This window comes from Larus michahellis, chromosome 14 (assembly GCF_964199755.1).
Source record: "Larus michahellis chromosome 14, bLarMic1.1, whole genome shotgun sequence".
NCBI lineage: Eukaryota > Metazoa > Chordata > Aves > Charadriiformes > Laridae > Larus > Larus michahellis.
Genome location: NC_133909.1, coordinates 2,173,181 through 2,311,702, shown reverse-complemented (window position 1 = coordinate 2,311,702; position 138,522 = coordinate 2,173,181). Strand labels below are relative to the sequence as shown.

The 138,522-nt window shown below is 56.2% G+C and overlaps 5 protein-coding genes and 1 pseudogene across 5 annotated transcripts; all 6 read left to right on the top strand.

The window, feature by feature from the left end:
* The first annotated feature begins 18,656 nt into the window (after positions 1–18,656).
* Positions 18,657–19,322, top strand: LOC141751085 (RING finger protein 222-like). The gene has a single exon (XM_074607369.1). It carries the CDS (start codon positions 18,657–18,659, stop codon positions 19,320–19,322), a length of 666 nt encoding a protein of 221 aa, XP_074463470.1.
* A 3,279-nt stretch (positions 19,323–22,601) lies between these two features.
* LOC141751234 (tektin-3-like) lies at positions 22,602–29,214 on the top strand. The gene is made up of 7 exons (XM_074607651.1): positions 22,602–23,180; positions 23,739–23,822; positions 24,475–24,545; positions 24,827–24,970; positions 25,815–26,037; positions 27,251–27,405; positions 28,998–29,214. The coding sequence occupies exons 1-7, from the start codon at positions 22,602–22,604 to the stop codon at positions 29,212–29,214; spliced, it is 1,473 nt and encodes a 490-aa protein (XP_074463752.1).
* A 9,381-nt stretch (positions 29,215–38,595) lies between these two features.
* Positions 38,596–45,276, top strand: LOC141751226 (tektin-3-like). Its single transcript, XM_074607626.1, has 7 exons — positions 38,596–39,174; positions 39,733–39,816; positions 40,469–40,539; positions 40,821–40,964; positions 41,824–42,046; positions 43,264–43,418; positions 44,927–45,276. Exons 1-7 carry the CDS (start codon positions 38,596–38,598, stop codon positions 45,141–45,143), a joined length of 1,473 nt encoding a protein of 490 aa, XP_074463727.1. The 3' UTR covers positions 45,144–45,276.
* A 6,045-nt stretch (positions 45,277–51,321) lies between these two features.
* Positions 51,322–72,248, top strand: LOC141751168 (RING finger protein 222-like; annotated as a pseudogene).
* A 2,698-nt stretch (positions 72,249–74,946) lies between these two features.
* On the top strand, positions 74,947–81,671 carry LOC141751185 (tektin-3-like). Its single transcript, XM_074607576.1, has 7 exons — positions 74,947–75,525; positions 76,083–76,166; positions 76,819–76,889; positions 77,171–77,314; positions 78,189–78,411; positions 79,629–79,783; positions 81,374–81,671. Exons 1-7 carry the CDS (start codon positions 74,947–74,949, stop codon positions 81,588–81,590), a joined length of 1,473 nt encoding a protein of 490 aa, XP_074463677.1. The 3' UTR covers positions 81,591–81,671.
* Positions 81,672–103,258: 21,587 nt separating this feature from the next.
* Positions 103,259–109,836, top strand: LOC141751232 (tektin-3-like). The gene is made up of 7 exons (XM_074607649.1): positions 103,259–103,837; positions 104,344–104,427; positions 105,080–105,150; positions 105,432–105,575; positions 106,441–106,663; positions 107,882–108,036; positions 109,620–109,836. Exons 1-7 carry the CDS (start codon positions 103,259–103,261, stop codon positions 109,834–109,836), a joined length of 1,473 nt encoding a protein of 490 aa, XP_074463750.1.
* The last annotated feature ends 28,686 nt before the right edge of the window (positions 109,837–138,522 follow it).

Here is a 138,522-nt window from a genome sequence, read left to right as displayed (position 1 = left end):
CTCCCCTGCCCTGCCCAAGCGCCCCTGGAAGCCTCCGCCCCCACCCTGCTTGGAGCAGCGTCCTCAAATTCACAGGCTTGTACCCCATGGCACCTCCATCCCCGCTCTTCCCCCTGGGGAGGGCTCCCTGGGTCCCTGCTGCCGGGCAAGGCTGCGACGGGGCTTGGCAGGGTCGCACCCCCTAGGCAGACACCCGCACCCCCGTGCCAGCACCCGTCTCCCCCGTCCCACCCACGGTGCCGGGTCCTACTCGGGGCCAAGCAGCCGCATGCTGGGGGGCCGGTCCCAGGACAGGCTGTGGACATGGCTCAGCAGCTACTTTGTCAGCATGCCCACGGATCGCTGGGAAATTGTTCCCGTGCCAGGGACCACGTGGGCACCAGTCGGGGAGCCAGAGGGACCGGGGCGAGCGTTGTGCCTGCAGCCACCACTGACCCCATCGCACTCACTCCTTAATCCCAGCGGCATCCTCAGCCCCTGGCTGCGGCGCCTTCTCCTGGAGTTGCCCCATGATCCTCTTGCCGTGCTCCTCCAGCTGCTGCCGGAAAGCCCCCAGCTCCAGGCGGTCCAGCTGTGGATGGGTGCACACCCTCAGCCAGCCGCCCCGCGATGGGACATCATTGTCCCCGGGGGGGACAGCTGGGAGGGGAGGGCCCTTGCAGGCAGGCCGCCATAGGCCCCCAAGGCCCGATGGTGCCAGTTTTGTGTGGTGGGGACAAGCCAACCCTCACCTTGGAGGCCGTCTCTTCACTGAACTGTTGCTGGACCTTCTCCTGGCCTATAACCTGGCTCAGCAGCTCCTCAATCGCGTCATTCAGCCGCTTCATGCTTGTGTTAAACTCGGTGAAGTTGACATTGGTGGCCAGGGCTGTCTCTGCTTTCTAGCAAGAGGGAAAGGCAGGAGAGCGGTGGGGAAAGGACGGCGGTACGATGGGCAGGGCCAGGTCGTGTCGGGAGGAGAGGGAGAAGCAGCTACATGGCCCTGCTCGTCCCATCACCCCCGTGGGCTTGGTCCCAGCAGCCAAAGGGACCTGGGGGGAAAGAGCAGGACCCGGCGAGGGAAATCCTGGAAATCCTCCCTCCCCTTGGCTGGTTCTGTCACCGAGCACCCAAGGGACCAGGGGTGTTTGTCACCCTGCCTGGGACCCCCTTGGCTGGTGCTGTGGCCCCTCAAGGGTGTAGCAGAGCAATTCCCAGCACCGGGTCCTCCTTGTCCGCTTTCCCCTTCTCCAGCCTCTCCAGGGCCTGGAACGGAGCCTTCCCATGCAGACAGCACCCCATGATGCCACGGCAGGGTCAGAGCTGCCTCCCAGCCAGCCCAGAACACTGGCCTCCTCGGCTTCTCAGACTCCTCCAGGAAAGGCATTTGGAAGCTGTGCAGGGCTGCGAGCAGGTTGGCAGGGGGACAAACGGCTTGTGGTGCCCAGCCTGGGCTCTGCCTGGAGGATGCTCTGACCCCACGGGGCTTTCAGCCACCTACCTCGGTATCTTTGTGCTCCTGGTGACTGTCAGCCAGGACGTCCCCCACGACGGAGCTGAGTTTCTCACAGTCCCCTTGTACCTGCAGCGTGGTGGCCTGGGTGCTCTTCAGCAGTTCTTCATCCTGCTTCAGGGAGGAAGATGACGAGGCAGTGCCATGCAAGGGGGGAGTGGCTGCCCCGTGGGGACAGACCCAGGTTACTTGGCTGGTGGCCATGGGCTATCAGTGCCAGCAGGACATTTACACCAGACTGTAATTTCCTTCCATACTGCTGACTTGTACAAGCCAGTCTGGGGGGCGGTGAGGGGCTCCCCCACGTTACAGCGAAGCACAACCAGCCGGGGGGTTCCTAGCAGCCCCCTGCCAAGCCCCCCACGTCGGCCTCTCCCTGCGTGGCTCCTCCTCGGCAGCTGCTTCACCACCTTGCCCCTGGCTGTGGCCGCAGGGTGGTGGTCTGGGGTCGAGGGGAGCATGGCTGAACCCTTGGGGTGGTGGTCTAGGTTCCCAGGGTTCCCTGGCTGTGTCCTAAGGGTGGTAGTCGGGGGTGCCAGGAACCATGGCTTTGTCCCCAGATCATGGTCTGGGTGCCCAGGGACTGTGGCTCTGTCCCCAGGGTGGTGGTCTGGGGTCAAGGGGACCCTGACTGCACCCTTGCAGCGGTGGTTTGCCTCACCAGCTTGCCCACCGCCTGCCAGGACATGAAGGTGTTCACCTTTTCCTGGAGCTTCTCATGGCGCTGGAGAAGCTGCCCCACCTTCACTCCGGTGTCCGTGCTGGAGACGGGGCGTGCTGCCTGCGCCTCTGCCTCCTCCTGCCCCATGTGCTGTATCGCCCTCAGCTTGTTTTTCTGCAGGAAGGGGAGAAGGGATGGGCTATGAGCTGGGATGGATGCAGCCAAGGAGCCCAGGTGCCCTGGAGGCTCGATGGCCCCAGCCAGCCCAGGGAGGTGGCTGGGAACCTCGCCAGAACCACCCCCCCGAGGTGGTGGGTGAAGGGAGCGCTACCTCACCTGTGCCTTCACCTGCTCATCTGTCTGCATCGCCAGGAGCTTCAGCCTGGCCTCAGTCCTCTGCTGATGCTCTCCCAGCTCTTTTAGCTCCTGCTCTATCTCCTGCAGGCCCAGGTCCTTCATCTCCATCAGCTCCTGCTTGATTTTTTGCAGCGTGGACCTGGCCAGGGAGATGGGGGCACGGGGAGGTTTATCCTCCATTGGGCTGCTCGGGGGTGTTCGTCACCCCCCAGACCAGGGTGCTCCAAGCCCCCCTGGCCTTCCCTGCAGCCCCCCTGGGGTAGGAAACCCCCTCCCGTCCCCTTACCCCATCTGGGCGCTTCCATGCAATTTCCAGTTGGCTCCATCCACCCTGGGCTTTCCACGCGTATCCTCCAGCTGCCTGGTCTGGGAACGGGGGTGTTGGCGGAGTCAGGGCACGGCCCCCCGTGTCGTCCCAGCACGGGGGTCCTTTGTATGCCCTGGGTTCAGGTGCTCACTTGTCCCCCGGAGGGGCTGCTGTGAGACGTCCCTGCCACAGGCAGCGCAGGAGGTCTGTCTGTCGGGGCAGCCGAGGAGCTGCCGTGGCGCTGCCTGTGCCAGGTCCTGCCTCCCGGCGGGATGCGCAGGGAAGAGAAGGGCTGAGCAAAGGTCCGCAGAGCCCCGGGGCGTGCAGTGGCTGGAGGAACTGGGGGCTGCGGTCCCACTGGGTCCCGCTGGGTCCCGCTGGGTCCCGCTGGGTCCCGCTCCCGCAGCCGGGTCCCGCTCCCGCAGCCGGGATGCCCCAGCACTCAGCGCCGACAGAGCTCAGGCTCCTCGGCCTCCTCCTCCTCCTTCTCCCCCCTCTCCCAATATGCTGCCCACCAGGCCATCCATCCCCCAGCACCTCCCAGCCCACCATGCTGCTCACCTCCTCTGGGGCCGGGCAGAGGCTCTGCCTTTCCTTCAGCCTTTGCTGGGGAAGGAGGGGATCAAGGGGTCAGGCCGGACACGGGGCTGGGGGGAACGGACCCACAGGGACATCAGTGCCCAGCACCGCCAAGCCGTGGACCATGGCCCGACACAGGAGGACTGGTCTCCGCGAGGGAGCTGGGGATGCAGCTGCCTCCTGTCGCGGTGCAGGATCCAGGCGGGATTGTGGCTGTAGCCCATCACGCTCCAGCACTGTCTGGTCCCAGGGGCCCGGCAGGCGGCCAGCAGCATCCTGGAGTTTCCTCTGGAGCGGGGCGAGGGGAGGGGCACCAGTCTGGATGTGGGAGCGGGATTTAAAAGGAGCATTTGGGCACAGGACAAAGGGAGAGCGGGCAGGCAGCCTGGGGTCTGTGGCTGGCTTGCCCAGGGCAGAGCCTTATCCCCCTCCTTCCCAGCTCCCACGTTTCTTTTTTTCTGCCCGTTAGTTCAGAAGTGCCCCAGCATCCCTTTGGCTGATGCCCGCAGTTCCCTCTACCCGCAGCCCGACTTGCAGGCAGCGGCGTCCGTTTGTGCCCTCGCCGGGGCAGTGGTGGGGGGCAGAGGGTGGGGGGCTGCAGGAGGGTGGGCTGAGCTCCCCTGCTCCCCCCTTGGGACACCCTTCCCACTTTGGGGTGGCGACAGGGAGAGGGGCAGGGAGGGGGCAAGGGCCCAGCTCCCTCCCGGGGCACCAGCGGCAGCTCACCAAGCCAAGCGCCTCCTGCATCCTGCGGATGTCCTCTGCCATGCGGGACTGCGCCACCTTCATGGTGTGGATCTCCTCGAGCAGCTCCTGGGAGAGAGCCGTGGGCAACAAGAGGGGGGTGGTGGGGTGAGCTCCAGGGGAGGGTCCCTGGGGACCAGGACCTTGACCCCTGCTGTGCTCTTAACTTGAACCTGGGTTTATTTCTGCCCACGGGGGATAGTTGGGGGGCAAAGCACGGCCGCCAGCGTCTCAGCGCCGTGCAGGATGAGGCCCCTGTCTGGTCCCCACCAGTGCTGGCTTTAGCCCTTGGGCGAGCCGAGGGGATTTGGGGTGGGAGATGAGGCCCATGAGGGACTGATGGAGCCTCCCAGCTGTCCCAGGAGCGGATGCGGTAGCGGCCGTAGGTCAGGAGCGGGGAAGGGAGGGATGGAGAGGGCGATGGGGCCAGAGCTCCAGGGCTGCTGAGCCTCCAGCTAGTGGGGCATTTCAGCCCCAGCTCTTCCTCCCCAAAACTCCAGTTCTTTCCGGCTGTGAAGGCCCACGTGCTGCCATGGGCTCAGGCTTAAAGCACACCTCGGTGTAAGGGGATGCAACGGCGGCGTGGACCCTGGAGGAGGGGGTGTCTCATGGGGGAGCACCCAGGAGACTGGCAGAAGCCCCTACCTTGAAGATGCTGCTCCCATTCTCTTTGATTTTCCTCTCTATCTTCCGGGCATAGGTGGTCTCGCAGGTGAGCTGGGGGCCGCTCATGGTCTCCTGCAGTCGCTCCCGTGGCTCCTGGGGCTGCTGCCGCGTGCCCTGGGCCCTGTCCCCCTTCTTCTCCAGAACAGGGGGTGCCTTGGCAGGCTGGTCCCTCTTCAGGAGGGGGGTCGGGCTGTGTCCCCGCTTCTCGACAGGGAGGTCTTGCAGGCCCAGGTGCCAGAGCATGGCCAGCAGCAGTCTGCGCAGGGCCACGAAGTCGATGGCCCTGACCTTGGTCGTCCCAATGGCGACATCCAGCAGCTGGGCCAGGCTGAGCTGGGCCATGGCTGCTGCCGTGCCTGAAGCGACAGAGGGACCTGAGCGGGACCTGAGCTCCTGGGGGAGTGGGAGAAAGAGCTGCCCAGGGGGCCCTTTCTGCCTGGGGGAGACTGGGATGGGTGGGAGGGATGGGCAGTCAAAGGCTTCCTCCTCCTCCCCTCGTCCTCGTCCTCCTCCCTGTGCGCGTCCTCCTTGTCCTCGTGCTTCTCCTCCTCCTCCTCCTCCTCCTCTGTTGCCTCCTAGCAGCAGAGTGGTCACAGCGGCGGTGGGACGGGTGACAAGGGACAATGCAGCGTCCCCCGTTGCTGGGCGACGCCCCGCCCCACTCCCGGCCGGTCCTTGGGATGGGGTTATCCACAGGCATGGGAGAGGCCGAGGGTCCCGGCTGCCTTTTCCACCTCCATCCCTGAGGCGCAGCTGGCGCAGGCTGATCTGTGGCCGCAGCCAGCGCAGCCCGAGCCCGGGCAGAGGCAGCTCCCTCGCAGGGCTGTCCCGGTCACTCAGCCCGCTCTGGTGACACGTCCCGCAGGAGACCAGGCCCGGCTCCCAACCGCCGCCATTATTGTGGTTTTCTGAGGCAGCAAAGGGTTGGCGCGGAGGGGAGTTGGGGGGGTCCGGGCCAGGGCATTGGGAGCGGGGGCTCCCCCAGGAACTCACTGGGATCATTGTCTGGGTTTTGTTATTGTCTTTAAGGGGAAGACATGCTGCTGGGGTGGGCACCGGCCCATGGGATCCTCTAGCTGGCCTTTTCTTCCCCCACTTTATTTTTTTAATCTATCGTTATAATCTATGAGTATCATATATATATAAATCCAGGGAGAAGGAAGCAGCATCCCAGAGGTACTGAAGGGTGTGTGGGGGTTCTCTAACAGCCCACTTCATGCCCGAGCAGCCCTGCAGCAGGGCAGGAGAGGGCAGAGGGGGAATAATGAAAAATAAATGGATGGAGGTGGCTGTCGAGAGCCCGGATCATGGCCACGGCGGCACGGAGCCACTGGTGCCCCCCCAGCTCTGGATTTCCCAGACAGGTGCTGCAGCGCCCAGAGCAACACGCACCTCTCCTCTGGCTTCTGGAATTCAGCACGGCTTCTTGCACAGACCCCCCTGAACCCCCCCTCACCCCGTCCTCCCTCCTCTGCACCTCTGCAGGGCCGGGGCGAAGCAGAATTGGGGGCTGCGATTTGTCAATGTGTTCCCCCCAGCCCTGTGACCACCGTTCATCTCCCTTCTCCAGGGAATTAATTTTACTAATTAAAGAATAGTAATGCATTTAAATTTTAAATAACAATCATGATTTTATTAATTAAAAATCTATATATCACTTTTGGAACACCAGCTCTCCCTGCCCGTCTTTCTGGGTGCTGGATCCGTTCCCGGTGTCCCCGGTGCCTGGGAGAGGTGGCCGTTGCCTGAGTCCGTCTCCGTTGGCTCAGCACGGACTGGAAAGCTCAGCGCTGGGTCTGACGGGACCAGGCACACAGGCTGTGCCCAGGACCATCAAAGGCACTCCAGGGACACATCCTGGTTCCTTGGGAATGCAAGCAGGGACACGTAGAGCAACGGTGACATCTGAGACGGGGGCAGGCGCTCCCTCAGATGGAGGAGGACTTCTGATGCCAGCGCCACCACCCCAGGGATGCAGGCAGGGTCCCCTGGTACCCAGGCCATCATCTCAGGGATGCAGCTGGCACCTCCAGGGAGCCAAGGAGAAGAAGCAGGGGGTCAGCCAAGCCCCGCCCCCCCCCCCCCCCCACATGCAGCCTAGCCTTCCTAGTGATGAGAAGGTCCAGGGGAAAGGAGGCTTTGTGCAAAGGAGAAGCAGGGATGGGGAGATGGGGAGGGAAACAGCCCTGGGAGCTGGGCACTGGTCTGTGCTGGGAGGCAGCATCCATCTCTGCTTGTGGCTCTGGAGCTGTGAGTGTTGACCCTGGGGATGTGATCTGGGAACTGTTGACTCATTGCATCTCAAGAGCTTTGTGAGGCTCGAACTTGCCAAGCCTGGCTGCTCCTGGTCTCAGGAAAGATGACCTCAGACCCAGCAGTTTTCTGACCACTAGAAAAAGCCTGGCCAACCTTTGGCCTTGCATGGCTCCCACCCTGGACCCCATGTCACGAGTCTGGCAGGTGCTGGGGAGTATCAGCTTTCCTGCTCAGACTGATGTTTGCCTCCAAACAGCCTTGCTCTTATACCCCCACCCTGCTGCCTCCTTCCCTGTCTGCCCGAGGATAGTGTTTGGTGCAGGACTCGCCATGTGCATGCGAGATCAGCTGCTCACACCTACTCACAGTCCCCATCCAAGTGCCATGGTGACAACATCAGGAGCAATATTTCATCCTTGTAAGCCAGTGGGTTGAATCATGGCTATTTGGAGCCCACGAGAGGGGCCGTGGGGGTCTGTGTGCCCCCAGCGAGGGGAAGGAAGGGCTGGGGCTGGAGCTGGGGTGGGGGTAGGGAGGGATGAGAGTGGAGGAGCTGTAGAGAGAGGTGGGTTTGGGGAGGGTATAGGGCTGGGAGGGATATGGGAGATCATACAGGGAAGGGTGGGGCTGGGAGAGGTATAGGGAGACATGGGGCTGGGAGGGGTGTAAGGAGGGATGGAGCTGGGAGGGATGTGGGGAGAGATGGGGTGGGGAGAGATGAGGGGAGATGAGGCTGGGAAGGATGTGGTTTGGATGGGACTGGGAAGGATGGGATTGGGAGGGGTGTGGGGAGGGATGGAACTGGGAGGGATGGGACTGGGAGGGATGTGGTTTGGATGGGACTGGGAAGGATGAGACTGGGCAGGGAGTGGGAGTAGGGGGAATGGAGGGAGTACAGCTTTGTGAAAGACACGGCATGGCCATGCTGTAGGGAGTGTACAGAGAGGCAGGGATCTAGGAGGGCTTTGGGGAGCAGGGGTCGATGGGCAACAGCTCTGGGGGACCATGTGGCAGGGCAGTGGCTCTGGGAGGGTTGCCAGAGGGACAAGTGGCCCAGGCAGAGCCCCCCGGCGCTCCCTGCCCAGCCCCTGCAGTGAGGCTTTGCAGATGGGGACATCCCATGGCTTTGCCGGGGGCGGGGGACCCGATGGCTCTGTGCTGTCGTGTTCCCCAGCCACTGGCAGCGCTGGCAGTGGGGTCGGCAGAGGCTCGGCTTGTCTGGCGCGTGCCGTGTCCTCGCAGCCTGCTGGGATGTTGCAAGAGCCGGGAAAGCAAAGTCACCGCCGCTCTGCGAGCTGCCCCCGTGAGCCGGCCGGGCTGGGGGGACTCTCCTCCCCAGGACTGAGTCTGGGTGAAGCCAAGTGCAGCGTACGGCCACGGCACCTGCCCTTGCAATGGCTGCAGCAGCCTGGGGCTGATTTTCAGGGAGGAGGGAGGTCGGGTGCTGACTGCTTGACCTACAGCCATGTGTCAGCCATACCCAGCGCTCTCCTGGGAGGTATCCAGATGGCCCAGCGGGATTGCTACCCAGACAGCCCAGGCAAAGGCAGGTCAGGTGAAAGCTTCAGGATGAGGAGCTTCATTAGGGCAGTGGCTGCCACCAGCTGGCAGCCACATCCCACCGCCTGCCGAGGGATGAGGGACTGCCATCCTCTGCAGGTCAGCCCGGGGCAAGACCTCAGTGTGGGGACAGTGCTGCCGGGCCAGAGGGCTGGCCAGATCTGGGGCCAGGACAAGGGCTGACACATAACAGGGCACTTCTTCAAGCATGAAGGCAGCAGACCCTCTGTTGTACGCAACAACGCCGATCACTTCATTTATCCTCCCTTTATGCTGCACGTGAAGTCCCCCTTTGAGCTGGCTGTGTCCATCCACATGGAGCCTTTTTTTGATAAATGTAGCTATTTTTCTTGACTACTGTGAGTGCCACCTTTGGTGCCTGGGCAGTATTTGCTGAATCGCTCCTTTAACAGACTTTGCCAGCGATGCCTAAAAGTACTGTTTTGCAGCTCAGCTTGCCTGCCAAAAGCACAGCCACCCTGAAACGCTGATTGTCTTGGTTATTGCCAGGCTGCTCCTGGGGTGCAGGGGTGACCTCTTAGGCACCCTGGATCTGCTTGTGCCCATTTTCCTGGGGGTCCTTAACGATGGACATGGAGGGCCAAGGAGATGGGGGTTGTCAGGACCCTTGTGTGTTTTCCAGCTGACCCCATCTGGAAGGGAGGACTGGGGTTATCCTTCCTATATTTTGACTACGGGGACTGCAGAGCCCACAGGATGGTGGGACGGGGACAGTAGCCCTCCTGCCTTGTGCCAGCATGTCTGGGCAGATGCATTTTTTCCCAAGCATCCTCCTATCAATAACCCACTTGTGTTTCTGGTTGATGATCCACCAGCTGACCCTGGCTGGTGGAGCAGCTCTGCCTGCAAACTCTCTGCTCACAGCACCATGCTGACTGCATGGTCATAAGACCCTGGAAAAATCATGAAATGAACCAAAATCGAGTATGTAGTGCTCCTTTTATGGAGCCTTTCCTTTCCGGGCCACTCCAGTGTGTGGTGTTGCAGGGCTAGAAGCTGACCTCTACTTGTTCCCATTAAAAGTGGGAGCTTTTGTTCCCATGGGTAAAAGTGATAGCAAGGTCTTGCAGCCTGTCTCAGCGATGGTGGGGGATAGCGAATTGTGTGGCAGCATAGACACAAGGAGTAGTGATAATTTGGTAACTACAGTAGTGTCCGAGAATGCTCAGGTGCAAATCAGGGCCTGTCCCCCCAAGAAAGTGGCAGGACAATTAACCCAACTGAAGTGCATCTACACTAATGCATGCAGCATGGGGAATAAGCAGGACGAGCTGGAGGCCATCGTGCAGCAGGGAAACTATGATGTGGTTGCCATCACGGAAACGTGGTTGGAAGACACACACAAGTGGAGTGCTGTAATTGATGGCTACCAGCTTTTCAGAAGAGATAGGCAAGGGAAGAGAGGTGGTGGGGTGGCCCTCTATGTTAGGGGCGGCCCTCTATGTTAGGGGCGGTTTTGAATGTCTAGAACTCAACAGTGTGAATGACAGTGTTGAGTGTGTATGGATAAAAATCAAGGGGAAGGCCAACAAGGCAGATATGGTGATGGGAGTTTGTTATAGACCCCCTAATCAGGATGTAGAAACCGATAAAGTATTCTATAAGTGTCTGGCAGAGGTCTTGCGATCATCTGCCCTTGTTCTCGTGGGGGATTTCAACTTCCCAGATGTCCGCTGGGAATACTACACAGCAGAGAGGGAACAGTCCCGGAGGTTCGTGGAGTGTGTGGAAGACAACTTCCTAACACAGCTGGTGAAGGAACCTACTAGGGGAAGTGCCCTACTGGACCTACTGTTTGTTAACAGAGAAGGTCTTGTTGGGGATGTAAAGGTTGGAGGTCGTCTTGGGCAGAGTGACCATGAAATGATAGAGTTTTCAATTCTTGGTGAAGCGAGGCGGGGAGCCAGCAAAACTGCCACCTTGGATTTCCGAAGGGCAGACCTTAACCTGTTTAGGAGCATGGTTGAGAGTGTCCCTTGGGAGGCAGTTTTGAAGAGCAAAGGTGCCCAGGAAGGCTGGTCATACTTCAAGCAGGTGCTCTTAGAAGCACAGGAGAAGGCCATCCCCATGTCCCGAAAGACGAGCCGACGGGGAAGAAGGCCAGCCTGGCTAAATAGAGAGCTTTGGCTGGACCTCAGGAAAAAAAGGAAAGCTTACATTCTCTGGAAAAGGGGCTTAGCAACTTATGAGGATTATCAAGATATAACAAAGCTATGCAGGGGGAAGATTAGAAGGGCCAAAGCTCAATCAGAACTCAGCTTGGCCACTGCAGTTAAAGACAACAAGAAGAGATTTTTCCAGTATATCAAGAGAAAAAGGAAGACTAGGGAAAATATAGGTCCACTGATGAATGAGACGGGTGCCCTAGTGGTGGAAGACACAGAGAAGGCAGAGTTACTGAATGCCTTCTTTTCTTCGGTCTTCACTGATAAAGCCGTCCCTCACGCATCCCATACCCTGGAGGCAAGGGGGAAGGTCTGGAGAGAGGAAGATTTTCCCTTAGTTGAGGAGGACCGGGTCAGAGACCACTTGGCCAAGCTGGACATTCATAAATCCATGGGCCCTGACGGGATGCACCCGCGAGTGCTGAGAGAGCTGGCAGATGTTATCGCTAGACCGCTCTCCATTGTCTTTGCAAGGTCACGGGGAACAGGAGAGGTGCCTGAGGACTGGAGGAAGGCTGACATCACTCCAATCTTCAAAAAAGGCAAGAAGGAGGACCCAGGGAACTACAGGCCGGTTAGTCTCACCTCTGTCCCTGGGAAGGTAATGGAGCGACTCATTCTGGATGTCGTCTCCAAACACGTAGAGGAACAGGAAGTTATTGGAAGTGGTCAGCATGGATTTACCAAGGGCAAATCATGCCTGACCAATCTGATAGCTTTCTATGATGTTATAACGGGTTGGCTGGATGAGGGGAGAGCCGTAGATGTCATCTACCTTGACCTTAGCAAGGCTTTTGACACTGTCTCCCATAACATCCTCATTAGGAAGCTGAGGAAGTATGGGCTAGACGAGGTGACAGTGAGGTGGATCGAGAGCTGGCTGAGTGACAGAACCCAGAGGGTTGTGATCAGCGGCACAGAGTCCAGTTGGAGGCCTGTAACCAGTGGTGTCCCTCAGGGGTCAATACTTGGTCCAATTTTGTTCAATATATTCATTAATGACCTAGATGAGGGGACAGAGTGTATCCTCAGCAAGTTTGCTGATGATACCAAGCTGGGAGGGGTGGCCGACACTCCAGAGGGCCGTGCTGCCATCCAGCGTGACCTGGACAGGCTGGAGAGCTGGGCAGAGAAGAACCAAATGAGGTTCAACAAAAGCAAGTGTAGGGTCCTGCACCTGGGAAGGAAGAATGCCAAGCACCAGTATATGTTAGGGGCGGACCTGCTGGGAAGCAGCTCTGAGGAGAAGGACCTGGGGGTCCTGGTAGACAGCAAATTATCCATGAGCCAGCAGTGTGCCCTTGTCGCCAAGAAGGCCAATGGCATCCTGGGCTGCATAGGGAAGACTGTGGCCAGTAGGTCGAGGGAGGTCATTCTCCCCCTCTACTCTGCACTGGTGAGGCCACAACTGGAGTACTGTGTCCAGTTTTGGGCTCCCCAGTTCAAGAGGGACAGGGAACTACTGGAGCGAGTCCAGCGAAGGGCAACCAAGATGATTATGGGACTGGAGCACCTCCCTTATGAGGAAAGGCTGAAAGAGCTGGGACTCTTTAGCCTGGAGAAGAGAAGGTTGAGGGGGGACCTGATTAATATTTACAAGTACCTAAAGGGTGGGTTTAAGGAGGACGGAGCCAGGCTCTTTTCAATGGTTCCCAGTGACAGGACAAGGGGCAATGGGCACAAGCTAGAACATAGGAAATTCCGATCAAATATGAGAAAAAACTTCTTTACGGTGAGGGTGACAGAGCACTGGAACAGGCTGCCCAGGGAGGTTGTGGAGTCCCCTTCTCTGGAGATTTTCAAGACCCGCCTGGATGCAGCCCTGAGGGATGTGCTTTAGGCAATCCTGCTCTAGCAGGGGAGTTGGACTAGATGATCTCTAGAGGTCCCTTCCAACTCTGAAGATTCCGTGATTCCGTGATTAAAGGCAGCAACCCCTCTGCAATCTCGGCCCTCCGGGAGACAGGGCTTGGAGGAAAAAGCCAAACTGCAACACAACCTGGCAGCCAAAACCACAGGGAACATCCCGTTTTGGTAAAAGCCCCCCAGTCCCTAACCCCGGCAGCCTTTTCTCCTGACGTTGCAGGGATTCTGTGCATTGTCCCCCAGAATAAGGCTCGAGGGAGCTGCCTGCTAAAAAGGCAGCCAGAGGGGATGGCGTAAAAGAGTCCGGCAATACCCGCTGCTGCAGGGGACGCGGGTGGTAAAACATCCCTGGAGTGGCATGGCTCATGGCACAGCAGGGACGGGTCACAGTGACCGCGGAGGGTCTACAGCAGGTTTGTGTGCTTCCCCCGAGGGGCTGGTGTGGGCACCGGGGAAGGGGGGACAAGCCATTTTGCCCCCACATCCAGGGGTTTTGTGGAGCCCTGGTCTTGCTCATCATCTGAGGCGCTTGCCTTGGGCTGCCCCCGGACTCACTGAGCTGACGCTGTGTTGGTGGAGGGGGGAAAGAAGCTGAAGGAGCCCCTGGAGAGTGCAGTTGCCCTCCCAGGTATGGGAAAACCCCATGCACCGTGGGGCTGTGTGGCTCGGCCTGGACTGGACGAGACAGATCCCCAAGTTTTGCGGTCAGAATAAGGCTCCAAGGGCTCACACCAGGCTCGGGGTCATTCCTGGGAGGGTTTGTTGGAGGCAGAGGCAGGTGGGTGCTGTGATGCCCAGGTACTGTGCAGGTGCCTTCGCAAAACTGCAGCATCCGGTGGGAAAACAGGCATTGGAGAGGGGTTTGGGGATGTACCCCGTTGTTCCTTGGTGTTTGATAAGCATTCGTCATGTCAAATGACTGGATGTAAATTTCTGATCATCAGGAGGATAAGCAGATCCCATCCATCCTGGTGGGGAAGAGGCAGCATCCCAGCTGGTGGGGACCACCAGCTCCAGACCTTGGCACCCCTGGAGAGGCAGGCCCAGGGCTTTTTTTTACGGTGCACCCGGGTCTTTTTTTTTTTTTTTTTTTTTTAGGGTGGCCACAGCGGATCCGAGAGCACCAGCTGCTGGGCATGGCAAAAAGCGCTGAGGAGAAAGCTGTCGGAAGAGCTTCTGCTAGGTGTTTTGGGCTGTCTTGGCTAAATCAGCAGCTTGATGGTGGGTCTGCATCCTGCCAGGTGCCTGACAGGCAGGATGGAGACATGCAGAAGGAAAAGACACTTATTTTCCCACTCTGAATTCAAGTAAAGCAAGTATGGGAAAAGATGGACCCCCTTAAAGGGCTTGGGTGCCTCCAAACTCATCCATCTTTTCCATCTATGTGAGTTTATTTTGACAGCATGGGAATGGATACAACTAAGACAGGGGCCAGGACCCTTGGACCCTCCACCCCTTGGATTTACTTTTTCCCCTCTTCCCTTCACCTGGTTCCCACCAGTGCCAACTATTCACCATGTTTGAGCCGGGGCTGGGAAGTGGTGGGAGGAGAACGGGCTGAGCAGAAACTTGGAGAAAGCCTCAGATTTGCAGGTTGAGCCATCGCTAAGGAAAAACCTGGGGGAGTTTGGGAGGACTGGCCGTGTCGTGGGAGGGATGGGGCAGGTGTCCCCAGGTGAGGGACACTTCAGCCAGCCCATCCTTTCCAGCAGCCACCAGCCATGTGGATGGGTTGTGGCTGCATGGCAAAGCTCCGCGTGTGCATCTTGCCGTCAGGAATAAAGCCATGATTTTTCTCACCGGGATCCTCACCCTCATTGAGAGAAGGGATGGAGGACACGTCTCTGCTCATTGGAAATGTCCCTGCTTCATCTCTTATGATTTGGAGAAGTGCAGCATGGATTTGTTATGGAAATATCGAGACCTATAGTGAATATTTGCCTGGCACCAGGCTCACATATAGTTCGATCTTCTGGCTTTAAATGTGCTTTGAAAATAAGCACTTTCACGTAACTATATCTAATATTATTTTCCCTCCTCCCCACCTGGTTGGTGACAGTGGGAAGTTGGGGTGATGCTGTGGAAGACAAGGGCTGTCTGCAGCATCCGCTTGTCCTTGCAAAAGGCTGCAGAGCTCTGCCCAAAAGCCATCGCAGTTTTAGTGAAGGGACCCCCGGCCACCCCCGCCTGTAGGGAGGGCCGTGTCCTCTTCTGGGTCAGAATGTCCCTTGTTCCCTGGAAGCCACCAACCCCAGAGCAGAGAAGGTCTCAGCTGTGGTCCCTGGAGAGAAGCTGAGCCTGATGCTGCCTTCTTGCTTGGATAAAAGGATCCTGGAGACCTTGACCCTGCACTGGGTTTGAGGGGGCTGAAACACTGGCCGTGAGCTGCATTGCTTAAAGCCGGAGAAAAACATACAGGCAGCGTATAGGGACTTGCTTTGCTCCTGAAACTGGTTTCTTCTCCCTCAAGCACCAGCAGACTCAATCCTGTCATTCATAGTTCATAGCTCATGGTTTCCGACGGCGGGGAGCATTCAAAGTATGGGAAACAGGAATTTCCACCCCGCCTTGGTGCTGGCAGAGAGCAAACTGAAGCTGGGGAGATGCTCGGCTGCCCCAAATCTGCTCTCGCTGGCCCAGATCACTCATTCAGCAATGGAGATGTCGGTGGGTGCAACCCTGGCACCTCCAGCAGCTTCAAGGGGGGGCCAGGGAGGGGGATGGGGATGCCCACCCCAGGGGTGACTGTGCAACCTCAGCCCCGGCACGATCTGTCTGGAGAGGTTTCAGCCTCAATTTCTGGACCATCCCAAGAAAACTGGGATAACGAGTGGAGTGGCTTGGTCCCTGATCTTAAGTGGGGGGTGTGGAAGGTGATGACATGCTCCGGGTCTCCTTCCAGTGAGGGACAGGGCTTCATGGCTTGAGACATCCCCCGTGGGGCATGTCTCCCACCATGGGTGCTCTCTTTTGGCAGCTGCCCCAGTGCACGGGACGGCTCGGCGGGGCTGCACCTCCCCTGCTCCTTCCAGAAACCAGCCCCATGTTGTAACTGCTGCAACCGCTGCACCCACGAGCGACTGATACTGCTGCCCACGCCTGCAGCCCTGCCGCGACAGCCAGCCGCACGAAACCACCCCTCCTGCCCATAGAGGACCTCCATGGCCCATCTCACTGGGGTTGGGGTGCCAGAGGTGCATCTCCTCTTCTGCCTGCCCCACGGATCCTGCAGAGCCCTGGGCATCTTCTTGGGGCTGGAGGACCGCAGGGCTGGGAATGCTTGTGCGGAGCATCTCTCTGCCCCAAGGCAAGACTCCCCGCTATGTCAGGGTTCTTCGGAAGGCTTTCCATGATGGAGACTCCAGGCCCTGCAGGGGCCATTGGGGCCCCTTGATGGTTCAAATCCAGGTCCCGTGGCTGCACTGCCACAGCCAGAGCTGGGGAAGGCGTGCAGGCGGGGCGCCTTGGGGTCACTGTGCCTGCTCTGGGAGTCTCATCCTCACTTCCCTGTGGAGCTGCTCAGCAAGCCTGAGTGTGGGCTGGCAGCCCCGTGGCCACTGGCTGGGCTGAGGGGTGGCAGGGGTGGCTGGAAAGAGTCGAGACTGTGGGAGAAGTGACCCACCCCGTGGCAGTTTTTCCAAGGCTTTGCAGGGGAGACACCTCTCAGGTTCTCGCCTGGGGGTCGAGCGAGGGATGGGCAGCACCCTGGGACACATGTAAGGCCACAGGGAGCCTTCTCCATGTGTGTTTCCAGCTGGCACCTGGCCAAACAGTGACTCATGAGCCACCTGCGGCTGCTGAGATGGCCAAGCTCGGGGCTTCTGCCTGCCCTGAGCCCACAGGGCTCCTGCCGCTGCCTGGACTGCAGTTCCCAAAGATGCTGGAAACCCCCTCCAGGGCAGGTTCAAGGCAGCAGTGGCCCTCGAGCCTGCTGGAGTGTGTTTGCTGGGCTGTGTGCTGCCACACCGGTGCTTGGGTGAGCGTCTGATGGTGTAGGGCGGGGAGCACAGGGCTGGAGTGCGGAGTGTTTGGGGGATGAGGAGGGGAGGGGGCGTAGGGATGAAGATATGGCCAGGGCGAGGAACAGGGAGCTGTGGCGGCTGGAGGCAAGAATTGTTTGGCAGGAGCCCAGCCCTGGTGCAGGGTGCTGCCGGTCACCCTGCTCTGCAGCAACAGAGGGAATTTGGGCTCCCGACATCCCCTTTAGTGACTGTTTCATTGGGGTTTGAGCTCAGGGATGAGCCCGACTACAGGTGCCCATCACATGAGGGAAAGCAGGCAGGACCGTGCTGCCTGTCCCTGCCCTCCGACGCCTGACACTGGCTCCTCGCCCACTCCCTGGCCAACCAGGCAAATATCAGGCCTTTAAAACGGGGAACGAGTTCCTCCGCATTCAATCCCCGGGAGCTGGCCCTGTCCCTGCTCCAGCTTCTGCGCAACGCACCCGCATGACACGCGCAGCCAACACCTCCGTGTTAGATAGGTGTCCCAGTCCCCTCCCCAGCTGGTGCTCGGTGCTGGGGCACGGCCAGCCCCGCTTCTGGGGACAGCAGTGGAGTGCATGGAGGGGCTCCTGCCCTGGTGCCCTGCAGCAGGTAAGGGGGCTTTGGGGGCACAGAGGAGCTGGTGCACAGGGTCAGGGTCTCCTTCTGCAGCACGTTGGGGGACCAAGTCCCTGATCCCTCTTAAAGCAGAGCAGGAGCCTGCATCTTTCTTCTCTTTGATTGGGAGGGGATGGTTTGTTGTGTTCTTGTGACCGTCCTGGCGCAGGGGATGGCTCCCAAGGAAGAGGAGGTCAGCCAAGGAGGGGATGGCAAAACCTCCAGAGACAGCTGTGAGGATGCCCATGGGCACAGTCATGCGTGAGAAAAGGGGTGCAGGTTGGGTCGGGTCTGACAATGCTGCAAGGTCTGGAAAAACCTGCAGGTTTTATGAAGCTCAGGTTTTAAGAGAAAGGAGCTGAGCTGAGCATCCCTCCTCCCCTCTCTCCTCTCCCCTTTCCCCTCTCCTCTCTTCCTCCGCCCTTCACCCATCTCCCGCTCCCTTCTCCCTTTTCCCCTCTCCTCTCTCCCTTCTTCCCGCTCCCCTCTCCCTTCCTTGAGCCGCCGCATGAATGCTCCCTGCCCTGGGAGACGCACGGCAGAGCTTCAGACCCAGCCCAGACGCGGGTCTGGGGATCCCAGCGGCCCCGCGCTCCCCCTGGCGCCCCAGGCTGGGGCAGGGGCCAGGCGGGATGGCTGGGCTCTGCCCTCCCTGCACTGACTAAGAGGAGACGCCGGGCTCCGGGGCTTGCTGACCACACCATGCTCCGGCGTGAGGAGCACAGCCTGGAGATGGCTGTGGCCTGGCCACCAGCCTGGGACATCCTCCAGCAGCCTGGAAGGAGCCTGGCGTGGGTGCTCGCTGCCTGCCCCGGGTCCAGCACGCCCCCTCTCCATCCCCGGGGGGTCCTGTGCTCCCACCTGTCCCACTGCCCTGGCCTCCCCCTGCTCCCGCTGGCCCCTCTGTGTCCCCTGGGATGGGAGCATCTCCCTTTCCATGGCAGGTTTCTTTGTGGGATGGGAGTTCCCACCTCCCGTGCACCTGGAGCTGGCAGCAGTGCACGGAGGCACTCGTGACACAAGCTGAACCTGCTTTATCTGTACCACGTGCTGAGCACGTCCATCCAGGGGCTCGTGCATGTGATTTTGCAGCCGGGGATTGTTGCCCCCGCTGGCTCTGGAGTTGGGGTCCTCCCGTCATCTCTCTCTTGCCCCAAGGGCCACACTGAGAGGCGTAATGCTCCTGAAAATGCCCTGTCTTGTTGAGAGGATGCCTAGTAGCTGTCAACTGCATCTGTTAGGGGCAAGAGGGCAAAAGCAAGAGAGCAGGGAGGAGGAGGAGGAGAGATGAAGAGATGGATCATGCTTATCATTTCAACCTTATTAACCCATCGTGCCTCTTCCTCGCAGCTGGGGAGCGCCTGTGGCCGACAGAGCAGGGATGTCTGAGGCCTCGTCCAGCAAGGAGGGACCCCCGGCCGAGTGCCCCGTGTGCTACGAGAAGTTCCACCCACTGGAGGCCATGCACCGCCAGCTCAGCTGCAGGCACACCTTCTGCCACGACTGCCTGGTGAAGTGCTTGCTCTCCGCCAAGCTTGACGGCCAGGTCCAGAGCAGCATCATCTGCCCCATCTGCCGCTACGTGACTTTCCTCAGCAAGAAGGCAGCTCTATGGCCGCCCAAGGCAGGCACCAACCTCCGGGCCCTGGAGATGCCTCTGTCACCTTCCTCCTTGTCCCATCTGACCAAATTGGAGGCCAGCAACACCTTGGTGGTGCCCAGCCATTTTGTGATGCCGGTGCAGAGCTCCGGCCGGTGCTGCAGCACGGGGAACAGCCCCATGGACTCGCAGGGGGTCCCAGGAGAGCTGGCACGGGAAGCCCACATCTTTGTCATCAGTGACCATGGGATGCCACTGGTGGATGTGGACTGCAGCTCCCTGGGGAGGAGAAGCAGAACGGAAACACGAAGCTCGGTGTCATCCAGCTCGGCCCTGGGGGTGAAATGCTGCCAGTCGCCCATCGCCCTCGCCGTCCTGCTCGTCTTGACGGTGGCCATGCTGGCGGCTGTGCTCCCTCGGCTGCTGCTGGTGAAGAGGGACTCGTAGCAGGGATGGGATCAGCTCAGATGCTGGAGGTGTCACTGATGCTGGGACAGAGCTAGGGCTGGGACCTCTCTCAAAAGATCCCATGAGAAAGTCCAGAAGCAGCTCCAGGTGAAGCTCTCTCTCATCTGGCCAGGGACTGAACGGACTTTCAGACCTTTCTGCAGATCTCCGGGTGCTCACAGTGTCGTCGCTGGCATTTTCTGCCTCTTTTGGTTAAAATGTGGCTGGTCAAACCCTGCTAGTGGGTTCCTCTGGTGTCTTAGCAGAGAGCATGGTTTCTCCTCCCGCACCCTGTTGAGGAGAAATAACTGGACTCCAGACGATCCAATGTGAATCAACAGAAGCCGTTTATTAAGCACCGATCATCATCTTTTATACCCTGTGTTGTAGCCGTACACGCGACTCGCTTATTTCTGATCAGCGAGTTACACTGTCCACGCGCTGTGCACGCAGTTCGTTCACACATCAGATTGGTTACAAGAATTCGCATAGTAAATTGCTTAGTCATTAGCACAACATGTTTTCTACCTTCTCAGTTCCCGTTTTTCCCATGTACTAATTCCATCTTCTACCGCCTGCTTTGCTCTTAATCTAATCTCTCACAGCAGGGAGGCTGGCTCACATGGCCGTTTTCTCTCAGATACATTCCTACAATACCCCCTTTTTCTTCTTGAGCCAGCCAGACCTTATGCATGGCATTTTCTATCATGTCAGTCACTTTGCGGAGAACACACGAGGCTGCCATAATCAATAATAATATAACCAACAATAGCATGAGCCCTTGCTTTAGTAAATCTGATAACCATCCCGTTATACCCCATGAGCTTAACCAATCATCAAAACCGTTTTTGACCACTTTTAATTTGGACATGTTATCCTTCAGCTCCCGTAACTGCTTATGAATGGATGATGAGTGGTCGGAAAAGTTCATACAACACATACCTTCAAAACCTTCACATCCATGACCCTGAGCTAACAGCAAAAAATCAATAGCCGCTCGATTTTGCAGCGTAGCATGCCGAATGCTATCAACATCAGTCAGCAAGCTAGATTTGGGTTGCCCATTGACGGTGCTGGGGGTTGTCCAGGCAAGGGATCAAGTTGCCCAGCAAAGGCACTAGGATGCACGCAGTCTGCACTGACTTGCCCAGGGGTGGCACTGGGTTGCCCACTGAGGGCCGTGAGTTCATAGGATCATAAAATGTCTCAAGTCGAGAGAGACCCATGAGGATCATCGAGTCCATCTCCCTGCTTCTTGCAGGACTACCTAAAACCAAATGATATGACTAAGCCGCTCAACAGTTGCCCAAAAGCTGCACCTGGTTGCCCAGGGGCTGCAAAACCTGCCCATGGAGGGCAGTAGGTTGTCCAGGGCAGGATCTAGGATGCCATGTGAGGGTATTTTCTTGCCCAGGGCTGGCCCCGGCTTGCCCATCCACAGCAATGCGTTGCTCAACGGCTGCATCAGGTTGCCAGAGCGGCTGCAGGGAGTTGCCCGCGTAGAACCCGGTTACTGAGCACCCTGCGCCAGCGGCAACGCTGCCCTGGTTCTGTGACACAGAGGGCACTGGGGATGCTGCAGTGTCTGGCAGTGCTGCCACCCAACCTGACAGCACAGCACTGAGTAGCAGCCCCCCCCGCACACCCCCAAGCCTCTGCAGGGTGAGTATGTCCCTGAACTGGGAGGGAAAAAAACAGGTCATTCTCCTAATCCCCCTCCATATCTCTTCTGTCCTCTAAATGTACCCGGATGAGGTGGTCGGGGCTCCTGTCGTTGTGTCCGTGTTCAGGGGTGGCACAAAGTGGGTTTTTCCCTCCCTTTCCTAAACGTGTGTCTGTCGGTGTCTGAAAGGGCAGAGTTTATTTGTGGGGGTGGGAGCCAGGGAAGCTGCCTCCCACCCTCCCAAGGCTGTTTCTCAGGTATAAAGCGGCACGGAGCTAGGGAAAGCGCCGTCATTTATCCCTAGCCGGGACAAAAGGGCTGAAGGGAGCGGTTTGTGGGAAGCGGCACACACGGTGGTTTTTGTTGGACCTGAGCGCAGACATTTCGTCCTCGGTTCTGCCAAACTGCCTCAGAGGGTCGTGTTTGCAAAAGCTTCTTTTTCTGCTAAATTTGAGGGTGTGAGTTTCCCGCTGCCTGTCCCACAGCCACTCCCATCAGGGATCTTGCTGTAGCACACCCGTGTCCTCATCTTCCCCTGGGGCTCCGAGCCAGGCTGGGAGCAGTGGGGACGGGACGGTGTTAGGGGAAGGACACGTCAGGCTGGCTACAACAGCCGTATTGAGGGACTTATTCCTGCCCCTGGGTGACACTTGTAACCTCACAAGAGCTTCGTACCGAGCACCACGTACCCCTCCGGAGTGTGTGTCCTCAGATGAGGTGTGTTTGGTGGCCCCCTGCCTTATCTTGCTGATAACCATCGATTGACAGCCTCAAGCTGGAGAGGACAATATGCAATTCTTGGTAGCAAAATCTTCATGTGTGGCCATTCCTCCTAGGGCTACTGCAAGGCTGGTGTTTCCCAAGCGCTCTGAAAAGACTGTGGGCCATCTCCTTCCCACGCACACTGATCTTACACCAGGTGAGCCATCGACACCTTTCCTCCTTTGCAAGGCAAGAGGCGGCCCCTCTTTTGAGGCTGAAATAGGGGTGTGGGGGGGTCAAATTTGGATATAGTCCTGCAAAGCTCAGCTCACCTGCAGGCTCCTCACTCCAGCATTTAAGGCAAGGGAAGATAGAGGGGGTGAGGATGGAGTCCCTCACCCACCCACAAATGGCGCTGGGCCGGTAGCAGATGTGTGTCCAAAAGGGACGCAGCTCTCGGGGCTGGGAATGGAACTTTTACAGAGAAAATGACCTCTGGAGTATCAGAAGATCAGCAGATACGCCAGCCAAAAGAAACAAAGGAACAGCAGAGAAGGAGCAACTCCAGTTTGACTGGATTGACAGATTTAAGGAAAAGGAAGGCACAGTATCTGTCATTCTCCTTACGGCCGTGATTTGTTTTTCTCCGCCTTCCAAGACCTGATGCTAGATACTAACAACCAAGTCAAACGCTTTTATATACAAATGTTTGGGATGCTGTCAGGAGGGATTTGTTTTCAAGGGGTTTAGGCCTGTTCAGGCGCTGTGAGGGCGCTCTGTGCGTCGCTGTTTGTGTTTGAAGTTGCGGGTGTTGCTGTAAGAAGTAAGGCAAGTGCAGGAGGTTGCTGAGGTTGTCCTCTCTCTCCTCCTCTGTGCAGGACACGGACGGGACACACGAATAGCAGCGGTCGAGCATGGAGTCTGTCGGCTCTCCCTTACCAGCAAAGTTCGCCCATCCCAGAGCCATACCCACCAGGTTTCTCCCTGCCATCCACACCATGGCGTCAAGCTATAAGAACCGATTTCCTTACCGCCCCTTGCCTCAGAGCTACAGCCTCCCCTGGATGCCCAGCACCTACTACAGAACGGCTGCCAGCAAACCAACTTTGGCTGCCTTTTCCAAGAGTTCCCAGGGGATAACCGCCGGCGAGAAGCTTCCATCTGTTTCCACCAGAACCACCGTCTTCACCCGCTACACCCCTGAAGACTGGTACAAGTCCAACGTGACCAATTACAGGGAGTCGGAGACCTCCCAGAAGAACGCGGAGCGCCTCAGAGCCGATACCTCCCGCATCATTGACCACAAATACCAGCAGACCAAGAAAACGCAAGTAGAAAGCACCAAAAACCTGGGAGTGCGCGCCAATGACATCGCGTTTTGGAAATCGGAGCTCTGCCACGAGCTAGATGAGGTGATCGGGGAGACCAACGCACTCACAGAGGTGAAGACCAGGCTGGAGAGAGCCTTGGCCGAGGCGGACGCCCCTCTCCGGGTAAGCACCCGTCCCGGCGCGCTGCAAGCTGTAGCCTACTGCTGAAACATCTGCAGCCCTTCAAACATCTCATTAAGTTTCACTGCAGCTCCAGAACGTCTAGAAAGCTTTTATTAAGAGGCCATTAGTTAAGTTAGTAGTAACCAAACCCCCCTTGCCATCTGCTGGATCCCCTATCAGCACAGGCTGAGCACGTCAGAGCAGCATTTGCTTAACTCAATATTTTTAGACGCGGTACATCCAAAATCCCGGTTTGGGAGACAAAAGCCCGTGTCTTACCACGAGGCTCTGGCGAGGTGGGCGTCAAGGCTGACACAGGTCCCCCGTTTCAGCTGTGGCTGCACCAGGGACACATCTGCTCCCTCATGATGGTTTAATGCTGATGTTGCAGCTCGCCTGCTCCTTGTCAGCTAAACCAGCTGCCCCGGGCCACTTTTTTCCCTCTCTTGTCATCTCGGTGCCCACCTAGAGTTTCTTTTCTTACATTATTGGAGATGGGGACAGTCCCCATAGAGAGCCCTGCCCCTGCAGCCAGCGGTGATGGTGTGTCCCCAACAGGTCGCTCAGGAGTGCTTACTTCACCGGGAGAAGAGGATGGGCATCGACCTGGTCCACGACAACGTGGAGGAACAGCTCTTAACAGTAAGTTGGGCAACTCAGATCATGCGTTGAAGCTATTTTGACTGGATTTCAAAGTTATGGGATTTGGAGCACTGATCACCTGCCTCCAGCAGCCGGAGCTTCACAAAGGCAATGGGTTTGTGCTGAAGTCAAGTGAGCTGAGAGCAACACACTTCCTCCAGTGGAGCTGAATGTGTCTCAGAAATTCAGCCTGGGCATTTACACCGAAGTCAAGTCCATCTCCTCTTGTCCCGTACGGATGGGATTCCTCCTGGGGAGGAAAACATTTTGGGAGCAAAAAGGGCAGGTGCTGATCTGGGGACGGAGGTGTGTAGTGGTCCAGGGAACCGCTCTGCCTGTCCACACCAGGATGTGTCCCTGTCCGTGTAGTGGGACTAACCACTGCTTGACCCTGAGGTCAAGGTGAAAAAATCCTTATTGACCCACCCTGAAAGGGAACGCAAAGGCCGTGGCTGCAGCTACAGCACCCTTCTGTCCCCTCCAGGGCGCTGGGCGCAGGCTCAGCTGCGAGTTTTCCTGCCTGTTTGCTTTGGGCAGGAAGACAAGCAGGCAAGTTCTTGCTGTGTGCAGGGTTGGAAAGGTCCAAGGGGAGGAGTGTGACCAGGACGAGTGAGTATGGACACTGATGGGGTCCTCTTTTGCCTTTGCCCAGGAAGTCGATGTCATCAGTTCGTGCCAGGAGAAGATGCAGCAGGTCCTGGACAAGGCCAAAGCCCAGATCACGTAAGGAGGAGCTCCTTCTCTCATGTCGTAGGGCTGATGTGCATTTGTGGTCACAGCAGAAGCCCAGCAGAACCCCAGCAGATGTGAATCCCCAGAAGAACCCCATCTATCCCCACACCCCGCAGGCGTAAAGCCCATGGAGGCTCCATGGCATGCGGGCGGTGATGCTCGTGGGAGGACAGAGCTGCGCGGGGGGCCGGGAGCTGCTGTGGGGAGTGGAACGGGGAGGAAGCCATTCCACCCGTACGTCCCCACCGATGGCTGCTGTTTGCATGTTGAAGGTCCAACCGGGTGGCCCAGCAGAATCTGGAGAAGGACCTGGCCAACAAGCAGGTGGCCCACCGGATCGACGACAGGTGCCACCACCTGATGAACACCTCCCAGGGCATCAGTTACTACCGAGGGGTGGAGCAGGTCGATGCCACGTGAGTGCACGCTGTCGGTCCCCAGCAGCAAGCTGTCCCCGGGATACGCGGTGCCTCTCCCTGGCAGGGAGCTGCTTGTCCCCAACCCAGATCCATCCCGCCTGGAGACACCTCCCTCAGAGCGGTCATTTCTCTCCGCTCCCCGGAAAGGGAGCACAACCCTCTGCTGACAGTTGGATGCCAAACATCCAGAGGGTGAAAGCCAGTCCCACCTCATTAAACATTCTACCAGGGGTTGAGAGATCAGCCTGCCAATTAATTCAGGGGAGCACCTCTGCTGAAACAGCTCACTAAGTTTATGCATATTTTCAAAGATGTGTCTTAGTTGTTGCTAGGCGATGTTTATACTTTTCAAGGACTCTTTTCAGCTTCCCATAGAAGTGAGGAGGAGCATAGGCAGAACAAGGGAAAGGCCAACGGAATATTCCGTACCATAGATGCCATGCTCAGGATATAAATGGGGGTTGGTGCGGGGTGGGAATATGCGGTCGGGGCTCGGGAAGGTGCCAGTTCACTGGGTGGTGAGAGTGACTTCTCTCATTATTATTATTATTATTATTATTATTATTGGTTTCTGTTACTGTTCTATTAAACTGTCCTTATCTCCACCCACGAGTTTTTCCCTTTCCCTTTCCCCTCCTTTTCTCCCTCTTCTCCCTTCTGGGGGGAAGGGGGAGAACTGCACCAGCGCATGCGTGGTCCTGGCTGCTGGCTGGGGTTAAACTATGATATACAGTCCAATTAAAAGTGTAGATTTAAGCTATAGTGAATCCACGCTGCTCCCTGGCAGGGTCCATGCCTGCCCACATCCAGCTTACCGGGGGCCTCTCCTTTTCCCCCCCAGGATCTCAGTGCCGCAGTCCTGGGCCAAGTTCACCAACGACAACATCCTCCGCTCCCAGAGCGAGCGGGCGGCCTCCGCCAAGCTGCGGGACGACATCGAGAACCTGCTGGCGGTGACGGACAGCCAGATGTGGCAGCAGTTCAACGCTGTGAACGTCGCTTTCACCAACCGCATCGCCGAGACGGCCGATGCCAAGAGAAAGATTCAGACCCACCTGGCCAAGGTAGCCTGAACCCCTCCCTTTTGGTGTGACACTGTCACTTCCCGGTGACACCTCCAAAGCGCGACCCTCCACGCAGACGTGGCCCCAGCAGAGGAACGGTCACCACAAGAACCTGGTTATAGCATCATTTAGAATCATGGAGTCATAGGATGTGTTGGGTGTGAAGGGACCTCTCAAGGCCACCTAGTCCAACCCCCTGCAGTCAGCAGGGACATCTTCAACTGGATCAGGTTGCTCAGAGCCTCATCCAGCCTGGCCTTGAATGTCTCCAGGGATGGGGCCTCCCCCACCTCTCTGGGCAACCTGGGCCAGTGTCTCACCACCCTCAGTGCAAAGAACTTCTGCCTAATGTCTCATCTAAACCTGCCCTGCTCTAGTTTAGACCATTGCCCCTCGTCCTGTCGCTACATGCCCTTGCAAACAGCCCCTGCCCAGCTTTCTTGGGGACTTTCTTCTTGGAGCAGGATGAGTTGGCAGTGTAATTTCATCCCAAGGGATACTGCCCGTTGCTCATCCCAGCTGACAGCCTGCTAGCACAGGGATTTCCAGCAGAAAATGCCAGCGCTACTTGCATCAGCGCTAGTTACTTCAGAGGCGCTGGCTGCCCTGCAGAAGGGCTTTACTGGGACTCTGCTGGGGTGTCTGCTGTGGGGTTTGCAGCTTTGCTGCTCCTCCAAGGACGTGTTTTCGGTCTCAGCACTCTGTGGTGGCTGCACAGGTATCGGTGTGTTTGCTCCGCCAAGCAGATGAAGTGGAGATCAGCGATGGGCAGCAGGCTCGCACCACTGGCTCTCATGGAAAGCTTCCTGAAAACTGCTCGGCACAGATTAACCGAGCAGAAACTGGGCTTGCAGCATCGCGGGCTGGTGCCACATCCTTCAGCGAGCATCCACCAAAAACCTGCCCTCTGTTAGTTGCTAGTGATGATCAGTTCCTGCAAGCAGTAATTTTGGGGAGCGGGTAATTCAGTAGATCCGTCACTGCTCCAAAACCTCCTCTGATGTGACAGCAAGAGCAAAGAGAGGCTTTTCCCCACAGAGAAATGGCTGCTGGATCTGTGCCTCCATCTATGGCAGAGTGAGAGCAGTCTGAGCCCGGGGTCTGCTAATTGAACTTGTTTTTTTTCTGCAGATGGATGGCAGAAAAGGGAAATCACGTTGCCGCTGGAGAATATATTTTTTAAATTTATGCATGTGTTTCTTTCTTACGCCAGACACTGCAGGAAATATTCCAGACGGAGAGGAATATAGAAGCCATCCAAAAGGCCATTAGGGACCAGGGGCCTCCATTAAAGGTGGCTCAGACCCGGCTGGACGAGCGCACTCGGAGGCCAAACATGGAGCTGTGCCGGGACACTGCCCAGCTGCGGTAAGGCAGGAGCGCGGGGCCGGCGGGGACCTCGAGGGCTCACGGGTGGTAGCACTCGGGAGCATCGCTGGATGACAAAATTAATCATGGGGGGTTGGTTCTTTTCCCTAAAGAGTCCTTCCAGGAGTGCACCGACATAATCAAAAGCAATGAGCGGGTATCCCAGCCTTTGGGTGCTGGGAGAGCTCTGCGCCCACAACGGAGGCTGTACCCCATGGCCGGGGGCGGCCTGATGCCACCCCATGAGGGGCCGGATTTTTCCTACTTGCGTCAACCCCGTCTTCTCTCCTGCCTGCTTCCCGGCGGCTGGATGGGCTCAGGTTTGAAGGACAAGCCCTTTACTCTGCAACAGGCTCATGCTGAGAGCTCTTAGGTCCTTGCTTTTGGGTAACCGCAAGGGTGCAGCTGCTGTGCAAGGTGCTGTGTCCAGTGCTGGGCTCCCCGGTTCCAGAAGGACAGGGAACTGCTGGAGAGGGGACAGCAAAGGGCTACCAAGAGGATGAGGGGACTGGAACACCTCTCTTGTGAAGAAAGGCTGAGGGATTTGGGTCTCTTCAGGCTGGAAAAAAGACGACTGAGGGGGGACCTTCTCAACGCTTATCAATACTGAAAGGGGGGGTGTCAGGAGGATGGGGCCAGGCTCTTTTCAGTGGTGCCCGGGGACAGGACAAGCGGTAACGGGCACAAACTTGACCATAGGGAGTTCCACCTAAACACGAGGAGGAACTTCTTTGCTGTGAGGGTGGCAGAGCCCTGGCACAGGCTGCCCCGAGAGGTGGTGGAGTCTCCGTCTCTGGAGACATCCCAAACCCGCCTGGAGGCGTTCCTGTGCCACCTGCTCTGGGTGACCCTGCTCTGGCAGGGGGTTGGACTGGGTGATCTCCAGAGGTCCCTGCCAACCCCCGCCAGCCTGAGATTCTGTGCACCACACGGAGAAGCAGTGAGGGCTGTGCTCACCTTCCCTGGGGACACTGGAAATCCTGTCAAAGACAGAGGGAGCTCTTTGGCATTGCACCCCGAGGGGCTGTGGAGGATCAGGCACCCTGAACTTCACACCTCCTCCTGGCAGCCCGCTGGGTGAGGCTCCCTGGGAAGCCTTTTCAAAGCAATTTAAACCCAGCCCCAGAGCCGGTTTAGCATCTCTCACGCCATCCTTTGTTCCATCCTCCACTTGTTTCACCTTCGCTTTTAGCCTCTCCCAGCTGTCCTCTTTCGCTGCGTGTGCACCCGTGGGTGTGGGGAGGACCCTTGCCCGGGGAAATCCAGGAGGGGGAGCCAAGAAACCCACAAAACCAAACAGGAATGGGAAACCACAGCTGCTTGTCCCTCTGCTTGGTGGCACCACCTGGTCTGGCAGACGCGGCTGCGAATTGCGGAAGCCTTTGAGCAGACGTTCACTGTGCCTCCCCGCCGAGACCCCCAGGAGCTCTGCCCTCAGCTTCCCCATGGATCTGACACAAACAGGGGGGGTCCGAGTGAGTCTGAGCACGCTGAAGGGGGAAAACCCATGCCCCAGGGGCCCATCAGCAACGCCATGCTAGAAACCACCCGCGTGATGGGACTTCTAATGAGGGCTCCTTGCTGTTTTCCAGCCTTGTCAACGAGGTCCGTGACATCGAAGAGACGGTGCAGACTCTTCAGCAGCAGCTGAGAGACAGCCAGGACACCTTGCAAATGCTGGTTCGCGCCAAGGCGGTCCTGCAGCATGACCTGGCCGTCAAAGCCAACTCCCTGTTCATCGACCAGGAGAAGTGCATGGGGATGCGCAAGACCTTTCCCAGCACCGCGCGGCTGCTGGGTCCCATCTAGGCTGGGCTCAGCCCACCCCACGGCATCCGTTGCCAGAGTTATCAGTTTTCTCTATATGCTTTGAAAATTACAAGATTAAACTTCCACTTCCTGATGGAAGCCTGGGTAGAAATTAAATTATCGCTTTGCATGTCACATGGTCTAGCAGGAGTATTTTTTTTTTCCCTTTGGTTTTTCTCTTTCCACTGCTCTTTCACGGTGTGCCAGAAAGTAACTGAAAATATCCTGGATGCAACTAAGAGTAAATCCACCCACGGGGATTCATTCCTACCCATTCGGTCTGTGATTTTAGGAGAAAAAGTGTCGTGTCCTCCTCCTTTGGAGTCTGATGTGGAAAAAGCAGAGTGTGAAGCCATGTCTTGATTCACCTCCTTGTCCTCCATGGGCCTTAGCGTGGCTTTTAGGAGGATCTGCCCCATGACGTTCCCAGGCACAGAGGTGACGCCGACAGGTCGGTACCCTCCTTTCCACCCTTTTTACAAATGGGTGCAATGTTTCCCTTTTTCCAGTGCCCGGGGACTTCACCTGATGCCATGACTTTTCAAATACCACCTTCTTCCAGGAACACCCCTTGATTCCTTTGGGGTATTGCACTGGTGTTTCCCTCTTGCCTCCTGTGACCTCAGGAGCCCCCGGCTCATCTCTCCAAGACTTCAAGTGTGAGGCAGCGTCACCAGCGCATCTCAGAGCAACAGGCCCTCGCTGGCACCCTGTCCCTCCAACCTTGGCATCTCATCCCACAGGGACAGCCCGATATTGTCCCCCTCTCCCTTCAAGCCTTGTTTAAAGCTCTGTCAATGAGCCCCGCTACCTCCTGAGCAAAGACCCTCTTCCCCCTTGGAGGTGGGTGGGGAGACACTGGCCCAGGTTGCCCAGAGAGGTGGGGGAGGCCCCATCCCTGGAGACATTCAAGGCCAGGCTGGATGAGGCTCTGAGCAACCTGATCCAGGTGAAGATGTCCCTGCTGACTGCAGGGGGGTTGGACTAGATGCCCTTGAGAGGTCCCTTCCAACCCAACGCAGTCTATGAGTCTTGGATTCTATGAGAGGTGAACCCAAGCTGACACCAGCAAGCCTGGTGCCGTGTATGCCATCCCATTACCATAAAACCCAAAATGGTGTTGGTGACACCAGCCACGGAGCCACGTATTAATAGGCTGGTCCCACCTATTCCTTCCAATGTCATTGCCTGCAACTGGGAGGAGAGGAAAAAATAACCTGCCTCCCAGATTCCCTTACCAACCGTCCCAAGGCCCTGAAGTCTCCTTTGATGGGTTATCAAGCATTGGAACAGGCTGCCAGGGAAGTGTTTGAGTCACCAGCCCTGGAGGTACTTAAAAGATGGCTAGATGGGATGCTGAGGGACATGGTTTAGTGATGGGTTTGGCAGTGTTAGGTTGATGGTTGGACTTGATGATCTTAAAGGTCCCTTCCAACCCAGACCATTCTATGATCCTATGATCGAGACCCCTTGGATTACGCGTTGTGGCTTCATTGCCACCCACAGGGGAGAACAGTAATGGGTAGTAATCCAAGGGCCATACCTCTTTTTGTTGCCTAAGAAAACCTTTGTATACGCGAAAGAGTTTGAGTCATCTTTTCTGTCAGATCTCTGCCAGCAGAGGCACGGCTTTCCCGTGGAGGCCGGCTCCGTGTGGATATGCTATGATATGGGGAATGCTATGATTCTGTGATTCGGTCCGCAGCTGCAAGAGCTGGGAAAAGGAGAGGTGACGGAAAACAGCTATGAGAAGACAGAGGTGTCAGCCTGGCACGAGCCATTCACACAGCTCACAGTTCATCTAAAGCGGTAAAATGAAGCCAATGAGAATGTTTCCTCTGGATAAAGCGGGACACAGAGGTCATGGCAGCAGACTTGATGGGTATTTTCAGAAGCTGGAGAGAAAGCCCCTTGGGTTAGCCGGAGCAGCTGTGCTAACCACCCCTGGCTGGGCTGGGCTCCTCCTCTTCCAATGCCTTTTCTCAGGCTAAAGCCTGAAATAAGTGGGGAAGGACCCTCTCCCAGGAGAAGTTCCCAGTGTCACTGGTGCACGGTGCCCTGGTGCTGCGAGAGGCTGTGCCGTGGTGGGGCTGCTGGGGACACCGTGCATCTCCTCACCAGCACCCCCACCATGGTCTACCTGCCTGCCCCAGCGAGCCCTCTGCTCGCCCACGGGCTGGCCCAGCAGCACCACTGCTGCCACCACCTTGTCCAATGAGGGCACCAGTTTGCCCAGGGGTGGCACTTGGTTGCCCAGGGGTGGCACTCAAATGCCCAAGGGCTCTTTGGGCTGCCCATTGACGGTGCCCACTGAGGGCCGTGAGTTCCTAGGATCATAGAACATCTCAAGTCGAGAGAGACCCATGAGGATCATCGAGTCCATCTCCCTGCTCCTTGCAGGACTACCTTGTTGCGTGAAAAGGGGCCAAGCGGTTTTGGCAGAAGAGAAACCCCCTTGCGTTCTAACACTCCTCACCCAGGTGGGAGGCCAGGTGCGGCTGGGTTTCAATTCTGAGTGATGCCCAATTCAGCACTATCAATCCAATCGCCTTTAATATGTATTAAACTATTACGATTTGGATACACTAATAGTGGACTGCACCTTCAGTCTAGTCGTGCTCCTGAACCAGCACGGCCTCTCTCTAGTCTTTGGTCGCGTTCAGTGAGAAAGCGAAATGACTGGCTACTTAAACAGCGCGGTTTATTTAAACAACAGATATACAGGTTCTTTAGGATTGCCGGTGATAAATACACAGTCTGCAAAGCACATGCTAATAAAGATATTGTTAAGTATACAAAACGCGTGACAAAATTACAAAGGATACAGCCTGGCTATAAATGTAGGGTAGAGATTCTCTAGAGAAATTTCTAAAGTCCCCGAGAAAGCACTCGGTGTAATCGAAGTCTTACCCAAAGGCGTCCCTATGGGGGGGAAGAAAGGCTCAGCCCGTCGACTGATCCCCGAAAGCAGCGATGGAAGAGCTTAACCGAGTTAAGCTTTTCATCATAATCCAAAGTCAAACGTACAAAACAATTGTCAAAGCAAAGCACAATACAGTGAGTACTAGTAAAACGACAACAGGATGGAGCATCTTGTTCAAAAGTCCTGTAGCTGTTGGTGACCATCCAAAAAGGCTGTCCCACCATTCCTGTCCCCCATCTCTCTTGACCCTTTCCAGTACGTGGTGTATTTCTTCAACATCACGATGGACAGTAATCAGAATTCTTTGTCCATTTTCTTGGGCCTCTTTCAACAATCGCTTCAATTCATCGTGTTGCAGCAACTTTTCACTAGTGAGAGATTCATTCCGATAGGGGTGGGCAGCAAATCTCGAATCAACGTGTAATTAGATTGTAGCAATTGAAAAGACGTAACAGGAGCTGAAGAATTGAAGTCACATCCAATGACGTTAGTAAAGTTACAAACACAAAGATTTGAGTGATTACTTCTATCTACTGCTATGTCATCTACGCATACAAGAGTACAGGGAGACCTCAGCAAACACACCCTTTCCCAATATATAGAAGCACAGTTTCTGGGGTTTCATCGGGATGTATCTCAAAGTGACAAACATTCTGGTTGGTGTCAAGACAAATGTCTTGTGCCTTGAGAGTATTACTCTCACAAATGAATCCTTGTTGATCTCGTGAAACGCATGCTTCAACATCAACAGTTTGCCATTTATTCTCATTTTGTTGTGCCCACACTCTGTGCTCTACCGGATGGAGTATGGCTCCATGGTGATTCAACCCCAGGGCGATGACTGGGTATATGGTGTACACTGAGGCAGTGCGTATCGTTAAGACAAAAGCTGTGGCCTTGCTTGAAATTAACCAGATACCACCAGGATTGAAATTTTTTCTCAAACTCAATTGCGTTATCCCATATTACTTTTTGGACTTCAGTGGGCAAGGTGCCTTGTTCACCTTCCCTTATGATTGTGGCTGTCATAGATTGCATCCACAGTTGGGCTTGGGTACAACTAAGAGCCAAAGAAACATTGTTTTGGGTTGTACCAAGTGCATTTGTGATCAGCTGATGGTCCTTTTCACCTGTTTCTTCCCACTGAGGCAATATATTCGTTAAAAGCCATTGGTGATTTCCCAATGCTGATCGAGAGGACTGTAGAGGATCTTTTAATTTGTCTAGATCACTAGTAGTTGTGACTAGTTTCTTCGCAAGTATCTATACTATTTAAGACTCCCAGTCCTGTTCCTAAGATACCAGTCACATCTCTCTTCAGTCGTTGTGAGGTGGCAACAGTTTGTCTGTCCACGTACAGTTCATCTAAGGTTCCTGTAAGACACAAAAGAAAAGGGAATCTGCTCGGTCTTCTTTGAGCGACGGGGTCAAAAAGAGGGCGAGATCCACCGGGTGCTGATCCGGTGTATCTTCCCTGAACAGTCTTTGGCTTCCCATGCATGGGGATTTTGGGGAGTAGCTAGCACCATTGGTACTGTGCCAATTTGAGGCATTTTCACTAACACAGGTTGCCCAGGGTGAAATTGTCCTAGGTATTTTCCTGGTTCATTGGGAACTTTTGGAGTGATGATATTGGCAGATACACAGAAAGCTTTCATTTTAGGACAGCCATCTCCACTCCATCTGTTATTTAATTGATAGGTGGCATCATCCCATCGCAAATGCCAACCAGGTTCATGAGCTTTTGCAAAACGCTTAACCAATCCATTGGTGCGTTCAACAATGCCATTAGCCTGAGGATAACAGGGAGTATGAAATACCCATCGAATCCCTTCTTCTTTGGCCCAATCTTGTACCACCGTAGCGGTAAAGTGTGAACCGTTATCACTTTGGATTGCCTCAGGAAGGGGAAGGGTGCTGTACCACCCTTGTGGGCCTTTCACTGTGTTGTCCCCGGTAGCTGATTTGAAGCTGGTGGCCATAGTGAGGCCAGAGATAATCTCCACTCCTACTAGGACGTCTCTTTTCTCACCTGATGATCTCAAGGGCCCAATACAATCAATTTGCCAGGAATGCCACAATGGTTTCTTGTCCCGAATGGGTAAGGGAGGCGCCTTACTCGGATGATCTTTATTGAGCCGTAGGCGACATTGTGAACAGGCAGTTACTACTTGTTCGCACAGTTCAGCTGATACAGGCCACCCCCGGGCTAGTCCTTCCTGATACACATCAGCACGGCCTGTGTGGCCACGCTTAACACGTAACCATTCGAGTAAGCGTTCCCATTCCCCACCATCATCTACAATGTCAATGTGCTGCAGCCACGTGAGGCTATCTACCTGTTGGTTGAACTGAGCAGTGATCGAGTTCGAACGATCATGACCTTTTACCCAACCAATGTGCAATGCTCTCTGCCCTCCTCTTTCTAACAGTTGCTTCCATCTGTCTCCCAAATTGGGACTCTGTTCACCTGCCAATCGTTGGCTGCCCAGTGTCCGATCCATTCAGTGGCTCCTTTAAAAACAGCATATGAGTCAGTGTAAATGTGAGTAGCCCCATGTCGTGCAGCTACTAGGACAGCTCTGAGTTCCCCTACTTGCACGCTACCATCTCCTGTTTCAATTGCTCTTTCCCCCGTTGCTGCTTCCAGTGCTACAGCTTTGTATTTCCACTTATTGTTCTCACGGTGAGACGATGCATCAGTAAACCACACTCCTGTAAGATCGCTGCCTTCTTTCAGAGGAGGTGCTGCTTGGATTGGAGATGGTCTGTTTGGTGGGGATTGGAACAATAGGGCACCATCTCTATCCTTCTGGAGCTTGGATACTTTAACACTGCCTTCAGAGACTGGCATGATTTCATTAATGCCTTCGAAATAAGCATACCACTTTCGAACTGTGGCTTTCGGGGCAATGCCGGCTGGTGGTGCTGTCCCTTGACGGACCACATCTAGGAGACGAAAAGGGCCCCGAACAACCACGCTTTGTTCTCTCCTTATCTGCTCTGCTCGTTGCAATGCTCGCACCAGGGACAGTAAACCCTTCTCAAGGTCTGAATATCTGCTCTCAGTATCATTGAAGGAGTGAGAGCTAAATTCTAATGGTCTCTCCGGTCCTGCTGGTCCCTTCTGCCACAAGTTACAATGAGAACCATGTTCACTGAAGCCCCATTCCACATGGACAGGGTCAGTTGGAGGGATGGGGCCAAGTTGTTGGAATAACCTTAGCTCCTTTATTAGCAATTCCAGTGCATCAGTATGTTGTTCCATCCACTCCCAGGATCTACCCTTTTTCAGCAACCAATAAAGGGGGCGAGCAATGATGGAAAAGCCAGGGATGTGTTTACGGCAATAACTTAAAGTTCCCAGAACTTGCTGTAACTCCTTCGTGCTGGAAGGATTCTCTCCATGTTCTGTTTTTTTCAGGGTATCCTGAGGGACAGAAGCAGCTCCCTTAATCCACCAGACCCCCAGGAATTTAACTTCCTCTGCACGTCCCTGACACTTTGCGTCTGGAATTTCCAATCCTAAATCCGATAATGTTTGTCGGATGTTTTGCGTCATGTCTTGTACACTTTCTTGGCTCTCTCCCCCTATTAGGATGTCATCAATATATTGGTATACCGTACATCCCTGTGAAACAGGAATCTCTGATGGCACTTTAGCTAAAGCATTAGGAGCAATGGTGGGGGAATGCTCGTATCCTTGTGGAAGTCGGTTAAAATATATTGGGCTCCTTTCCACGGGAATGCAAACCGCGCTTTGTCCTGCTCAAGGAGGGGAATCATAAAAAACATGTCTTTTACATCTAAGGCAGCCATCCAAGGACGAGCAGCTCCTTTTATCATTGTCACAATTTCCGCGATATTCGGAACCGCAGCGGTCAGGGGTGCAGTGTTGGCATTTAACTTTCGGTAATCTACTGTGAAACGCCATTGCCCGGTTGGTTGCTTTACTGGCCACACCGGTGAATTATAAGGCGAGTGAGTGCTCTTAATGATGTTTCTTTTTTCTAAATCTGATGCCACCCCGTCTGCTCCTGCAAGTGCAGCTGCAGGCAGTGGGTACTGTCGGACGTTGGTAATTTTAGAGGGAGGCAAAGGTAGAGAAGTTTCTAACAGGCCCAATTTAACTGTGTCTAATCCTTTTTGCGTCCTGCAAAACTCCACACAGTTCCATTCCATCCCTCGTGTAGTTTCGCAAACAACCTAGTACAGGGAATCACAGATGTTGCATTCTTCGCGTGCCAGCTGCGGCTGTATTCTACCTCAGAAGCCTCTGGATTTTATGATTTCCTTACTGTGTGAACAATGTTGTATTTTTGTATTCTTGGCCAATTTAGTAATTATTCCACTTCCCTAAAACCAAATGATATGACTAAGCCGCTCAACAGTTTCCCAAAAGCTGCACCTGGTTGCCCAGGGGCTGCAAAACCTGCCCATGGAGGGCAGTAGGTTGTCCAGGGCAGGATCTAGGATGCCATGTGAGGGTATTTTCTTGCCCAGGGGTGGCCCCGGCTTGCCCATCCACAGCAATGCGTTGCCCAACGGCTGCATCGGGTTGCCAGAGCGGCTGCAGGGAGTTGCCCGCGTAGAACCCGGTTACTGAGCACCCTGCGCCAGCGGCAACGCTGCCCTGGTTCTGTGACACAGAGGGCACTGGGGATGCTGCAGTGTCTGGCAGTGCTGCCACCCAACCTGACAGCACAGCACTGAGTAGCAGCCCCCCCCGCACACCCCCAAGCCTCTGCAGGGTGAGTATGTCCCTGAACTGGGAGGGAAAAAACCGGGTCATTCTCCTAATCCCCCTCCGTATCTCTTCTGTCCTCTAAATGTACCCGGATGAGGTGGTTGGGGCTCCTGTCGTTGTGTCCGTGTTCAGGGATGGCACAAAGTGTCGCCCTGGGATGGCTTATCCCAAGGGGGATGCAGGGGCATTTATTTCAGCTGGAAATGCAGGGAAAAGTAGCCCTGGGACGTTCTCAAGGGGTTTTCCCTCCCTTTCCTAAACGTGTGTCTGTCAGTATCTGAAAGGGCAGAGTTTATTTGTGGGGGTGGGAGCCAGGGAAGCTGCCTCCCACCCTCCCAAGGCCGTTTCTCAGGTATAAAGCGGCACGGAGCTAGGGAAAGCGCCGTCATTTATCCCTAGCCGGGACAAAAGGGCTGAAGGGAGCGGTTTGTGGGAAGCGGCACACACGGTGGTTTCTGTTGGACCTGAGCGCAGACATTTCGTCCTCGGTTCTGCCAAACTGCCTCGGAGGGTCATGTTTGCAAAAGCTTCTTTTTCTGCTAAATTTGAGGGTGTGAGTTTCCCGCTGCCTGTCCCACAGCCACTCCCATCAGGGATCTTGCTGTAGCACACCCGTGTCCTCATCTTCCCCTGGGGCTCCGAGCCAGGCTGGGAGCAGTGGGGACGGGACGGTGTTAGGGGAAGGACACGTCAGGCTGGCTACAACAGCCGTATTGAGGGACTTATTCCTGCCCGTGGGTGACACTTGTAACCTCACAAGAGCTTTGTACCGAGCACCACGTACCCCTCCGGAGTGTTTGTCCTCAGATGAGGTGTGTTTGGTGGCCCCCTGCCTTATCTTGCTGATAACCATCGATTGACAGCCTCAAGCTGGAGAGGACAATATGCAATTCTTGGTAGCAAAATCTTCATGTGTGGCCATTCCTCCTAGGGCTACTGCAAGGCTGGTGTTTCCCAAGCGCTCTGAAAAGACTGTGGGCCATCTCCTTCCCACGCACACTGATCTTACACCAGGTGAGCCATCGACACCTTTCCTCCTTTGCAAGGCAAGAGGCGGCCCCTCTTTTGAGGCTGAAATAGGGGTGTGGGGGGGTCAAATTTGGATATAGTCCTGCAAAGCTCAGCTCACCTGCAGGCTCCTCACTCCAGCATTTAAGGCAAGGGAAGATAGAGGGGGTGAGGATGGAGTCCCTCACCCACCCACAAATGGCGCTGGGCCGGTAGCAGATGTGTGTCCAAAAGGGACGCAGCCCTCGGGGCTGGGAATGGAACTTTTACAGAGAAAATGACCTCTGGAGTTTCAGAAGATCAGCAGATACGCCAGCCAAAAGAAACAAAGGAACAGCAGAGAAGGAGCAACTCCAGTTTGACTGGATTGACAGATTTAAGGAAAAGGAAGGCACGGTATCTGTCATTCTCCTTACGGCCGTGATTTGTTTTTCTCCGCATTCCAAGACCTGATGCTAGATACTAACAACCAAGTCAAACGCTTTTATATCCAAATGTTTGGGATGCTGTCAGGAGGGATTTGTTTTCAAGGGGTTTAGGCCTGTTCAGGCGCTGTGAGGGCGCTCTGTGCGTCGCTGTTTGTGTTTGCAGTTGCGGGTGTTGCTGTAAGAAGTAAGGCAAGTGCAGGAGGTTGCTGAGGTTGTCCTCTCTCTCCTCCTCTGTGCAGGACACGGACGGGACACACGAATAGCAGCGGTCGAGCATGGAGTCTGTCGGCTCTCCCTTACCAGCAAAGTTCGCCCATCCCAGAGCCATACCCACCAGGTTTCTCCCTGCCATCCACACCATGGCGTCAAGCTATAAGAACCGATTTCCTTACCGCCCCTTGCCTCAGAGCTACAGCCTCCCCTGGATGCCCAGCACCTACTACAAAACGGCTGCCAGCAAACCAACTTTGGCTGCCTTTTCCAAGAGTTCCCAGGGGATAACCGCCGGCGAGAAGCTTCCATCTGTTTCCACCAGAACCACCGTCTTCACCCAGTACACCCCTGAAGACTGGTACAAGTCCAACGTGACCAATTACAGGGAGTCGGAGACCTCCCAGAAGAACGCGGAGCGCCTGAGAGCCGATACCTCCCGCATCATTGACCACAAATACCAGCAGACCAAGAAAACGCAAGCAGAAAGCACCAAAAACCTGGGAGTGCGCGCCAATGACATCGCGTTTTGGAAATCGGAGCTCTGCCACGAGCTAGATGAGGTGATCGGGGAGACCAACGCACTCACAGAGGTGAAGACCAGGCTGGAGAGAGCCTTGGCCGAGGCGGAGGCCCCTCTCCGGGTAAGCACCCGTCCCGGCGCGCTGCAAGCTGTAGCCTACTGCTGAAACATCTGCAGCCCTTCAAACGTCTCATTAAGTTTCACTGCAGCTCCAGAACGTCTAGAAAGCTTTTATTAAGAGGCCATTAGTTAAGTTAGTAGTAAACAAACCCCCCTTGCCATCTGCTGGATCCCCTATCAGCACAGGCTGAGCACGTCAAAGCTGCGTTTGCTTAACTCAATATTTTTAGAAGTGGTACATCCAGAGTCCTGATTTGGGAGACAAAAGCCCGTGTCTTACCACGAGGCTCTGGCGAGGTGGGCGTCAAGGCTGACACAGGTCCCCCGTTTCAGCTGTGGCTGCACCAGGGACACGTCTGCTCCCTCATGATGGTTTAATGCTGATGTTGCAGCTCGCCTGCTCCTTGTCAGCTAAACCAGCTGCCCCGGGCCACTTTTTTCCCTCTCTTGTCATCTCCGTGCCCACCTAGAATTTCTTTTCTTACATTATTGGAGATGGGGACGGTCCCCATAGAGAGCCCTGCCCCTGCAGCCAGCGGTGATGGCGTGTCCCCAACAGGTCGCTCAGGAGTGCTTACTTCACCGGGAGAAGAGGATGGGCATCGACCTGGTCCACGACAACGTGGAGGAACAGCTCTTAACAGTAAGTTGGGCAACTCACATCATGCGTTGAAGCTATTTTTACCGGATTTCAAAGTTATGGGATTTGGAGCACTGATCACCTGCCTCCAGCAGCCGGAGCTTCACAAAGGCAATGGGTTTGTGCTGAAGTCAAGTGAGCTGAGAGCAACACACTTCCTCCGGTGGAGCTGAATGTGTCTCAGAAATTCAGCCTGGGCATTTACACCGAAGTCAAGTCCATCTCCTCTTGTCCCGTACGGATGGGATTCCTCCTGGGGAGGAAAACATTTTGGGAGCAAAAAGGGCAGGTGCTGATCTGGGGACGGAGGTGTGTAGTGGTCCAGGGAACCGCTCTGCCTGTCCACACCAGGATGTGTCCCTGTCCGTGTAGTGGGACTAACCACCGCTTGACACTGAGGTCAAGGTGAAAAAATCCTTATTGACCCACCCTGAAAGGGAACGCAAAGGCCGTGGCTGCAGCCACAGCACCCTTCTGTCCCCTCCAGGGCGCTGGGCGCAGGCTCAGCTGCGAGTTTTCCTGCCTGTTTGCTTTGGGCAGGAAGACAAGCAGGCAAGTTCTTGCTGTGTGCAGGGTTGGAGAGGTCCAAGGGGAGGAGTGTGACCAGGACGAGTGAGTATGGACACTGATGGGGTCCTCTTTTGCCTTTGCCCAGGAAGTCGATGTCATCAGGTCGTGCCAGGAGAAGATGCAGCAGGTCCTGGACAAGGCCAAAGCCCAGATCACGTAAGGAGGAGCTCCTTCTCTCATGTCGTAGGGCTGATGTGCATTTGTGGTCACAGCAGAAGCCCAGCAGAACCCCAGCAGATGTGAACCCCCAGAAGAACCCCGTCTATCCCCACACCCCACAGGCGTAAAGCCCATGGAGGCTCCATGGCATGCGGGCGGTGATGCTTGTGGGAGGACAGAGCTGCGCGGGGGGCCGGGAGCTGCTGTGGGGAGTGGAACGGGGAGGAAGCCATTCCACCCGTACGTCCCCACCGATGGCTGCTGTTTGCATGTTGAAGGTCCAACCGGGTGGCCCAGCAGAATCTGGAGAAGGACCTGGCCAACAAGCAGGTGGCCCACCGGATCGACGACAGGTGCCACCACCTGATGAACACCTCCCAGGGCATCAGTTACTACCGAGGGGTGGAGCAGGTCGATGCCACGTGAGTGCACGCTGTCGGTCCCCAGCAGCAAGCTGTCCCCGGGATACGCGGTGCCTCTCCCTGGCAGGGAGCTGCTTGTCCCCAACCCAGATCCATCCGGCCTGGAGACACCTCCCTCAGAGCGGTCATTTCTCTCCGCTCCTCGGAAAGGGAGCACAACCCTCTGCTGACAGTTGGATGCCAAACATCCAGAGGGTGAAAGCCAGTCCCACCTCATTAAACATTCTACCAGGGGTTGAGAGATCAGCCTGCCAATTAATTCAGGGGAGCACCTCTGCTGAAACAGCTCACTAAGTTTATGCATATTTTCAAAGATGTGTCTTAGTTGTTGCTAGGCGATGTTTATACTTTTCAAGGACTCTTTTCAGCTTCCCATAGAAGTGAGGAGGAGCATAGGCAGAACAAGGGAAAGGCCAACGGAATATTCCGTACCATAGATGCCATGCTCAGGATATAAATGGGGGTTGGTGCGGGGTGGGAATATGCGGTCGGGGCTCGGGAAGGTGCCAGTTCACTGGGTGGTGAGAGTGACTTCTCTCATTATTATTATTATTATTATTATTATTATTATTATTAGTATTGTTCGTTTCTGTTACTGTTCTATTAAACTGTCCTTATCTCCACCCACGAGTTTTTCCCTTTCCCTTTCCCCTCCTTTTCTCCCTCTTCTCCCTTCTGGGGGGAAGGGGGAGAACTGCACCAGCGCACGCGTGGTCCTGGCTGCTGGCTGGGGTCAAACTATGACATACAGTCCAATTAAAAGTGTAGATTTAAGCTATAGTGAATCCACGCTGCTCCCTGGCAGGGTCCATGCCTGCCCACATCCAGCTTACCGGGGGCCTCTCCTTTTCCCCGCCAGGATCTCGGTGCCACAGTCCTGGGCCAAGTTCACCAACGACAACATCCTCCGCTCCCAGAGCGAGCGGGCGGCCTCCGCCAAGCTGCGGGACGACATCGAGAACCTGCTGGCGGTGACGGACAGCCAGATGTGGCAGCAGTTCAACGCCGTGAACGGCGCCTTCACCAACCGCATCGCTGAGACGGCCGATGCCAAGAGAAAGATTCAGACCCACCTGGCCAAGGTAGCCTGAACCCCCCCCTTTTGGTGTGACACTGTCACTTCCCGGTGACACCTCCAAAGCGCGACCCTCCACGCAGACGTGGCCCCAGCAGAGGAACGGTCACCACAAGAACCTGGTTATAGCATCATTTAGAATCATAGAGTCATAGGATGTGTTGGGTGTGAAGGGACCTCTCAAGGCCACCTAGTCCAACCCCCTGCAGTCAGCAGGGACATCTTCAACTGGATCAGGTTGCTGAGAGCCTCATCCAGCCTGGCCTTGAATGTCTCCAGGGATGGGGCCTCCACCACCTCTCTGGGCAACCTGGGCCAGTGTCTCACCACCCTCAGTGCAAAGAACTTCTGCCTAATGTCTCATCTAAACCCGCCCTGCTCTAGTTTAGACCATTGCCCCTCGTCCTCTCGCTACATGCCCTTGCAAACAGCCCCTGCCCAGCTTTCTTGGGGACTTTCTTCTTGGAGCAGGATGAGTTGGCAGTGTAATTTCATCCCAAGGGATACTGCCCGTTGCTCATCCCAGCTGACAGCCTCCTAGCACAGGGATTTCCAGCAGAAAATGCCAGCGCTACTTGCATCAGCGCTAGTTACTTCAGAGGTGCTGGCTGCCCTGCAGAAGGGCTTTACTGGGACTCTGCTGGGGTGTCTGCTGTGGGGTTTGCAGCTTTGCTGCTCCTCCAAGGACGTGTTTTCGGTCTCAGCACTCTGTGGTTGCTGCACAGGTATCGGTGTGTTTGCTCCGCCAAGCAGATGAAGTGGAGATCAGCGATGGGCAGCAGGCTCGCACCACTGGCTCTCATGGAAAGCTGCCTGAAAAGTGCTCGGCACAGATTAACCGAGCAGAAACTGGGCTTGCAGCATCGCGGGCTGGTGCCACATCCTTCAGCGAGCATCCACCAAAAACCTGCCCTCTGTTAGTTGCTAGTGATGGACGATCAGTTCCTGCAAGCAGTAATTTTGGGGAGCGGGTAATTCAGTAGATCCGTCACTGCTCCAAAACCTCCTCTGATGTGACAGCAAGAGCAAAGAGAGGCTTTTCCCCACAGAGAAATGGCTGCTGGATCTGTGCCTCCATCTATGGCAGAGTGAGAGCAGTCTGAGCCCGGGGTCTGCTAATTGAACTTGGTTTTTTTCTGCAGATGGATGGCAGAAAAGGGAAATCACGTTGCCGCTGGAGAATATATTTTTTAAATTTATGCATGTGTTTCTTTCTTACGCCAGACAGTGCAGGAAATATTCCAGACGGAGAGGAATATAGAAGCCATCCAAAAGGCCATTAGGGACCAGGGGCCTCCATTAAAGGTGGCTCAGACCCGGCTGGACCAGCGCACTCGGAGGCCAAACATGGAGCTGTGCCGGGACACTGCCCAGCTGCGGTAAGGCAGGAGCGCGGGGCCGGCGGGGACCTCGAGGGCTCACGGGTGGTAGCACTCGGGAGCATCGCTGGATGACAAAATTAATCATGGGGGGTTGGTTCTTTTCCCTAAAGAGTCCTTCCAGAAGTGCACCGACATAATCAAAAGCAATGAGCGGGTATCCCAGCCTTTGGGTGCTGGGAGAGCTCTGCGCCCACAACGGAGGCTGTACCCCATGGCCGGGGGCGGCCTGATGCCACCCCATGAGGGGCTGGATTTTTCCTACTTGCGTCAACCCCGTCTTCTCTCCTGCCTGCTTCCCGGCGGCTGGATGGGCTCAGGTTTGAAGGACAAGCCCTTTACTCTCCAACAGGCTCATGCTGAGAGCTCTTAGGTCCTTGCTTTTGGGTAACCGCAAGGGTGCAGCTGCTGTGCAAGGTGCTGTGTCCAGTGCTGGGCTCCCCGGTTCCAGAAGGACAGGGAACTGCTGGAGAGGGGACAGCAAAGGGCTACCAAGAGGATGAGGGGACTGGAACACCTCTCTTGTGAAGAAAGGCTGAGGGATTTGGGTCTCTTCAGGCTGGAAAAAAGATGCCTGAGGGGGCACCTTCTCAACGCTTATCAATACTGAAAGGGGGGGTGTCAGGAGGATGGGGCCAGGCTCTTTTCAGTGGTGCCCGGGGACAGGACAAGGGGTAACGGGCACAAACTTGACCATAGGGAGTTCCACCTAAACACGAGGAGGAACTTCTTTGCTGTGAGGGTGGCAGAGCCCTGGCACAGGCTGCCCCGAGAGATGGTGGAGTCTCCGTCTCTGGAGACATCCCAAACCCGCCTGGAGGCGTTCCTGTGCCACCTGCTCTGGGTGACCCTGCTCTGGCAGGGGGTTGGACTGGGTGATCTCCAGAGGTCCCTGCCAACCCCCGCCAGCCTGAGATTCTGTGCACCACACGGAGAAGCAGTGAGGGCTGTGCTCACCTTCCCTGGGGACACTGGAAATCCTGTCAAAGACAGAGGGAGCTCTTTGGCATTGCACCCCGAGGGGCTGGGGAGGATCAGGCACCCTGAACTTCACACCTCCTCCTGGCAGCCCGCTGGGTGAGGCTCCCTGGGAAGCCTTTTCAAAGCAATTTAAACCCAGCCCCAGAGCCGGTTTAGCATCTCTCACGCCATCCTTTGTTCCATCCTCCACTTGTTTCACCTTCGCTTTTAGCCTCTCCCAGCTGTCCTCTTTCGCTGCGTGTGCACCCGTGGGTGTGGGGAGGACCCTTGCCCGGGGAAATCCAGGAGGGGGAGCCAAGAAACCCACAAAACCAAACAGGAATGGGAAACCACAGCTGCTCGTCCCTCTGCTTGGTGGCACCACCTGCTCTGGCAGACGCGGCTGCGCGTTGCCGAAGCCTTCGAGCAGATGTTCACTGAGCGCGGTGAAGGGGGAAAACCCATGCCCCAGGGGCCCATCAGCAACGCCATGCTAGAAACCACCCGCGTGACAGGACTTCTAATGAGGGCTCCTTGCTGTTTTCCAGCCTTGTCAACGAGGTCCGTGACATCGAAGAGACGGTGCAGACTCTTCAGCAGCAGCTGAGAGACAGCCAGGACACCTTGCAAATGCTGGTTCGTGCCAAGGCTGTCCTGCAGCACGACCTGGCCGTCAAAGCCAACTCCCTGTTCATTGACGAGGAGAAGTGCATGGGGATGCGCAAGACCTTTCCCAGCACCGCGCGGCTGCTGGGTCCCATCTAGGCTGGGCTCAGCCCACCCCACGGCATCCCTTACCGGAGTTATCAGTTTTGTCAATATGCTTTAAATAGTACATGATTAACTTTCCACTTCCTGATGGAAGCCTGGCTACAAATTAAATTATCACTTTGCATGTCACATGGTCTACCTGGAGTATTTTTTTTTTCCCTTTGGTTTTTCTCTTTCCACTGCTCTTTCACGGCGTGCCAGAAAGTAACTGGAAATATCCTGGATGCAACTAAGAGTAAATCCACCCACGGGGATTCATTCCTACCCATTCGGTCTGTGATTTTAGGAGAAAAAGTGTCGTGTCCTCCTCCTTTGGAGTCTGATGTGGAAAAAGCACAGGGTGAAGCCATGTCTCAAATCACCTCCTTGTCCTCCATGGGCCTTAGCGTGGCTTTTAGGAGGATCTGCCCCATGACCTTCCCAGCCACAGAGGTGACGCTGACAGGTCCGTACCCTCCTTTCCACCCTTTTTACAAATGGGTGCAATGTTTCCCTTTTTCCAGTGCCCGGGGACTTCACCTGATGCCATGACTTTTCAAATACCACCTTCTTCCAGGAACACCCCTTGATTCCTTTGGGGTATTGCACTGGTGTTTCCCTCTTGCCTCCTGTGACCTCAGGAGCCCCCGGCTCATCTCTCCAAGACTTCAAGTGTGAGGCAGCGTCACCAGCGCGTCTCAGAGCAACAGGCCCTCGCTGGCACCCCGTCCCTCCAACCTTGGCATCGCATCCCACCGGGACAGCCCGATATTGTCCCCCTCTCCCTTCAAGCCTTGTTTAAAGCTCTGTCAATGAGCCCCGCTACCTCCTGAGCAAAGACCCTCTTCCCCCTTGGAGGTGGGTGGGGAGACCCTGGCCCAGGTTGCCCAGAGAGGTGGGGGAGGCCCCATCCCTGGAGACATTCAAGGCCAGGCTGCATGAGGCTCTCAGCAACGTGATCTAGTTGAAGATGTCCCTGCTGACTGCAGGGGGGTTGGACTAGATGCCCTTGAGAGGTCCCTTCCAACCCAACGCAGTCTATGAGTCTTGGATTCTATGAGAGGTGAACCCCATCTGACACCAGCAAGCCTGGTGCCGTGTATGCCATCCCATTACCATAAAACCCAAATTGGTGTTGATGACACCAGCCACGGAGCCACGTATTAATAGGCTGGTCCCACCTGTTCCTTCCAATGTCATTGCCCGCAACTGGGAGGAGAGGAAAAAACAACCTGCCTCCCAGATTCCCTCACCAACCGTCCCAAGGCCCTGAAGTCTCCTTTGATGGGTTATCAAGCATTGGAACAGGCTGCCAGGGAAGTGTTTGAGTCACCACCCCTGGAGGTACTTAAAAGATGGCTAGATGGGATGCTGAGGGACATGGTTTAGTGATGGTTTTGGCAGTGTTAGGTTGATGGTTGGACTTGATGATCTTAAAGGTCCCTTCCAACCCAGACCATTCTATGATCCTATGATCGAGACCCCTTGGATTACGCGTGTGGCTTCATTGCCACCCACACGGGAGAACAGGAATGGGTAGTAATCCAAGGGCCATACCTCTTCTTGTTGCCTAAGAAACGAAAAAGGAGAGAATGTCCTGGAGGAGTCTGATATGAATTTGGGTGAAATCAAAGCTTGCCACAAAACATGTTAACAGGATATTGCATAACTAAGGCATATTATCCGGCTTGAGGGAGAGAGAATTCCCAAAACAGTATCAGCGGTTCAGAAAAAAAAACCCAAACTCACTGCTTTTATGAAAAAAAAAAAAAAGAAAAAAGGGAGAAAACTTTGGCAAAATGGTAAGGAAAATTTGGGCAGTGTAGGATCATAGGAATGGCTGTGCTGGCTCAGAGCAAAGTGCAGCGAGCCCCACATTCAGCCTCTGACAGAGCCAACAGCAGATGCTTGGATAAAAGCACCAAAAGAAGGCAAGCACCCTGTGATACTTTCCCAGTCTACTTTCCCAGCTTCCAGCAATTAGCATCTCAAGGACTTCCTGAGCTGCCAGGGCTGTCCTTGAATTTAATATCCCCCCGTGGATTTGTTTCACATGAGCTTGTTCCAGTTGTTCCTCGAGCCCGTGCAGACTTGCAGCATCCGCCGTGTCCCTCAGCCGGCAGCTGCAGGGGACGGAGCATTGTCACCCTCGGAGCATCGGCGGCCGCTCTCGGGACCCTGGAGGAGACCGAAAAAGGGGCCAGACCTGGCACTGCTGAAGCCAAAAGTCTAAAACTCAAGAGCTTGAGCAAAAAGCTGGTTTAGATCGGTATCCTCGGTAGGTTCAACAAAGGAGCTGGCAGGGGGTTGGCTGTCAACACGCAGGAGACGAGCACAAATCCCAGTTTCTGAAAGTATCTGAGTGTGTCCTGACACAGAGTCACGTCCCAGATGGGAACCTCGGTTGGTTTTTGTTTTTTTGGCTTTTGGAATCAGTGGGTAAATTTTGGTTTCCTTGAAGCCAGTGGGATTTTCTCCAGGGATTTCAGCCTGACTCTATCAGTGATGACAACTGGCTTGGAGGTGAAAGGGAAAAAGTTGGATGAAGTCGGGTCTTGGGGCATGAATGCAGACGGGACTCCAACATTTTATGAATTCTTCTTGGTTTGGTGGAAAACAAATGTCAGGAAAAGTTAGTAAATGTCTCCAAGATGTATTAGGGCTCTTGTTTTAGAAGTTTGCTGAATTTCAATGTCTCCCCTCCTGTCTTTTTTTTTTCTCCTTGAAATGGCTTTTCAGATCGCCATTCCACCAGTTTGACCAGAAAAGGTAAAAAAACCCACTCTCCCTCAGTGCAATTTGATCCAAACAGCATTTCATGCTGCAGCAAAGGCCCATGCCCCACGCAGCCCTGCCGTGGGGCAGCCGTGGGGCTTGGTAACCCACAGCAGCATCCTTCCCGGGGCACGGCACCCGCCTCCCCCCTGGCACCTCCCGGAGCCGGGGAAAGGGGGAGATCCTGGCACCCTCCACACTCGCTGCCAGCTGGGGACGTGCTCTCGGGGTGGAGAGCCTTCCCCCAGGCCTTCGGCTGGAAAGACTTATTTAGAGAGTTATTTCTCTCTGTATTTTTATAGAATTATTGTCGTGGTTTGGGCCGGTGAGATGAACGATAGATGCTCTCCCCCACCCCCAAGGAGAGGAGGGAGAGAAAGAAAGAGAATTAGGAGTTTAGAAGGGACTAAACTACTTTAATGAAATATTAATAAAATAAAAAAAAATTAAAATGAAATATATACCATATATATAAACTGTATCAAGCTCCGAGGATGAGATCACGTCACCGGCAGGCACTGGGAAAGTCACAGACTGGACTCAGCGACGGATGGGAACTGCGTTGTTTGGGGGAGCACTATCGGTTCTCCGTACAATGCGAGTCAAACCGTATATTGCTCTCCTTATTTCCCTAGCAGCACAGATGTTTGAAACCAGGATCTTTTTTTTTTATTTTTATTTTCCCCGTTTCCAGATTTCTGCCCTTTTGCCCTTTGCATTTCAAGTCCTCTGTTGCCAATGGTCTCAGGGTAAGGAACTGGAAGCGAGTCCCTAAAATTGTGATGACAGAGCAAAATCTGGGGGTTAAAGAAGTTAATCCACAAGAATCGTAGGACCATAGAATGGTTTGGGTTGGAAGGGACCTTGAAGCCCACCCAGTGCCACCCCCTGCCCTGGGCAGGGACACCTCCCACCAGCCCAGGTTGCTCCAAGCTCCGTCCAGCCTGGCCTTGAACCCCTCCAGGGATGGGGCACCCGAGAAGACACACGGAGAAAAAGTTGTCCTTTGGTGTCGTTTGAAAATGCTTGTTTTCAGAGCGGTTTCATTCGCCTGGCCTGGGGAAGGGGGTGGTGTACGTGTACGCTGGACCGATGGCGGCCGAGCCCATGATGTGCTGGTTCAGGTGATGCCGCAGACACGGTTAAACGAGGCTTCGACCCTTTTCAGCAAAGCCCTCAAAGTCCGTCACTGCCTTGTCAGATTAGATCCGAGCCCCTTGAATTGCTATAAAACCCACTTTCCCTCCTAAATTCTCATTATTTTATTCTAGAAATTCAAGCTGAAGCATTGCAAGAATTTTAAGGGATCCCGTGGAAGAGATTCAAAGTGAGAAATCCACTTTTTCTGGTTTTTACCCCGTGTTTATAAAACCCGTTGATCTTCCAGTATTCCCAGCGCAGCCTGTGGCAAATCTCGTTTGTACACAAAAGATTTTTCAAATTTCTTGTGGCGCCTGCCTGTATTTAGGCGGTGACCACTGCTAGCCACGCTCGGACGGAGCTGGGGAAGCCGGGCAGCCGTCGAGCCCCTCGATGGGAAGCAGGGTGCAATTCCCTGGCCTGTGCCGGGAAGGCGATGCCGTCTGATGCCCAGGGTTCTGCTGTGAACACCCCGCTTTCTCACCTCCTTCTGGCCCAGAGGCGCCATCCGGCACCTCCAGATTTGCCTCCCGTGTTTTCAGATGAACTCCCTGGAGCATCCCGGTCCCCCGGCACCAGAGCTGCCGTGATGGCACGTACTCAGCAGATGGTTTTCCAAAGCCCTGCTCCGTTTGGATGATGCACCTTTCCAAGAAGAGGAGCGTCTGAGGAGCACGGGATTGATGTGCTCTTCTCTCTGGGCTTCCTCCTCCGTTTCTAATCCGCAACTCTCCGCCAAGACAGGCTCCATTACCCGCAGGCTACTCTTTGCCCTGATTGGAGTTTCAGGTGTTTCTCCGGCGCTTAAAAAGCTGCTTTTGGCAGCATTTTCAGAGCTGGAACCAAAGTGGGTTTGCTCTCCCACGTTCATGGAGGAGCTCGGGTGCGTACGTGCCCCCCCACGCCCCCCGGCTGCCTGTCACTGCTGTGCATCTCCCTGCTCTGCTTTTGGGGAAGCGGGTCAGATAATTTATCCAGAGAAACACAGCCGCCGAGAGCTCAGCCCTACAAACCCGACTCAGAAGATGGTCTCTAACGGCAGGTTGGGTGGCAGTCCTTGGGGACAAGACCCTTCTCGCCCTGTGTTTGCGCAGCCCCAAGCGCGGCGGCTCCTTCTGCTCTGAAAGCAGCAGACAGCTCAACCCGCAGAGGCAAGACAGCCCGAAATAGCCTCGTTAGCGAGGAATGGACTGATGTTGGTCCAGATGTTTTAGTCCTCTGGGGCTTGCAGTCACGGATGGCACTGGCTGCCGGCGATGCCTGCGATGGCAGGCAGCAGTGTCACAGGGGGCGGGGGGGGTGGCACAGAAATGGGTGGGGTATTTTTCAGAGGGAAGGGCAAATTGCCTCCTTCGAAACCAGGCTGGGCAAACCTGCACAAGGCAGAGCCGGCGCTGCTAGAGCAGAGTTTGGCTCGGCAGCATCGCGGCGGGGCGTGCAGGCATGCACGGAACCAGGGGCTCGAGCACGGTGGGAGGCCGGGGGGGGGCTCATTTCAGCCGCTGGCCCATCTCCCCCCCCATCCCCATAGAGCACTCTGAACTCCCACTTGCTGGCCGATGTGTGTGACGGGACCACTTAACACCAGCGCGGAGGAGCCAGAGCCCATGCTGCAGGGAACGCGCCTGTGCTTGCCAGGAGGAGGGAGCCAAGCACGCTTCTCTCCCTCTTTCTCCCAGGATTTGCAGTTTTGGTGGCTGGATGCCGAGTTCTCTCGTCTCAGCAAGCAGGACTAGTTCGGAGCTGGTGCGTGAAGAGGGGCAGAGGTGATGGGGAAAGGTGACGGGGAGGCAGGTGCTAGCGCTCAGGTCTCCCAGGGGTGCGCAGGTCTCCTGCGGGGACTATGGGGGAGGTCTGCGCGTGAGGTTGATTTCAACAGATTAGCTGGGGTTGAGGGATGAGCGAAGGCTGCCGTACCGGAGTGCAGCCACCCCTTCTGCTCCGAGCACCTAAGTCCTCCAGCATTTCGGAAAATCTCCATTTAGTGAAAGGTTGCTCAGTCCCACAGGATTCGGCTTTTTCAAGCGCTCAAAAAAGCCCCAGCCCCCGGAGCCAGAAGCCCATTGCCCATCGCGGGAGCAAATTGCAGAGGTGTCACTTTCCTGGCCGCAGCCGCACCGTGTAAACCAGAGGGGACATTGCCCCCGACTGCAGCACAGCCCGTTCCCCAAATCCCGCCCCACGGATCCCTGGCTGAGGCTACACGAACCGCCTCCGCCGGGGCGTGGGGGGCCACCCGGTGCAGCGGAGCTCTCTGTCCTCTGCGTGTCACCTCCTCGCTGACCGCGTCCCCCTCCCCGAGCATCCCCGGGGGAGGGAAGCTCCCTGCCAGCCCTCACCAGAACTCACTTATCTGCTCAGCAACACACGCGGCTGCAGCCGCCGGCCACCGGCCGCCTCCGGCACCCCGGGCTTCCTACAGCCCCGCACCCCGCCGTGCTGCGCCCCCCGCCCCCGCCCCCCACCCGCGGCCGCTCCGGAGAGCGGAACGGGGCAGAGCCGCCTCCCGGCACAGCCCCCCCGGGGCGGGGGGGGCGTCCACGATGGGGAAGCTGGGGGTCCTCGAAGCTGGGGGTCCTGGCTGGGGAAGCAAAGAGGGATGGCTGCCCCCCCCCAAAAAAAAACCCAAGAACAAATAAAAAAAAAATCCCCCCGCTGAGCCAGCGGGATCGGCCGCGCCTGTGTGCGGGGACGGGGATGGGGCAGGGAGTGACTCCCGGCTGGGGGGGGCCGGCGGAGGGGGGGTGGGTGCTGGCGGGGCCGGGGCGCTGCCGCATTTACAGGAGGAGCGGCCGGGCGCCGCGGCAGGGCCCTCCCCGTCCCGCAGCCGCCAGCGGGGCCGTGGCCCCGGTTAAAGGGGAAACTTGTCAGCGCCGCCGCCCGCTCCGCTCCGCTCCGCCGCTGCCGCCCCGCGCCCCTCGGCTCCGCCGCGACGTGAGTACGGCCCGGCCCGGGAGGGGGGCGGCTGCTGCGGGCTCCGCCCTGAAGGGGAAGGGAAGGGGAAGGGGAAGGGCTCTCCCGATGGGGAGAAGGGCCAGAGAGACCCTCCGGGGGGTCCACAGGGGAGAGGGAGGGGGGAGCGCACCCCCGTCCCCCCGCTGCGAGGGTCCTCTAGGGAGAGCGGTCAGGGCAGCCCCTCCCTGCTTCTCCGCGGGGAGATGGGCTGCGGAAAGACCCCCCCACACCCGTCCCGCTCCCGGGGGAGAAGGGCAATGAGAGCCCCTGCTGGGGGTGTCGAGGGCAGATAAGCCGAGGAGACACCCCCCCTACGGGGGTCTTGTAGGGAGAGGGCTCAGGGCAGCCCGTCCTTCCTTCTCCGCGGGTCCCCAGGGGAGATGGGCTGCGGAAAGCCCCCCCACACACATACCCCGGGGCGGGAGAGGGGCAAAGAAAGCCCCTGTTGGGGGTGTCGAGGGGAGATGGGTCGAGAAGAACACCCCCCCCCAACCCGGGGGCAGATGGGCCTAGATAGGTGGCTCCCCCTCCTTCCCGCAGCCGTCCTCTGCGGGGGTCGCCAGGGGAGATGGGCCAGGGAAAGCCCCCCCTGGGGAGAGGGGCCGGCAGAATGACCCCCGGTGGTCCGCATGGGTAGGTGGGCAGGGGACCCTCCATCCCGGCGGAGGGGGGCCGGGGTAGCCCCTCGGCTGAGATGCGCCGAGATAGACACACACACACCCCCCCGCCGGGGTTGCCGAGGAGCACGCTGCCCTCGGGGAGAGGGATGGGAGCCCCCGCTTCGGAGGAGAGGGGCTGAGGGAGCCCCTCGGTGAGCGGGCTTGGGGGGAGCTTGGGGGATCCCCGGGGGCATCCGGGCCGCCAAGATGCTGCTTTTGCTGCTGGGGATCATCGTGCTCCACGTCACCGTGCTGGTGCTCCTCTTCGTCTCCACCATCATTAGCGTAAGTACGGACTTTTCCTCCGGCACCGGGGTACCAGCGAGGCAGGGAGCGGCCGGCGGGGGGGTTCTGGCATGGCAAAACCAGAAGGTGGTGTTTTTATTTTTGGTTTATTTTCCAGCCTGGCTTTTAGCAGGAATTAGTACTTGCTGACTGCTGGTCTTCCTAACGGTGGGATTTTGGGGCATTTAGCACAGAAAGCTCTTTTCCGTATTTGTGCTGTCAGGTGTCACTGGGGGGGTGGGTCAGTCAGGTGTAATGGGGGGGTCGCTTGGTTGTGTGCGGCAGCGGGTGCTCAGGACATCCCCATCAGTCCAGAGGAGAGGGCTGTTGAAGGCCATCTCCTCATCGTCCCCATGTCACATCATAGAGCACCCAAAAGACTCTCTGTGGGGTGACGTCGCCCTCCCCTTTCATAAAGGAGCTCCACCTGCTAACGGGCTTCAGGCCACAGGACCAGTACAGCCAGTCTGAGCAAAACCCCTTGAAACGGGACTGGTTTGGGCACTGGCTCCTCAGCACCAGCAGTTTTGCTCTCCAGCTCTGCTCCTTTGGGGCTGTGTGTTGGGCACAGCCTCTCGCTCCCCACCCGCATGGGCTCCTCCTGGCGATGTTCAAGGCTTAAGCTGTGCAAGCAGTGGGAAGATGGAGGGTTGGATGCTGCACAGAGGGTTCCCAGCACCGTTCTTGGTCCAGAGCCCAGTTAACACGTCATCTACTTAGGAAGAGGTTTGCCTTGGTTTTAAGGCAGCAGTTTTGTAGAGCTGGTGAGTTCCAGGCTTGCTTCACCAGGTTCTTCTTTCCCTTAATTTTTTTTTTCTTATTTTTTTTGGGTGGTCATAGTAGTAGAAGACGTTAAAAAAAAAAAATAAATCTTGCGAGTCATTAGAAATCACGTGGAACCATTCAAATAGCCCGGCCCGGCGCTGGGCGAGGACGGCAGAGGGGAGGGAAGCGCGCGTCCCGCGCGGGACTTGGTCCGTGTTTAAAGAGAATAAAGAGCTTCTGTGTTTTTTCTGCCGTTGGGGTGAAAGCGGCTGAAAGCAACTATCAGTATTTCCTTTCCAAACCCCTTTTCTGTGGAAAAGCATGTGCCTGGGAGCCCCCGGCCGGTACGCCCTGGGGCTGCTGGGTGCCGAAGCCCTGGCGGGGGGCACACGGCTGCCTGCCCCCTCCTGCCAGGGCGCTGCTCACGGGGCTGCGTCTCTTTGCAGCAATGGCTGGTGAACGGCGGGCACACGGCGCACCTCTGGCAGAACTGCACCTCCGGTAGCGTCTTCCACTGCCTGACCTCCTCCACGAGCGGTGAGTGCTCCCCCCCAGCAAATCGCTGCCCCTCGCTTTTATTCTCCTCCCCAGCCTGTGGGGAGAAATCAAGGGGGATTTGCCTGTGTGGGTTACTTGCGATTCCCTCTTGCTTTTCACTGCACACCCCCCCTCCGCCCCCGAAATTATTCCCTGCCTCCCCATCCCCTCCCCTCCGCTGCTCTGTCCCCAGGTGGAGGGACAGGGATCCACCGAATTCCCGGTGTCCTAGTGGGGAGATTGCGCCCCCCCCCAGCTTTACCAGTCCCTGAAACTGGGCTGGGGCTTAGCGTGGGTCCCAGCCCCCATGCCCATTGCTCTGCCCCCCAGCTGTGGGGCAGCTCCTGGCAGCACCGTGGCAGGGTGTTCAGCGCGCCCAGCCGCAGCGGAGGTGACCGGCTCGAGTGCTTTTCGGTAGCCTCCTGTTATTAGCCCCTTTCGATGACACTGGGATGTATAAACGCGAGGCAGTCCTTGGAGCAGGGCTCGCTGGGCGCCCATCGCCCTGCTGGGAGTGGAGGGGCCGTTTTCATCACGCCTCCCTCTTGCCTGTGTTAAAGTGGTTTAAAGATGCCGCGGTGCCCTGAGGACACCCCGTCTCCAGGGGACACCCTGTCCCCTATCCAGAAAGTTGCCCTGCTTTCTGCCGCTGCGACAGGCTGAGTTTTGGGGCACTCTCCTCGCTCCGTGGTTCGCTGCCGAGCCCCATGGGGTGGGACGTGCTGAGCCCTCAGGCCCTGCCTCATCCCGCCGCTGACGCGGCACCTGCACATCTGGAGTGGCCGAACGGCCACCTCTGGCCTGGGCTGGGTGGAGGCTGCTGTGGCGCTGGGTGACGTCACCCAGCGAGCTGTGTGCTGAGGTCAGCAGGGGAGGGGTGCTTGCTGAGATGCCATGACGCAGTTTGCAGGGCACCTAGCGGTACCAGTGTCATGAGACCTGTGCTCAAGGAGTCAGGCAAGCCCGTGCCTCAGTTTCCCCACAAGGCAGGGCTAATGCCAGTGGTGCCGCGTCCAGCGTTTGTTTTCAGTTAGCCTGGGTTTTGCTTTCCCCTGGAGACGGATTCTCCCAGTGAAACCAGTTGTGAATCATACCGATGTCACACTACGCCGGAAACACGCTCCTGGCGTAGGAGCAAACCGATGCCACGTGGTCTTGGCAAGTTGCAGGGAAGAGCACTGTGTGCTTTCAAAGGGTCTTGCGGTGATGGGAGACTGTGAGGGGTTTGTGGAGATTCATGTCGCCCTAGACCCCAGCCTGGTGCGAGCAAAACTCTTGTGGGTCCCCGACGTGGGGAGATGGGTGCTCTGGGGGGTCCTTGGCTCTAAAGCCTCCTCAAATCTTTTGCTTTTCAAATCTCCACCGCTTTTTTTTTTTTTTTTCCTGGGTGTTTGCAGGGTGCCGTGTGTTGGGGAGTTTTTAAGTGTTGAGAGGGGCTTGTCCAAAACGTGGTTGGGGTGGTTTCCTCCACGTCTGACTGCCCTGCTGGGGGTTGCCAGTCTATATTGCCCCGTTCCCAGGAGCTGCTCGAAGAGGGGCTTCCCTCTGGATCCTTTCAGTGGTGAATTTTTGTCATTGAAGGGACTATAGTCGGAAAGGCCCTGCTAAAAACGCCGTCAAGCGGCTGAGTTTGGTTCATGAGGTGCCCCAGTGGGCAGCTCTTTGAGTAGAGGTGCATTGTGCTCGAGCCTTAAAGAGCTCTCTGCCAGCTCTTATTGATGTGAAGGCTCTGCTCTGGCATCAGGAAAAGGAGGTTTTGCTTGGGCAAAAGCTTCTGCCCCATCCACCCTGCGGCCGGGCTGGGGGAGCAACGCCGCTGAGGACCAGTCTTCATCTGGTGGGACCCTGGATGCAGGAGCCAGAGCTCACCGGTGCTGTAGGAAGAGAGAATCAAAAGATATTTCCTGGGCTTTTAAAGCAAGGCTTTTAAAATCTGTGGGTAAAAATGGAATAAAAATAGCCCGCAGTATCCTTTCCGGTGGGTCCCTGTGCCCTCCCTCCCTGCTGCCCGTCTCCGAGCCCCTCCGCTGCCGGGGGACCCGCGGTCGGCCATGATTCGGAGCGATAAGAGGGACACGGAACAAGGATGCTGTGGCAGGACCAACTCCGGGGCTCGCCCTCATCCCCTGCCCGCTCCTTGTTAACGCTCCTCAGACTCTCTTTGCAAGGAACGTGCTTATTTTCCAAAATACGAAAGATCCTATACCAAATAACCACAAACCGTTCTCATTTAAGTCTCTCTCAAAACACAGGCTGTGCATGCCGCACTGCGTTGTAGAAAGCGGTAAGAATTTGTTTCTCTGTGCCTGTGCCAAGGACGGTACTCAACGGTTAAACGCCGAGTGCCAAGGTCTGCTCTGGGCTAAGAGCAAGAAATCCTCGGTCGGGAATTTTTGGCAGAACTTGGTCTTTACGTAGAGGCATTTTTTTTTCTTCTGGCCATCGCAGTGGCCGCCGCGGTGCAGTCATTTCTTCCTCTCCTTTTGAAAAGGAGCGGTACTCGGTGCTCGGAATATGTGGAATTAAGTAGGGTTCAGCATGGGGGGGGGGTTTGTTGTGTGCTGTGATGTTCCCCTTTGGTTGGACTAGATGGCCTTGAGAGGTCCCTTCCAACCCAACACATTCTATGATTCTGTGTACTTTCTAACCACTTTTTTGGGGAAAATATGTCAAGGGCTCTCAAAAGAGTCAGTTAAAGCACTTCACATTCTGCAGAGCCCGTTTTGATGTTGGAAATATCAATGCCAATTATGTAAATTAGCTAGCAGGAATTTGGAGTGAGGGTCCCTGGGTGTGATGGTGCTGTTACCTGAAATAAAAGCTCTCGAAATCAAAAGTAGTTTAGAGAGGAAATACTGCTTTATTTGCCACCAGCCTGAACAGATCCTCCACAGAGAGGTCCTGCAGGCCCAGGTGCCAGAGCATGGCCAGCAGCAGTCTGCGCAGGGCCACGAAGTCGATGGCCCTGACCTTGGTCGTCCCGATGGCGACATCCAGCAGCTGGGCCAGGCTGAGCTGGGCCATGGCTGCTGCCGTGCCTGAAACGACAGAGGGACCTGAGCGGGACCTGAGCTCCTGGGGGAGTGGGAGAAAGAGCTGCCCAGGGGGGCCTTTCTGCCTGGGGGAGACTGGGATGGGTGGGAGGGATGGGCAGTCAAAGCCTTCCTCCTCCTCCCCTCGTCCTCGTCCTCCTCCCTGTCCGCGTCCTCCTTGTCCTCGTGCTTCTCCTCCTCCTCCTCCTCCTCTGTTGCCTCCTAGCAGCAGAGTGGTCACAGCAGCGGTGGGACGGGTGACAAGGGACAATGCAGCGTCCCCCGTTGCTGGGTGATGCCCCCGCTCCTGGCCGGTCCTTGGGATGGGGTTATCCACAGGCATGGGAGAGGCCGAGGGTCCCGGCTGCCTTTTCCACCTCCATCCCTGAGGCGCAGCTGGCGCAGGCTGATCTGTGGCCGCAGCCAGCGCAGCCCGAGCCCGGGCAGAGGCAGCTCCCTCGCAGGGCTGTCCCGGTCACTCAGCCCGCTCCGGTGACACGTCCCGCAGGAGACCAGGCCCGGCTCCCAACCGCCGCCATTATTGTGGTTTTCTGAGGCAGCAAAGGGTTGGCGCGGAGGGGAGTTGGGGGGGTCCGGGCCAGGGCATTGGGAGCGGGGGCTCCCCCAGGAACTCACTGGGATCATTGTCTGGGTTTTGTTATTGTCTTTAAGGGGAAGACATGCTGCTGGGGTGGGCACTGGCCCATGGGATCCTCTAGCTGGCCTTTTCTTCCCCCACTTTATTTTTTTAATCTATCGCTATAATCTATGAGTATCATATATATATAAATCCAGGGAGAAGGAAGCAGCATCCCAGAGGTACTGAAGGGTGTGGGGGGGTTCTCTAACAGCCCACTTCATGCCCGAGCAGCCCTGCAGCAGGGCAGGAGAGGGCAGAGGGGGAATAATGAAAAATAAATGGATGGAGGTGGCTGTCGAGAGCCCGGATCGTGGCCACGGCGGCACGGAGCCACTGGTGCCCCCCCAGCTCTGGATTTCCCAGACAGGTGCTGCAATGCCCAGAGCAACACGCGCCTCTCCTCTGGCTTCTGGAATTCAGCACGGCTTCTTGCACAGACCCCCCTGAACCCCCCCTCACCCCGTCCTCCCTCCTCTGCACCTCTGCAGGGCCAGGGCGAAGCAGAACTGGGGGCTGCGATTTGTCAATGTGTTCCCCCCAGCCCTGTGACCACCGTTCATCTCCCTTCTCCAGGGAATTAATTTTACTAATTAAAGAATAGTAATGCATTTAAATTTTAAATAACAATCATGATTTTATTAATTAAAAAAATATATATTTCTTTTGGAACACCAGCTCTCCCTGCCCGTCTGTCTGGGTGCTGGATCCGTGTGTCCGGTGTCCCCGGTGCCTGGGTGAGGTGGCCGTTGCCTGAGTCCGGCTCCGTTGGCTCAGCACGGACTGGAAAGCTCAGCGCTGGGTCCGACGGGACCAGGCATCTCAGGCCATCATCTCAGGGATGCAGCCGGCACCTCCAGGGAGCCAAGGAGAAGAAGCAGGGGGTCAGCCAAGCCCCGCCCCCCCCCCCCCCCCCCCCCAACATGCAGCCTAGCCTTCCTAGTGCTGAGAAGGTCCAGGGGAAAGGAGGTTTTGGGCAAAGGAGAAGCAGGGATGGGGAGGGAAACAGCCCCGGGAGCTGGGCACTGGTCTGTGCTGGGAGGCAGCATCCATCTCTGCTTGTGGCTCTGGAGCTGTGAGTGTTGACCCTGGGGATGTGATCTGGGAACTGTTGACTCATTGCATCTCAAGAGCTTTGTGAGGCTCGAACTTGCCAAGCCTGGCTGCTCCTGGTCTCAAGAAAGATGACCTCAGACCCAGCAGTTTTCTGACCACTAGAAAAAGCCTGGCCAACCTTTGGCCTTGCATGGCTCCCACCCTGGACCCCATGTCACGAGTCTGGCAGGTGCTGGGGAATATCAGCTTTCCTGCTCAGACTGATGTTTGCCTCCAAACAGCCTTGCTCTTATACCCCCACCCTGCTGCCTCCTTCCCTGTCTGCCCGAGGATAGTGTTTGGTGCAGGACTCGCCATGTGCATGCGAGATCAGCTGCTCACACCTACTCACAGTCCCCATCCAAGTGCCATGGTGACAACATCAGCAGCAATATTTCATCCTTGTAAGCCAGTGGGTTGAATCATGGCTATTTGGAGCCCACGAGAGGGGCCGTGGGGGTCTGTGTGCCCCCAGCGAGGGGAAGGAAGGGCTGGGGCTGGAGCTGGGGTGGGGGTAGGGAGGGATGAGAGTGGAGGAGCTGTAGAGAGAGGTGGGTTTGGGGAGGGTATAGGGCTGGGAGGGATATGGGAGATCATACAGGGAAGGGTGGGGCTGGGAGAGGTATAGGGAGACATGGGGCTGGGAGGGGTGTAAGGAGGGATGGAGCTGGGAGGGATGTGGGGAGAGATGGGGTGGGGAGAGATGAGGGGAGATGAGGCTGGGAAGGATGTGGTTTGGATGGGACTGGGAAGGATGGGATTGGGAGGGGTGTGGGGAGGGATGGAACTGGGAGGTATGGGACTGGGAGGGATGTGGTTTGGATGGGACTGGGAAGGATGAGACTGGGCAGGGAGTGGGAGTAGGGGGAATGGAGGGAGTACAGCTCTGTGAAAGACACGGCATGGCGATGCTGTAGGGAGTGTACAGAGAGGCAGGGATCTAGGAGGGCTTTGGGGAGCAGGGGTCGATGGGCAACAGCTCTGGGGGACCATGTGGCAGGGCAGTGGCTCTGGGAGGGTTGCCAGAGGGACAAGTGGCCCAGGCAGAGCCCCCCGGCGCTCCCTGCCCAGCCCCTGCAGCGAGGCTTTGCAGATGGGGACATCCCATGGCTTTGCCGGGGGCGGGGGACCCGATGGCTCTGTGCTGACGTGTCCCCCAGCCACTGGCAGCGCTGGCAGTGGGGTCGGCAGAGGCTCGGCTTGTCTGGCGCGTGCCGTGTCCTCGCAGCCTGCTGGGATGTTGCAAGAGCCGGGAAAGCAAAGTCACCGCCGCTCTGCGAGCTGCCCCCGTGAGCCGGCCGGGCTGGGGGGACTCTCCTCCCCAGGACTGAGTCTGGGTGAAGCCAAGTGCAGCGTACGGCCACGGCACCTGCCCTTGCAATGGCTGCAGCAGCCTGGGGCTGATTTTCAGGGAGGAGGGAGGTCGGGTGCTGACTGCTTGACCTACAGCCATGTGTCAGCCATACCCAGCGCTCTCCTGGGAGGTATCCAGATGGCCCAGCGGGATTGCTACCCAGACAGCCCAGGCAAAGGCAGGTCAGGTGAAAGCTTCAGGATGAGGAGCTTCATTAGGGCAGTGGCTGCCACCAGCTGGCAGCCACATCCCACCGCCTGCCGAGGGATGAGGGACTGCCATCCTCTGCAGGTCAGCCCGGGGCAAGACCTCAGTGTGGGGACAGTGCTGCCGGGCCAGAGGGCTGGCCAGATCTGGGGCCAGGCCAAGGGCTGACACATAACAGGGCACTTCTTCAAGCATGAAGGCAGCAGACCCTCTGTTGTACGCAACAACGCCGATCACTTCGTTTATCCTCCCTTTATGCTGCACGTGAAGTCCCCCTTTGAGCTGGCTGTGTCCATCCACATGGAGCCTTTTTTTGATAAATGTAGCTATTTTTCTTGACTACTGTGAGTGCCACCTTTGGTGCCTGGGCAGTATTTGCTGAATCGCTCCTTTAACAGACTTTGCCAGCGATGCCTAAAAGTACTGTTTTGCAGCTCAGCTTGGCTGCCAAAAGCACAGCCACCCTGAAACGCTGGTTGTCTTGGTTATTGCCAGGCTGCTCGTGGGGTGCAGGGGTGACCTCTTAGGCACCCTGGATCTGCTTGTGCCCATTTTCCTGGGGGTCCTTAACGATGGACATGGAGGGCCAAGGAGATGCGGTAAACTGCTGTGACACCAGCCACAGCCCCGATGCCGGCTCGGGAGCGTCTCTGTGCTGGACCCATCATCCTCCCAGGATGCAGAAGGGGACACCCGGGCACCACCTGCCCTGTCCCTCATGGGACACCGTGGGTTGGGGGTTGTCAGGACCCTTGTGTGTTTTCCAGCTGACCCCATCTGGAAGGGAGGACTGGGGTTATCCTTCCTATATTTTGACTACGGGGACTGCAGAGCCCACAGGATGGTGGGACGGGGACAGTAGCCCTCCTGCCTTGTGCCAGTATGTGTGGGCAGATGCATTTTTTCCCAAGCATCCTCCTGTCACTAACTCACTTGTGTTTCTGGTTGATGATCCACCAGCTGACCCTGGCTGGTGGAGCAGCTCTGCCTGCAAACTCTCTGCTCACAGCACCATGCTGACTGCATGGTCATAAGACCCTGGAAAAATCACGAAATGAACCAAAATCGAGTATGTAGTGCTCCTTTTATGGAGCCTTTCCTTTCCGGGCCACTCCAGTGTGTGTGGTGTTGCAGGGCTAGAAGCTGACCTCTACTTGTTCCCATTAAAAGTGGGAGCTTTTGTTCCCATGGGTAAAAGTGATAGCACGGTCTTGCAGCCTGTCTCAGCGATGGTGGGGGATAGCGAATTGTGTGGCAGCATAGACACAAGGAGTAGTGATAATTTGGTAACTACAGTAGTGTCCGAGAATGCTCAGGTGCAAATCAGGGCCTGTCCCCCCAAGAAAGTGGCAGGACAATTAACCCAACTGAAGTGCATCTACACTAATGCATGCAGCATGGGGAATAAGCAGGACGAGCTGGAGGCCATCGTGCAGCAGGGAAACTATGATGTGGTTGCCATCACGGAAACGTGGTGGGAAGACACACACAAGTGGAGTGCTGTAATTGATGGCTACCAGCTTTTCAGAAGAGATAGGCAAGGGAAGAGAGGTGGTGGGGTGGCCCTCTATGTTAGGGGCGGCCCTCTATGTTAGGGGCGGTTTTGAATGTCTAGAACTCAACAGTGTGAATGACAGTGTTGAGTGTGTATGGATAAAAATCAAGGGGAAGGCCAACAAGGCAGATATGGTGATGGGAGTTTGTTATAGACCCCCTAATCAGGATGTAGAAACCGATAAAGTATTCTATAAGCGTCTGGCAGAGGTCTTGCGATCATCTGCCCTTGTTCTCGTGGGGGATTTCAACTTCCCAGATGTCCGCTGGGAATACTACACAGCAGAGAGGGAACAGTCCCGGAGGTTCGTGGAGTGTGTGGAAGACAACTTCCTAACACAGCTGGTGAAGGAACCTACTAGGGGAAGTGCCCTACTGGACCTACTGTTTGTTAACAGAGAAGGTCTTGTTGGGGATGTAAAGGTTGGAGGTCGTCTTGGGCAGAGTGACCATGAAATGATAGAGTTTTCAATTCTTGGTGAAGCGAGGCGGGGAGCCAGCAAAACTGCCACCTTGGATTTCCGAAGGGCAGACCTTAACCTGTTTAGGAGCATGGTTGAGAGTGTCCCTTGGGAGGCAGTTTTGAAGAGCAAAGGTGCCCAGGAAGGCTGGTCATACTTCAAGCAGGTGCTCTTAGAAGCACAGGAGAAGGCCATCCCCATGTCCCGAAAGACGAGCCGACGGGGAAGAAGGCCAGCATGGCTAAAGAGAGAGCTTTGGCTGGACCTCAGGAAAAAAAGGAAGGCTTACATTCTCTGGAAAAGGGGCTTAGCAACTTATGAGGATTATCAAGATATAACAAAGCTATGCAGGGGGAAGATTAGAAGGGCCAAAGCTCAATCAGAACTCAGCTTGGCCACTGCAGTTAAAGACGACAAGAAGAGATTTTTCCAGTATATCAACAGAAAAAGGAAGACTAGGGAAAATATAGGTCCACTGATGAATGAGACGGGTGCCCTAGTGGTGGAAGACACAGAGAAGGCAGAGTTACTGAATGCCTTCTTTTCTTCGGTCTTCACTGATAAAGCCGTCCCTCACGTATCCCATACCCTGGAGGCAAGGGGGAAGGTCTGGAGAGAGGAAGATTTTCCCTTAGTTGAGGAGGACCGGGTCAGAGACCACTTGGCCAAGCTGGACATTCATAAATCCATGGGCCCTGACAGGATGCACCCGCGAGTGCTGAGAGAGCTGGCAGATGTTATCGCTAGACCGCTCTCCATTGTCTTTGCAAGGTCACGGGGAACAGGAGAGGTGCCTGAGGACTGGAGGAAGGCTGACATCACTCCAATCTTCAAAAAAGACAAGAAGGAGGACCCAGGGAACTACAGGCCGGTTAGTCTCACCTCTGTCCCTGGGAAGGTAATGGAGCGACTCATTCTGGATGTCGTCTCCAAACACGTAGAGGAACAGGAAGTTATTGGAAGTGGTCAGCATGGATTTACCAAGGGCAAATCATGCCTGACCAATCTGATAGCTTTCTATGATGTTATAACGGGTTGGCTGGATGAGGGGAGAGCCGTAGATGTCATCTACCTTGACCTTAGCAAGGCTTTTGACACTGTCTCCCATAACATCCTCATTAGGAAGCTGAGGAAGTATGGGCTAGACGAGGTGACAGTGAGGTGGATCGAGAGCTGGCTGAGTGACAGAACCCAGAGGGTTGTGATCAGCGGCACAGAGTCCAGTTGGAGGCCTGTAACCAGTGGTGTCCCTCAGGGGTCAATACTTGGTCCAATTTTGTTCAATATATTCATTAATGACCTAGATGAGGGGACAGAGTGTATCCTCAGCAAGTTTGCTGATGATACCAAGCTGGGAGGGGTGGCCGACACTCCAGAGGGCCGTGCTGCCATCCAGCGTGACCTGGACAGGCTGGAGAGCTGGGCAGAGAAGAACCTAATGAGGTTCAACAAAAGCAAGTGTAGGGTCCTGCACCTGGGAAGGAAGAATGCCAAGCACCAGTATATGTTAGGGGCGGACCTGCTGGGAAGCAGCTCTGAGGAGAAGGACCTGGGGGTCCTGGTAGACAGCAAATTATCCATGAGCCAGCAGTGTGCCCTTGTCGCCAAGACGGCCAATGGCATCCTGGGCTGCATAGGGAAGACTGTGGCCAGTAGGTCGAGGGAGGTCATTCTCCCCCTCTACTCTGCACTGGTGAGGCCACAACTGGAGTACTGTGTCCAGTTTTGGGCTCCCCAGCTCAAGAGGGACAGGGAACTACTGGAGCGAGTCCAGCGAAGGGCAACCAAGATGATTATGGGACTGGAGCACCTCCCTTATGAGGAAAGGCTGAAAGAGCTGGGACTCTTTAGCCTGGAGAAGAGAAGGTTGAGGGGGGACCTGATTAATGTTTACAAGTCCCTAAAGGGTGGGTTTAAGGAGGACGGAGCCAGGCTCTTTTCAATGGTTCCCAGTGACAGGACAAGGGGCAATGGGCACAAGCTAGAACATAGGAAGTTCCGATCAAATATGAGAAAAAACTTCTTTACGGTGAGGGTGACAGAGCACTGGAACAGGCTGCCCAGGGAGGTTGTGGAGTCCCCTTCTCTGGAGATTTTCAAGACCCGCCTGGATGCAGCCCTGAGGGATGTGCTTTAGGCAATCCTGCTCTAGCAGGGGAGTTGGACTAGATGATCTCTAGAGGTCCCTTCCAACTCTGAAGATTCCGTGATTCCGTGATTAAAGGCAGCAACCCCTCTGCAATCTCGGCCCTCTGGGAGACAGGGCTTGGAGGAAAAAGCCAAACTGCAACACAACCTGGCAGCCAAAACCACAGGGAGCATCCCGTTTTGGTAAAAGCCCCCCAATCCCTAACCCCGGCAGCCTTTTCTCCTGACGTTGCAGGGATTCTGTGCATTGTCCCCCAGAATAAGGCTCGAGGGAGCTGCCTGCTAAAAAGGCAGCCAGAGGGGATGGCGTAAAAGAGTCCGGCAATACCCGCTGCTGCAGGGGACGCGGGTGGTAAAACATCCCTGGAGTGGCATGGCTCATGACACAGCAGGGACGGGTCACAGTGACCGCGGAGGGCCTACAGCAGGTTTGTGTGCTTCCCCCGAGGGGCTGGTGTGGGCACCGGGGAAGGGGGGACAAGCCATTTTGCCCCCACATCCAGGGGTTTTGTGCAGCCCTGGTCTTGCTCATCATCTGAGGCGCTTGCCTTGGGCTGCCCCCGGACTCACTGAGCTGACGCTGTGTTGGTGGAGGGGGGAAAGAAGCTGAAGGAGCCCCTGGAGAGTGCAGTTGCCCTCCCAGGTATGGGAAAACCCCATGCACCGTGGGGCTGTGTGGCTCGGCCTGGACTGGACGAGACAAATCCCCAAGTTTTGCTGTCAGAATAAGGCTCCAAGGGCTCACACCAGGCTCGGGGTCATTCCTGGGAGGGTTTGTTGGAGGCAGAGGCAGGTGGGTGCTGTGATGCCCAGGTACTGTGCAGGTGCCTTCGCAAAACCGCAGCATCTGGTGGGAAAACAGGCATTGGAGAGGGGTTTGGGGATGTACCCCGTTGTTCCTTGGTGTTTGATAAGCATTCGTCATGTCAAATGACTGGATGTAAATTTCTGATCATCAGGAGGATAAGCAGATCCCATCCATCCTGGTGGGGAAGAGGCAGCATCCCAGCTGGTGGGGACCACCAGCTCCAGACCTTGGCACCCCTGGAGAGGCAGGCCCAGGGCTTTTTTTTACGGTGCACCCGGGCCCGGGTCTTTTTTTTTTTTTTTTTTTTTTTTAGGGTGGCCACAGCAGATCCGAGAGCACCAGCTGCTGGGCACGGCAAAAAGCGCTGAGGAGAAAGCTGTCGGAAGAGCTTCTGCTAGGTGTTTTGGGCTGTCTTGGCTAAATCAGCAGCTTGATGGTGGGTCTGCATCCTGCCAGGTGCCTGACAGGCAGGATGGAGACATGCAGAAGGAAAAGACACTTATTTTCCCACTCTGAATTCAAGTAGAGCAAGTATGGGAAAAGATGGACCCCCTTAAAGGGCTTGGGTGCCTCCAAACTCATCCATCTTTTCCATCTATGTGAGTTTATTTTGACAGCATGGGAATGGATACAGCTAAGACAGGGGCCAGGACCCTTGGACCGTCCACCCCTTGGATTTACTTTTTCCCCTCTTCCCTTCACCTGGTTCCCACCAGTGCCAACTATTCACCATGTTTGAGCCGGGGCTGGGAAGTGGTGGGAGGAGAACGGGCTGAGCAGAAACTTGGAGAAAGCCTCAGATTTGCAGGTTGAGCCATCGCTAAGGAAAAACCTGGGGGAGTTTGGGAGGACTGGCCGTGTCGTGGGAGGGATGGGGCAGGTCTCCCCAGGTGAGGGACGCTTCAGCCAGCCCATCCTTTCCAGCAGCCACCAGCCATGTGGATGGGTTGTGGCTGCATGGCAAAGCTCCGCGCGTGCATCTTGCCGTCAGGAATAAAGCCATGATTTTTCTCAGCGGGATCCTCACCCTCGTTGAGAGAAGGGATGGAGGACACGTCTCTGCTCATTGGAAATGTCCCTGCTTCGTCTCTTATGATTTGGAGAAGTGCAGCATGGATTTGTTATGGAAATATCGAGATCTATAGTGAATATTTGCCTGGCACCAGGCTCACATATAGTTCGATCTTCTGGCTTTAAATGTGCTTTGAAAATAAGCACTTTCACGTAACTATATCTAATATTATTTTCCCTCCTCCCCACCTGGTCGGTGACAGTGGGAAGTTGGGGTGATGCTGTGGAAGACAAGGGCTGTCTGCAGCATCCTCTTGTCCTTGCAAAAGGCTGCAGAGCTCTGCCCAAAAGCCATCGCAGTTTTAGTGAAGGGACCCCCGGCCACCCCCGCCTGTAGGGAGGGCCGTGTCCTCTTCTGGGTCAGAATGTCCCTTGTTCCCTGGAAGCCACCAACCCCAGAGCAGAGAAGGTCTCAGCTGTGGTCCCTGGAGAGAAGCTGAGCCTGATGCTGCCTTCTTGCTTGGATAAAAGGATCCTGGAGACCTCGACCCTGCACTGGGTTTGAGGGGGCTGAAACACTGGCCGTGAGCTGCATTGCTTAAAGCCGGAGAAAAACATACAGGCAGCGTATAGGGACTTGCTTTGCTCCTGAAACTGGTTTCTTCTCCCTCAAGCACCAGCAGACTCAATCCCGTCATTCAGGAAAGATGCTGCTGCATGTGGAAGTGGGGCAAAGGCAGCGAGAAAAGCCATGCCCAGGAAAGAACGAAAGTGCTCAGAGAGCCAGGGCTGTGATATGCCAAAATCCCTTTGATTTTGGCGTGGTCAAAGCGGCAAAGGGAGGCAGACTCGTTTTTCCAGTGCCTATGTATAGAGCCGTGAGCTCATAGTTTCCGACTGCGGGGAGCATTCAAAGTATGGGAAACAGGAATTTCCACCCTGCCTTGGTGCTGGCAGAGAGCAAACTGAAGCTGGGGAGATGCTCGGCTGCCCCAAATCTGCTCTCGCTGGCCCAGATCACTCATTCAGCAATGGAGATCTCGGTGGGTGCAACCCTGGCACCTCCAGCAGCTTCAAGGAGGGGCCAGGGAGGGGGATTGGGGATGCCCACCCCAGGGGTGACTGTGCAACCTCAGCCCCGGCACGATCTGTCTGGAGAGGTTTCAGCCTCAATTTCTGGACCATCCCAAGAAAACTGGGATAACGAGTGGAGTGGCTTGGTCCCTGATCTTAAGCGGGGGGTGTGGAAGGTGTTGACATGCTGCGGGTCTCCTTCCAGCGAGGGACAGGGCTTCACGGCTTGAGACATCCCCCGTGGGGCATGTCTCCCACCATGGGTGCTCTCTTTTGGCAGCTGCCCCAGTGCACGGGACGGCTCGGCGGGGCTGCACCTCCCCTGCTCCTTCCAGAAACCAGCCCCATGTTGTAACTGCTGCAACCGCTGCACCCACGAGCGACTGATACTGCTGCCCACGCCTGCAGCCCTGCCGCGACAGCCAGCCGCACGGAACCACCCCTCCTGCCCATAGAGGAACTCCAGGGCCCATCTCACTGGGGTTGGGGTGCCAGAGGTGCATCTCCTCTTCTGCCTGCCCCACGGATCCTGCAGGGCCCTGGGCATCTTCTTGGGGCTGGAGGACCGCAGGGCTGGGAATGCTTGTGCGGAGCATCTCTCTGCCCCAAGGCAAGACTCCCCGCTATGTCAGGGTTCTCCGGAAGGCTTTCCATGATGGAGACTCCAGGCCCTGCAGGCCATTGGGGCCCCTTGATGGTTCAAATCCAGGTCCCGTGGCTGCACTGCCACAGCCAGAGCTGGGGAAGGCGTGCAGGCGGGGCGCCTTGGGGTCACTGTGCCTGCTCTGGGAGTCTCATCCTCACTTCCCTGTGGAGCTGCTCAGCAAGCCTGAGTGTGGGCTGGCAGCCCCGTGGCCACTGGCCGGGCTGAGGGGTGGCAGGGGTGGCTGGAAAGAGTCGAGACTGTGGGAGGAGTGACCCACCCCGTGGCAGTTTTTTCAAGGCTTTGCAGGGGAGACACCTCTCAGGTTCTCGCCTGGGGGTCGAGCGAGGGATGGGCAGCACCCTGGGACACATGTAAGGCCACAGGGAACCTTCTCCATGTGTGTTTCCAGCCGGCACCTGGCCAAACAGTGACTCATGAGCCACCTGCGGCTGCTGAGATGGCCAAGCTCGGGGCTTCTGCCTGCCCTGAGCCCACAGGGCTCCTGCTGCTGCCTGGACTGCAGTTCCCAAAGATGCTGGAAACCCCCTCCAGGGCAGGTTCAAGGCAGCAGTGGCCCTCGAGCCTGCTGGAGTGTGTTTGCTGGGCTGTGTGCTGCCACACCGGTGCTTGGGTGAGCGTCTGATGGTGTAGGGCGGGGAGCGCAGGGCTGGAGTGCGGAGTGTTTGGGGGATGAGGAGGGGAGGGGGCGTAGGGATGAAGATGTGGCCAGGGCGAGGAACAGGGAGCTGTGGCGGCTGGAGGCAAGAATTGTTTGGCAGGAGCCCAGCCCTGGTGCAGGGTGCTGCCGGTCACCCTGCTCTGCAGCAACAGAGGGATTCTGGGCTCCCGACATCCCCTTTAGCGACTGTTTCATTGGGGTTTGAGCTCAGGGATGAGCCCGACTACAGGTGCCCATCACATGAGGGAACGCAGGCAGGACCGTGCTGCCTGTCCCTGCCCTCCGACGCCTGACACTGGCTCCTCGCCCCCTCCCTGGCCAACCAGGCAAATATCAGGCCTTTGAAACGGGGAACGAGTTCCTCCGCATTCAATCCCCGGGAGCTGGCCCTGTCCCTGCTCCAGCTTCTGCGCAACGCACCCGCATGACATGCGCAGCCAACACCTCCGTGTTAGATAGGTGTCCCAGTCCCCTCCCCAGCTGGTGCTCGGTGCTGGGGCACGGCCAGCCCCGCTTCTGGGGACAGCAGTGGAGTGCATGGAGGGGCTCCTGCCCTGGTGCCCTGCAGCAGGTAAGGGGGCTTTGGGGGCACAGAGGAGCTGGTGCACAGGGTCAGGGTCTCCTTCTGCAGCACTCTGGGGGACCAGGTCCCTGATCCCTCTTAAAGCAGAGCAGGAGCCTGCATCTTTCTTCTCTTTGATTGGGAGGGGATGGTTTGTTGTGTTCTTGTGACCGTCCTGGCGCAGGGGATGGCTCCCAAGGAAGAGGAGGTCAGCCAAGGAGGGGATGGCAAAACCTCCAGAGACAGCTGTGAGGATGCCCATGGGCACAGTCATGCGTGAGAAAAGGGGTGCAGGTTGGGTCGGGTCTGACAATGCTGCAAGGTCTGGAAAAACCTGCAGGTTTTATGAAGCTCAGGTTTTAAGAGAAAGGAGCTGAGCTGAGCATCCCTCCTCCCCTCTCCCCTCTCTCCTCTCCCCTTTCCCCTCTCCTCTCTTCCTCCACCCTTCACCCATCTCCCGCTCCCTTCTCCCTTTTCCCCTCTCCTCTCTCCCTTCTTCCCGCTCCCCTCTCCCTTCCTTGAGCCGCTGCATGAATGCTCCCTGCCCTGGGAGACGCACGGCAGAGCTTCAGACCCAGCCCAGACGCGGGTCTGGGGATCCCAGCGGCCCCGCGCTCCCCCTGGCGCCCCAGGCTGGGGCAGGGGCCAGGCAGGATGGCTGGGCTCTGCCCTCCCTGCACTGACTGAGAGGAGACGCTGGGCTCCGGGGCTTGCTGACCACACCATGCTCCAGCATGAGGAGCACAGCCTGGAGATGGCTGTGGCCTGGCCACCAGCCTGGGACATCCTCCAGCAGCCTGGAAGGAGCCTGGCGTGGGTGCTCGCTGCCTGCCCCGGGTCCAGCACGCCCCCTCTCCATCCCCGGGGGGTCCTGTGCTCCCACCTGTCCCACTGCCCTGGCCTCTCCCTGCTCCCGCTGGCCCCTCTGTGTCCCCTGGGATGGGAGCATCTCCCTTTCCATGGCAGGTTTCTTTGTGGGATGGGAGTTCCCACCTCCCGTGCACCTGGAGCTGGCAGCAGTGCACGGAGGCACTCGTGACACAAGCTGAACCTGCTTTATCTGTACCACGTGCTGAGCACGTCCATCCAGGGGCTCGTGCATGTGATTTTGCAGCCGGGGATTGTTGCCCCCGCTGGCTCTGGAGTTGGGGTCCTCCCGTCATCTCTCTCTTGCCCCAAGGGCCACACTGAGAGGCGTAATGCTCCTGAAAATGCCCTGTCTTGTTGAGAGGATGCCTAGTAGCTGTCAACTGCATCTGTTAGGGGCAAGAGGGCAAAAGCAAGAGAGCAGGGAGGAGGAGGAGAGATGAAGAGATGGATCATGCTAATTGTTTCAACCTTATTAACCCATCGTGCCTCTTCCTCGCAGGTGGGGAGCGCCTGTGGCCGACAGAGCAGGGATGTCTGAGGCCTCGTCCAGCAAGGAGGGACCCCCGGCCGAGTGCCCCATGTGCTACGAGAAGTTCCACCCTCTGGAGGCCATGCACCGCCAGCTCAGCTGCGGGCACACCTTCTGCCACGACTGCCTGGTGAAGTGCTTGCTCTCCGCCAAGCTTGACGGCCAGGTCCAGAGCAGCATCATCTGCCCATCTGCCGCTACGTGACTTTCCTCAGCAAGAAGGCGGCCGTATGGCCGCCCAAGGCAGGCACCAACCTCCGGGCCCTGGAGATGCCTCTGTCACCTTCCTCCTTGTCCCATCTGACCAAATTGGAGGCCAGCAACACCTTGGTGGTGCCCAGCCATTTTGTGATGCCAGTGCAGAGCTTCGACCGGTGCTGCAGCATGGGGAACAGCCCCATGGACTCGCAGGGGCTCCCAGGAGAGCTGGCGCGGGAAGCCCACATCTTTGTCATCAGTGACCATGGGATGCCACTGGTGGATGTGGACTGCAGCTCCCTGGGGAGGAGAAGCAGAACAGAAACACGAAGCTCGGTGTCATCCAGCTCGGCCCTGGGGGTGAAATGCTGCCAGTCGCCCATCGCCCTCGCCGTCCAGCTCGTCTTGACGGTGGCCATGCTGGCGGCTGTGCGCCCTCGGCTGCTGCTGGTGAAGAGGGACTCATAGCAGGGATGGGATCAGCTCAGATGCTGGAGGTGTCACTGATGCTGGGACAGAGCTAGGGCTGGGACCTCTCTCAAAAGATCCCATGAGAAAGTCCAGAAGCAGCTCCAGGTGAAGCTCTCTCTCATCTGGCCAGGGACTGAACGGACTTTCAGACCTTTCTGCAGATCTCCGGGTGCTCACAGTGTCGTCGCTGGCATTTTCTGCCTCTTTTGGTTAAAATGTGGCTGGTCAAACCCTGCTAGTGGGTTCCCCTAGTGTCTTAGCAGAGAGCATGGCTTCTCCTCCCGCACCCTGTTGAGGAGAAATAACTGGACTCCAGACGATCCAATGTGAATCAACAGAAGCCGTTTATTAAGCACCGATCATCATCTTTTATACCCTGTGTTGTAGCCGTACACGCGACTCGCTTATTTCTGATCAGCGAGTTACACTGTCCACGCGCTGTGCATGCAGTTCGTTCACACATCAGATTGGTTACAAGAATTCGCATAGTAAATTGCTTAGTCATTAGCACAACATGTTTTCTACCTTCTCAGTTCCCGTTTTTCCCATGTACTAATTCCATCTTCTACCGCCTGTTTTGCTCTTAATCTAATCTCTCACAGTAGGGAGGCTGGCTCACATGGCTGTTTTCTCTCAGATACATTCCTACAATACCCCCTTTTTCTTCTTGAGCCAGCCAGACCTTATGCATGGCATTTTCTATCATGTCAGTCACTTTGCGGAGAACACACGAGGCTGCCATAATCAATAATAATATAACCAACAATAGCATGAGCCCTTGCTTTAGTAAATCTGATAACCATCCCGTTATACCCCATGAGCTTAACCAATCATCGAAACCGTTTTTGACCACTTTTAATTTGGACATGTTATCCTTCAGCTCCCGTAACTGCTTATGAATGGATGATGAGTGGTCGGAAAAGTTCATACAACACATACCTTCAAAACCTTCACATCCATGACCCTGAGCTAACAGCAAAAAATCAATAGCCGCTCGATTTTGCAGCGTAGCATGCCGAATGCTATCAACATCAGTCAGCAAGCTAGATTTGGGTTGCCCATTGACGGTGCTGGGGGTTGTCCAGGCAAGGGATCAAGTTGCCCAGCAAAGGCACTAGGATGCACGCAGTCTGCACTGACTTGCCCAGGGGTGGCACTGGGTTGCCCACTGAGGGCCGTGAGTTCATAGGATCATAGAACGTCTCAAGTCGAGAGAGACCCATGAGGATCATCGAGTCCATCTCCCTGCTTCTTGCAGGACTACGGAAAACCAAATTATAGGACTAAGCCACTCAACAGTTGCCCAAAAGCTGCACCTGGTTGCCCAGGGGCTGCAAAACCTGCCCATGGAGGGCAGTAGGTTGTCCAGGGCAGGATCTAGGATGCCATGTGAGGGTATTTTCTTGCCCAGGGCTGGCCCCGGCTCGCCCATCCAGAGCAATGCGTTGCCCAACGGCTGCCTCGGGTTGCCAGAGCGGCTGCAGGGAGTTGCCCGCGTAGAACCCGGTTACTGAGCACCCTGCGCCAGCGGCAACGCTGCCCTGGTTCTGTGACACAGAGGGCACTGGGGATGCTGCAGTGTCTGGCAGTGCTGCCACCCAACCTGACAGCACAGCACTGAGTAGCAGCCCCCCCCGCACACCCCCAAGCCTCTGCAGGGTGAGTGTGTCCCTGAACTGGGAGGGAAAAAACCGGGTCATTCTCCTAATCCCCCTCCATATCTCTTCTCTCCTCTAAATGTACCCGGATGAGGTGGTCGGGGCTCCTGTCGTTGTGTCCGTGTTCAGGGATGGCACAAAGTGTCGCCCTGGGATGGCTTATCCCAAGGGGGATGCAGGGGCATTTATTTCAGCTGGAAATGCAGGGAAAAGTAGCCCTGGGCCGTTCCCAAGGGGTTTTCCCTCCCTTTCCTAAACGTGTGTCTGTCAGTATCTGAAAGGGCAGAGTTTATTTGTGGGGGTGGGAGCCAGGGAAGCTGCCTCCCACCCTCCCAAGGCCGTTTCTCAGGTATAAAGCGGCACGGAGCTAGGGAAAGCGCCGTCATTTATCCCTAGCCGGGACAAAAGGGCTGAAGGGAGCGGTTTGTGGGAAGCGGCACACACGGTGGTTTCTGTTGGACCTGAGCGCAGACATTTCGTCCTCGGTTCTGCCAAACTGCCTCGGAGGGTCGTGTTTGCAAAAGCTTCTTTTTCTGCTAAATTTGAGGGTGTGAGTTTCCCGCTGCCTGTCCCACAGCCACTCCCATCAGGGATCTTGCTGTAGCACACCCGTGTCCTCATCTTCCCCTGGGGCTCCGAGCCAGGCTGGGAGCAGTGGGGACGGGACGGTGTTAGGGGAAGGACACGTCAGGCTGGCTACAACAGCCGTATTGAGGGACTTATTCCTGCCCGTGGGTGACACTTGTAACCTCACAAGAGCTTCGTACCGAGCACCACGTACCCCTCCGGAGTGTTTGTCCTCAGATGAGGTGTGTTTGGTGGCCCCCTGCCTTATCTTGCTGATAACCATCGATTGACAGCCTCAAGCTGGAGAGGACAATATGCAATTCTTGGTAGCAAAATCTTCATGTGTGGCCATTCCTCCTAGGGCTACTGCAAGGCTGGTGTTTCCCAAGCGCTCTGAAAAGACTGTGGGCCATCTCCTTCCCACGCACACTGATCTTACACCAGGTGAGCCATCGACACCTTTCCTCCTTTGCAAGGCAAGAGGCGGCCCCTCTTTTGAGGCTGAAATAGGGGTGTGGGGGGGTCAAATTTGGATATAGTCCTGCAAAGCTCAGCTCACCTGCAGGCTCCTCACTCCAGCATTTAAGGCAAGGGAAGATAGAGGGGGTGAGGATGGAGTCCCTCACCCACCCACAAATGGCGCTGGGCCGGTAGCAGATGTGTGTCCAAAAGGGACGCAGCCCTCGGGGCTGGGAATGGAACTTTTACAGAGAAAATGACCTCTGGAGTATCAGAAGATCAGCAGATACGCCAGCCAAAAGAAACAAAGGAACAGCAGAGAATGAGCAACTCCAGTTTGACTGGATTGACAGATTTAAGGAAAAGGAAGGCACGGTATCTGTCATTCTCCTTACGGCCGTGATTTGTTTTTCTCCGCATTCCAAGACCTGATGCTAGATACTAACAACCAAGTCAAACGCTTTTATATCCAAATGTTTGGGATGCTGTCAGGAGGGATTTGTTTTCAAGGGGTTTAGGCCTGTTCAGGCGCTGTGAGGGCGCTCTGTGCGTCGCTGTTTGTGTTTGAAGTTGCGGGTGTTGCTGTAAGAAGTAAGGCAAGTGCAGGAGGTTGCTGAGGTTGTCCTCTCTCTCCTCCTCTGTGCAGGACACGGACGGGACACACGAATAGCAGCGGTGGAGCATGGAGTCTGTCGGCTCTCCCTTACCAGCAAAGTTCGCCCATCCCAGAGCCATACCCACCAGGTTTCTCCCTGCCATCCACACCATGGCGTCAAGCTATAAGAACCGATTTCCTTACCGCCCCTTGCCTCAGAGCTACAGCCTCCCCTGGATGCCCAGCACCTACTACAAAACGGCTGCCAGCAAACCAACTTTGGCTGCCTTTTCCAAGAGTTCCCAGGGGATAACTGCCGGCGAGAAGCTTCCATCTGTTTCCACCAGAACCACCGTCTTCACCCGCTACACCCCTGAAGACTGGTACAAGTCCAACGTGACCAATTACAGGGAGTCGGAGACCTCCCAGAAGAACGCGGAGCGCCTGAGAGCCGATACCTCCCGCATCATTGACCACAAATACCAGCAGACCAAGAAAACGCAAGTAGAAAGCACCAAAAACCTGGGAGTGCGCGCCAATGACATCGCGTTTTGGAAATCGGAGCTCTGCCACGAGCTAGATGAGGTGATCGGGGAGACCAACGCGCTCACAGAGGTGAAGACCAGGCTGGAGAGAGCCTTGGCCGAGGCGGAGGCCCCTCTCCGGGTAAGCACCCGTCCCGGCACGCTGCAAGCTGTAGCCTACTGCTGAAACATCTGCAGCCCTTCAAACGTCTCATTAAGTTTCACTGCAGCTCCGGAACGTCTAGAAAGCTTTTATTAAGAGGCCATTAGTTAAGTTAGTAGTAAACAAACCCCCCTTGCCATCTGCTGGATCCCCTATCAGCACAGGCTGAGCACGTCAGAGCAGCGTTTGCTTAACTCAATATTTTTAGACGCAGTACATCCAGAGTCCTGATTTGGGAGACAAAAGCCCGTGTCTTACCACGAGGCTCTGGCGAGGTGGGCGTCAAGGCTGACACAGGTACCCGTTTCAGCTGTGGCTGCACCAGGGACACATCTGCTCCCTCATGATGGTTTAATGCTGATGTTGCAGCTCGGCTGCTTTTTTTCTGCAAAACCAGCTGTCCCGGGCCACTTTTTTCCCCCTCTTGTCATCTCCGTGCCCACCTAGAATTTCTTTTCTTACATTATTGGAGATGGGGACGGTCCCCATAGAGAGCCCTGCCCCTGCAGCCAGCGGTGATGGCGTGTCCCCAACAGGTCGCTCAGGAGTGCTTACTTCAGCGGGAGAAGAGGATGGGCATCGACCTGGTCCACGACAACGTGGAGGAACAGCTCTTAACAGTAAGTTGGGCAACTCAGATCATGCGTTGAAGCTATTTTTACTGGATTTCAAAGTTATGGGATTTGGAGCACTGATCACCTGCCTCCAGCAGCCGGAGCTTCACAAAGGCAATGGGTTTGTGCTGAAGTCAAGTGAGCTGAGAGCAACACACTTCCTCCGGTGGAGCTGAATGTGTCTCAGAAATTCAGCCTGGGCATTTACACCGAAGTCAAGTCCATCTCCTCTTGTCCCGTACGGATGGGATTCCTCCTGGGGAGGAAAACATTTTGGGAGCAAAAAGGGCAGGTGCTGATCTGGGGACGGAGGTGTGTAGTGGTCCAGGGAACCGCTCTGCCTGTCCACACCAGGATGTGTCCCTGTCCGTGTAGTGGGACTAACCACTGATTGACACTGAGGTCAAGGTGAAAAAATCCTTATTGACCCACCCTGAAAGGGAACGCAAAGGCCGTGGCTGCAGCCACAGCACCCTTCTGTCCCCTCCAGGGCGCTGTGCGCAGGCTCAGCTGTGAGTTTTCCTGCCTGTTTGCTTTGGGCAGGAAGACAAGCAGGCAAGTTCTTGCTGTGTGCAGGGTTGGAGAGGTGCAAGGGGAGGAGTGTGACCAGGACGAGTGAGTATGGACGCTGATGGGGTCCTCTTTTGCCTTTGCCCAGGAAGTCGATGTCATCAGGTCGTGCCAGGAGAAGATGCAGCAGTTCCTGGACAAGGCCAAAGCCCAGATCACGTAAGGAGGAGCTCCTTCTCTCATGTCGTAGGGCTGATGTGCATTTGTGGTCACAGCAGAAGCCCAGCAGAACCCCAGCAGATGTGAACCCCCAGAAGAAGCCTGTCTATCCCCACACCCCGCAGGCGTAAAGCCCATGGAGGCTCCATGGCATGCGGGCGGTGATGCTCGTGGGAGGACAGAGCTGCGCGGGTGGCCGGGAGCTGCTGTGGGGAGTGGAACGGGGAGGAAGCCATTCCACCCGTACGTCCCCACCGATGGCTGCTGTTTGCATGTTGAAGTTCCAACCGGGCGGCCCAGCACAACCTGGAGAAGGACCTGGCCAACAAGCAGGTGGCCCACCGGATCGACGACAGGTGCCACCACCTGATGAACACCTCCCAGGGCATCAGTTACTACCGAGGGGTGGAACAGGTCGATGCCACGTGAGTGCACGCTGTCGGTCCCCAGCAGCAAGCTGTCCCCAGGATACGCGGTGCCTCTCCCTGGCAGGGAGCTGCTTGTCCCCAACCCAGATCCATCCCGCCTGGAGACACCTCCCTCAGAGCGGTCATTTCTCTCCGCTCCCCGGAAAGGGAGCACAACCCTCTGCTGACAGTTGGATGCCAAACATCCAGAGGGTGAAAGCCAGTCCCACCTCATTAAACATTCTACCAGGGGTTGAGAGATCAGCCTGCCAATTAATTCAGCGGAGCACCTCTGCTGAAACAGCTCACTAAGTTTATGCATATTTTCAAAGATGTGTCTTAGTTGTTGCTAGGCGATGTTTATACTTTTCAAGGACTCTTTTCAGCTTCCCATAGAAGTGAGGAGGAGCATAGGCAGAACAAGGGAAAGGCCAACGGAATATTCCGTACCATAGATGCCATGCTCAGGATATAAATGGGGGTTGGTGCGGGGTGGGAATATGCGGTCGGGGCTCGGGAAGGTGCCAGTTCACTGGGTGGTGAGAGTGACTTGTGTCATTATTATTATTATTATCATTATTACTATTATTATTATTATTATTATTATTATTATTATTGGTTTCTGTTACTGTTCTATTAAACTGTCCTTATCTCCACCCACGAGTTTTTCCCTTTCCCTTTCCCCTCCTTTTCTCCCTCTTCTCCCTTCTGGGGGGAAGGGGGAGAACTGCACCAGCGCATGCGTGGTCCTGGCTGCTGGCTGGGGTTAAACTATGACATACAGTCCAATTAAAAGTGTAGATTTAAGCTATAGTGAATCCACGCTGCTCCCTGGCAGGGTCCATGCCTGCCCACATCCAGCTTACCGGGGGCCTCTCCTTTTCCCCCCCAGGATCTCGGTGCCGCAGTCCTGGGCCAAGTTCACCAACAACAACATCCTCCGCTCCCAGAGCGAGCGGGCGGCCTCCGCCAAGCTGCGGGACGACATCGAGAACCTGCTGGCGGTGACGGACAGCCAGATGTGGCGGCAGTTCAACACCGTGAACGGCGCCTTCACCAACCGCATCGCCGAGACGGCCGATGCCAAGAGAAAGATTCAGACCCACCTGGCCAAGGTAGCCTGAACCCCTCCCTTTTGGTGTGACACTGTCACTTCCCGGTGACACCTCCAAAGCGCGACCCTCCACGCAGACCTGGCCCCAGCAGAGGAACGGTCACCACAAGAACCTGGTTATAGCATCATTTAGAATCATGGAGTCATAGCATGTGTTGGGTGTGAAGGGACCTCTCAAGGCCATCTAGTCCAACCCCCTGCAGTCAGCAGGGACATCTTCAACTGGATCAGGTTGCTCAGAGCCTCATGCAGCCTGGCCTTGAATGTCTCCAGGGATGGGGCCTCCTCCACCTCTCTGGGCAACCTGGGCCAGTGTCTCACCACCCTCAGTGCAAAGAACTTCTGCCTAATGTCTCATCTAAACCCGCCCTGCTCTAGTTTAGACCATTGCCCCTCGTCCTCTCGCTACATGCCCTTGCAAACAGCCCCTGCCCAGCTTTCTTGGGGACTTTCTTCTTGGAGCAGGATGAGTTGGCAGTGTAATTTCATCCCAAGGGATACTGCCCGTTGCTCATCCCAGCTGACAGCCTGCTAGCACAGGGATTTCCAGCAGAAAATGCCAGCGCTACTTGCATCAGCGCTAGTTACTTCAGAGGCGCTGGCTGCCCTGCAGAAGGGCTTTACTGGGACTCTGCTGGGGTGTCTGCTGTGGGGTTTGCAGCTTTGCTGCTCCTCCAAGGACGTGTTTTCGGTCTCAGCACTCTGTGGTTGCTGCACAGGTATCGGTGTGTTTGCTCCGCCAAGCAGATGAAGTGGAGATCAGCGATGGGCAGCAGGCTCGCACCACTGGCTCTCATGGAAAGCTGCCTGAAAAGTGCTCGGCACAGATTAACCGAGCAGAAACTGGGCTTGCAGCATCGCGGGCTGGTGCCACATCCTTCAGCGAGCATCCACCAAAAACCTGCCCTCTGTTAGTTGCTAGTGATGGACGATCAGTTCCTGCAAGCAGTAATTTTGGGGAGCGGGTAATTCAGTAGATCCGTCACTGCTCCAAAACCTCCTCTGATGTGACAGCAAGAGCAAAGAGAGGCTTTTCCCCGCAGAGAAATGGCTGCTGGATCTGTGCCTCCATCTATGGCAGAGTGAGAGCAGTCTGAGCCCGGGGTCTGCTAATTGAACTTGTTTTTTTTCTGCAGATGGATGGCAGAAAAGGGAAATCACGTTGCCGCTGGAGAATACATTTTTTAAATTTATGCATGTGTTTCTTTCTTACGCCAGACAGTGCAGGAAATATTCCAGACCGAGAGGAATATAGAAGCCATCCAAAAGGCCATTAGGGACCAGGGGCCTCCATTAAAGGTGGCTCAGACCCGGCTGGACCAGCGCACTCAGAGGCCAAACATGGAGCTGTGCCGGGACACTGCCCAGCTGCGGTAAGGCAGGAGCACGGGGCCGGCGGGGACCTCGAGGGCTCACGGGTGGTAGCACTCGGGAGCATCGCTGGATGACAAAATTAATCATGGGGGGTTGGTTCTTTTCCCTAAAGAGTCCTTCCAGAAGTGCACCGACATAATCAAAAGCAATGAGCGGGTATCCCAGCCTTTGGGTGCTGGGAGAGCTCTGCGCCCACAACGGAGGCTGTACCCCATGGCCGGGGGCGGCCTGATGCCACCCCATGAGGGGCTGGATTTTTCCTACTTGCGTCAACCCCGTCTTCTCTCCTGCCTGCTTCCCGGCGGCTGGATGGGCTCAGGTTTGAAGGACAAGCCCTTTACTCTCCAACAGGCTCATGCTGAGAGCTCTTAGGTCCTTCCTTTTGGGTAACCGCAAGGGTGCAGCTGCTGTGCAAGGTGCTGTGTCCAGTGCTGGGCTCCCCAGTTCCAGAAGGACAGGGAACTGCTGGAGAGGGGACACCAAATGGCTACCAAGAGGATGAGGGGACTGGAACACCTCTCTTGTGAAGAAAGGCTGAGGGATTTGGGTCCCTTCAGGCTGGAAGAAAGACGCCTGAGGGGGCACCTTCTCAACGCTTATCAATACTGAAAGGGGGGGTGTCAGGAGGATGGGGCCAGGCTCTTTTCAGTGGTGCCCGGGGACAGGACAAGGGTAACGGGCACAAACTTGAGCATAGGGAGTTCCACCTAAACACGAGGAGGAACTTCTTTGCTGTGAGGGTGGCAGAGCCCTGGCACAGGCTGCCCCGAGAGGTGGTGGAGTCTCCGTCTCTGGAGACATCCCAAACCCGCCTGGAGGCGTTCCTGTGCCACCTGCTGTGGGTGACCCTGCTCTGCAGGGGGTTGGACTGGGTGATCTCCAGAGGTCCCTGCCAACCCCCGCCAGCCTGGGATTCTGTGCACCACACGGAGAAGCAGTGAGGGCTGTGCTCACCTCCCCTGGGGACACTGGAAATCCTGTCAAGGACAGAGGGAGCTCTTTGGCATTGCACCCCGAGGGGCTGGGGAGGATCAGGCACCCTGAACTTCACACCTCCTCCTGGCAGCCCGCTGGGTGAGGCTCCCTGGGAAGCCTTTTCAAAGCAATTTAAACCCAGCCCCAGAGCCGGTTTAGCATCTCTCACGCCATCCTTTGTTCCATCCTCCACTTGTTTCACCTTCACTTTTAGCCTCTCCCAGCTGTCCTCTTTCGCTGCGCGTGCACCCGTGGGTGTGGGGAGGACCCTTGCCCGGGGAAATCCAGGAGGGGGAGCCAAGAAACCCACAAAACCGAACAGGAACGGGAAACCACAGCTGCTTGTCCCTCTGCTTGGTGGCACCACCTGCTCTGGCAGACGCGGCTGCGAATTGCAGAAGCCTTTGAGCAGACATTCACTGTGCCTCCCCGCCGAGACCCCCAGGAGCTCTGCCCTCAGCTTCCCCATGGATCTGCCACAAACAGGGGGGGTCCGAGCGAGTCTGAGCGCACTGAAGGGGGAAAACCCATGCCCCAGGGGCCCATCAGTAATGCCATGCTAGAAACCACCCACGTGACAGGACTTCTAATGAGGGCTCCTTGCTGTTTTCCAGCCTTGTCAACGAGGTCCGTGACATCCATGAGACGGTGCAGACTCTTCAGCAGCAGCTGAGAGACAGCCAGGACACCTTGCAAATGCTGGTTCGCGCCAAGGCGGTCCTGCAGCATGACCTGGCCGTCAAAGCCAGCTCCCTCTTCATTGACCAGGAGAAGTGCATGGGGATGCACAAGACCTTTCCCAGCACCGCGCGGCTGCTGGGTCCCATCTAGGCTGGGCTCAGCCCACCCCACGGCATCCGTTGCCACAGTTATCAGTTTTCTCTATATGCTTTGAAAATTACAAGATTAAACTTCCACTTCCTGATGGAAGCCTGGGTAGAAATTAAATTATCACTTTGCATGTCACATGGTCTAGCAGGAGTATTTTTTTTTTCCCTTTGTTTTTTCTCTTTCCACTGCTCTTTCACGGCGTGACAGAAAGTAACTGAAAATATCCTGGACGCAACTAAGAGCAAATCCACCCACGGGGATTCATTCCTACCCATTCGGTCTGTGATTTTAGGAGAAAAAGTGTCGCGTCCTCCTCGTTTGGAGTCTGATGTGGAAAAAGCAGAGTGTGAAGCCATGTCTTGATTCACCTCCTTGTCCTCCGTGGGCCTTAGCGTGGCTTTTATGAGGACCTGCCCCATGACCTTCCCAGCCACAGAGGTGACGCCGACAGGTCCGTACCCTCCTTTCCACCCTTTTTAGAAATGGGTGCAATGTTTCCCTTTTTCCAGTGCCCGGGGACTTCACCTGATGCCATGACTTTTCAAATACCACCTTCTTCCAGGAACACCCCTTGATTCCTTTGGGGTATTGCACTGGTGTTTCCCTCCTGGCTCCTGTGACCTCAGGAGCCCCCGGCTCATCTCTCCAAGACTTCAAGCGTGAGGCAGCGTCACCAGCACGTCTCAGAGCAACAGGCCCTCGCTGGCACCCCGTCCCTCCAACCTTGGCATCTCATCCCACAGGGACAGCCCGATATTGTCCCCCTCTCCCTTCAAGCCTTGTTTAAAGCTCTGTCAATGAGCCCCGCTACCTCCTGAGCAAAGACCCTCTTCCCCCTTGGAGGTGGGTGGGGAGACCTTGGCCCAGGTTGCCCAGAGAGGTGGGGGAGGCCCCATCCCTGGAGACATTCAAGGCCAGGCTGCATGAGGCTCTCAGCAACCTGATCCAGTTGAAGATGTCCCTGCTGACTGCAGGGGGGTTGGACTAGATGCCCTTGAGAGGTCCCTTCCAACCCAACGCATTCTATGAGTCTTGGATTCTATGAGAGGTGAACCCCATCTGACACCAGCAAGCCTGGTGCCGTGTATGCCATCCCATTACCATAAAACCCAAAATGGTGTTGGTGACACCAGCCACGGAGCCACGTATTAATAGGCTGGTCCCACCTGTTCCTTCCAGTGTCATTGCCTGCAACTGGGAGGAGAGGAAAAAATAACCTGCCTCCCAGATTCCCTCACCAACCGCCCCAAGGCCCTGAAGTCTCCTTTGATGGGTTATCAAGCATTGGAACAGGCTGCCAGGGAAGTGTTTGAGTCACCAGCCCTGGAGGTACTTAAAAGATGGGTAGATGGGATGCTGAGGGACATGGTTTAGTGATGGTTTTGGCAGCGTTAGGTTGATGGTTGGACTTGATGATCTTAAAGGTCCCTTCCAACCAAGACAATTCTATGATCCTATGATCGAGACCCCTTGGATTACGCGTTGTGGCTTCATTGCCACCCACAGGGGAGAACAGTAATGGGTAGTAATCCAAGGGCCATACCTCTTTTTGTTGCCTAAGAAAACCTTTGTATACGCAAAAGAGTTTGAGTCATCTTTTCTGTCAGATCTCTGCCAGCAGAGGCACGGCTTTCCCGTGGAGGCCGGCTCCGTGTGGATATGCTATGATATGGGCAATGCTATGATTCTGTGATTCGGTCCGCAGCTGCAAGAGCTGGGAAAAGGAGAGGCGACGGAAAACAGCTATGAGAAGACAGAGGTGTCAGCCTGAAACGAGCCATTCACACAGCTCACAGTTCATCTAAAGCGGTAAAATGAAGCCAATGAGAATGTTTCCTCTGGATAAAGCGGGACACAGAGGTCATGGCAGCAGACTTGATGGGTATTTTCAGAAGCTGGAGAGAAAGCCCCTTGGGTTAGCCGGAGCAGCTGTGCTAACCACCCCCGGCTGGGCTGGGCTCCTCCTCTTCCAATGCCTTTTCTCAGGCTAAAGCCTGAAATAAGTGGGGAAGGACCCTCTCCCAGGAGAAGTTCCCAGTGTCACTGGTGCACGGTGCCCTGGTGCTGCGAGAGGCTGTGCCGTGGTGGGGCTGCTGGGGACACCGTGCATCTCCTCACCAGCACCCCCACCATGGTCTACCTGCCTGCCCCAGCGAGCCCTCTGCTCGCCCACGGGCTGGCCCAGCAGCACCACTGCTGCCACTGCCTTGTCCAATGAGGGCACCAGTTTGCCCAGGGGTGGCACTTGGTTGCCCAGGGGTGGCACTCAAATGCCCAAGGGCTATTTGGGTTGCCCATTGACGGTGCCCACTGAGGGCCGTGAGTTCCTAGGATCATAGAACATCTCAAGTCGAGAGAGACCCATGAGGATCATCGAGTCCATCTCCCTGCTCCTTGCAGGACTACCTTGTTGCGTGAAAAGGGGCCAAGCGGTTTTGGCAGAAGAGAAACCCCCTTGCGTTCTAACACTCCTCACCCAGGTGGGAGGCCAGGTGCGGCTGGGTTTCAATTCTGAGTGATGCCCAATTCAGCACTATCAATCCAATCGCCTTTAATATGTATTAAACTATTACGATTTGGATACACTAATAGTGGACTGCACCTTCAGTCTAGTCGTGCTCCTGAACCAGCACGGCCTCTCTCTAGTCTTTGGTCGCGTTCAGTGAGAAAGCGAAATGACTGGCTACTTAAACAGCGCGGTTTATTTAAACAACAGATATACAGGTTCTTTAGGATTGCCGGTGATAAATACACAGTCTGCAAAGCACATGCTAATAAAGATATTGTTAAGTATACAAAACGCGCGACAAAATTACAAAGGATACAGCCTGGCTATAAATGTAGGGTAGAGATTCTCTAGAGAAATTTCTAAGTCCCCGAGAAAGCACTCGGTGTAATCGAAGTCTTACCCAAAGGCGTCCCTATGCAGGGGAAGAAAGGCTCAGCCCGTCGACTGATCCCCGAAAGCAGCGATGGAAGAGCTTAACCGAGTTAAGCTTTTCATCATAATCCAAAGTCAAACGTACAAAACAATTGTCAAAGCAAAGCACAATACAGTGAGTACTAGTAAAACGACAACAGGATGGAGCATCTTGTTCAAAAGTCCTGTAGCTGTTGGTGACCATCCAAAAAGGCTGTCCCACCATTCCTGTCCCCCATCTCTCTTGACCCTTTCCAGTACGTGGTGTATTTCTTCAACATCACGATGGACAGTAATCAGAATTCTGTGTCCATTTTCTTGGGCCTCTTTCAACAATCGCTTCACTTCATCGTGTTGCAGCAACTTTTCACTAGTGAGAGATTCATTCCGATAGGGGTGGGCAGCAAATCTCGAATCAACGTGTAATTAGATTGTAGCAATTGAAAAGACGTAACAGGAGCTGAAGAATTGAAGTCACATCCAATGACGTTAGTAAAGTTACAAACACAAAGATTTGAGTGATTACTTCTATCTACTGCTATGTCATCTACGCATACAAGAGTACAGGGAGACCTCAGCAAACACACCCTTTCCCAATATATACAAGCACAGTTTCTGGGGTTTCATCGGGATGTATCTCAAAGTGACAAACATTCTGGTTGGTGTCAAGACAAATGTCTTGTGCCTTGAGAGTATTACTCTCACAAATGAATCCTTGTTGATCTCGTGAAATGCATGCTTCAACATCAACAGTTTGCCATTTATTCTCATTTTGTTGTGCCCACACTCTGTGCTCTACCGGATGGAGTATGGCTCCATGGTGATTCAACCCCAGGGCGATGACTGGGTATATGGTGTACACTGAGGCAGTGCGTATCGTTAAGACAAAAGCTGTGGCCTTGCTCTCAGAGGGATCGTAGGTGAAATTAACCAGATACCACCAGGATTGAAATTTTTTCTCAAACTCAATTGCGTTATCCCATATTACTTTTTGGACTTCAGTGGGCAAGGTGCCTTGTTCACCTTCCCTTATGATTGTGGCTGTCATAGATTGCATCCACAGTTGGGCTTGGGTACAACTAAGAGCCAAAGAAACATTGTTTTGGGTTGTACCAAGTGCATTTGTGATCAGCTGATGGTCCTTTTTGACCTGTTTCTTCCCACTGAGGCAATATATTCGTTAAAAGCCATTGGTGATTTCCCAATGCTGCTCGAGAGGACTGTAGAGGATGTTTTAATTTGTCTAGATCACTAGTAGTTGTGACTAGTTTGTTTGCAAGTATCTATACTATTTAAGACTCCCAGTCCTGTTCCTAAGATACCAGTCACATCTCTCTTCAGTCGTTGTGAGGTGGCAACAGTTCGTCTGTCCACGTACAGTTCATCTAAGGTTCCTGTAAGACACAAAAGAAAAGGGAATCTGCTCGGTCTTCTTTGAGCAACGGGGTCAAAAAGAGGGCAAGATCCACCGGGTGCTGATCCGGTGTATCTTCCCTGAACAGTCTTTGGCTTCCCATGCATGGGGATTTTGGGGAGTAGCTAGCACCATTGGTACTGTGCCAATTTGAGGCATTTTCACTAACACAGGTTGCCCAGGGTGAAATTGTCCTAGGTATTTTCCTGGTTCATTGGGAACTTTTGGAGTGATGATATTGGCAGATACACAGAAAGCTTTCATTTTAGGACAGCCATCTCCACTCCATCTGTTATTTAATTGATAGGTGGCATCATCCCATCGCAAATGCCAACCAGGTTCATGAGCTTTTGCAAAACGCTTAACCAATCCATTGGTGCGTTCAACAATGCCATTAGCCTGAGGATAGCAGGGAGTATGAAATACCCATCGAATCCCTTCTTCTTTGGCCCAATCTTGTACCACCGTAGCGGTAAAGTGTGAACCGTTATCACTTTGGATTGCCTCAGGAAGGGGAAGGGTGCTGTACCACCCTTGTGGGCCTTTCACTGTGTTGTCCCCGGTAGCTGATTTGAAGCTGGTGGCCATAGTGAGGCCAGAGATAATCTCCACTCCTACTAGGACGTCTCTTTTCTCACCTGATGATCTCAAGGGCCCAATACAATCAATTTGCCAGGAATGCCACAATGGTTTCTTGTCCCGAATGGGTAAGGGAGGCGCCTTACTCGGATGATCTTTATTGAGCCGTAGGCGACATTGTGAACAGGCAGTTCCTACTTGTTCGCACAGTTCAGCTGATACAGGCCGCCCCCGGGCTAGTCCTTCCTGATACACATCAGCACGGCCTGTGTGGCTACGCTTAACACGTAACCATTCGAGTAAGCGTTCCCATTCCCCACCATCATCTACAATGTCAATGTGCTGCAGCCGCGTGAGGCTATCTACCTGTTGGTTGAACTGAGCAGTGATCGAGTTCGAACGATCATGACCTTTTACCCAACCAATGTGCAATGCTCTCTGACTCCTCTTTCTAACAGTTGCTTCCAACTATCTGTCTCCCAAATTGGGACTCTGTTCACCTGCCAATCGTTGGCTGCCCAGTGTCCGATCCATTCAGTGGCTCCTTTAAAAACAGCATATGAGTCAGTGTAAATGTGAGTAGCCCCATGTCGTGCAGCTACTAGGACAGCTCTGAGTTCCCCTACTTGCCCGCTACCATCTCCTGTTTCAATTGCTCTTTCCACCGTTGCTACTTCCAGTGCTACGGCTTTGTATTTCCACTTATTGTTCTCACGGTGAGACGACGCATCAGTAAACCACACTCCTGTAAGATCGCTGCCTTCTTTCAGAGGAGGTGCTGCTTGGATTGGAGATGGTCTGTTTGGTGGGGATTGGAACAACAGGGCACCATCTATATCCTTCTGGAGCTTGGATACTTTAACACTGCCTTCAGAGACTGGCATGATTTCATTAATGCCTTCGAAATAAGCATACCACTTTCGAACTGTGGCTTTCGGGGCAATGCCGGCTGGTGGTGCTGTCCCTTGACGGACCACATCTAGGAGACGAAAAGGGCCCCGAACAACCACGCTTTGTTCTCTCCTTATCTGCTCTGCTCGTTGCAATGCTCGCACCAGGGACAGTAAACCCTTCTCAAGGTCTGAATATCTGCTCTCAGTATCATTGAAGGAGTGAGAGCTAAATTCTAATGGTCTCTCCGGTCCTGCTGGTCCCTTCTGCCACAAGTTACAATGAGAACCATGTTCACTGAAGCCCCATTCCACATGGACAGGGTCAGTTGGAGGGATGGGGCCAAGTTGTTGGAATAACCTTAGCTCCTTTGTTAGCAATTCCAGCGCATCAGTATGTTGTTCAGTCCACTCCCAGGATCTACCCTTTTTCAGCAACCAATAAAGGGGGCGAGCAATGATGGAAAAGCCAGGGATGTGTTTACGGCAATAACTTAAAGTTCCCAGAACTTGCTGTAACTCCTTCATGCTGGAAGGATTCTCTCCATGTTCTGTTTTTTTCAGGGTATCCTGAGGGACAGAAGCAGCTCCCTTAATCCACCAGACCCCCAGGAATTTAACTTCCTCTGCGCGTCCCTGACACTTTGCATCTGGAATTTCCAATCCTAAATCCGATAATGTTTGTCGGATGTTTTGCGTCATGTCTTGTACACTTTCTTGGCTCTCTCCCCCTGTTAGGATGTCATCAATATATTGGTATACCGTACATCCCTGTGAAACAGGAATCTCTGATGGCACTTTAGCTAAAGCATTAGGAGCAATGGTGGGGGAATGCTCGTATCCTTGTGGAAGTCGGTTAAAATATATTGGGCTCCTTTCCACGGGAATGCAAACCGCGCTTTGTCCTGCTCAAGGAGGGGAATCATAAAAAACATGTCTTTTACATCTAAGGCAGCCATCCAAAGACGAGCAGCTCCTTTTATCATTGTCACAATTTCCGCGATATTCGGAACTGCAGCGGTCAGGGGTGCAGTGTTGGCATTTAACTTTCGGTAATCTACTGTGAAACGCCATTGCCCGGTTGGTTGCTTTACTGGCCACACCGGTGAATTATAAGGCGAGTGAGTGCTCTTAATGATGTTTCTTTTTTCTAAATCTGATGCCACCCCGTCTGCTCCTGCAAGTGCAGCTGCAGGCAGTGGGTACTGTCGGACGTTGGTAATTTTAGAGGGAGGCAAAGGTAGAGAAGTTTCTAACAGGCCCAATTTAACTGTGTCTAATCCTTTTTTGCGTCCTGCAAAACTCCACACAGTTCCATTCCATCCCTCATGTAGTTTCGCAAACAACCTAGTACAGGGAATCACAGATGTTGCATTCTTCGCGTGCCAGCTGCGGCTGTATTCTACCTCAGAAGCCTCTGGATTTTAGGACTTTCCTTCATGTGTGAACAATGCTATATTTTTGTATTCTTGGTCAATTTAGTAATTATTCCACTTCCCTAAAACCAAATCATATGACTAAGCCGCTCAACAGTTGCCCAAAAGCTGCACCTGGTTGCCCAGGGGCTGCAAAACCTGCCCATGGAAGGCAGTAGGTTGTCCAGGGCAGGATCTGGGATGCCATGTGAGGGTATTTTCTTGCCCAGGGGTGGCCCCAGCTTGCCCATCGAGAGCAATGCGTTGCCCAACGGCTGCATCGGGAATAACCTTAGCTCCTTTATTAGCAATTCCAGTGCATTAGTATGTTGTTCAGTTCAACGGCCTCAAGTTGCCCAGGGCAGGGGGTGGCCAAGGAGGTGACCCCAAAACGTCACCTTGTGCAAACTTGGTTGGAAGAACAAAGCTCCCCATCAGGCTCCTGGCAGGTCCCAAGGAGGCAGAGACGTGGTGTGATGTTCTGCATCCTCTGCTCCAGGCTTGTGCTCATCTTTTCTCACGCCGATGTCTAGGCTTTTCATACGACCGTGAATCAGCGAGTGTGCGCAGGGCTGTCTCCTACTTGCTTGTATGCCCATTTGCTTGTGCATTTGATTGAATTTGAATCCTTCTACGTTTTCTGAGCTCACGAATGCTGTGATTACATGAGTCGTCTGTGGCTTCACCTCGTGGATGCACAGCACGGCCTGCCCTGAGCATCTGTGCTTTGGTGGTTGTGACTCATCACGAGAGCGCAAGGAGGGATTTGTAATGGTTTATTCATGCCCCGTTTATTGTTTGGAAAGCTCAGTCAAACGCTGCTATGGTTAGACTGAATAATTCATCTGCCAGTTCTCTTTCTGATCTCTTTATCGGTTTCTCTCTTTGTTAAGAGCCTCGTGTTCGGAGGTGAGGATCCCCTAGGTCTAGAGGCAATATTCCATGCTTGATATCTTTGGAACCCAAAACTTTGAGGTTAGATTTGCAGTAGGTCTGGTCTTGCTGAAGGACTGAGGGTGTTTTCAAGAGAGCCCGGCTTCATCTGCCCTGGGTCAGTTAGACGTTTGGGTCTGGGTGTCGCTCTCTACGTCTCGTAGGGGGTATGCGAGAAATGCACCTTCCCTTGCGCCATTTGCCTAATCCTTAAAAAAGCACCTAAGATAGTGCAGATAAAGGAGAGGCCTATTTCTTCCGACTGACTGTAAAAGAAAGTTATGGAGGATGCAATGTCTAAACTCAGGTGAGGTGACTCCTGTTCAGCGTGTCCCCCATGGGCCAAATTGGGGCAGGTGGGCTCCTATCACACATCACGTGTAGCTCCTGAGCATCCCGAGCTCCAGGGCAATATTGTGTGAGGTATATCCGTGTAAAATGGCATTTGTGTCTCCACACAGCGGGTCTCGCTGGTTTAACTCCATCATTTTCTCAGTGCCCTTGAGAAATTTGGTGAAATGTCTTCTTGTAGATGAGACCTGATCCCTCAGTGGGGCTGGAGGTGGGACGTGCTCTGGTATCCGTCAGCACAAGGGTGCCAGAGGGATGGGAATGGCCACCCTGCCTTTGCACCAGGACAATGAGGGGGTGGTTGGCAGGACAGGGCAGAGGTTTGGCTGTGCCTCCCCTCGCTGCAGCCTGCCCTTGTCCACTTGCAGTTGGCTCAAACTCATCCCCTAAGTTTATTGATAGAGAAGCCAGGCTGGAAAAGGAGATGGGAGCTTCAGCAGAAAACGCAGGTTCTGGGAAAACCGTCACTAACCCCCTCCAGAATGTTAAAAAAATGCACATGAAACACATAAATAAGAAATGATTCACTTGAGGTAGCTGTCACTGATTTGTACAAAATATTTGGACTGTTGCTCATGCCTCTTCCAGGGCAACAGGATACACACAACATGCTTCCATCTCAGGGAAAGGAAAGGTTTCACAACATGCATTTTTAACAGTTTTTCTATGAACAGCTGCTGTGTCAGAACTGGGCGCAGGACGGGACGGCACATACTGACCTGCTGACAAGGCAAAGTGGTTTCTCGAGCCTTCGCCAGCACGTGCAGACAGTCCCGGCTGCACCGCAGCATCACAGAATCACAGAATGGTTTGGGTTGGAAGGGAGCTTAGAGATCATCTAGCTCCACCCCCCTGCCCTGGGCAGGGACACCTCCCACCAGCCCAGATTGCTCCAAGCCCCGTCCAGCCTGGCCTTGAACCCCTCCAGGGATGGGGCATTGACTCAGCTGTGGGCTGGTTCTTCCCTGCCTTACGGTCTATTTACTGCAGAACATCTCATGAACATCTCAAAGGTCATCCCACCTTAAACCAAAGCACAGGAGAGGCGTCAGGTCCTGCTGGGGCAGCCTGCTGATGGATTGCGTTTTTGTAGCCATTGAAGGACAGCAAGGAAGTGACGCAAATGTTGGAATTAACCCCAGATTTGAATTTGGCATTGCCCCTTATTTATATGTGGATATTTGCCCTGCTGGGCTCACCTGTCTGCCTGCAGAGTGCAGAGAGGTGCCTGTCGGCAGACTGGGGAGATGGGTGTTTGTCCTGGTTCTGGCAGGGATAGGGTTAATTTTTCCTGGTATTCCATGCCCTGTGAGTCATGCCCACCCTGAGCTGCGGGGAAGGGGGCAGGAAGTCGAGTTTTGGAGTGGCGGGGAGCGGCGGTTCCATAATCTTGTTTGTATATTCCTCTGTCCGTGTTATTGTTGTTGTTTGCTTGTTCCCTTTGCTGTTCTGTTAAACTGCCTTTGTCTCAACCCAAGAGTCTTGCCTTTTTCTTCTGATTCTTCCTGTATCAGGAAGGCCCGAGCGAGCGGCACGTGGTTCTTTGTTGCCGTCTGAGGCTAAACCACGACAGTCCTTTTTGGCGCCCAACGTGGGGCTCGAAGGGTTGAGATAACGACAGAATCCAACTAGAACGTGGAAAAACAAATTTTTTGTATGCATTTATTTTATTAGGTAAATAGTCGCTGGTCATCATGTTGCTTGGTTTGTTCTCATGGCTGTGTTATATAAATTCCTATGTGGCTTACGTACTCCCTGCAATGCTGTTTACCGTGTCTGGAAGAGGGATGAGGATTATCATTCTGCTGTCCTGTGCGATATCTCTTTATGATATGATAACATCACTGTTCAGACAGCTATTTTGGGGTGTTTATGTGGTTTTGCTGTCCTGTCCGTACATTGGGCACCGTCTCCTAGAATTTATTAATAATTACATCCAGTCTGTGGGGGAAACGGGGGGGGACACTTTCCCCAGCTCTTTTGCCTCCCTTTTCTCCTTTGGGTCAGGTATGACAACTTTTGACAATGTTTAACATCCTTGGGATACTCAAACCAGCACGTTCCTAGTGTTATGTCTCCTGAATACGTTCCAGGTCTTGTTTAGGATTAAGCGACTATTTAAGACTACCACCCGGAGATCTGCTCCGAGGCTGGATAGTCAGGGGTGGCACGGCATGCGGGAGAGCATGGGCAGGTACCTAGAGAACTTCTCACCTCCAATGGTCTGGGACTTCACCCCGGAACAATTACAGGACCCTGATAAAGTGGTAGAATATTTGAGGGGAAAATGCTGTGGCTATTCTAGAGAGGCACAACTCACCGCGCTGTGCTGGGCCCTGGCCAGTATCTATCAGGCACTGCTCAGAATTATGCAGCACCCTCAGGGGGAAGAGATGGAAACCAGACCGGCAGACACTGCAGCTACTGCAACCCCTGTGATGGACACTGCAGCCACTCTGACCCCTGTGGCAGCCACTGCGGCTACTCCAACCCCTGAGGCAGCCACTGCAGTTACTCCAACCCCTGTGGCAGCCACTGCAACTACTCCAACCCCCATAGCAGCCACTGCCACTGAACCGGGGAACCAACCCGTGCCAGTATCAGTTGCCCCCATACAGAAGAAGAAGTACACAAAGAAATCAGTTCGCCTAGTAAGAGATGATGATGAACCAGGGCCATCATGAGAGCAGGAGGAAGAGGCAGAACCAGAGATAGTTACTCCATCCCTATCCTTGAGTGAGCTACGGGATATGCGAAAAGATTTTAGCCGACTTTCAGGCGAGCACATTGTCACCTGGCTGCTCCGGTGCTGGGATAACGGGGCCAGTAGCCTGGAATTAGAGGGTAGGGAGGCCAGGCAGCTGGGATCCCTGTCTAGGGAAGGTGGCATTGACAAGGCAATTGGGAAGAAGACCCAAGCCCTCAGCCTCTGGAAACGACTCCTGTCAGGCGTGAGGGAGAGGTACCCCTTCAGTGAGGATGTTGTATGTCAACCAAGCAAGTGGACTACCATGGAAAGAGGTATCCAGTACCTGAGAGGATTAGCCGTGCGGGAGATGATTTATTATGACTTGGACAATGCACAGTTACCCACAGACCCTGATGAGGTGCAATGCACAAGGCCCATGTGGCGGACGTTTGTACGGAGCGCACCATCGCCATATGCCAACTCCCTGGCAGTAATGGAATGGAAAGGTGAAGAGGGACCAATGGTGGATGAGGTGGCTGGCCGGCTCCGGCAATATGAAGAAAGTCTCTCTTCCCCCCTTGTCTCAGCTGTGGAGAAACTGTCGCGGAAGGTCCAGCAACTTGAAGAGAATATCTCCTACTCCCCACCTGCACAGGCCAGCGTCTCAGCTATTAGAAGCAGGCATTTCCCCACTCAAGAGAGAGTGTGCAGAGGGTACACACCACGAGGCACCATGTGGTTCTACCTGCGTGACCACGGAGAGGACATGAGGAAGTGGGATGGACAACCTACTTCGATCCTGCGGACACGGGTACAGGAGTTGCAAGGAAGGACAACCACAAAAGGGGATCCCTCCAGGAAAAGTGCTGCCCCAGTTTCCAGTGGACCGTTCCCCAGACAGAGCAGAAGGCCTGATCTTGCTTCTGATCCTCTTGAAGGAACTTCCAAGTCATTTATGCAAGAAGTGAGTAACGGATACTATGACCAGTATTAGAGGGGCCCTGCCTCCGGCCAGGTGGAGGAAAGGGACAACTGGGTTTATTGGACGGTGTGGATTCGATGGCCTGGCACATCAGACCCACAGGAGTATAAGGCTCTAGTGGACACAGGTGCACAGTGTACTTTAATACCATTAAGCTATAGAGGGGCAGAACCCATTTGTATTTCTGGGGTGACAGGGGGATCCCAAGAGTTGACTGTACTGGAGGCGGAAGTGAGCCTAACTGGGAATGAGTGGCAAAAGCATCCCATTGTGACTGGCCCAGAGGCTCCATGCATCCTTGGTATAGATTACCTCAGGAGAGGGTATTTTAAGGACCCAAAAGGGTACCGTTGGGCCTTTGGCATAGCTGCCTTGGAGACAGAGGAAGTTAAACAGTTGTCTACCTGGCCTGGTGTCTCGGAGGATTCTTCTGTTGTGGGGTTGTTGAGGGTTGAAGAACAACAGGTGCCGATTGCTACCACAACGGTGCATCGGCGGCAATATCGCACTAACCGAGACTCTCTGATTCCCATCCATAAGCTGATTCGTCAACTAGAGGTTCAAGGAGCGATCAGCAAGACTCGCTCACCCTTTAACAGTCCCATATGGCCGGTGCGAAAATCTAATGGAGAGTGGAGGCTAACTGTAGACTATCGTGGTCTGAATGAAGTCACGCCACCGCTGAGTGCTGCCGTGCCGGACATGCTAGAACTCCAGTACGAACTGGAGTCCAAGGCAGCCAAGTGGTATGCCACGATTGATACAGCGAATGCATTCTTCTCAATCCCTTTGGCAGCAGAGTGCAGGCCACAGTTTGCTCTCACTTGGAGGGGCGTCCAATACACCTGGAATCGACTGCCCCAGGGGTGGAAACACAGCCCCACCATTTGCCATGGACTGATCCAGACTGCACTGGAACAGGGTGAACCTCCAGAACATCTGCAATACATTGATGACATCATTGTATGGGGAAACACAGCAGAAGAAGTTTTTGAGAAAGGGGCTAAAATAGTCCGAATCCTCCTGAAAGCTGGTTTTGCCATAAAACGAAGCAAGGTCAAGGGACCTGCACAGGAGATCCAGTTTTTAGGAATAAAATGGCAAGATGGACGCCGTCAGATTCCAATGGATGTGATCAACAAAATAGCAGCTATGTCTCCACCAACCAGTAAAAAAGAAACACAAGCTTTCTTAGGCATTGTGGGTTTTTGGAGAATGCGTATCCCAGATTACAGTCTCATTGTAAGCCCTCTGTATCAAGTAACGCGGAAGAAGAATGACTTTAAATGGGGTCCTGAGCAACGACAAGCTTTTGAACAAATCAAACAGGAAATAGTCCATGCAGTGGCCCTGGGGCCAGTCCGGGCAGGACAAGATGTTAAAAATGTGCTCTATACCGCAGCCGGGGAGAACGGCCCTACCTGGAGCCTCTCGCAGAAAGCACCAGGGGAGACCCGAGGTCGACCCCTAGGGTTTTGGAGTCGGGGATACAGAGGATCCGAAGCCCGCTACACTCCAACAGAAAAAGAGATATTGGCAGCACATGAAGGGGTTCGAGCTGCTTCGGAAGTGGTTGGCACAGAAGCACAGCTCCTCTTAGCACCTCGACTGCCGGTGCTGGGCTGGAGGTTCAAAGAAAGGGTCCCCACCACACATCATGCAACTGATGCTCCATGGAGTAAGTGGATTGCATTGATCACACAGCGAACTCGAATGGGAAACCCCAGTCGCCCCGGAATTCTGGAAGTGATCATGGACTGGCCAGAAGGCAAGGATTTCGGAATGTCACCAGAGGAGGAGGTGACGCATGCAGAAGAGGCCCCACCGTATAATAAACTGCCAGAAAATGAGAAGAAAGATGCCCTGTTCACTGATGGGTCCTGCCGGATTGTGGGAAAGCATCGAAAGTGGAAGGCTGCTGTGTGGAGTCCTACACGACGGGTTGCAGAAGCCAGTGAGGGACAGGGTGAATCGAGCCAGTTTGCAGAGGTGACAGCCATTCAGCTGGCTTTGGACATTGCTGAGCCAGAAAAATGGCCAGTACTTTATCTCTACCCTGACTCATGGATGGTGGCAAATGCTCGGTGGGGGTGGTTACAGCAGTGGAAGCAGGGCAACTGGCAGCGCAGAGGCAAACCCATCTGGGCTGCTGAACTATGGCAAGATATTGCTGCCCGGATAGAGAATCTGGTTGTGAAAGTACGCCATGTAGATGCCCATGTACCGAAGAATGGGGCCACGGAGGAACATCAGAACAAACCAGCAGGTGGATTGGGCTGCTAGGATTGAAGTGGCTCAGGTGGATCTGGACTGGCAACATAAGGGTGAACTATTCATAGCTCGGTGGGCCCGTGACTCCTCAGGCCATCAAGGAAGAGATGCGACATATAGATGGGCTCGTGACCGAGGGGTGGACTTGACCATGGACACTATTGCACAGGTCATCCATGAATGTGAGACATGCGCTGCAATCAAGCAAGCCAAGCGTTTGAAGCCTCTTTGGTATAGAGGGCGATGGCTGAAATATAAATATAGGGAGGCCTGGCAGATTGATTATATCACACTGCCACAAACCCGTCAAGGCAAGCGCTATGTGCTCACAATGGAGAAAGCAAGCACCGGATGGCTGGAAAAATACCCTGTGCCCCATGCCACTGCCCGGAACACTATCCTGGGCCTTGAAAAGCAAGTCCTGTGGCGACACGGCACCCCAGAGAGGATTGAGTCAGACAACGGGACTCATTTCCGAAACAGCCTCATAGACACCTGGGCCAAAGAGCATGGTATCGAGTGGGTATATCACATCCCCTATCATGCACCAGCCTCTGGGAAGATAGAACGATACAATGGATTGTTAAAAACTACACTGAGAGCAATGGGTGGTGGGACTTTAAAACATTGGGATGCACATTTAGCAAAAGCTACCTGGCTAGTTAACACCAGGGGATCTACCAATCGGGCTGGCCCTGCCCAATCAAAACTTCCACGTACCGTCAAAGGGGATAAAGTCCCCGTAGTGCACATGAAGAATATGCTAGGGAAGACAGTCTGGGTTAGTCCTGCCTCAGGCAAGGGCAAACCCATCCGTGGGATTGCTTTTGCCCAAGGACCTGGGTGCACTTGGTGGGTGATGCGGCAGGATGGGGAAGTCCGATGTGTACCTCATGGGGATCTGATTTTGGGTGAGAATAGCCAATGAATCAGATTGTGTGCTGTTAATTGCTAAGTAACACTGTCACTGTATGTCCTCATTGCTATAATTGCTATCAGTTGTACTACGAGTAAGGCACAGGGGTGATGGGATAAGAACTGACCTCAGCAGCTGGCGCCCAGCGACTTCCTCAAGATCTACATCTTCAGCCCACAGACTGTGTGCATGAGCCACACCGGGTGCACCGGTCACAAGCTCCGAAAAATACAGCATGCAACAGACCAGCACCACACAGCATCTCACCTGCCCTGAGAGACTGTTCTAACAGATGGAGCCCAAAGCCATGGATTAAAAGAACTCAATGGACACTTTGGAGGGATGGCCCACAAACTAAGGGCATTATATCTGCATGAATATGTATGTATATATATATATGACAGGGGAAAGTGGTGGCAATTCATTGGAACCTGTAAGATCTGGGCATGGCATAGATGGTATGGAATAAGGGGTGGATAATGTCCTGGTTCTGGCGGGGATAGGGTTAATTTTTCCTGGTATTCCATGCCATGTGAGCCATGCCCACCCTGAGCTGCGGGGAAGGGGGCAGAAGTCGCCGCTTGGAGCGGGCTGGGGCGTCCCGGGTCCAGTCGGGGAGCGGCAGGGAGCGGCGGTTCCGTAATCGTGTTTGTATATTCCTCTGTCCGTGTGATTGTTGTTGGTTGCTTGTTCCCTTTGCTGTTCTGTTAAACTGCCTTTGTCTCAACCCAAGAGTCTTGCCTTTTTCTTCTGATTCTTCCTGTATCGGGAAGGCCCGAGCGAGCGGCACGTGGTTCTTTGTTGCCATCTGAGGCTAAACCACGACAGTTTTCTAAGAAGTCCAACCAGGAAGACGGTGGCACTTCCAGGTGCTGCTTGGAGCTGTGGAGGAGCCGGCATGAACACTTGAGCTTCTCCAACCACAGAGAAAGAACACAAGCTCTTTGAGGGGCTGTTGGCAGAGGAAGGGAGACGCCAGACGACCTCCAGCGGCTGCCCATGTCCAAAGCTGGCTCTTTCTCCTTGCCAACCTGCTCAGCCTTCTCTCCCTCTCCTCCATTTTCGGTGTCCAACTCCCCAACCCTCCTCCTGCCAGTCCCAGCCTCTGCTGTGCTGGCGGAGGGGCTCAGTCATGGCCATAACCATCTTTTTCCACTGGCCACGTGCAGAGATCAAAGCAGCCCAGGCCTCACCTCGAGGGTCCTTGGCCATCCGTGTTTTCTGGTCTACTCATCATTTTCACCAGAATGCAGGAAACCCAGCAAAGCCTTGGAAAATCTCCTGTGTCTCCTGGACAGATGGATCCTGCGCGAGGACTAAGCCAGCCTTGGTTTCATAAGGAGATAAAATGTTGAGCTTCTTTGAATCCCTAAAGTATCCCTGGGCTGGACAGGAGCGTGCGCTGCCTATGCGCATCCTTGTCCTTTGGCGTGACAGCATGGGGTGCACCACACAGACTTTAATTATTTTCCATCTTCCATCAATTAATGTGACTTTTGAAAATTATTCTGCTGTTGAATAGACAATTGATCCCTTTCAGGCAGGTACAGTGTCTACAGGAGAGAGAGGAACAGTCAAAAGTGGCGTAAAGCTGTGACTGGGCGATGTTATGGGTACGTGTAGACTCATGACGGATGCTAGAAAAGATCTGGATCTGGGTATTTTCAGAAGGGCAGCTTACGATCCAGCGTAATGCTATATTAATAGACGGCGAGAATGCAGAGCTGCGGCAGAAAGATTGACAGCTTTTGGCAGCAGATTTTGTACTTAGGTATCTAAATGTGTCCCTTGAAATTCCAGTTTAGTCAACTAAGGCAAACCTGGGCTGACGTGCTGAAAATCGCCCCCCCTGCTTAACGTCAGCCTCCATTTTCACCCTGGGTTGGTTTGTTGTTTGTTTTCTTTTGTTTTGTTTTATTTTTATTCTGAGCTAAAACGGTCAAGGCTTCGGGACAAACTGTGTCCGTCAAAACTGGACGTGCCCCACCAGAACCGGGAGTGGTAGTTTTGTAATTTTAGCGAATTTGCTGCTGTTGGAGTTGTCGTCATAATTAAGGAACCCAGTTTAATTACTGTGTGAATAGTCTACTTAATTTGGTGTGGTACCCAGAGCACGAGGGATTTGGGGACCACTTAATGTGTGCCGTTGATAACTTCTTGCCTGAGGGTCCCTTAGCTTGTGGATTTGACGGTTTTACCCATGCCGATTTTCCTTGTCTTTGCAGCTTTTAGGTACGTCATGAGCCCTGCACTTGAAAAGCCGCTCCAGACGCGATGGTGGGACCAAAGCTTCATCCATTTTGGTGTCCCCTGCTGTCCCTCCCCATCGCGGGGCCCATGGGAGCTTCCCCAGAGAGCCCTGCTCTGCGTGCTTTGCAGAGCACCCCTGGGCCTTTTACAATATTATCCAATTATTATTGCTTAATTTAGCAAATACTTCGAAAATGGTGTGGTTGCCTACAGCAATTAGTGGTATCCCTCGTCGTGCAGTGATTCATCTGAGCAAAATTAGCTCCGGGCAGGGAGGGAGAGCGGGTGAAGATGGAGGCCGGGAGGGTTGCGAGGACCAGAGAGCAGGGCTGGGCCGAGGGTCCTGCCGAGGGGCAGAGGTTGCCTTGCTGGAATTGAAATTCTTTTCCCTGGTTTAGCTGTGGAAAAGCAGTTTGTGTGTGCTGAGCTTTTTACTTCGGTTTGATTAAGGTGATTCTTCACCCGGCTAAAGCAAGACGCGTGTTTGGGGTGAAATCAAAGCGTGCTAACCTTTGTAGACGCGAAAGAGTTTGAGCCATCTTTTCTGTCAGATCCCTGGCAGCAGAGGCACGGCTTTCCCGTGGAGGCCGGCTCCGTGTGTGTGTGCGCACAGAAAGCAGGAGCGCTGGGGCAGGGTGTCACTGCGCTCACGAGAAGCTGTAAAACATGTTGGTACGGTCTGAGGGGCTGGAGCGTGTCCAGAGAAGGGCGACGGAGCTGGTGAGGGCTCTGGAGCACAAGTCTGGTGAGGAGCGGCTGAGGGAGCTGGGGGTGTTCAGCCTGGAGAAGAGGAGGCTGAGGGGAGACCTTCTCGCTCTCTGCAGCTCCCTGAAAGGAGGGGGTAGCCGGGGGGGGTCAGTTTCTTCTCCCAAGGAACAGGCCATGGGACAAGAGGAAACGGCCTCAAGTTGCGCCAGGGGAGGTTTAGGATGGATATGAGGAAACATTTTGGCACTGAAAGGGTTTTAGGCACTGGAACAGGCTGCCCAGGGCAGTGGTGGAGTCACCATCCCTGGAGGGATTTAAAAGATGGGCAGACGTGGTGCTTAGAGATAGGGTTTAGTGATGGTTTTTGTCAGTGTTAGGTCGGTGGTTGGCCTCGACGATCTGAAAGGTCCCTTCCAACCTGGGCAATGCTATGATTCTGTGATTCAGTCCGCAGCTGCAAGAGCTGGGAAAAGGAGAGGCGACGGAAAACAGCTATGAGAAGACAGAGGTGTCAGCCTGGCACGAGCCATTCACACAGCTCACAGTTCATCTAAAGCGGTAAAATGAAGCCAATGAGAATGTTTCCTCTGGATAAAGCGGGACACAGAGGTCATGGCAGCAGACTTGATGGGTATTTTCAGAAGCTGGAGAGAAAGCCCCTTGGGTTAGCCGGAGCAGCTGTGCTAACCACCCCCGGCTGGGCTGGGCTCCTCCTCTTCCAATGCCTTTTCTCAGGCTAAAGCCTGAAATAAGTGGGGAAGGACCCTCTCCCAGGAGAAGTTCCCAGTGTCACTGGTGCACGGTGCCCTGGTGCTGCAAGAGGCTGTGCCGTGGTGGGGCTGCTGGGGACACCGTGCATCTCCTCACCAGCACCCCCACCATGGTCTACCTGCCTGCCCCAGCGAGCCCTCTGCTCGCCCACGGGCTGGCCCAGCAGCACCACTGCTGCCACCGCCTTGTCCAATGAGGGCACCAGTTTGCCCAGGGGTGGCACTTGGTTGCCCAGGGGTTGCACTCGGATGCCCAAGGGCTCTTTGGGTTGCCCATTGATGGTGCTGGGGGTTGTCCAGGCAAGGGATCAAGTTGCCCAGCAGAGGCACTAGGATGCACGCAGTCTGCACTCACTTGCCCAGGGGTGGCACTGGGTTGCCCACTGAGGGCCGTGAGTTCATAGGATCATAGAATGTCTCAAGTCGAGAGAGACCCATGAGGATCATCGAGTCCATCTCCCTGCTTCTTGCAGGACTGCCTAAAACTAAATGATAGGACTAAGCCGCTCAACAGTTGCCCAAAAGCTGCACTTGGTTGCCCAGGGGCTGCAAAACCTGCCCATGGAGGGCAGTAGGTTGTCCAGGGCAGGATCTAGGATGCCATGTGAGGGTATTTTCTTGCCCAGGGCTGGCCCCGGCTTGCCCATCCAGAGCAATGTGTTGCCCAACGGCTGCATCGGGTTGCCAGAGCGGCTGCAGGGAGCTGCCCGCGTAGAACCCGGTTACTGAGCACCCTGCGCCAGCGGCAACGCTGCCCTGGTTCTGTGACACAGAGGGCACTGGGGATGCTGCAGTGTCTGGCAGTGCTGCCACCCAACCTGACAGCACAGCACTGAGTAGCAGCCCCCCCCACACACCCCCAAGCCTCTGCAGGGTGAGTATGTCCCTGAACTGGGAGGGAAAAAAACGGGTCATTCTCCTAATCCCCCTCCATATCTCTTCTGTCCTCTAAACGTACCCAGATGAGGTGGTCGGGGCTCCTGTCGTGTGTCCGTGTTCAGGGGTGGCACAAAGTGTCGCCCTGGGATGGCTTATCCCAAGGGGGATGCAGGGGCATTTATTTCAGCTGGAAATGCAGGGAAAAGTAGCCCTGGGACGTTCCCAAGGGGTTTTCCCTCCCTTTCCTAAACGTGTGTCTGTCAGTATCTGAAAGGGCAGAGTTTATTTGTGGGGGTGGGAGCCAGGGAAGCTGCCTCCCACCCTCCCAAGGCTGTTTCTCAGGTATAAAGCGGCACGGAGCTAGGGAAAGCGCCGTCATTTATCACTAGCCGGGACAAAAGGGCTGAAGGGAGCGGTTTGTGGGAAGCGGCACACGCGGTGGTTTCTGTTGGACCTGAGCGCAGACATTTCGTCCTCGGTTCTGCCAAACTGCCTCGGAGGGTCGTGTTTGCGAAAGCTTCTTTTTCTGCTAAATTTGAGGGTGTGAGTTTCCCGCTGCCTGTCCCACAGCCACTCCCATCAGGGATCTTGCTGTAGCACACCCGTGTCCTCATCTTCCCCTGGGGCTCCGAGCCAGGCTGGGAGCAGTGGGGACGGGACGGTGTTAGGGGAAGGACACGTCAGGCTGGCTACAACAGCCGTATTGAGGGACTTATTCCTGCCCGTGGGTGACACTTGTAACCTCACAAGAGCTTCGTACCGAGCACCACGTACCCCTCCGGAGTGTTTGTCCTCAGATGAGGTGTGTTTGGTGGCCCCCTGCCTTATCTTGCTGATAACCATCGATTGACAGCCTCAAGCTGGAGAGGACAATATGCAATTCTTGGTAGCAAAATCTTCATGTGTGGCCATTCCTCCTAGGGCTACTGCAAGGCTGGTGTTTCCCAGGCACTCTGAAAAGACTGTGGGCCATCTCCTTCCCACGCACACTGATCTTACACCAGGTGAGCCATCGACACCTTTCCTCCTTTGCAAGGCAAGAGGCGGCCCTTCTTTTGAGGCTGAAATAGGGGTGTGGGGGGGTCAAATTTGGATATAGTCCTGCAAAGCTCAGCTCACCTGCAGGCTCCTCACTCCAGCATTTAAGGCAAGGGAAGATAGAGGGGGTGAGGATGGAGTCCCTCACCCACCCACAAATGGCGCTGGGCCGGTAGCAGATGTGTGTCCAAAAGGGACGCAGCTCTCGGGGCTGGGAATGGAACTTTTACAGAGAAAATGACCTCTGGAGTATCAGAAGATCAGCAGATACGCCAGCCAAAAGAAACAAAGGAACAGCAGAGAAGGAGCAACTCCAGTTTGACTGGATTGACAGATTTAAGGAAAAGGAAGGCACGGTATCTGTCATTCTCCTTACGGCCGTGATTTGTTTTTCTCCGCCTTCCAAGACCTGATGCTAGAAACTAACAACCAAGTCAAACGCTTTTATATACAAATGTTTGGGATGCTGTCAGGAGGGATTTGTTTTCAAGGGGTTTAGGCCTGTTCAGGCGCTGTGAGGGCGCTCTGTGCGTCGCTGTTTGTGTTTGAAGTTGCAGGTGTTGCTGTAAGAAGTAAGGCAAGTGCAGGAGGTTGCTGAGGTTGTCCTCTCTCTCCTCCTCTGTGCAGGACACGGACGGGACAGACGAATAGCAGCGGTCGAGCATGGAGTCTGTCGGCTCTCCCTTACCAGCAAAGTTCGCCCATCCCAGAGCCATACCCACCAGGTTTCTCCCTGCCATCCACACCATGGCATCAAGCTATAAGAACCGATTTCCTTACCGCCCCTTGCCTCAGAGCTACAGCCTCCCCTGGATGCCCAGCACCTACTACAAAACGGCTGCCAGCAAACCAACTTTGGCTGCCTTTTCCAAGAGTTCCCAGGGGATAACTGCCGGCGAGAAGCTTCCATCTGTTTCCACCAGAACCACCGTCTTCACCCGCTACACCCCTGAAGACTGGTACAAGTCCAACGTGACCAATTACAGGGAGTCGGAGACCTCCCAGAAGAACGCGGAGCGCCTGAGAGCCGATACCTCCCGCATCATTGACCACAAATACCAGCAGACCAAGAAAACGCAAGCAGAAAGCACCAAAAACCTGGGAGTGCGCGCCAATGACATCGCGTTTTGGAAATCGGAGCTCTGCCACGAGCTAGATGAGGTGATCGGGGAGACCAACGTGCTCACAGAGGTGAAGACCAGGCTGGAGAGAGCCTTGGCCGAGGCGGAGGCCCCTCTCCGGGTAAGCACCCGTCCCGGCGCGCTGCAAGCTGTAGCCTACTGCTGAAACATCTGCAGCCCTTCAAACGTCTCATTAAGTTTCACTGCAGCTCCAGAACGTCTAGAAAGTTGTTATTAAGAGGCCATTAGTTAAGTTAGTAGTAACCAAACCCCCCTTGCCATCTGCTGGATCCCCTATCAGCACAGGCTGAGCACGTCAGAGCAGCATTTGCTTAACTCAATATTTTTAGACACGGTACATCCAGAGTCCTGATTTGGGAGACAAAAGCCCGTGTCTTACCACGAGGCTCTGGCGAGGTGGGCGTCATGGCTGACACAGGTCCCCCGTTTCAGCTGTGGCTGCACCAGGGACACATCTGCTAAACCAGCTGCCCCGGGCCACTTTTTTCCCTCTCTTGTCATCTCCGTGCCCACCTAGAATTTCTTTTCTTACATTATTGGAGATGGGGATGGTCCCCATAGAGAGCCCTGCCCCTGCAGCCAGCGGTGATGGCGTGTCCCCAACAGGTCGCTCAGGAGTGCTTACTTCACCAGGAGAAGAGGATGGGCATCGACCTGGTCCACGACAACGTGGAGGAACAGCTCTTAACAGTAAGTTGGGCAACTCAGATCATGCGTTGAAGCTATTTTGACTGGATTTCAAAGTTATGGGATTTGGAGCACTGATCACCTGCCTCCAGCAGCCGGAGCTTCACAAAGGCAATGGGTTTGTGCTGAAGTCAAGTGAGCTGAGAGCAACACACTTCCTCCGGTGGAGCTGAATGTGTCTCAGAAATTCAGCCTGGGCATTTACACCGAAGTCAAGTCCATCTCCTCTTGTCCCGTACGGATGGGATTCCTCCTGGGGAGGAAAACATTTTGGGAGCAAAAAGGGCAGGTGCTGATCTGGGGACGGAGGTGTGTAGTGGTCCAGGGAACCGCTCTGCCTCTCCACACCAGGATGTGTCCCTGTCCGTGCAGTGGGACTAACCACCGCTTGACACTGAGGTCAAGGTGAAAAAATCCTTATTGACCCACCCTGAAAGGGAACGCAAAGGCCGTGGCTGCAGCCACAGCACCCTTCTGTCCCCCCCAGGGCGCTGGGCGCAGGCTCAGCTGCGAGTTTTCCTGCCTGTTTGCTTTGGGCAGGAAGACAAGCAGGCAAGTTCTTGCTGTGTGCAGGGTTGGAGAGGTGCAAGGGGAGGAGTGTGACCAGGACGAGTGAGTATGGACACTGATGGGGTCCTCTTTTGCCTTTGCCCAGGAAGTCGATGTCATCAGGTCGTGCCAGGAGAAGATGCAGCAGTTCCTGGACAAGGCCAAAGCCCAGATCACGTAAGGAGGAGCTCCTTCTCTCATGTCGGAGGGCTGATGTGCATTTGTGGTCACAGCAGAAGCCCAGCAGAACCCCAGCAGATGTGAACCCCCAGAAGAACCCCGTCTCTCCCCACACCCCACAGGCGTAAAGCCCATGGAGGCTCTATGGCATGCGGGCGGTGATGCTCGTGGGAGGACAGAGCTGCGCGGGGGGCCGGGAGCTGCTGTGGGGAGTGGAACGGGGAGGAAGCCATTCCACCCGTACATCCCCACCGATGGCTGCTGTTTGCATGTTGAAGGTCCAACCGGGCGGCCCAGCAGAATCTGGAGAAGGATCTGGCCAACAAGCAGGTGGCCCACCGGATCGACGACAGGTGCCACCACCTGATGAACACCTCCCAGGGCATCAGTTACTACCGAGGGGTGGAGCAGGTCGATGCCACGTGAGTGCACGCTGTCGGTCCCCAGCAGCAAGCTGTCCCCGGGATACGCGGTGCCTCTCCCTGGCAGGGAGCTGCTTGTCCCCAACCCAGATCCATCCCGCCTGGAGACACCTCCCTCAGAGCGGTCATTTCTCTCCGCTCCTCGGAAAGGGAGCACAACCCTCTGATGACAGTTGGATGCCAAACATCCAGAGGGTGAAAGCCAGTCCCACCTCATTAAACATTCTACCAGGGGTTGAGAGATCAGCCTGCCAACTAATTCAGCGGAGCACCTCTGCTGAAACAGCTCACTAAGTTTATGCGTATTTTCAAAGATGTGTCTTAGTTGTTGCTAGGCGATGTTTATACTTTTCAAGGACTCTTTTCAGCTTCCCATAGAAGTGAGGAGGAGCATAGGCAGAACAAGGGAAAGGCCAACGGAATATTCCGTACCATAGATGCCATGCTCAGGATATAAATGGGGGTTGGTGCGGGGTGGGAATATGCGGTCGGGGCTCGGGAAGGTGCCAGTTCACTGGGTGGTGAGAGTGACTTCTCTCATTATTATTATTATTATTATTATTATTATTATTATTATTATTATTATTATTGGTTTCTGTTACTGTTCTATTAAACTGTCCTTATCTCCACCCACGAGTTTTTCCCTTTCCCTTTCCCCTCCTTTTCTCCCTCTTCTCCCTTCTGGGGGGAAGGGGGAGAACTGCACCAGCGCATGCGTGGTCCTGGCTGCTGGCTGGGGTTAAACTATGACATACAGTCCAATTAAAAGTGTAGATTTAAGCTATAGTTAATCCACGCTGCTCCCTGGCAGGGTCCATGCCTGCCCACATCCAGCTTACTGGGGGCCTCTCCTTTTCCCCGCCAGGATCTCGGTGCCGCAGTCCTGGGCCAAGTTCACCAACGACAACATCCTCCGCTCCCAGAGCGAGCGGGCGGCCTCCGCCAAGCTGCGGGATGACATCGAGAACCTGCTGGCGGTGACGGACAGCCAGATGTGGCGGCAGTTCAACGCCGTGAACGGCGCCTTCACCAACCGCATCGCCGAGACGGCCGATGCCAAGAGAAAGATTCAGACCCACCTGGCCAAGGTAGCCTGAACCCCTCCCTTTTGGTGTGACACTGTCACTTCCCGGTGACACCTCCAAAGCGCGACCCTCCACGCAGACCTGGCCCCAGCAGAGGAACGGTCACCACAAGAACCTGGTTATAGCATCATTTAGAATCATGGAGTCATAGGATGTGTTGGGTGTGAAGGGACCTCTCAAGGCCACCTAGTCCAACCCCCCTGCAGTCAGCAGGGACATCTTCAACTGGACCAAGTTGCTCAGAGCCTCATCCAGCCTGGCCTTGAATGTCTCCAGGGATGGGGCCTCCCCCACCTCTCTGGGCAACCTGGGCCAGTGTCTCACCACCCTCAGTGCAAAGAACTTCTGCCTAATGTCTCATCTAAACCCGCCCTGCTCTAGTTGAAACCATTGCCCCTCGTCCTCTCGCTACATGCCCTTGCAAACAGCCCCTGCCCAGCTTTCTTGGGGACTTTCTTCTTGGAGCAGGATGAGTTGGCAGTGTAATTTCATCCCAAGGGATACTGCCCGTTGCTCATCCCAGCTGACAGCCTGCTAGCACAGGGATTTCCAGCAGAAAATGCCAGCGCTACTTGCATCAGCGCTAGTTACTTCAGAGGCGCTGGCTGCCCTGCAGAAGGGCTTTACTGGGACTCTGCTGGGGTGTCTGCTGTGGGGTTTGCAGCTTTGCTGCTCCTCCAAGGACGTGTTTTCGGTCTCAGCACTCTGTGGTGGCTGCACAGGTATCGGTGTGTTTGCTCCGCCAAGCAGATGAAGTGGAGATCAGCGATGGGCAGCAGGCTCGCACCACTGGCTCTCATGGAAAGCTTCCTGAAAAGTGCTCGGCACAGATTAACCGAGCAGAAACTGGGCTTGCAGCATCGCGGGCTGGTGCCCCATCCTTCAGCGAGCATCCACCAAAAACCTGCCCTCTGTTAGTTGCTAGTGATGGACGATCAGTTCCTGCAAGCAGTAATTTTGGGGAGCGGGTAATTCAGTAGATCCGTCACTGCTCCAAAACCTCCTCTGATGTGACAGCAAGAGCAAAGAGAGGCTTTTCCCCGCAGAGAAATGGCTGCTGGATCTGTGCCTCCATCTATGGCAGAGTGAGAGCAGTCTGAGCCCGGGGTCTGCTAATTGAACTTGGTTTTTTTCTGCAGATGGATGGCAGAAAAGGGAAATCACGTTGCCGCTGGAGAATACATTTTTTAAATTTATGCATGTGTTTCTTTCTTACGCCAGACAGTGCAGGAAATATTCCAGACCGAGAGGAATATAGAAGCCATCCAAAAGGCCATTAGGGACCAGGGGCCTCCATTAAAGGTGGCTCAGACCCGGCTGGACGAGCGCACTCGGAGGCCAAACATGGAGCTGTGCCGGGACACTGCCCAGCTGCGGTAAGGCAGGAGCGCGGGGCCGGCGGGGACCTCGAGGGCTCACGGGTGGTAGCACTCGGGAGCATCGCTGGATGACAAAATTAATCATGGGGGGTTGGTTCTTTTCCCTAAAGAGTCCTTCCAGAAGTGCACCGACATAATTAAAAGCAATGAGCGGGTATCCCAGCCTTTGGGTGCTGGGAGAGCTCTGCGCCCACAACGGAGGCTGTACCCCATGGCCGGGGGCGGCCTGATGCCACCCCATGAGGGGCTGGATTTTTCCTACTTGCGTCAACCCCATCTTCTCTCCTGCCTGCTTCCCGGAGGCTGGATGGGCTCAGGTTTGAAGGACAAGCCCTTTACTCTCCAACAGGCTCATGCTGAGAGCTCTTAGGTCCTTCCTTTGGGGTAACCGCAAGGGTGCAGCTGCTGTGCAAGGTGCTGTGTCCAGTGCTGGGTTCCCCGCTTCCAGAAGGACAGGGAACTGCTGGAGAGGGGACAGCAAAGGGCTACCAAGAGGATGAGGGGACTGGAACACCTCTCTTGTGAAGAAAGGCTGAGGGATTTGGGTCTCTTCAGGCTGGAAGAAAGACGCCTGAGGGGGCACCTTCTCAACGCTTATCAATACTGAAAGGGGGGGTGTCAGGAGGATGGGGCCAGGCTCTTTTCAGTGGTGCCCGGGGACAGGACAAGGGGTAACGGGCACAAACTTGACCATAGGGAGTTCCACCTAAACAGGAGGAGGAACTTCTTTGCTGTGAGGGTGGCAGAGCCCTGGCCCAGGCTGCCCCGAGAGGAGGGGGAGTCTCCAACTTTCCAAACCCGCCTGGAGGCGTTCCTGTGCCACCTGCTGTGGGTGACCCTGCTCTGGCAGGGGGTTGGACTGGGTGATCTCCAGAGGTCCCTGCCAGCCCCCGCCAGCCTGGGATTCTGTGCACCACACGGAGAAGCAGTGAGGGCTGTCCTCACCTCCCCTGGGGACACTGGAAATCCTGTCAAGGACAGAGGGAGCTCTTTGGCATTGCACCCCGAGGGGCTGTGGAGGATCAGGCACCCTGAACTTCACACCTCCTCCTGGGAGCCCGCTGGGGGAGGCTCCCTGGGAAGCCTTTTCAAAGCAATTTAAACCCAGCCCCAGAGCCTGTTTAGCATCTCTCACGCCATCCTTTGTTCCATCCTCCACTTGTTTCACCTTCGCTTTTAGCCTCTCCCAGCTGTCCTCTTTCGCTGCGCGTGCACCCGTGGGTGTGGGGAGGACACTTGCCCGGGGAAATCCAGGAGGGGGAGCCAAGAAACCCACAAAACCAAACAGGAACGGGAAACCACAGCTGCTTGTCCCTCTGCTTGGTGGCACCACCTGCTCTGGCAGACGCGGCTGCGCGTTGCCGAAGCCTTCGAGCAGACATTCACTGTGCCTCCCCGCCGAGACCCCCAGGAGCTCTGCCCTCAGCTTCCCCATGGATCTGCCACAAACAGGGGGGGTCCGAGCGAGTCTGAGCGCGCTGAAGGGGGAAAACCCATGCCCCAGGGGCCCATCAGCAACGCCACGCTAGAAACCACACACGTGACGGGACTTCTAATGAGAGCTCCTTGCTGTTTTCCAGCCTTGTCAACGAGGTCCATGACATCCATGAGACGGTGCAGACTCTTCAGCAGCAGCTGAGAGACAGCCAGGACACCTTGCAAATGCTGGTTCGCACCAAAGCCATCCTGCAGCACGACCTGGCCGTCAAAGCCAACTCCCTGTTCATCGACCAGGAGAAGTGCATGGCGATGCGCAAGACCTTTCCCAGCACCGCGCGGCTGCTGGGTCCCATCTAGGCTGGGCTCAGCCCACCCCACGGCATCCGTAGCCAGAGTTATCAGTTTTCTCTATATGTTATAAATAGTACATGATTAACCTTCTACTTCCTGATGGAAGCCTGGCTACAAATTAAATTATCGCTTTGCATGTCACATGGTCTACCAGGAGTATTTTTTTTTTCCCTTTGGTTTGTCTCTTTCCACTGCTCTTTCACGGGGTGCCAGAAAGTAACTGAAAATATCCTGGATACAACTAAGAGTAAATCCACCCACGGGGATTCATTCCTACCCATTCGGTCTGTGATTTTAGGAGAAAAAGTGTCGTGTCCTCCTCCTTTGGAGTCTGATGTGGAAAAAGCACAGGGTGAAGCCATGTCTCAAATCACCTCCTTGTCCTCCATGGGCCTTAGCGTGGCTTTTAGGAGGATCTGCCCCATGACCTTCCCAGCCACAGAGGTGACGCCGACAGGTCCGTACCCTCCTTTCCACCCTTTTTACAAATGGGTGCAATGTTTCCTTTTTCCAGTGCCCGGGGACTTCACCTGATGCCATGACTTTTCAAATACCACCTTCTTCCAGGAACACCCCTTGATTCCTTTGGGGTATTGCACTGGTGTTTCCCTCCTGGCTCCTGTGACCTCAGGAGCCCCCGGCTCATCTCTCCAAGACTTCAAGTGTGAGGCAGCGTCACCAGCGCGTCTCAGAGCAACAGGCCCTCGCTGGCACCCCGTCCCTCCAACCTTGGCATCGCATCCCACAGGGACAGCCCGATATTGTCCCCCTCTCCCTTCAAGCCTTGTTTAAAGCTCTGTCAATGAGCCCCGCTAACTCCTGAGCAAAGACCCTCTTCCCCCTTGGAGGTGGGTGGGGAGACCCTGGCCCAGGTTGCCCAGAGAGGTGGGGGAGGCCCCATCCCTGGAGACATTCAAGGCCAGGCTGCATGAGGCTCTGAGCAACCTGATCCAGTTGAAGATGTCCCTGCTGACTGCAGGGGGTTTGGACTAGATGGCCTTGAGAGGTCCCTTCCTACCCAACACATTCTGTAATTCTGTGTACTTTCTAACCACTTTTTTGGGGAAAATATGTCAAGGGTTCTCAAAAGAGGCAGTTAAAGCACTTTAGTTTCTGCAGAGCCCGTTTTGATGTTGGAAATAACAATGCCAATGATGTAAATTAGCTAGCAGGAATTTGGAGTGAGGGTCCCTGGGTGTGATGGTGCTGTTACCTGAAATAAAAGCTCTCGAAATCAAAAGTAGTTTAGAGAGGAAATACTGCTTTATTTGCCACCAGCCTGAACAGATCCTCCACAGGGAGGTCCTGCAGGCCCAGGTGCCAGAGCATGGCCAGCAGCAGTCTGCGGAGGGCCACAAAGTCGATGGCCCTGACCTTGGTCGTCCCGATGGCGACATCCAGCAGCTGGGCCAGGCTAAGCTGGGCCATGGCTGCCGCCGTCCCTGAAACGACAGAGGGACCTGAGCGGGACCTGAGCTCCTGGGGGAGTGGGAGAAAGAGCTGCCCAGGGGGCCCTTTCTGCCTGGGGGAGACTGGGATGGGTGGGAGGGATGGGCAGTCAAAGGCTTCCTCCTCCTCCCCTCGTCCTCGTCCTCCTCCCTGTCAGCGTCCTCCTTGTCCTCGTGCTTCTCCTCCTCCTCCTCCTCCTCCTCTGTTGCCTCCTAGCAGCAGAGTGGTCACAGCGGCGGTGGGACGGGTGACAAGGGACAATGCAGCGTCCCCCGTTGCTGGGCGACGCCCCGCCCCACTCCTGGCCGGTCCTTGGGATGGGGTTATCCACAGGCATGGGAGAGGCCGAGGGTCCCGGCTGCCTTTTCCACCTCCATCCCTGAGGCGCAGCTGGCGCAGGCTGATCTGTGGCCGCAGCCAGCGCAGCCCGAGCCCGGGCAGAGGCAGCTCCCTCGCAGGGCTGTCCCGGTCACTCAGCCCGCTCCGGTGACACGTCCCGCAGGAGACCAGGCCCCGCTGGGAACCACCACGAATATTTTTTTTTTGAGGAATCGAAGTGCAAGACAGATTTTACCTTCTCCCTTAGACACCAAAGACTGCTGGTGACAGCACCAACTCCCTTTGATTTCTAGCATCTTGCTCCAAAGCAAAAGCCATAGAAGCAGGGAAAAAGAAACAAAAATAAACACGAGCTGCCAGACAAGCCTAGGAAGGATTCAAACACTGGGAAAATCTCTGAATCCGAGTGATCCGTCAGACAAGTACGTAGGAAAAGAATCAGCAAGAGCTTCTTTTCCCTTACAGCCCTCCAAGCCCGACCATTCCACAGAGAGGGCACTGCCATCTCCCTCCTTCGGTGAGGCACTCCAAGAGAGTTCCCAGGAAAGGAGGCGGGTGAGGAAGCAGGAAAGGGAGCAGAGAGTTGCTCTTCTAAAAGATACGAGAGATCCGTTTTCAGGCACTGGAGCAACAGCCACAGCTGGGCTCCGAGCATCCAGTGGGGCCAGGGGTTGCAGGCGTGGGACGCAGTTGGGATCCCCGGTGACTGGTCCAGCTCTTGCAGGTGGCTTGGGACCCCAAAAGCATCCGTGACCCACCTGATGCCCACCCTCTCCTTTTCCCGGCAGAAGGAGGTGCGGCAACCCCCAGCAACACGCCAGCCACACTGCCCAACTTCCCGGGTGCTCTGGACACGTTCTCCAAGCTGTGGACCTCGAAGAGCCTGCAGAGCATGAACAGCCCCATCCCCTCCATGGCCTGCTCCCCACGGGCAGCTGCAGCCCCTCTGGACATCCTCGCCCCATGGCCACCAGCCCACCTGGCCCCCGTGCCCCCCACCTGCCCCCCCCGCAAAGGCCCTGGCCACCATGGACGGCCAGAGACAAAGCTGGGTTGGTGAGGGGGGAGAATCGGGGGGTCTGGGCCAGTGTGTTGGGAGCGGGGAGTCCCCCAGAAACACACGGGAATCATTGTCTGGGTCTTGCTGTTATATTTAAGTAGAAGCCTCTCCTCTGGCTTCCAACATTCAGCACGCCTTCTTGCACAGCCCCCCCTGAACACCCCCTCACCCCGTCCTCCCTCCCTCTGCACCTCTGCCGGGCAGGGGGGAAGCAGAAGTGGGGGCTGTGATTTGTCAACGTGATGCCCCCCCCAGCCTGTGAGCACCGTTCCTGGCCCTTCCCTGGGCAAGAGGGGAGCTGGGGGGGTTTAGTTTTCAAATCAACCTCGCTTAAAACAAGAAACAAACCAGCCCACCCAAGACCCCAGTAAAAAACAGTTACAAGGTTTTTTATTATTTAAAGAAGAATTATTAATTTAATTATTTAATTAAGATTGATGAACTTAAAAAAAAAATGAAAAATCCCGTTCATAACACCAGCTGTTCCTGGCTGGCTGCCTGGGTGCTGGGTCCGTCCCGTGGGGCCCCTGCTCAGCAGGCAGCTGCTCGTCCAGCCGGTCCCTGCAGGTGTGGCCGTCCTTCCCCAGCAGATCCCTCACGTTGTGCTGGAAGGAGAGAGCGGGCTGGCTGAGCCCCGGGGCCGAACTCCGCATCTGGGGAAACTGAGGCACGGCTCCCCCAGATGCTCAGCATCTCCCTCCCAGCCTCAGTCGCCCCTTTTGCATCCCCACCATTGTTATTCCTACCTTGCCGGGGAGCAGGAGGGGCTGGAAGGCTGTGGGGGGCTGGAGGCAGTGCATGTGCTGCAGTGGGGTGGTGTCCTTGTGCGAGCCCCCGCAGCTGCGTGGCACGGTGGGGTCCCTGCCCTCGGCCGCTGGCGCCCTGTTGGACGGGGCACAGGGATGCTCAGTGCCCAGTACTGTGGCAGCCCGTGCTCCAGCCTGCTACGGCAGGGAGGGGGCCAGGGGGTGCTCCCCGGTGGTATCTGTCCCTTCCGTCTCCCCTCCCACTGCGGCAGGAGACCCTCCACCCGTCCAGCCATCCTGGATCTGCTCTTTCCCCACAGCTCCCCAAGCCCAAGTTCAGGCTGAGACCCGACAGAACTCGTCACGTGTGGCTTCAGCACCCTTGAGACAGAGACCTGGGCCAGGTGGGGCAGTGTGGGCAGGCTGTAAAATCCCACAGAGCGGGGGCAAGCACAGCTGCCCCTGCGCAGCACATCTCTGCTCCCCTGCCCTGCCCAAGCCCCCCTGGAAGCCTCCGCCCCCACCCTGCTCGGGGCAGCGTCCTCAAATTCACAGGCTTGTACCCCATGGCACCTCCATCCCCGCTCTTCCCCCTGGGGAGGGCTCCCTGGGTCCCTGCTGCCGGGCAAGGCTGCGACGGGGCTTGGCAGGGTCGCACCCCCTAGGCAGACACCCGCACCCCCGTGCCAGCACCCGTCTCCCCAGTCCCACCCACGGTGCCGGGTCCTACTCGGGGCCAAGCAGCCGCATGCTGGGGGGCCGGTCCCAGGACAGGCTGTGGACATGGCTCAGCAGCTACTTTGTCAGCATGCCCACGGATCGCTGGGAAATTGTTCTCGTGCCAGGGAGCACGTGGGCACCAGTCGGGGAGCCAGAGGGACCGGGGCGAGCGTTGTGCCTGCAGCCACCACTGACCCCATCGCACTCACTCCTTAATCCCAGCGGCATCCTCAGCCCCTGGCTGCGGCGCCTTCTCCTGGAGCTGCCCCACGATCCTCTTGCCGTGCTCCTCCAGCTGCTGCCGGAAAGCCCCCAGCTCCAGGCGGTCCAGCTGTGGATGGGTGCACACCCTCAGCCAGCCGCCCCGCGATGGGACATCATTGTCCCCGGGGGGGACAGCTGGGAGGGGAGGGCCCTTGCAGGCAGGCCGCCATAGGCCCCCAAGGCCCGATGGTGCCAGTTTTGTGTGGTGGGGACAAGCCAACCCTCACCTTGGAGGCCGTCTCTTCACTGAACTGTTGCTGGACCTTCTCCTGGCCTATAACCTGGCTCAGCAGCTCCTCAATCGCGTCATTCAGCCGCTTCGTGCTTGTGTTAAACTCGCTGAAGTTGACATTGGTGGCCAGGGCTGTCTCTGCTTTCTAGCAAGAGGGAAAGGCAGGAGAGCGGTGGGGAAAGGACGGCGGTACGATGGGCAGGGCCAGGTCGTGTCGGGAGGAGAGGGAGAAGCAGCTACATGGCCCTGCTCGCCCCATCACCCCCGTGGGCTTGGTCCCAGCAGGCAAAGGGACCTGGGGGGAAAGAGCAGGACCCGGCGAGGGAAATCCTGGAAATCCTCCCTCCCATCGGCTGGTTCTGTCACCGAGCACCCAAGGGACCAGGGGTGTTTGTCACCCTGCCTGGGACCCCCTTGGCTGGTGCTGTGGCCCCTCAAGGGTGTAGCACAGCAACTCCCAGCACCGGGTCCTCCTTGTCTGCTTTCTCCTTCTCCAGCCTCTCCAGGGCCTGGAACGGAGCCTTCCCATGCAGACAGCACCCCATGATGCCACGGCAGGGTCAGAGCTGCCTCCCAGCCAGCCCAGAACACTGGCCTCCTCGGCTTCTCAAACTCCTCCAGGAAAGGCATTTGGAAGCTGTGCAGGGCTGCGAGCAGGTTGGCAGGGGGACAAACGGCTTGTGGTGCCCAGCCTGGGCTCTGCCTGGAGGATGCTCTGACCCCACAGGGCTTTCAGCCACCTACCTCGGTATCTTTGTGCTCCTGGTGACTGTCAGCCAGGACGTCCCCCACGACGGAGCTGAGTTTCTCATAGTCCCCTTGTACCTGCACCGTGGTGGCCTGGGTGCTCTTCAGCAGTTCTTCATCCTGCTTCAGGGAGGAAGGTGACGAGGCAGTGCCATGCAAGGGGGGAGTGGCTGCCCCGTGGGGACAGACCCAGGTTACTTGGCTGGTGGCCATGGGCTATCAGTGCCAGCAGGACATTTACACCAGACTGTAATTTCCTTCCATGCTGCTGACTTGTACAAGCCAGTCTGGGGGGCGGTGAGGGGCTCCCCCACGTTACAGCGAAGCACAACCAGCCGGGGGGTTCCTAGCAGCCCCCTGCCAAGCCCCCCACACCGGCCTCTCCCTACGTGGCTCCTCCTCGGCAGCTGCTTCACCACCTTGCCCCTGGCTGTGGCCGCAGGGTGGTGGTCTGGGGTCGAGGGGAGCATGGCTGAACCCTTGGGGTGGTGGTCTAGGTTCCCAGGGTTCCCTGGCTGTGTCCTAAGGGTGGTAGTCGGGGGTGCCAGGAACCATGGCTTTGTCCCCAGATCATGGTCTGGGTGCCCAGGGACCGTGGCTCTGTCCCCAGGGTGGTGGTCTGGGGTCAAGGGGACCCTGACTGCACCCTTGCAGCGGTGGTTTGCCTCACCAGCTTGCCCACCGCCTGCCAGGACATGAAGGTGTTCACCTTTTCCTGGAGCTTCTCATGGCGCTGGAGAAGCTGCCCCACCTTCGCTCTGGTGTCCGTGCTGGAGACGGGGCGTCCTGCCTGCGCCTCTGCCTCCTCCTGCCCCATGTGCTGTATCGCTCTCAGCTTGTGTTTCTGCAGGAAGGGGAGAAGGGATGGGCTCTGAGCTGGGATGGATGCAGCCAAGGAGCCCAGGTGCCCTGGAGGCTTGATGGCCCCAGCCAGTCCGGGGAGGCGCCACATCCAGCTCCTTCAGCTTGTGCTCTGTTTCCTGCAGTCCCAGGTCCTTCAGCTCCATCAGCTCCTGCTGATGGATAAATCCTGCTGATTTATCTCCTGCAGCATGGGCCTGGCCAGCAGGGGCACGGGCAGGCTTAGCCTCCACAGGGCCACTCAGGGGATGTCCCTTGTCCCTCAAGCCCTAATGCTCCCAGCCCCTCTGGCTCCCCTGCAACCCCCTCGGGTCCTTCTACCCCAGCTGCAGGAGGATCTGGGCGCTGACACCCACCTTCCCATCAGTTCCAGCCACCCCCACCTTTCCAAGGGCTTCGTCCAGTTGCCTGGTCTGGGAAGGGTGGTGCTGGCAGAGTCCGGGAGCAGCCCCCCGTATTGTCCAAGCAGTGTGGACCCCTGAAGAGGGAGTGTGTCTCTGGAAGCACCTAGGGGATGGGCAAGAGCCTCTACCCCTGAGATGCTGCTCTCATTCGCTTTGATCAGCGAGTTCTGCTGACCCCCCTCCTTCCCTCCCCAAGGAACAAAAACTCTGCCATTTTGGGGTCGCTATGCCCAAGAGCCTCCAACCGTCACATTGCCCACCACTCCTCGCCTGCTGACAAATGACTGGTCCAGCAGGGCACCTTCCCCAGTTGGCTCCCTCAGCAGCAGCGTCAGGAAGGTCTCTTCCACACACTCCAGGAACCCCCTAGACTGGTTCCTCTCTGCTGCTGTTTCCAGCAGCCATCTGACAAGTTGAAGGCCCCCAACAACAAGGACTAGCCATTGTGAGACTTCTCCCACCCACTTCTAGACTATTTCATCTGCCTTGTCATCCTGCTTGGCTGGCCTGGCACAGACTCCCCCCAGGGTATCTGCCTTGTTGGCCTTCCCCGATTCTTACCAATAAACCCCCAACCATCATTAAACTCCAGACAATCCAAACCCTCCCTAACATACAGCGCTACCCCAACGCCTCTCCCTCCTTGCCTGTCCCTCCTCCTGAACAGCCTGTAACCTTCAACAGCCACACTCCAGCCATGGGATTCATCCTGCCAAGTTTCAATAATGGCAACTAGGTTTAGCATTCTGGCAGCACAGTGGCTTCCAGCCTCTCCTGTTTGTTGCCCGTGCTGCAGGTGTTGGTGGAGCGGCACTTCAGCTGGGCTGTCGGCCATGTCACCTTCTTCGAGGAACGCCCCTAGGTTCCTTTGGGGTATTGGCACTGGTGTTTCCCTCTTGGCTCCTGGGACCTCGGCAGCCCCTGCCTCATCTCTCTATGACTGCAAGTGTGCGGCAGCGTCACCAAAGCGTCTCAGAGCAACAGGCTGCGGGCCCTCGCTGGCACCCTGCTCCTCCAACCTTGGCGTGTCGTCCCACAGCTTGTCACGGGCAAGCCTGATGCTGTCCCCCTCTCCCTTCAGGCCTAGTTTAAAGCTCTGTCAATCGGCCCCGCCAGCTCGTGAGCAAAGACCCTCTTCCCCCTTTGACAAAGGTGAACCCTGTAAGAAGTAACTAAAGGTGATTTGCTGATCGAACAAGTTAAGCAAGAGGAACGAACCCATTGTGGCAGTCTTGAGAACTCCCTGTTTTACCAGAAGAGACATGTCCACAACGTTATCTTGCTACACCAACATGGGAACTCCTGTTTGACAAAAAGCTTAACCACAATGTTATCAGAATGTATTGTTTTGAGCTGATTCTGTGACCAACATTTTATCTAAACTACCTCAAGCAAGAAGCTACGGAGGGGCGTACCGAAGATGTCGAAACCCGACCTCCGTGAAGATAAAAAGCGCTGCTCAGCTTGCTTGAATTTGCGAGCCTTTGGTGGAGCTGCGACTCCCCGGCTGCCCAGCACTGCTTTTGCCTTCCTACCTCAATAAATATTTATTGAATCTATTTCGGACTTGATTTATTTTAAATACAACTATAACAAACCCCATCTGACGCCAGGAAGCCTGGTGCCGTGCCGGCCATCCCACCATCGAAATGTTGCCATAGTGGACCCTCTGTTGCCCTCAGAAAGGAATCGCCTACGACTTTAACCCCTCTTTTCTTCCACGAGGTGGCCATGATACGTGGGGCAGGCCTTTCTGCCTCTGCCAGCACCTCCTCAGCCTGGCCGCAGCAGGATACAGGATCCCCTCCACACTGGGCATTTTCTAGCGGCCATTCCCGTTCCTGTCTCGGGGAGGGCAGAACACGGTTCCACCTGCCTCTCCCCGCCTCAGGCTCCCTGGCGCTCCTCAGCCCTTCTCACGGCCCTCGCAGCCCTGCCACCAGCCTGAGCAGATCGTCTCCCGTTCCCCCCCGCCGCGCCGCTGCCCTCTCGGCTGCCAGCCCTCTCGGGGACGGGCTCTGGCGCTCTCTGCAGCCCCAGCGCTGGCCGGGCCGCCGCCTCCCTCCCGCCGCCCGGGCGGACACCACACGGCGTCGCGGCGGGCCGGTCACGGCCGAGCTGCTGCCGCGCGGGGACGGCCCCGACTGACCACGCCCTCCCCGCGCGACAGGACGCCACGTCCCGTCTGGCGCGCGCCCCTTCCCGCCCTTTCCCCCCCCGGCCCCGTCTGGCGCGCGCCGCTTCCCGCCCTTTTTCCCCGCTCCGAGTTGCGGGGACTCGTGCGCTGCGGGCTGAGGGAGAAGCGGGGAGCGGGGAGCCGGCGGGAGCGGCAGGGGGCAGAGGCGGCCATTTCTTCAGTGCTCGCCCACGGGACTTGGCACACTGTACTTTTATAGAGAACAAGTCCTGTGAGGAGCGGCTGAGGGAGCTGGGGTTGTTCAGCCTGCAGAAAAGGAGGCTGAGGGGAGACCTTCTCGCTCTGTCCAGCTGCCTGAAAGGAGGGCGTAGAGAGTTGGGGGTTGGTTTCTTCTCCCAAGTAAGAAGCGATAGGATGAGAGAAAATGGCCTCACGTTGCACCAGGGGAAGTTTAGGGTGGTTATTAGGAAAAATTTCTTCACAGAAAGGCTTACAAAGCATTGGAACAGGCTTCCCAGGGAAGTGGTGGCATCACCGTCCCTGGAGCTATTAAAAAGCTGGGCAGACGTGGTGCTGAGGGACATGGGTCAGTGGTGGTTTTGTCAGTGTTAGGTTGATGGTTGGACTCAATGACCTGAAAGATTCCTTCCAACCTAGGCATTTCTAGGATTCCCCAGCCGGGCTATGCGGATGGGACAGGGCTCGGCCGCTGCCCGCTCAGCCACCTGCTTGCTCGTCAGGAGGATTCTTCCTCCCGCTCTGGTTTTCCACACCAAAGGAGACAATCCCAGAGAACATGGCAGGCTCGACTGGAGTGTCTGCTGTCGACCAAGGAAGCATGTAGTCACTTTAAAAACTGCTTAGCAGTCAACCTCCTAGAATTCTCCAATGCTGTCCGCCTGCACTGAGCCTGTTTGTGTCCTTGCGCTCCTGTTTTCTCCGTGCAGCCTCCTTTGCCATCATTCCTTGTGACCCCGGGTGGGAGTTAGAGGACACAGACCCCCACAGAAGGAGTTTCTCATTCAAGGTTGGTTTTCTCTCCAAGCTAATCACCACCAGTTTTGGCTCTTGGGGGAGGGGTTTCCAGGGTGCTCAGTGAAGGCATGTGTGAAATAAGAAGGAACATAAGATTTTTGAAAGATGAGGTGTGGAAAGGGCCACATGGTGACTTTCTGGCCTCACTTGTTGCCATTATTTTGCACGTTCCCCAGGGCAGCCGTTCCTCCTGCCCCCGCTGCCCATTCCCAGGTGCTGCTCTTTGGGCTCCTGACTTGGGCAGAAGGTGTCAGAAAACTGGGTCCACAGGCTTTTTCAGGTGGTTCCGTTAGGGATTGTTTGAAAACCTTTGTACCTGCAAAGACTTGAGAACTGTGGCAAGAGAAGGAACCGACATCTAACAAACGCTGTAGGCAGACATCTTAAAATCATCACTGTTTGCTTGGAAATAACGCAGAAGGGCAATATGCTCTATGCGTGTCGAGAAGGCTTCAAAGAATAGAACGCCAGAGTTGTATAAATCCATGAGACAGTTCCCCCACCGAGATTCACATCCGTGCCCCGCTGCAGCCTGAAGAGTATTGAGGGTGGGAAGTTGAGTATCTTCCCCAACAGAAGAGGAGCACGATTCTACAGTTTTTGGTGTCAAATTCTGCAACTTTCAGTGTTCTCCATACCATAGTGACGTCAAATAAACCCAGATCGTGCAGAAATTGGTGTGGGGGGGTGGTTTTGGAGTTGGGGGGGTTGGTAGAGGCGTGGGGTAGAGCACTGGGAACGGGGGCTCCCCCAGAAACGTACTGAAATGTTTTTCTAAGTTTTATTGTTAATTGAGGAAGGGGGGAATGCTGCTGGGGAGGGCGGTGGCACATGAGAGCCTCTAGCTGGTCTTTTCTTCCTCCATTTTATTGTTTTTTTCAATGTATAACTCTGCAGCCAAGGAGCCCAGGTGCCGTGGAGGGTCGATGGCCCCAGCCAGCCTGGGGAGGTGCCACATCCAGCTCCTTCAGCTCCTGCTCTTGTTACCTGAAATAAAAGCCCTCGAAACCAAAAGTAGTTTAAAGAGGTGACATTGCTTTACTTGACGTCGAGCGCTAGGGGGAAAACCCACAAATCTAGCACAGCTTGCCGTGGATATTCACCCATTATTTATAACACAAAATATTCTCATTTTTCCACCTACCTAATCCATAACTCCACCTAGGCTTACACATTCATTAGGATGACCCAATAGCCCTTTTGCACGTGCATGCCAAATTTTGCTGCATCGGCAAAACACTTCTGCGCAAGCGTTGAGTGTCTTGGTGGTCGTTTGGGTAAGGAGACCCTTCCTCACATCATCCCTTTACAGTATTGACTCATCTCAGGACAGTAAAAGTTTACTGTGAGTTTGCCAACTTCTTGAAGATAATAAGGGTGTTCCTGGAAGCAGCCATAACTCTGTCCTAATTGGTATAGGTGTACATACGTGACGTATAGAAGAACCTTGAAGTGATTGACTACTTGCGGTGGTCTCCCCATTATCACTATCTGTAACATCAGCTCAGTGACTAACCATTTTCTCACAGGGTAAGAAAGTCACTAACGAGCTATTTTGTCACACAGTAGGAAGGTTAGTAAGAACCAACTATTTTAGAAACAAAGCAGAGGCCTGTCTTTGGTAACACACTGTCTCCTGCGGTCCCAGGTCCTTCAGCACCTCCAGGGCTGCTGAGCCTCCAGCTAGTGGGGCCAAGGGCAGCAGGGGCTGTATCGGACCTACCAGGACTCACTGATGGCACTATGGGGAGGACCAAGGGCAGCCGGAGCAGCACTGGCCCATGGAAGGCACTGTCCCATGAGAGCTTCTAGCTGGTCTTTTCTCCCACTCCCCTTTTTTTCTTTATGAAATACATAACATAAATATGAATAAATATTTCTAACATCTATAAATCCAGTGAGTACAAAGCAGCAGTTGTGCTGCTTGTGCTGCTGCAGGAAGGGGAGAAGGAATGGGCTCTGAGCCGGGATGGATGCAGCCAAGGAGCCCAGGTGCCGTGGAGGCTCCATGGCCCCATCCAGCCAGGGGACGTGCCACGCCCAGCTCCATCAGCTCCTGTTTTATCTCCTGCAGTGTGGACCTGGCCAGTGAGACGGGAGCATGGGCAGGGTTAGCTTCCATGGCACTGCTCGTGAGTGTCCCTCACTCCTCAAACCAGGATGCTCCCAGCCCTGCTAGGAAACCCTCTTCCATCCTTTTCCCCAGCCGCAGGCTGATCTGGGAGCTGCCATCCTCTTTCCAGTCAGTTCCAGCCACCTCCACCTTTCCACAGGCATGTTGCAGTTGCCTTGTCTGGGAACGGCGGTGGTGGCAGAGTCAGAGCACGGCGCCCCGTGTCATCCCAGTAGTGTGGACCCCTGAGGAGGGGGCCTCCAAAACCACCACCACCACCACCTGCAGCACTCGCAGTCCTCCTGGCCTCCTGCCCCTCCATAGAAAGCCATGGCCACCATGGATGGCCAAAAGTAAGACCAGAGAGCAGCTGGCATCAGAGCAGTGTCCCCCTCCCCAAAGCTCCTGCCTCCCAGCACTTTGAGCACCCTGGATGGTTCAAAATGTCCTTCCCAACCTCTTCCAATTCTTGGCAACCCTGTCTGTGAATGAATGTTTCCTAATTTCCAATCTAAGCCTTCCCTGGGGCATGAGAGCCTCTAGCTGGTCTTTTCTTCCTCCATTTTATTGTTTTTTTCAATATATAACTCTGCAGCCAAGGAGCCCAGGTGCCGTGGAGGGTCGATGGCCCCAGCCAGCCCGGGGAGGTGCCACATCCAGCTCCTTCAGCTCCTGCTCTGTCTTCTGTAGTCCCAGGTCCTTCAGCTCCATCGGCTCCTGCTTTATGTCCTGCAGCACGGACCTGGCCAGCGAGATGGGGGCACAGGCAGGCTTAGCCTCCACGGGGCTGCTCAGGGGGTGTCCCTCGCCCCCCAAACCGGGATGCTCCCAGCCCCCCCCAGGCCCCCCTGCCCTGGGGTAGGAAACCCCCTCCTGTTCTTTTACCCCAGGTTCAGGCTGATCTGGGTGCTGCCAGAAGGGGAACGGCAGTGGTGGCCATCAGGGCATCTAAAGTCCTCCACTGGAAGGAGCCCCTCCCCACTTCTCGGGGGTCACTGGTGCCCTCTGTGTCCCCAGTTGTGTCCCCCGGGAGCCAGGCTGTGTCCCTGCAGTCCGCTTGCGGGTCCCTTGCACAGGCCGTGTCCCTGGACCCGTAGTCCCAGTGCTGAGCTTGCCCCGCACTGGGTGTTCCCATCCAAATGGGGGCTCAGCGTGGGCAGACTGGCCCCCAGCCGTGGGCCGAGTGGGCTCCGCTGCCTTGTGCAGCCCTGGCTTGGGCTGCCCGGGGCTGGGCTCTGGGGCGAGGGGCAGGGCTTGGCCCCCTGCAGCCCCGGGGGCAGCTCTGCCAGCCCAGGCCGGGGCAGGCGGCAAGGCTGGCAGGAGAGACCAGAGGGGGCCGTGGGGACACGGGTTGGGGAAAGGCCTGCACTGTACAGGCACCCTGCCCTCCCCGCTTTCCCCGTCACACCCATGGGATCCTCTCCTCTCCCCACGCTGGCCCCGGCCGTACCTTCCTTGCCCCGAGTGCAGGCAGCTGCTCGTCCAGCCGGTCCCTGCAGGTGCGGCCGTCCTTCCCCAGCAGATCCCTCACGTTGTGCTGGAAGGAGAGAGCGGGCTGGCTGAGCCACAGGGCCGAACTCAGCATCCCCAGGCAAGCCCCCCACACCCAGCTCTCCCTGGGGAAACTGAGGCACAGCCCCCCCAGATGCTCAGCGTTTCCCTCCCAGCTTCAGTCGCCCCCTTTGTCATCCCTCCCTCTGCCATCCCTGCCTTGTTGAGGAGCAGGGGGGGCTGGAAGGCACAGAGGGGGCCAGAGGCACTGCAGGCGCCGCAGTGGGGTGGTGTCAGTGTGCCGGCCCCTGCAGCTCCGTGGCACGGTGGGGTACCTGCCTTCGGCGCCTGCTCCCTATGGGACGGGGCACAGGGATGCTTAGTGCCTGTGGCACCCTGTGCTCCAGCCTGCTACGGCAGGGAGGGGGCCAGGGGCTGCTCCCCGGTGGGGTCTGTCCCTCCCGGCTCCCCTCCCGCTGCTGCAGGAGACCCCCCCACCCATCCAGCCGTGCTGGATGAGCTCTTTCCCCGCAGCCCTGCGGAGCTGGCAGTGGCCGTGGCAGGTCCCTGCACCCATGCCAGGGACACCAGGAGGCAGGAACTGGGCTGTGCCAGCTGCAGCACTTAATTTTGGCAACTTGTTTCAGAGGAGGCACCTGAGCTCCCCAGGGGCAAGGTCAGGCTGAGACCACACACAACTCGTCACATGTGTCTTCAGCACCCTTGAGACAGAGACCTGGGCAGCGTGGGGGGGCTGTAAAGCCCCACAGAGCCGGGGCAAGCACAGCTGCCCCTGCGCAGCACACCTCTGCTCCCCTGCCCTGCCCAGGCTCCCCCGGACCCCTCCGCCCCCACCTGGGGAAGAGCTCTCCCTCGCCGGGGCAGGGCCACCCTGCACTCCAGGGGCCGGGGATGGGTCCCCATGTCCCCTGTCTGTGGCCGTCCTGCTGATTTTGCTCCAGCTTGGATTCGGTAGGGGGGCACCAGGCGAGCCGGGGGTACAGCAGCAGCATGGTCGGGGGTGGCCACAGTGTGCCTGGGGAGGGCTGGAGCTGCAGATGGGTGATGTGGCACCTGTGCAAGGTCCTGCCTCCCAGCAGGATGCGCAGGGAAGAGAAGGGCTGAGCAAACCCCCGCAGAGCCCTGGGATGTGCAGCGGCTGGAGGTGCTGGGGCTTGCGGTCCCACTGGGTCCTGCTCCTGCACCCAGGAGCACCCAGGAGACTGGCAAAAGCCCCTACGTTGAAGATGCAGCTCCCGTTCTCTTTGATTTTCTTCTTTATCTTCCTGACGTTGGTGGTCTCGCAGGTGAGCTGGGGGCCGCTCGTGGTCTCCTGCAGCCGCTCCCCTGGCTCCTGGGGCTGCTGCCGCGTGCCCTGGGCCCTGTCCCCCTTCTTCTCCAGAACAGGGGGTGCCTTGGCAGGCTGGTGCCTCTCCAGGAGGGGGGTTGGGCTGTGTCCCCACTTCTGCAGAGGGAGGTCCTGCAGGCCCAGGTGCCAGAGCATGGCCTGCAGCAGGCTGCGCAGCGCCATGAAGTCAGTGGCCCTGATCTCGGTCGTCCTGAGGGTGACATCCAGCAGCTGGGCCAGGCTGAGCTGGGGCATGGCTGCTGCCCTGCCTGAAACCATGGGGGACCTGAGAGGGGCTTTCTGCCTGGGGGAGACCAGGATGGGTGGCAGGGAGGTATGGGCAATCGAAGCCTTCCTCCTCATCATCATCCTCCTAGTACTTGTGCTTGTCTTCTGCTTCCTCCTCCTCCTCCTGTGTTGCGTCCTCGCAGCAGAGTTGTCATAGCGGCAGTGGGAGAAGGGACAATGCAGCATCACCAGTTGGTATTCAACACCTGTCGCACTCAAGGTCCACAGGGATGGGAGAGGCCGAGGGTCCCGGCTGCCTTTTCCACCTCCATCCCTGAGGCGCAGCTGGCGCAGGCTGATCTGTGGCCGCAGCCAGCGCAGCCCGAGCCCGGGCAGAGGCAGCTCCCTCGCAGGGCTGTCCCGGTCACTCAGCCCGCTCCGGTGACACGTCCCGCAGGAGACCAGGCCCCGCTGGGAGCCACCACGAATATTTTTTTGGGGGGGAATCGAAGTGCAAGACAGATTTTACCTTCTCCCTTAGACACCAAAGACTGCTGGTGACAGCACCAACTCCCTTTGATTTCTAGCATCTTGCTCCAAAGCAAAGAGTCACAGAAGCAGGGAAAAAGAAACGCAAATAAACACGAGCTGCCAGACATGCCTAGGAAGGATTCAAACACTGGGAAAATCTTTGAATCCGAGTGATCTGTCAGACAAGTACGTAGGAAAAGAATCAGCAAGAGCTTCTTTTCCCTTACAGCCCTCCAAGCCCGACCATTCCACAGTGGGGGCACTGCCATCTCCCTCCTTCGGTGAGGCACTCCAAGAGAGTTCCCAGGAAAGGAGGCGGGTGAGGAAGCAGGAAAGGGAGCAGAGAGTTGCTCTTCTAAAAGATACGAGAGATCCGTTTTCAGGCACTGGAGCAACAGCCACAGCTGGGCTCCGAGCATCCAGTGGGGCCAGGGGTTCCAGGCGTGGGACGCAGTTGGGATCCCCGGTGACTGGTCCAGCTCTTGCAGGTGGCTTGGGACCCCAAAAGCATCCATGATCCACCTGATGTCCACCCTCTCCTTTCCCCGGCAGATGGAGGTGCGGCAACCCCCAGCAACACGCCGGCCACACTGCCCAACTTCCCGGGTGCTCTGGACACGTTCTCCAAGCTGTGGACCTCGAAGAGCCTGCAGAGCATGAACAGCCCCATCCCCTCCATGGCCTGCTCCCCACGGGCAGCTGCAGCCCCTCTGGACATCCTCGCCCCATGGCCACCAGCCCACCCGGCCCCCGTGCCCCCCACCTGCCCCCCCCGCAAAGGCCCTGGCCACCATGGATGGCCAGAGACAAAGCTGGGTTGGTGAGGGGGGAGAATCGGGGGGTCTGGGCCAGTGTGTTGGGAGCGGGGAGTCCCCCAGAAACACACGGGAATCATTGTCTGGGTCTTGCTGTTATATTTAAGTAGAAGCCTCTCCTCTGGCTTCCGAAATTCAGCACGGCTTCTTGCACAGACCCCCCTGAACACCCCCTCACCCCGTCCTCCCTCCCTCTGCACCTCTGCCGGGCAGGGGGGAAGCAGAAGTGGGGGCTGTGATTTGTCAACGTGATGCCCCCCCCAGCCTGTGAGCACCATTCCTGGCCCTTCCCTGGGCAAGAGGGGAGCTGGGGGGGTTTAGTTTTCAAATCAACCTTGCTTAAAACAAGAAACAAACCAGCCCACCCAAGACCCCAGTAAAAAACAGTTACAAGGTTTTTTATTAACTAAAGAAGAATTATTAATTTAATTATTTAATTAAGATTGATGAACTTAAAAAAAAAATGAAAAATCCCGTTCATAACACCAGCTGTTCCTGGCTGGCTGCCTGGGTGCTGGGTCCGTCCCATGGGGCCCCTGCTCAGCAGGCAGCTGCTCGTCCAGCCGGTCCCTGCAGGTGTGGCCGTCCTTCCCCAGCAGATCCCTCACGTTGTGCTGGAAGGAGAGAGCGGGCTGGCTGAGCCCCGGGGCCGAACTCCGCATCTGGGGAAACTGAGGCACCGCTCCCCCAGATGCTCAGCATCTCCCTCCCAGCCTCAGTCGCCCCTTTTGCATCCCCACCATTGTTATTCCTACCTTGCCGGGGAGCAGGAGGGGCTGGAAGGCTGTGGGGGGCTGGAGGCAGTGCATGTGCTGCAATGGGGTGGTGTCCTTGTGCGAGCCCCCGCAGCTGCGTGGCACGGTGGGGTCCCTGCCCTCGGCCGCTGGCGCCCTGTTGGACGGGGCACAGGGATGCTCAGTGCCCAGTACTGTGGCAGCCCGTGCTCCAGCCTGCTACGGCAGGGAGGGGGCCAGGGGGTGCTCCCCGGTGGTATCTGTCCCTTCCGTCTCCCCTCCCACTGCGGCAGGAGACCCTCCACCCGTCCAGCCATCCTGGATCTGCTCTTTCCCCACAGCTCCCCAAGCCCAAGTTCAGGCTGAGACCCGACAGAACTCGTCACATGTGGCTTCAGCACCCTTGAGACAGAGACCTGGGCCAGGTGGGGCAGTGTGGGCAGGCTGTAAAACCCCACAGAGCAGGGGCAAGCATAGCTGCCCCTGCGCAGCACATCTCTGCTCCCCTGCCCTGCCCAAGCCCCCCTGGAAGCCTCCGCCCCCACCCTGCTCGGGGCAGCGTCCTCAAATTCACAGGCTTGTACCCCATGGCACCTCCATCCCCGCTCTTCCCCCTGGGGAGGGCTCCCTGGGTCCCTGCTGCCGGGCAAGGCTGCGACGGGGCTTGGCAGGGTCGCACCCCCTAGGCAGACACCCGCACCCCCGTGCCAGCACCCGTCTCCCCCGTCCCACCCACGGTGCCGGGTCCTACTCGGGGCCAAGCAGCCGCATGCTGGGGGTCCGGTCCCAGGACAGGCTGTGGACATGGCTCAGCAGCTACTTTGTCAGCATGCCCACGGATCGCTGGGAAATTGTTCCCGTGCCAGGGAGCACGTGGGCACCAGTCGGGTAGCCAGAGGGACCGGGGCGAGCGTTGTGCCTGCAGCCACCACTGACCCCATCGCACTCACTCCTTAATCCCAGCGGCATCCTCAGCCCCTGGCTGCGGCGCCTTCTCCTGGAGCTGCCCCACGATCCTCTTGCCGTGCTCCTCCAGCTGCTGCCGGAAAGCCCCCAGCTCCAGGCGGTCCAGCTGTGGATGGGTGCACACCCTCAGCCAGCCGCCCCGCGATGGGACATCATTGTCCCCGGGGGGGACAGCTGGGAGGGGAGGGCCCTTGCAGGCAGGCCGCCATAGGCCCCCAAGGCCCGATGGTGCCAGTTTTGTGTGGTGGGGACAAGCCAACCCTCACCTTGGAGGCCGTCTCTTCACTGAACTGTTGCTGGACCTTCTCCTGGCCTATAACCTGGCTCAGCAGCTCCTCAATCGCGTCATTCAGCCGCTTCGTGCTTGTGTTAAACTCGCTGAAGTTGACATTGGTGGCCAGGGCTGTCTCTGCTTTCTAGCAAGAGGGAAAGGCAGGAGAGCGGTGGGGAAAGGACGGCGGTACGATGGGCAGGGCCAGGTCGTGTCGGGAGGAGAGGGAGAAGCAGCTACATGGCCCTGCTCGCCCCATCACCCCCGTGGGCTTGGTCCCAGCAGGCAAAGGGACCTGGGGGGAAAGAGCAGGACCCAGCGAGGGAAATCCTGGAAATCCTCCCTCCCCTTGGCTGGTTCTGTCACCGAGCACCCAAGGGACCAGGGGTGTTTGTCACCCTGCCTGGGACCCCCTTGGCTGGTGCTGTGGCCCCTCAAGGGTGTAGCAGAGCAATTCCCAGCACCGGGTCCTCCTTGTCCGCTTTCTCCTTCTCCAGCCTCTCCAGGGCCTGGAACGGAGCCTTCCCATGCAGACAGCACCCCATGATGCCACGGCAGGGTCAGAGCTGCCTCCCAGCCAGCCCAGAACACTGGCCTCCTCGGCTTCTCAGACTCCTCCAGGAAAGGCATTTGGAAGCTGTGCAGGGCTGCGAGCAGGTTGGCAGGGGGACAAACGCCTTGTGGTGCCCAGCCTGGGCTCTGCCTGGAGGATGCTCTGACCCCACGGGGCTTTCAGCCACCTACCTCGGTATCTTTGTGCTCCTGGTGACTGTCAGCCAGGACGTCCCCCACGACGGAGCGGAGTTTCTCATAGTCCCCTTGTACCTGCACCGTGGTGGCCTGGGTGCTCTTCAGCAGTTCTTCATCCTGCTTCAGGGAGGAAGATGACGAGGCAGTGCCATGCAAGGGGGGAGTGGCTGCCCCGTGGGGACAGACCCAGGTTACTTGGCTGGTGGCCATGGGCTATCAGTGCCAGCAGGACATTTACACCAGACTGTAATTTCCTTCCATGCTGCTGACTTGTACAAGCCAGTCTGGGGGGCGGTGAGGGGCTCCCCCACGTTACAGCGAAGCACAACCAGCCAGGGGGTTCCTAGCAGCCCCCTGCCAAGCCCCCCACGTCGGCCTCTCCCTGCGTGGCTCCTCCTCGGCAGCTGCTTCACCACCTTGCCCCTGGCTGTGGCCGCAGGGTGGTGGTCTGGGGTCGAGGGGAGCATGGCTGAACCCTTGGGGTGGTGGTCTAGGTTCCCAGGGTTCCCTGGCTGTGTCCTAAGGGTGGTAGTTGGGGGTGCCAGGAACCATGGCTTTGTCCCCAGATCATGGTCTGGGTGCCCAGGGACTGTGGCTCTGTCCCCAGGGTGGTGGTCTGGGGTCAAGGGGACCCTGACTGCACCCTTGCAGCGGTGGTTTGCCTCACCAGCTTGCCCACCGCCTGCCAGGACATGAAGGTGTTCACCTTTTCCTGGAGCTTCTCATGGCGCTGGAGAAGCTGCCCCACCTTCACTCCGGTGTCCGTGCTGGAGACGGGGCGTGCTGCCTGCGCCTCTGCCTCCTCCTGCCCCATGTGCTGTATCGCCCTCAGCTTGTGTTTCTGCAGGAAGGGGAGAAGGGATGGGCTGTGAGCTGGGATGGATGCAGCCAAGGAGCCCAGGTGCCCTGGAGGCTCGATGGCCCCAGCCAGCCCAGGGAGGTGGCTGGGAACCTCGCCAGAACCACCCCCCTGAGGTGGTGGGTGAAGGGAGCGCTACCTCACCTGTGCCTTCACCTGCTCATCTGTCTGCATCGCCAGGAGCTTCAGCCTGGCCTCAGTCCTCTGCTGATGCTCTCCCAGGTCCTTTAGCTCCTGCTCTATCTCCTGCAGGCCCAGGTCCTTCATCTCCATCAGCTCCTGCTTGATTTTTTGCAGCGTGGACCTGGCCAGGGAGATGGGGGCACGGGGAGGTTTATCCTCCATTGGGCTGCTCGGGGGTGTTCGTCACCCCCCAGACCAGGGTGCTCCAAGCCCCCCTGGGCTTCCCTGCAGCCCCCCTGGGGTAGGAAACCCCCTCCCATCCCCTTACCCCATCTGGGCGCTTCCATGCAATTTCCAGTTGGCTCCATCCACCCTGGGCTTTCCACGCGTATCCTCCAGCTGCCTGGTCTGGGAACGGGGGTGTTGGCGGAGTCAGGGCACGGCCCCCCGTGTCGTCCCAGCACGGGGGTCCTTTGTATGCCCCGGTTTCAGGTGCTCACTTGTCCCCCGGAGGGGCTGCTGTGAGACGTCCCTGCCACAGGCAGCGCAGGAGGTCTGTCTGTCGGGGCAGCCGAGGAGCTGCCGTGGCGCTGCCTGTGCCAGGTCCTGCCTCCCGGCGGGATGCGCAGGGAAGAGAAGGGCTGAGCAAAGGTCCGCAGAGCCCCGGGGCGTGCAGTGGCTGGAGGAACTGGGGGCTGCGGTCCCACTGGGTCCCGCTCCCGCAGCCGGGATGCCCCAGCACTCAGCGCCGGCAGAGCTCAGGCTCCTCGGCCTCCTCCTCCTCCTTCTCCCCCCTCTCCCGATATGCTGCCCACCAGGCCATCCATCCCCCAGCACCTCCCAGCCCACCATGCTGCTCACCTCCTCTGGGGCCGGGCAGAGGCTCTGCCTTTCCTTCAGCCTTTGCTGGGGAAGGAAGGGATCAAGGGGTCAGGCCGGACACGGGGCTGGGGGGAACGGACCCACAGGGACATCAGTGCCCAGCACCGCCAAGCCGTGGACCATGGCCCGACACAGGAGGACTGGTCTCCGCGAGGGAGCTGGGGATGCAGCTGCCCCCTGTCGCGGTGCAGGATCCAGGCGGGATTGTGGCCGTAGCCCATCACGCTCCAGCACTGTCTGGTCCCAGGGGCCCAGCAGGCGGCCAGCAGCATCCTGGAGTTTCCTCTGGAGCGGGGCGAGGGGAGGGGCACCAGTCTGGATGTGGGAGCGGGATTTAAAAGGAGCATTTGGGCACAGGACAAAGGGAGAGCGGGCAGGCAGCCTGGGGTCTGTGGCTGGCTTGCCCAGGGCAGAGCCTTATCCCCCTCCTTCCCAGCTCCCACGTTTCTTTTTTTCTGCCCGTTAGTTCAGAAGTGCCCCAGCATCCCTTTGGCTGATGCCCGCAGTTCCCTCTACCCGCAGCCCGACTTGCAGGCAGCGGCGTCCGTTTGTGCCCTCGCCGGGGCAGTGGTGGGGGGCAGAGGGTGGGGGGCTGCAGGAGGGTGGGCTGAGCTCCCCTGCTCCCCCCTTGGGACACCCTTCCCACTTTGGGGTGGCGACAGGGAGAGGGGCAGGGAGGGGGCAAGGGCCCAGCTCCCTCCCGGGGCACCAGCGGCAGCTCACCAAGCCAAGCGCCTCCTGCATCCTGCGGATGTCCTCTGCCATGCGGGACTGCGCCACCTTCATGGTGTGGATCTCCTCGAGCAGCTCCTGGGAGAGAGCCGTGGGCAACAAGAGGGGGGTGGTGGGGTGAGCCCCAGGGGAGGGTCCCTGGGGACCAGGACCTTGACCCCTGCTGTGCTCTTAACTTGAACCTGGGTTTATTTCTGCCCACGGGGGATAGTTGGGGGGCAAAGCACGGCCGCCAGCGTCTCAGCGCCGTGCAGGATGAGGCCCCTGTCTGGTCCCCACCAGTGCTGGCTTTAGCCCTTGGGCGAGCCGAGGGGATTTGGGGTGGGAGATGAGGCCCATGAGGGACTGATGGAGCCTCCCAGCTGTCCCAGGAGCGGATGCGGTAGCGGCCGTAGGTCAGGAGCGGGGAAGGGAGGGATGGAGAGGGCGATGGGGCCAGAGCTCCAGGGCTGCTGAGCCTCCAGCTAGTGGGGCATTTCAGCCCCAGCTCTTCCTCCCCAAAACTCCAGTTCTTTCCGGCTGTGAAGGCCCACGTGCTGCCATGGGCTCAGGCTTAAAGCAGACCTCGGTGTAAGGGGATGCAACGGCGGCGTGGACCCTGGAGGAGGGGGTGTCTCGTGGGGGAGCACCCAGGAGACTGGCAGAAGCCCCTACCTTGAAGATGCTGCTCCCATTCTCTTTGATTTTCCTCTCTATCTTCCGGGCGTAGGTGGTCTCGCAGGTGAGCTGGGGGCCGCTCATGGTCTCCTGCAGCCACTCCCGTGGCTCCTGGGGCTGCTGCCACGTGCCCTGGGCCCTGTCCCCCTTCTTCTCCAGAACAGGGGGTGCCTTGGCAGGCTGGTCCCTCTTCAGGAGGGGGGTCGGACTGTGTCCCCGCTTCTCCACAGGGAGGTCTTGCAGGCCCAGGTGCCAGAGCATGGCCAGCAGCAGTCTGCGGAGGGCCACGAAGTCGATGGCCCTGACCTTGGTCGTCCCAATGGCGACATCCAGCAGCTGGGCCAGGCTGAGCTGGGCCATGGCTGCTGCCGTGCCTGAAGCGACAGAGGGACCTGAGCGGGACCTGAGCTCCTGGGGGAGTGGGAGAAAGAGCTGCCCAGGGGGCCCTTTCTGCCTGGGGGAGACTGGGATGGGTGGGAGGGATGGGCAGTCAAAGGCTTCCTCCTCCTCCCCTCGTCCTCGTCCTCCTCCCTGTCAGCGTCCTCCTTGTCCTCGTGCTTCTCCTCCTCCTCCTCCTCCTCCTCTGTTGCCTCCTAGCAGCAGAGTGGTCACAGCGGCGGTGGGACGGGTGACAAGGGACAATGCAGCGTCCCCCGTTGCTGGGCGACGCCCCGCCCCACTCCCGGCCGGTCCTTGGGATGGGGTTATCCACAGGCATGGGAGAGGCCGAGGGTCCCGGCTGCCTTTTCCACCTCCATCCCTGAGGCGCAGCTGGCGCAGGCTGATCTGTGGCCGCAGCCAGCGCAGCCCGAGCCCGGGCAGAGGCAGCTCCCTCGCAGGGCTGTCCCGGTCACTCAGCCCGCTCCGGTGACACGTCCCGCAGGAGACCAGGCCCGGCTCCCAACCGCCGCCATTATTGTGGTTTTCTGAGGCAGCAAAGGGTTGGCGCGGAGGGGAGTTGGGGGGGTCCGGGCCAGGGCATTGGGAGCGGGGGCTCCCCCAGGAACTCACTGGGATCATTGTCTGGGTTTTGTTATTGTCTTTAAGGGGAAGACATGCTGCTGGGGTGGGCACTGGCCCATGGGATCCTCTAGCTGGCCTTTTCTTCCCCCACTTTATTTTTTTAATCTATCGTTATAATCTATGAGTATCATATATATATAAATCCAGGGAGAAGGAAGCAGCATCCCAGAGGTACTGAAGGGTGTGTGGGGGTTCTCTAACAGCCCACTTCATGCCCGAGCAGCCCTGCAGCAGGGCAGGAGAGGGCAGAGGGGGAATAATGAAAAATAAATGGATGGAGGTGGCTGTCGAGAGCCCGGATCATGGCCACGGCGGCACGGAGCCACTGGTGCCCCCCCAGCTCTGGATTTCCCAGACAGGTGCTGCAGCGCCCAGAGCAACACGCGCCTCTCCTCTGGCTTCTGGAATTCAGCACGGCTTCTTGCACAGACCCCCCTGAACCCCCCCTCACCCCGTCCTCCCTCCTCTGCACCTCTGCAGGGCCGGGGCGAAGCAGAACTGGGGGCTGCGATTTGTCAATGTGTTCCTCCCAGCCCTGTGACCACCGTTCATCTCCCTTCTCCAGGGTGTCGTGGTTTAGCCTCAGATGGCAACAAAGAACCACGTGCCGCTCGCACGTGCCTTCCTAATACAGGAAGGATCGTAAGAAAAGGCAAGACTCTTAGGTTGGGACAAAGGCAGTTTAACAAAACAGCAAAGGGAACAGGCAAACAACAACAACACGGATAGGGGAATATACAAACGCGATTACGGGACCACCGCTCCCCGCCGCTCGCCGACCGGCAGGACCCGGGCCGCCCCAGCCCGCTTTTAAGCAGCAACTTCCTGCCCCCTCCCCCGGCAGCTCAGGGTGGGCGTGGGTCACATGGCATGGAATACCAGGAAAAGTTAACCCTATCCCCACCGGAACCAGGACACAGGGAATTAATTTTACTAATTAAAGAATAGTAATGCATTTAAATTTTAAATAACAATCATGATTTTATTAATTAAAAATCTATATATCACTTTTGGAACACCAGCTCTCCCTGCCCGTCTTTCTGGGTGCTGGATCCATTCCCAGTGTCCCCGGTGCCTGGGAGAGGTGGCCGTTGCCTGAGTCCGTCTCCGTTGGCTCAGCACGGACTGGAAAGCTCAGCACTGGGTCTGACGGGACCAGGCACACAGGCTGTGCCCAGGACCATCAAAGGCACTCCAGGGACACATCCTGGTTCCGTGGGAATGCAAGCAGGGACACGTAGAGCAACGGTGACATCTGAGACGGGGGCAGGCGCTCCCTCAGATGGAGGAGGACTTCTGATGCCAGCGCCACCACCCCAGGGATGCAGGCAGGGTCCCCTGGTACCCAGGCCATCATCTCAGGGATGCAGCTGGCACCTCCAGGGAGCCAAGGAGAAGAAGCAGGGGGTCAGCCAAGCCCCGCCCCCCCCCCCCCCCCCCTCACATGCAGCCTAGCCTTCCTAGTGATGAGAAGGTCCAGGGGAAAGGAGGCTTTGTGCAAAGGAGAAGCAGGGATGGGGAGATGGGGAGGGAAACAGCCCTGGGAGCTGGGCACTGGTCTGTGCTGGGAGGCAGCATCCATCTCTGCTTGTGGCTCTGGAGCTGTGAGTGTTGACCCTGGGGATGTGATCTGGGAACTGTTGACTCATTGCATCTCAAGAGTTTTGTGAGGCTCGAACTTGCCAAGCCTGGCTGCTCCTGGTCTCAGGAAAGATGACCTCAGACCCAGCAGTTTTCTGACCACTAGAAAAAGCCTGGCCAACCTTTGGCCTTGCATGGCTCCCACCCTGGACCCCATGTCACGAGTCTGGCAGGTGCTGGGGAGTATGAGCTTTCCTGCTCAGACTGATGTTTGCCTCCAAACAGCCTTGCTCTTTTACCCCCACCCTGCTGCCTCCTTCCCTGTCTGCCCGAGGATAGTGTTTGGTGCAGGACTCGCCATGTGCATGCGAGATCAGCTGCTCACACCTACTCACAGTCCCCATCCAAGTGCCATGGTGACAACATCAGGAGCAATATTTCATCCTTGTAAGCCAGTGGGTTGAATCATGGCTATTTGGAGCCCACGAGAGGGGCCGTGGGGGTCTGTGTGCCCCCAGCGAGGGGAAGGAAGGGCTGGGGCTGGAGCTGGGGTGGGGGTAGGGAGGGATGAGAGTGGAGGAGCTGTAGAGAGAGGTGGGTTTGGGGAGGGTATAGGGCTGGGAGGGATATGGGAGATCATACAGGGAAGGGTGGGGCTGGGAGAGGTATAGGGAGACATGGGGCTGGGAGGGGTGTAAGGAGGGATGGAGCTGGGAGGGATGTGGGGAGAGATGGGGTGGGGAGAGATGAGGGGAGATGAGGCTGGGAAGGATGTGGTTTGGATGGGACTGGGAAGGATGGGATTGGGAGGGGTGTGGGGAGGGATGGAACTGGGAGGGATGGGACTGGGAGGGATGTGGTTTGGATGGGACTGGGAAGGATGAGACTGGGCAGGGAGTGGGAGTAGGGGGAATGGAGGGAGTACAGCTTTGTGAAAGACACGGCATGGCGATGCTGTAGGGAGTGTACAGAGAGGCAGGGATCTAGGAGGGCTTTGGGGAGCAGGGGTCGATGGGCAACAGCTCTGGGGGACCATGTGGCAGGGCAGTGGCTCTGGGAGGGTTGCCAGAGGGACAAGTGGCCCAGGCAGAGCCCCCCGGCGCTCCCTGCCCAGCCCCTGCAGTGAGGCTTTGCAGATGGGGACATCCCATGGCTTTGCCGGGGGCGGGGGACCCGATGGCTCTGTGCTGACGTGTCCCCCAGCCACGGGCAGTGCTGGCAGTGGGGTCGGCAGAGGCTCGGCTTGTCTGGCGCGTGCCGTGTCCTCGCAGCCTGCTGGGATGTTGCAAGAGCCGGGAAAGCAAAGTCACCGCCGCTCTGCGAGCTGCCCCCGTGAGCCGGCCGGGCTGGGGGGACTCTCCTCCCCAGGACTGAGTCTGGGTGAAGCCAAGTGCAGCGTACGGCCACGGCACCTGCCCTTGCAATGGCTGCAGCAGCCTGGGGCTGATTTTCAGGGAGGAGGGAGGTCGGGTGCTGACTGCTTGACCTACAGCCATGTGTCAGCCATACCCAGCGCTCTCCTGGGAGGTATCCAGATGGCCCAGCGGGATTGCTACCCAGACAGCCCAGGCAAAGGCAGGTCAGGTGAAAGCTTCAGGATGAGGAGCTTCATTAGGGCAGTGGCTGCCACCAGCTGGCAGCCACATCCCACCGCCTGCCGAGGGATGAGGGACTGCCATCCTCTGCAGGTCAGCCCGGGGCAAGACCTCAGTGTGGGGACAGTGCTGCCGGGCCAGAGGGCTGGCCAGATCTGGGGCCAGGCCAAGGGCTGACACATAACAGGGCACTTCTTCAAGCATGAAGGCAGCAGACCCTCTGTTGTACGCAACAACGCCGATCACTTCATTTATCCTCCCTTTATGCCTCACCCGAAGTCCCCCTTTGAGCTGGCTGTGTCCATCCACATGGAGCCTTTTTTTGATAAATGTAGCTATTTTTCTTGACTACTGTGAGTGCCACCTTTGGTGCCTGGGCAGTATTTGCTGAATCGCTCCTTTAACAGACTTTGCCAGCGATGCCTAAAAGTACTGTTTTGCAGCTCAGCTTGGCTGCCAAAAGCACAGCCACCCTGAAACGCTGGTTGTCTTGGTTATTGCCAGGCTGCTCGTGGGGTGCAGGGGTGACCTCTTAGGCACCCTGGATCTGCTTGTGCCCATTTTCCTGGGGGTCCTTAACGATGGACATGGAGGGCCAAGGAGATGTGGGAAACTGCTGTGACACCAGCCACAGCCCCGATGCCGGCTTGGGAGCGTCTCTGTGCTGGACCCATCATCCTCCCAGGATGCAGAAGGGGACACCCGGGCACCACCTGCCCTGTCCCTCATGGGACACCGTGGGTTGGGGGTTGTCAGGACCCTTGTGTGTTTTCCAGCTGACCCCATCTAGAAGGGAGGACTGGGGTTATCCTTCCTATATTTTGACTACGGGGACTGCAGAGCCCACAGGATGGTGGGACGGGGACAGTAGCCCTCCTGCCTTGTGCCAGCATGTCTGGGCAGATGCATTTTTTCCCAAGCATCCTCCTATCAATAACCCACTTGTGTTTCTGGTTGATGATCCACCAGCTGACCCTGGCTGGTGGAGCAGCTCTGCCTGCAAACTCTCTGCTCACAGCACCATGCTGACTGCATGGTCATAAGACCCTGGAAAAATCATGAAATGAACCAAAATCGAGTATGTAGTGCTCCTTTTATGGAGCCTTTCCTTTCCAGGCCACTCCAGTGTGTGGTGTTGCAGGGCTAGAAGCTGACCTCTACTTGTTCCCATTAAAAGTGGGAGCTTTTGTTCCCATGGGTAAAAGTGATAGCACGGTCTTGCAGCCTGTCTCAGCGATGGTGGGGGATAGCGAATTGTGTGGCAGCATAGACACAAGGAGTAGTGATAATTTGGTAACTACAGTAGTGTCCGAGAATGCTCAGGTGCAAATCAGGGCCTGTCCCCCCAAGAAAGTGGCAGGACAATTAACCCAACTGAAGTGCATCTACACTAATGCATGCAGCATGGGGAATAAGCAGGACGAGCTGGAGGCCATCGTGCAGCAGGGAAACTATGATGTGGTTGCCATCACGGAAATGTGGTTGGAAGACACACACAAGTGGAGTGCTGTAATTGATGGCTACCAGCTTTTCAGAAGAGATAGGCAAGGGAAGAGAGGTGGTGGGGTGGCCCTCTATGTTAGGGGCGGCCCTCTATGTTAGGGGCGGTTTTGAATGTCTAGAACTCAACAGTGTGAATGACAGTGTTGAGTGTGTATGGATAAAAATCAAGGGGAAGGCCAACAAGGCAGATATGGTGATGGGAGTTTGTTATAGACCCCCTAATCAGGATGTAGAAACCGATAAAGTATTCTATAAGCGTCTGGCAGAGGTCTTGCGATCATCTGCCCTTGTTCTCGTGGGGGATTTCAACTTCCCAGATGTCCGCTGGGAATACTACACAGCAGAGAGGGAACAGTCCCGGAGGTTCGTGGAGTGTGTGGAAGACAACTTCCTAACACAGCTGGTGAAGGAACCTACTAGGGGAAGTGCCCTACTGGACCTACTGTTTGTTAACAGAGAAGGTCTTGTTGGGGATGTAAAGGTTGGAGGTCGTCTT

Excerpts from the sequence above, each read along its gene's own strand:
- LOC141751085 (XM_074607369.1), top strand. The coding sequence starts at position 18,657 with ATGTCTGAGGCCTCGTCCAGCAAGGAGGGACCCCCGGCCGAGTGCCCC.
- LOC141751234 (XM_074607651.1), top strand. The coding sequence starts at position 22,602 with ATGGAGTCTGTCGGCTCTCCCTTACCAGCAAAGTTCGCCCATCCCAGA. Across the intron at positions 24,546-24,826 it reads AAGGCCAAAGCCCAGATCAC|GTCCAACCGGGTGGCCCAGC; the intron begins GTAAGGAGGAGC and ends TGCATGTTGAAG. Across the intron at positions 24,971-25,814 it reads GTGGAGCAGGTCGATGCCAC|GATCTCAGTGCCGCAGTCCT; the intron begins GTGAGTGCACGC and ends TTTCCCCCCCAG.
- LOC141751226 (XM_074607626.1), top strand. The coding sequence starts at position 38,596 with ATGGAGTCTGTCGGCTCTCCCTTACCAGCAAAGTTCGCCCATCCCAGA. Across the intron at positions 39,175-39,732 it reads AGGCGGAGGCCCCTCTCCGG|GTCGCTCAGGAGTGCTTACT; the intron begins GTAAGCACCCGT and ends TGTCCCCAACAG. Across the intron at positions 40,540-40,820 it reads AAGGCCAAAGCCCAGATCAC|GTCCAACCGGGTGGCCCAGC; the intron begins GTAAGGAGGAGC and ends TGCATGTTGAAG.
- LOC141751185 (XM_074607576.1), top strand. The coding sequence starts at position 74,947 with ATGGAGTCTGTCGGCTCTCCCTTACCAGCAAAGTTCGCCCATCCCAGA. Across the intron at positions 76,890-77,170 it reads AAGGCCAAAGCCCAGATCAC|TTCCAACCGGGCGGCCCAGC; the intron begins GTAAGGAGGAGC and ends TGCATGTTGAAG. Across the intron at positions 78,412-79,628 it reads TTCAGACCCACCTGGCCAAG|ACAGTGCAGGAAATATTCCA; the intron begins GTAGCCTGAACC and ends TTCTTACGCCAG.
- LOC141751232 (XM_074607649.1), top strand. The coding sequence starts at position 103,259 with ATGGAGTCTGTCGGCTCTCCCTTACCAGCAAAGTTCGCCCATCCCAGA. Across the intron at positions 105,151-105,431 it reads AAGGCCAAAGCCCAGATCAC|GTCCAACCGGGCGGCCCAGC; the intron begins GTAAGGAGGAGC and ends TGCATGTTGAAG. Across the intron at positions 105,576-106,440 it reads GTGGAGCAGGTCGATGCCAC|GATCTCGGTGCCGCAGTCCT; the intron begins GTGAGTGCACGC and ends TTTCCCCGCCAG.